The sequence below is a fragment of the Delphinapterus leucas genome, chromosome 15 (assembly GCF_059928025.1).
Source record: "Delphinapterus leucas isolate spDelLeu-1000000601 "Yukka" chromosome 15, BTC_Dleu_Yukka2, whole genome shotgun sequence".
Classification (NCBI taxonomy): Eukaryota; Metazoa; Chordata; class Mammalia; order Artiodactyla; family Monodontidae; genus Delphinapterus; species Delphinapterus leucas.
In genome coordinates, this window is record NC_143143.1 from 16,312,732 (window position 1) to 16,443,102 (window position 130,371).

Below are 130,371 nucleotides of genomic sequence, written 5' to 3' on the forward strand. Positions count from 1 at the left end.
CTTGATAGCCTTTGACAGGAGGGCATTGACACTGCAAATTGGACTTCTTTTTCACTGAAAAGATCCTGATTTTTTAAAAATTTATTTATTTTTTTAATTTTTTTTTGAATGCCTCCGGTCTTAGTTGTGGCACGCGGATCTTCGTTGAGGCATGTGGGATCTTTCTTTGTGGCACATGGGTTTCTCTCTAGTTGTAGCGCTGGGGCTTCTCTCTAGTTGTGGCATGTGGGTTTTCTCTCTCTAGTTGTGGCACGTGGGCTCCAGAGTGTATGGGTTCTGTAGTTTGCGGCACACGGGCTCTCTCACTGAGGCGCACGAGCTCAGCAGTCGTGGCCCGCGGGCTTAGCTGCCCCGCGGCATGTGGGATCTTAGTTCCCTGACCAGGGGTCGAACCCCCATTCCCTGCATTGGAAGGAGGATTCTTTACCACTGGACCACCAGGGAAGTTCTGAAAAGATACTGAGTTTTTAAAAGTTGACTCAAAACAAGTTTTTTTCTTCTTTGAATTTTTGAATTTTAATTTTTTTATACAGCAGGTTCTTATTAGTTATTTTATACATATTAGTGTATATATATCAATCCCAATCTCCCAAAACAAGTTTTAAGCACTATGAAATCATACAAACTAGGTTTATGGGTTTTATTTGGCCTGAGGGCTGCCAGTTTGTAACCTTTCAGTTGGATGATCTCCCCTCTGGATATGAAGGTTGATACTGCTGTGAATGGTTAACAGCTTCAGGATGTAAGCTGAACCAGGGATAGAACACATACTTTCACATGTACTATTTCATTTAATGTTCTTTTCTACTTAAATCATTCAGAACTCTCTTGACTCTATTCATGCTGTGCCAGTTGCAAGGTTGACTGCTGCCTGTTTGCCTATAAATGAGGTCAGATCCCTATTTTACAGGAAGATGCTGATGTATACCTGTTCCCTTCTCACTGTCAGCTGGTAGCCATAGGAACTGTGATCAAGCAAACAATAACACCTCCATGATCGAATCCTCAGGGAACAAAGTTCATTTTAATGAAGTTGGCCTGATCACAGAGGAATCTGGGGGATTTTCTGGGCTTCTCAGCGTTGTGCCGTCTCCTGACTTTAAGCTGGCTCTGGAGGAGAAGAAAGTGGAGCTGTCTCAGGTATGGGCTTCTTACTGGGAGCTGGAGCTTGAGCCTGGCAGAGAAAGGCTGTGGGGAAAATCCTTCCAGGCCTGCTTCTCCTGAGAAGAAAGCAGAAGAGCCTTGTATACCAGGTCCTGTGGTCTCTGAGGGCATTGCTAGTTCTGTGAGTGTATGAATTGAGCCTAGAAGGATTCTAGCATAACTCAGGGTGTTGGCTAAAATATCTTTAAGGACTCTGCCAGCCCTGGAATCATAGGAGCAAGGGACCCAATTCTATGATATCTGCTTTGGCCTGTGAAGATGGGAAGGAACAGAAAAGGCTTTAGGCTAAGTGATGGTTTATACCCCACTAACTCACTTCCCTTTCTGTATCCCTGCCATTCCACACACCATACATCCTCCATTCATTCTGTTCTCCAAAAAGCCCAGGGACTTTAGCCTTCCTCTGACTACCTGAGGTGAGCCCTGGGAACCCTTAAGCCCACCAAACCCCTGCCTTTCCCTTTTCCTCTTCTTCATGGGCCAAGGTTTCTGCCTCAGTTTCCCTGCATGACAAAACAGTTTCCCTAGGGCTGGAGCTAGCCCCAGCCCCCTTTGCAGCCCAGAGCCCCCTGGCCAGTGCTGGCTCTTGGGCTCATTACAGCCTTCCTGTGCTCATAATGTCAGTCTGGGCCTTACTGTAGAAGAGACTGATTACTCAGAATATAGCCACTACAGGGAACCCCTGACTGCCTCTCACATAATATATGGATCTTAACACCTGAATCAAGATACTTTGGATACTGTCCAGTGAGCCGTGGCCACCATCTTTCAAGGAGTGGCTCAGTGGCAAGATCAAGTTCCCAGTCCAAGTCTCCAGTCCCATTCTTATCTCCTTTCTCACTGAGAGAGAGACAGAGAGACTGAAGACAGAAAGTTCTAAAAACGATGTGACATTTTTCTATCAATCAATCACCTAAGGCAATGGAGGGTTGAATCCTTATCCATCCTTGCCCAATATGCACCTTTGAGGCTTCTTTTATCATTAAAAAAATTTAAATTATTATTGGAAGGGTAATATACATGATAAAGAGTTCAAACAGTAACAGAGTATACAGTGTAAAATAAGGTTTTCCCCCACCTTGACCTCTAATACTCTAGTCCTCCTCTCTAGAGGCAGCCACTGTTCAGAGTTTCTTGTTTATCTTTCCAAGATATTCTATGTACATACAAGCACGTGTGTACCTAATGTCCTCCCTTTTGTGAAACACACATATTGGCATACTATACGTTTTCCTGCATTATACTCTTTCCACTTGATATATCTTGGAGCTTATTCCATGTTTGTACAAATAGATATGTCTCATCCCATATAGCAGCTTCAGAGTAGTATTCTATTACGGATATACTATAATTTGTATAAGGCCCTACTGGTGGGACAATTAAGTTTTTTTTAATATTATAAACCATACCTCAGTGAATATCTTTGTAATATTTCTTGGAATACTTGAATGAGTAAATGTGATAAGTTCCTAAAAGTAGAATTTCTGGGTCAAAATTTATGTTCAGCTTGATAGATATTTTCACTTTGTCCTGCAGAGAGCGTAAGTCAGTCAGTTTACACTCCCATCAACATTATGGGCGGGCCTATTTTCCCACAACCTCACCAACAGAGTATTTCCAGACTTTTGATCTTGGTGTGGCTTTATTAGTTTATTCATCAAAATAATACACATATATTATTGCCAGGCCCTGAGATGGCAATAATAATGATTCTAGGGGCTTCCCTGGTGGCGCAGTGGTTGAGAGTCTGCCTGCCAATGCAGGGGACACGGGTTCGAGCCCTGATCTGGGAGGATCCCACATGCCGCGGAGCAACTAGGCCCGTGAGCCATGACTACTGAGCCTGCGCATCTGGAGCCTGTGCTCTACAACAAGAGAGGCCGCGACAGTGAGAGGCCCGCCCACCGCGATGAAGAGTGGCCCCCGCTTGCCGCAACTAGAGAAAGCCCTCGCACAGAAACGAAGACCCAACACAGTCAAAAATAAATAAATAAATAAATAAATTAAAAAAAAAAAAAAGAAGCAGGGCTGTCAGGTTAGCTGTCATCTCAGCTGCTTCTCCTAACCTTTAAAAAATAAAAAAATAATAATAATAATTCTACAAGAATGTAGAAATAAATTAGATGGGTCCCGAACCTTGCCTTGATATAGACATACAAACTATAATTTTTTTTTTCAGACTATAATATTATCTGGAAAATGCAACAGTGGTACAGGTACAAAGGTAGCCCAAAGAAGGGAGGGGTTAATTTCATGTTTGGGGAAAAGTGGGGACTGTTCACAGCCGGGGAAAACTTTGTGAAGAACCTGATATCTGAAATAAGCTTTGAAGAATTCATTTATTTAACAGATTTGTGTGTAGCGCCTTCTACGTGCCAAGCACTGTCTGAGTCCTTAGGATACATTAGTGGCCATAGATTCCTGCCCTCATGAAGTTAATGTTCTAGTGAGGGGGCAGCCAGTAAACAGTAGACTTAATGAATAAATAAATTATGTAGTATGTTACAAGGTGATGGGCACTATAGAAAAATAAAAAGCAAAGTAGGGTAAGGGGATCAGGAGTGTCTGTGATGGAGGGGGACGTGAATAGCAATTTTAAGTAAAGTAGTCGGGTAGCCCTTGTCGAGAAGGTGACCTTTGAGAAAAGGCTTGAAGAAAGTGAGCAAGTTAGCCAAGCAGATATCTAAGGAAAACTGCAGGCAGTGAGAAGAGCCAGCAGCACAAAGGCTCTAGGATGAGAGTAGACCTGACATAATTGAAAAGCAGCAAGGAGGCCAGTGGACTGAGAGAGGGAGAGGACAGTAGGAAATGGGGTCAGAGAGATGATAGGGGGCTGGAGCTTGGAGGGCCTTATAGGCCATAGAGACAACCTTGGCTTGTTTTTTCTCTCTGGGTCCTCGCATTGCTGTTCCTTCTACCTGGAATCCTCATCCCCCAGACCTTCACACAGAGAACTCATTCACATCCTTCAGGCATCAGCTCAAATGTCACGTCCACAAAAAAAAAAAACCTTCTCTGATCTTCTTATTTAAAGTGACCTGTCTCTTATTCCCTGTATCTTCATATTCATTTCCTTTATATCCATTTCAGATTTACTTGTCTATCTTTCTCACTACAGTAGAAGCTTTATGAGGTCTGGAGCATTATCTAACTCATTCGCCATTATAAGCCCAGTACCAGACACAAAGAGTTGCTCTGTAAATATTTGCTGAATGAATATGGGTGGAAAAGGAGAGAAGGATGATTTTTTTAAATAGGAATATAGTTGCTTTTTTTAACATTTAAAAATATTTATTTCTTTTTATTTCTTTAATTTTTTTGGCTGTGTTGGGTCTTCGTTGCGGCGTGCAGGTTTTCTCTAGTTGCGGCAAGCAGGGGCTACTCTTCATTGCAGTGCGCAGGCTTCTCATTGCGGTGGCTTCTCTTGTTGCGGAGCATGGGCTCTTCTCTTGTTGCGCATGGGCTTCAGTAGTTCCAGCATGCAGGCTCAGTAGTTGCGGCATGCGGGCTCTAGAGCGCAGGCTCAGTAGTTGTGGTGCATGGACTTAGTTGCTCCGCGACATGTGGGATCTCCCCGGACCAGGGCCCGAACCCGTGTCCCCTGCATTGGCAGGCAGATTCTTGACCACCGCACCACCAGGAAAGCCCGAGAAGGATGACTGAGGAAGCAGTGAGAGATGAGAGGGGATCTGGAGCACAGTGGAGGGGTTGGCTTTGGGCTGGAGGAGGGACACATCTTCCACTGTGAACAGAGACAAGGAGGAAAGTTTGGACAGGTATGCAGGGTATGTAAGGTGAGGGGCTGTGTGACAAGTGTAGATGATAAAGGATTTCATAAGTGATGGCCTCTTTCTGGTAAGATCATCTGCTGACAGTTCAGATGGACGTTTCAGAGGTTGGAAAAAGGATTTGAGGAGAGTGGGAGAGATTTAGAACAGTTGCTGGGGGGAATGGGAGAGAGAATTCACCAACATTTTTAGAATACCATGTGCCAGGTACTGTATTGAGTGTTGAGGTTATAGAGATGAGGAGGATGTGACACAGTCTTTGCCTTTCAGGAATTCACAACCCAAAGGAGATAGATTTTCTACAAGAAAGTTAAAATGCAAGGTGCCGTGTACTGTAATGAAAGGAGTGTTGTGGAAGCATGATGGGGGTGGAGGCTCAATTCTGAGGGTGGAGGAAAAACATCACAGTGGCTGTGACCTTTGAGGTTGTTTGAAGAAAGAGAAACTGTACAAGGTAGAAGTAAGTGTGTTCCATGAAGAGTACAGTGCTAGCCTAAACTGTGGCGGTGTGGAAGAGCTAGAAGTGCAAGATGTTTATGTGGCTGGAGTGAAAAATGGAAAGATGATGCTGGGTGGTTGAGGCTAGGTTGTGAAGGATGTCCCAGGAGGTGGAACTTTCTCCTGGAGTCAGCAGAGGTCTTTAGGAGGGCAGTGGAATCTTGAGATTGCTCTTTTAGAAAGCTAATTGAGTAGGCAATGTGCGTGATGTATTGAAGGGGGGAGAAACTGGAGGCAGTGAGAAGGGTTAGGAGATAGCTGCAGTAGTCCTAATGCAGTAGGCATGGAGAGGAGGGGAAGGGTACCAGAGACAATTCTGATGGTGGATGCAATGGGTGGGGTAAAGGGAGAGGGTGGAGTCAAGGCTGACTCATAGGTTTCTTACCTGGGAGACTGGGTCGATGGTTCTCCTGTTACCTGAGATGAAGATGCAGTAAAAGGAGTATATATTAAGGAAAAGTAATAAGCTCAGTTTTTTGAATAGTGGAAAAATACACATAATATACAATTTACCATTTTAAAGAGTACAATTCAGTGGCATTAAGTACATTCACAGTGTTGTGCAATTATCACACCTATCTAGTTCCAACATATTTTCATCACCCCAAAGGAAACCCTAAACCCATTAAGCAGTTATTTCCTAGTCTCCTTTCTGCCCATCCCCTGGCAACTACCAATCTGCTTTCTGTCTCTATGGATTTGCCATTTCTGGATATTTCATATAAATGAAATAATACAATATGTACACTTTTGTGTCTGGCCTCTTTCACTTAGCATAATGTTTTCCGGGTTCATCCATGTTGTAGCATGTGTCGGTGTTTCATTTTTTTCCTCCAGTTTTTTACTGTGGTAAAATACACAGAATATAAAATTTACCGTTTTAACCATCTTTAAGTATACAGTTCAGTGGCATTACATACATTCACATTGTGCAGCTATCACCACAATCCATCTCTAGAACTTAATCAAGGACTTGAACAAGAAACAGACACAGAAGGACTTGGAGTGTACGTTGCTGCTATGGCGGGAGCTCCAGGCCATACAGCTGCCCTCATGTATTTTGTTTTGTTTTTTTTTTTTTGGCTGTGCTCTGTGGCATATGGGATCTTAGTTCCCCGACCAGAGATCAAACCCGTGCCCCCTGCATTGGAAGCGTGAAGTCTTACCAGTGGACTGCCAGGGAAGTCCCATGCCCTCATATACTTTGGGGTTCTGTTGATAGGTGTGTATAAAGTTTATAATTGTTATATCTTCTTGATTAATTGACACTTTCATCAATATATAATGTTCTTCTTTGTGTCTTGAAACAATTTTTGACTTAAAGTTTATTTTGTCTGATGTTAGCATAGCCATCCCTGGCTCTCTTTTGGTTACTATTTGTATGGAATATCTTTTTCTATCCTTTTACTTTCAACTTGTTTGTGTCTTTGACTCTAAAATGAGGCTCCTGTAAATAGCATACAAATTTTTTCTTTTTTTAAATCCATTCTGCCAATCTCTGCCTTTTGACTGGAGAGTTTAATCCTTTTACATTTAAAGTAATTACTGATAAGGAAGAACTTACTTCTGCCATTTTGTCATTTGTTTTCTGTATATCTTTTTTGTTCTTCAGTTCCTCCATTACTTTTATGTTTATTTGATTTTTATTTTTAGTAATGTACCATTTTCATTCCCTTTTCATTTCCTTTTCTGTATATTTTATAATCATTTTCTTAGTGGTTACCCTCAGAATTACAATGAGCATCTTAAACTTATAACAACCTAGTTTGAATTAACACAGCTTAGCTTCATACCATACAAAAATTCTGCTCCTATACAGCTCTGTCCCTCTCCCTTTATATTGTTATTATCACAGATTATATCTTTATACATTGTGTGTCAGTTAACAGATCTAAATTATCATTTTATGCATTTGTCTTATAAGTCATATAGGAAAAAATGAGGAGTTACAAAGCCAAGTATACTGACTTTTATATTTACCTGTGTAGTTACCTTTACCAGTATTCTTTATTTCTTTGTATAGCTTCAAGTAACTGTTTAGTGTCCTTTCATTTCAGCCTGAAGGACTCCCTTTAGCATTTGTAGGGCAAGTCTGTTAGTAGTGAACTTTTGGTTATGTGGGACTCTTAATTTCTCCTTTATTCTTTTTTTTTTTTTAGGCTACGCTGGGTCTTAGTTGTGGCATGCGGACTCGTAGTTGCAGCATGCATGTGGGATCTAGTTCCCCTACCAGGGATCAGACCCGGGCCCCCTGCATTGGGAGTGCGGATTCTTACCCACTGGACCACCAGGGAAGTCCCTCCTTTATTCTTGAAGGACAGTTTTGCAAGATATAGAATTCTTAGTTGACAGTTTTTTTCTTTCTGCATTTTAAGTATGTCATCCCACTGATTTCTGACTACCATGTTTTCTGATGAGAAATTGTCTATTAATCTATTGAAGATCCCTTGTACATTACAAGTTGCTTCTCTTTTGTTGCTTTCCGTATTTTCTCTTTAGCTTTGGCCTTGGACAGCTTGATTATCACGTGTCTGTGCGGATCTATGAGTTTATCCTACTTGGAGTTCATGAAGCTTCTTGGGTGCCTATATATAAAAATAAAATTTGGGAAATTTTCAACTACTCTTTCTTCAGATATTCTTTCTGCCCTTTTTTCTCTCTCGTCTCCATGTAGGGTTCCCATTACTTTCATATTAGTATTATTGATGGTGTCCCACAAGTTTCTCAGGCTTCCTTTATTTTCATTCATTCTTTTTTCTTTATGCTCCTCAGATTGAATAATTTCACTTGACCTATCTTCAAGTTCACTGATTCTTTCTTCTGTCTGCTCACATCTTCTTTGAACTGCTCTAACGAATTTTTCATTTTAGTATTTCCTGACGCTTTGACATTTGGGGTCTTGCTGACCTGGAAGATACTGCACCTCTGAGGGCTAGCCAGTTCCTAGAGAGAGGAAAGGACTCATCTGCAAGTGTGTCTTTCATATGCAAGTCAACCAAATCAAAGCCTACACCCCCAACCACCTCCTTTATCAAACCTCTTACACTCTAGGCCACTATCCCTCTGTCCTAATCACCCCAGGGCCAGATACCAGAGAACAGGGACAGCTCCAACACCCAAGAACCCAGTGAAGTTAATCAAACTAACCAATCCAGAGTATGCTTACCCTGCTTCATCCATTCCTTCTCATGTTTCCACAAAATGTGGGGCTCTTGCCCCACATTTTCTTCCCACTCCCACTGCCTCCTGACCGACCCTGGTGCTTCCCCATGTTGCCCTGTGTGGTGTGCTTTGCCTTTTGCTTCTAGGTATCTCTGAGTATAAAAACTTCTCCTTTCATGACATTAATTTCTGTGTCTGTTGTCTTATCATACCCAACTAAAACAAATTCTGTGTACATTTTAAAACATCATTGTACTTTTTAAAAACATTATTGTACTTTTCAGTTCCTAAGTTTCTATTTAGTTCTTTTTTTATAATTTCTAGCTCTTTATTGATATTCTCTATTTGTTGAGACATTGTTCTCCTGGTTTCCTTTAGTTCTTTGTCCATGTCTTTAGCTTGTTGAGCACATTATAGACAGTTGATTTAAAGTCTTTGTCTAGTAAGTCCAGAATCTGTGCTTCCCAGGGACAGTTTCTATTACTTTCTTTTTCCTGTGAATGGGCTGTATTTTATTGTTTCTTTGCATGCTAATTTTTTGCTGAAAACTGAACATTTTGAAATGATGTTGTGGAGAAAAGAGAGAGAAAAGGAGAAGAAAAGGGGGTGGGGAAGAGAGGAGAGGAAAAGAAAAAATACTTTCCAGGTCTTTGCAGATTGTCTCTGTGTCGGTGCACTCCTTCAACACTTAGCCAGGCCATTTACAGCTCTGCCTTAGCCTTCACTTCCTGCTGTGCTGAACCTAGAGACCAGCCAGAGGTGAAAGCTATGGTCTTCTCAGGCATTTTCTGAGCATGCATCCTGTCCTGGATGTGGGAGCTTTTCAAAGCCCTATTTACCAAAGATCCTCATTTCCCTTTTTTTTTTTTCCTCTCTGGAGTTTTGTATGTCTCTTGTTTGTCTCACCTGTTCTCTTTTGTCTTGGATGGCATTGGCTTGTTCATTTGGCTTTTAATGTTTTCTAGGAATATTCTCCATGAAGGTATGTCTCTGCCCTGAGAGTGTTCTGAGTTAGGCAAAACAGGTGCATCAGTCCTTCAGGGAACCCATGGGTAGGTCAGAACAAACAAACATAATTCCTGGGAACAAGATTCACTCGGTTGTCTCTGGGGCCAGATACCCACACCAGGAGCACAGGCTTCTGTCTTTAAGACTGCCACTGTGCCAGGAGGGAAGTGGAGCAAAGCTAACATTAAAACACCACAAAGCTATCCTACCCTGTTTCTGTGACCTTTCTCTTGATTAAGCATTCACTTAGTTGTTATAAACCTTTTTTTTTTTTTTTTTTTTTTTGTGGTACATGGGCCTCTCACTGTTGTGGCCTCTCCTGTTGCGGAGCACAGGCTCCGGACGCGCAGGCTCAGTGGCCATGGCTCACGGGCCTAGGCGCTCCACGGCATGTGGCAATCTTCCCGGACCGGGGCACGAACCCATATCCCCTGCATCGGCAGGCGGACTGTCAACCACTGCGCCACCAGGGAAGCCCTGTTATAAACCTTTGACTATCTCCCAGAGTTCTGATATGTTCATTCTGACAGTTTTTCCCAGGGTTTTTCGGTAATTCTGGGGAGGTATGGCTACTAGAGGTACCTACTCTGTCCTTTTCACTGATGTCTCTCCCTGAGTTCAGTTTTGAACATGCTAAGTGAGGTGCCTAGATGACACCAAGTGTAAACAAAGATATAAATTCCTCAGGCTAGAGATGTTTGTTACATTCACTACTGGATCCCCAGCACTTAGAACAGTCCATGGCACACAGTGGGTACCCAACAAACGTATGTTGAGTGAATGCAGCTTTATAGTAAAAATATGAAAATATGGACATTAAACTTCAATGTATGGCTTAGAGATAGGGATTTCTGAATCATTAGTGTATAGCATCATCATACACTAATCATACACTAACTGAAGCCATTGATGAAAAAGAAGTTTTTATTAAGTTCAAATTACATTAGTAACAAATAAATTCCTTTTTAGGACAAAGCAAAATTACTACTGCCACCTACCTCTCTAAAGTTAATGACTGGCCCTGTTTGTCCTTCTAGACAATTTAATATCTTTTTTTTTTTTTTTTTTTACCAGCTAAGATATACAAATGACAAATAAGCACGTGAAAAGTGTTCAATACCGTTAGTCATTAGGGAAATGCAAATAAAAACCACAATGAGATACCACCTCCAAAGCACTAGGGTGGCTATTATCAAAAAGATAATAACATGTTGGTAAGAATGTGGAGAAATTGGAACCCTTGTGTATTGCTGGTGGGAATGTAAAATGGTGCAGCTGCTGTGGGAAACAGTTGGGCAGTTTCTCAAAGAGTTAAACATAGGATTACCATATAACCAAGCAATTCCACTCCCAGTCATATAAAGATTTGAAAACAAGGGCTCAAACAGACGCCTGTACACCAGTGTTCATAACAGAATTATTCACAATAGCCAAAGTGTGGAAAAAATCTAAGTGTCCACCAACACATGAATGAATAAAGAAAATGTAGTATCTGCATTGAAATATTATTCAGCCTTAAAAAGGAAAGAAATTCTTACACATGCTATAAATGGATGAACCTTGAAGACATGATGCTACGTGAAATAAGCCAGACACAAAAAGACAAATATCATGATTCCACTTATATGAAATATCTTAGAATAGGCAATTCATAAAGATAGAAAGTAAATAAGAGGTTATTAGGGTCTGGGTCAGGGGGGATATTATTGCTTAATGGTTACCTAATTTCTGTTTGGGGTGATAAAAAAGTTTTGGAAATAAATTGTAGTGATGGTTGCACAACATTGTGAATGTAACCGATTCCACTGAATTGTACACTTCAAAATGGTTAAAATGGCCAAGTTTATGTTATATATATTTTAACACACACACACACACAACCTAAAGGAGAAAAAGAAACAGGTCCTCCTTTAAGGAAACTTACAACCTAGTAAGAGAATTTGAACATTTTAAGGAAAAAAATTAAAGATTTGTTGATAGAATCAGAATAGTGATGGCCTTTGGACAGAGAAGGTAAGGAGTGAAGGAGAATGAGGGAAGTTCTGGGAGTGATGCAAGTGTTTTCTATATTGATTGAGGTGTTTTCATGGGCATTACGTTTGTTAAAATTTATGAAATTTTATACTTAAGATCTGTGCATTTCACACTATGTAAATTTTACCTCAGGGGGACAACATATCAGTTACTACTAATCTCTTGACTATTAATATATATTGCAGTTATTTTCTCCCACTTCTCAGTTACATGTTGTTTTTTTTTTATCATATAGAAGTTTTAAATTTTAAACAGTTAAGTTTATCAATTTTTTCATTTATGGTTTCTGTATATATGTGTCCTGCTTGAGAAAGTATCTCTTATCCCAGGCTTATAGACATGTTTTCCTTTTTTCCCCAATATTTTTATTATGTGTGTGTGTGTGTGTGTGTGTGTGTGTGTGTGTATTACATGTAGCTATTGACTAGCTGGAGACCATTGGCAAGTTTCCTAACATTGCTAAGCCTTGGTTTTTTCATCTGTAAAGTAGGGATAATATTTTGTTATTGGCATGGTTGAAAGAGGTAACATTTAAAGGCCATTAAATGCTTGACCCATTTAGAAGTTATTCAGTAGTGGGTAGCTATTGTTACTATATGTTATGTGATTATATATCTATTACAGTATTAGACATTTTATCATAATTTTTTTGTGTGTCTGCCTCTTTCACTAAGGCATTTCATTGGTAGGAAATATGGCTTCCCTTAGTACCTAACCAAGTGCCTGGCAGTTAGCAAGTGTTCAGATATTTATTGAATGAATGAATTGGTTGATTGAATGGATGAAACCAAGTCATAAAGGGAGAAAGCAGTAATGTTATCAAGCAGTGCTGATATGAAACTAAACACAAAACTGAGGTTTAACTAGGGTAGAAGGAACGTTATTAAGTATCTAGGGGCTCTTGTCCAAGGATGAGCTCCAAGAGGACTGAGGTTCCACTGATTTAAACTGCATGCAAATGTTTAGATGAAAGTGCATTTTTCCAGGGAGAGGGTCCAGAAGCAGATTATAGTTCCAGGAGGCCAGGGATCCTGAATACTTTGTTCACCATTGTATTCCTAGCTCACAGAATAGAGCCTGGCAGCTCACAGATGTTTATTGAATGAATATCTGGCTGACTAAATGAAAAGCTTTCATTGGAGTCTCAAAAGGGTCTTTAGTCCCCCCAGATTTTAAGACAATAATTTGGAAGGAAAAAAATCAAACAGATCCCTTAGAGAAGTTTTATCTGGGCCAGAGCTCTGAGAGGAATTTATCACTGTGGAGTGACTGAGGAATCCCTCCTGTGATTCCTTTCAAGGAACTGGTTGATTCCCTTATCCATCAGCTTTCTGATTCTCACATGATAGGCTGTAGTCAAGCTTGAATCATAAGCCAACTTCTGCCACCTACTATCTGTGTGACCTTGGTTATATTAAACATGTCTAGGACCAGGTTTCCACAATAACATCCTTTGAGGGCCTGCTGAGTGGATTAACTCAGAATGTTGGTGTAATGCTTGAGCATTATAGTGCACAACCAATTTTTGTGTCTTCACCTGCTCTCCTCCAACTTTTTTTTTTTTAAATACATAGACATTTGTTCACATCCATTTACCCTGATTCTCAGACCTCGAGGCAGTTTCTTGCTCTAACCAGTCTGCCTCTACCAGTCCATAGGATTTGTTTGGTTTGGCAAGTAAATATCAATTACTGTCATTTATGGAAACTGCTGTCCAAATACGCCTAATTACTCTGTAGCACAAGAATAATGGGGGGAAATCATTTCTTGACTTCCTATTGTATACTAGCACTACTGGGCACTTTCATGTCTTATCTTACCCTACAAATTAGACTTGTCATTAAGTAGAAGCATTAACAACATATTTGCTATTTGGATAGTAATTTTGTACCTGGACCATAGAAGGCACTAAAAAAATAACTGTTGACCAAATAAACTTTCTTTTACATTTTAACCTAAACTTCACAAACATTTAAGCATGGGCAGACATGCTCCCAACCATAAAATGAGACTGCAAATGGGTGAGTTCTCAGGGAAACTGGCTTGTATGAAGCTGTTTTTAGTAGATTAATCAACAAATATTTACTGAGTGAATACTCTGTGCTCAAACTATGAAAAAACCTGGGGCTTGTGAGAACATAGTACTCCAGGAGCTGAGTTGCAGGTGGGGAGACTAGATCAAGACTGGGGAAAGTTTACCTAGTTGGCCCAGACTGGGATGGACATGACTGAGAGTGAATGGGCAGAGACTTTTGTAGGTTTTCAGGAGAGATCTCTTGGCAGGGCTGACAAAGGAGGATTTAGTGGGAAAGGACTGGATTCAGTGTTGGGACACTTGGGCTGTAGTTCTGGATGACGCTTAACTGGCTGGGAGACTTGGGGCAAGTCCCTTAACTTCTCCAGACATCAGTTTAGCATCTGGAAAATAAAGGAGGGTGGTGGTATTGTTGAACTTGTTATTAAGTGCCTTCCAATTCCTAGATTCTAAAATTCTGACAGCCACACTTATTTTTCCTTTGAGAAGAAAATACTTCCTACACTTGGAATTGCAACAATCAATGGCATTTATAAAACACCCACTATATCCTAGGAGACTGTGCCATAAATCCCCCCCAGGTTTTTTTTTTAATTAATTAATTAATTTATTTTTGGCTGTGTTGGGTCTTTGTTGCTGCATACGGGCCCCCTCTGGTTGCAGCGAGCGAGGGCCACTCTTCGTTGCAGTGCGCGAGCTTCTCATTGCAGTGGCTTCTCTCATTGTGGAGCATGGGCTCTAGGTGTGTGGGCTTCAGTAGTTGCAGCATGTGGGCTCAGTTGTTGTGGCTCGCAGGCTTAGTTGCTCCACAGCATGTGGGATCTTCCCAGACCAGGGATCGAACCTGTGTCCCTTGCATTGGCAGGCGGATTCTTAACCAACTGCGCCACCAGGGAAGTACCCCCCGCCCAAGGTTTTTTAATCATTATTTTTAATTGTGGCAAAATACACATAAAGTTTACAATCTTAATCATTTTTAAGTGTATAGTTCAGTAGTGTTAAGTACATTCACCTTGTTGTGCAGTGGTCCCCACCATCCATCTCCAGAATGCTTTTCATCTTGCAAAACACAAACTCTGGACCCATCAAACAATAACACCCTATTCCCCTTTCCCCCCACCACTCTATTTTCTGTCTCTATGAATCTGACTACTTTTTGTACCTCATATAAGTGGAATCATGCAATATTTGTCTTTTTGTGAGTGGCTTATTTCACTTAGCATAATGTCCTCAAGATTCATCCATGTTGTACCATGTGTCAGAATGCCCTTCCTTTTTTAAGGCTGAATAATATTCCATTTTATGTATATATCATATATTTTTATCTGTTCATCTGTCGATGGACACGTGGGTTGCTTCCACCTTTTATGTCTTTTGAATAATGCTGCTATGAACATGGTATACAAATATCTCTTGGAGACCTTACTTTCAATTTTGGAGGGTATATGCCCCAAAGTGGAATTGCTTGATAATATGGTAATTCTATTTAAAAATTTTCAAAGATACACTGGTCTGTTTTCCATAGTAGATGTACCATTTTGCATTCCCACCCACAATGCACAAGGGTTCCACTTTCTCCACATCCTTGTCAACATTTGTTATTTTCCTTTTCTTTTTTCTTTTTTTTGATAGTAGCCATCCTAATAGCTATGAAGTGGTATCTAATTGTGGTTTTGATTTGCATTTCCCTAATGATTAGTAACGTTGGGAATCTTCTTATGTGTTGTCATTTGTATATCTTCTTTGGAGAGACGTCTGTTCAAGTCCTTTGCCGGTTTTTTTTTTAATTAATTAATTAATTTTATTTATTTTTGGCTGAGTTGAGTCTTTGTTGTTGCGCATGGGCTTTCTCTAGTTGCGGCAAGCAGGGGCTACTCTTTGTTGTGCTGTGCGGGCTTCTCATTGTGGTAGCTTCTCCTGTTGCAGAGCATGGGCTCTAGGCATGCGGGCTTCAGTAGTTGAGGCTCACGGGCTCTAGAGCGCAGGCTCAACTATTGTGGTGCACAGGCTTAGTTGCTCTGCGGCATGTGGGATCTTCCCCGACCAGGGCTCGAACCTGTGTCCCCTGCATTGGCAGGAGGATTCTTAACAGCTGCACCACCAAGAAGCCCCTTTGCCCGTTTTTTTGTTTGTTTTATTTACTTATTTTTTTTTTGGTACACGGGCCTCCCACTGTCATGGCCTCTCCCGTTGTGGAGCACAGGCTCCGGATGCGCAGGCTCAGCGGCCATGGCTCACAGGCCCAGCCGCTCCGCGGCACGTGGGATCCTCCCGGACCGGGGCACGAACCCGTGTCCCCTGCATCGGCAGGCGGACTCTCAACCACTGCGCCACCAGGGAAGCCCCTGCCCGTTTTTTAATCAAGTTGGTTTTGCTGTTGTTGTTGAGTTGTAGGAGTTCTTTATATATTCTAGATATTAACTCCTTAGCAGATTCACAGTTTGCAAATATTTCCTCCCATTCCATGGATAGCCTTTTCACTCTGTTGCGTCTTTTCATGCACAGAAGTTTTAAACTTTGATGTAGTCCAGTTTATCTATTTTTTTCTTTTGCTGTCTGTGCTTTTGGTGTCATATTCAAGAAATCATTGCCAAATCCAACATCATGAAGCTTTCCCATGTTTCTTTCTAACAGTTGTATAGTTTCAGCTCTTACATTTAGTTCTTCCATGAATTTGGGGGGTTTTTTTGTTTGGTTGTTTTTTTGGCCATGCGGCATTTAGGATCTTAGTTCCCTGACCAGGGATGGAACTGGTGCCCCCAGCAGTGGAAGCCAGGAATCTTACCCACTGGACCGCCAGGGAAGTCCCCTTCCATGCATTTTGAATTAACTTTTGCATAGGGTGTAAAGTAAGAGTTTAATAACTTCATTCTTTTGCACGTGGATATCCAGTTTTCCTAACACCATTTGTTGCAAAGACAAGCTTTTCTCCACTGAATGGTCTTGGCACCCTTGTTGAATATCATTTGACCATATACGAGAGGACTTTGGGTGGCTGTACAGAAGGATATGGTCTCTGCTTTAAGAAAGCCTCAGTAGAATTGAATACTCAGATTATGTTTCAAACAGCATTTTTCCAGTTCTGGTTGTGTGCTCACTGGGTTCATGTTTTCCCACACTTTACCTCTTAATCTTCCTATCCAACAAGTGAGATAGATAAGATGATCCCCTTTAACAGAGGAGTAAACTCAGTCCCCAGAAGAGCACGGTTATGTCTTATGTAGGGGCAGGGACAGAGTCAGGATTTGAACCCGAAGTTCTTGGCTCCACGTGTCCCGCTATTTCAGGTTAAGATGGACCTCGTGTTCTCATCTCTAAAATGCGGGCAGAAGTGAAATGAGAGATCTCTATTGAGCAGCCTTGCAGCTGTAGGATCTATGCAGATCTATGTAGGATCCTGGCAGCTATGCATTAAGGAGTCGCCAAAAGCCAGGGACCAAGCGTGAGGTGTACACGTTAAACACTATTAGACTGCAGAGAAGAACGTAACTCAAACCCCAAGGCCAGCCCGGAAGGCCAGAGTCCTAGGACCTGAGCCCCGCCCCCGGGCGGACCCCAAGTCCTTACCCGGAACCAGGGCGCGGCTGGGCTGTGCTACTGGTGCGGGTGAGAGACGAGCAAAAGAAAATTGTCTGCGACGAGAGTCTCGTTGAAATGCCCCAATGGTCTCTCCGGATGGAGAGTTAACAGTTTCACAACGTCTCTAGGGCTAGTTCCCTTGCCTCTCTCCCTTTTACTCACCTCCCGCGGTGTTATTTTTCCCCTTCGGCCCTGCATTGGATGTCCTCTTGGTACGCCCCCACCCTGACCAGGAGGGGCGAGGCGGCCGCCCGCGTGGGCACTGCGCATGCGAATCCCGCAGACTGAGGGTGGGGTGGGGTGGGAGCACGGACCCCGCCCCTTCGCGACTCCTCGCGTGACGTCGCGGGGGGCGCCGGCCTCCGCCCGGCTGCGAGCGGTGAGAGCGAGCGGCGAGCTGACTCGACGCTGCTACAGCGGGAAGGGATATGGGTGTTGAGTTTCTGCTGGAGGGGCTTTGCGGGGGAGGGGAGGCCTAGGTGCACCAACAGCCGCCGACCTTCAGGCTCTACCCTCCTCCTTCCTACCTTTTATCCCTTTACAGATGTTCCGGGACGGGAGGCAGGGCCAGGGCTGTGCGTTTGTGACACCTGCATTTCCCTGGAGCCCTCCTTCTCTCCCATCCCATATGTTTATCTTGCCTTCCAGATGTTCCTTTTCATCAGGCTCTTGCTTCTCACCAGGGAAAGCGCACTCCACTTGGAAGCTGGAGACGGGTTTCAGACCTTGGCCCTACCACTCCTTTGTTAAAAGTGCCCGAGCCTCAGTTTTCCCCACAGTCTTTTTGCCTTGCTTCATCTGGTTTTGAAGATCAATATGACCCAGAGGAATAGAAAGGAAATGGACATTTGTTCAGTTCCTGCAAGGCCAAGTACTATGCAAACTGTTTTATCTGATCCATTTAGTCCTCACTACTTGATGTTCTTAGAACTCCCATTTCACAGATTCTTAAGCTCGCAGAGGTTCGCTGATTTTTCTCACATAGCCAGTGAGTGGCAGAGGAGGACTCAAATTGAGTTTAGCTCCAAAGTGGAGTTCTTTTTCATCAGACGCTTCCCTTGTCTGGGCTATCAGCTGGAACTGTTCTTCAGCCAAACCCTAGCCCCAGAACAGTTGCTTCCTGAATCTCTCCCGTTGAGAATTCTCCTTTTCGAGTTCCTTTTTCCAGTACAGCGTGCTCTGCTCTGCTTCCACCTTGATTACTTCAGAAATGAAATGCAGCAAACATTTATTGAGTGGTGCCTGGAGATGAACACTTGGAGTCAAGAGCCTTGGGTTCTTGTCCTGGCTCTGCCACTAACTGGCTGTGTGGCCTTGGCCAAGTCGCTTGTCTTCTTGGTGCTTTCACTTCCTTTGAGTAAAATGGGTAAGTGCCTTCTTACTGGCAGGCTCTTGTCCAGGTCTCCCTTCCTGTCCTCCAGCAGGCTCTCCCTGGAGGCCCAGACCCCTCTGCTCCCCATGGGCAGCTGCCAGGCAGGGCACAACCTGCATCTCTGCCTGGCCCACCACCCACCTCTGGTCTGTGCCACTTTGATCTTGCTGCTCCTTGGCTTTTCTGGCCTGGGCCTTGGTGGCTTCCTCCTCACCCACAAGACTGGCCTGCGCAGCCCTGACATCCCTCAGGTGAGTACTCACCCTCCGGCTCATCCTTCCCCTGCAGGCCAGCTCTTGCTGCTGATCTCCTCTCACCTCTCCCCACCTTCCTTTTGCACACAGGACTGGGTCTCCTTCTTGAGATCTTTTGGCCAGCTGACCCTGTGCCCCATGAATGGGACAGTCAAAGGGAAGTGGCGTGGGTCTCACGTCGTGGGCTTACTGACCACCTTGAACTTCGGAGATGATCGAGACAGGAACAAGACCCAGACATTCCAAGCCCAGGTCCAGGGTAGTCGTATGGGATTGAAAGGTGAGACCAAGGAGGACTGTGGGGTTGGATATCAGAACATTCAGAGGTGGGCCCTGCCGCTGACCTCACCATCCTGGTGACCTTGGGCACACCTCTGAGCGTTAGTCACTTCTGCTGTAATAGGACTAGATACTTTCAGTGAACACAGTGCCCACTGTGTAGGCTCTCTATAAATGTTTCCTCTCTCCCCTTCCAACTTTGAGGTTCTTTGATTCTATCCTTGGAGGTGTGATGAGATGGGCAAGATTTGACCTGAAGTTTTTTCTCAACCCTCTTCATCCCTTGGGGCTTCTGTTAGAGGCACCTTCTTTTTCCTCAGGGATATCAGAGAAACGTGTTCTGTTTATTTAAACTAGTGTCTTTAGTGCCTGTTATGTGCTTAGCACAGCTCTGTGTGCTATGAAGGGTACAGAAAAATCAGACATCCTCCATTCCCAAACTGCTTAGAGTCTTCTGGGAAGCTGATGAGTGAGAGTGAGTCAGAGGGCGCCATTAATTCCTGTGTGAGACTTGGCCTCAAGTTCCTTATCTAAAAAATGTGGAGATGAAGGAGGAGAGAAAGGTGGAATTCTTAGACTTCTGAGGTCCTTTCCAACACAATTGTTCTAAGATTCTCCTATGAGTCAATAGGTGTATGTGTGTGTAGGCACACATACGCATATTGCCAGGTGAGAGTAGGTCTCTGTATTGCCAAGTGAACGTGTGTGTGATCAGAGAGCAAGAGAAAAGGAATGTGTCTGATTATATAGACTCAGGACAATTTCTCCTGTTCTTTTTATGTAAAAAACGTAATAGCTGTATTGAGGTAAGACTCACATGCCATGAAGTACACCTGCTTAAAATGTACAAGTGAACGGCTTTTTTATATTCACAAAAGTGTGCAACCGGCACCACTGTCAATTCTAGACCATTTTCATTACCTGACAAAGAAATCCTGTTCCCATTAGCATGCACTTCCCTTTTTCTCCTAACCTTCCAGCCCTAGGCAATGAGTAACTACTTTCTGTCTCTGCAGATTTGCCTATTCCAGACATTTCATATAATATGTGGTCTTTTGTGACCGGCTTCCTTCACTTAGCATAACGTTTTCAAGGCTCATCCATGTTGTATAATATGTTAATACTTCATTTACTTTTATTGCTGAAGAGCATTCACTATACACGTATTCCACATTTTATTTATCCGTTCATCAGTTGATTGACATTTGGATTGTTTCCACTTCTTGTCCATTATGAATGATGCTGCTCTGAACACTCATGTACAAGTTATTGCATTACCATATGTTTTCATTTCTTTTGGGTATGTACCTAGGAGTGGAATTTCTGGCTCATATGGTAACTCTGTGTTTAATCTTTTTTTAAAAAAAATTTATTTATTTATTTTTGGCTGCATTGGGTCTTCGTTGCTGCACGTGGGCTTTCTCTAGTTGCAGCGAGCAGGGACTACTCTTCATTGTGGTGCGCGGGCTTCTCATTGCGGTGGCTTCTCTTGTTGAGGAGCATGGGCTCTAGGCACGCAGGCTCAGTAGTTGTGGCGCATGGGCTTAGTTACTCTGCGGCATGGGGGATCTTCCCGGACCAGGGATCGAACCTGTGTTGCATTGGCAGGCAGATTCTTAACCACTGTGCCACCAGGGAAGTCCCTATGTTTAATCTTTTGAGGAACTGCCAGACTGTTTTCCAAAGTGGCTGTACCGTTTTATATTCCTACCAGCAGTGTATGAGAGTTCTAATTTCTTCACATCCTCACCAACACTGGTTATTTCCTGTTTTCTTGACTATAGCTGTCCTAGTCAGTGTGAAGTGATACCTAACTAAGGTTCTAATTTGCATTTTCTTTTTTCTTTAATTTTATTGAAATATAGTTGATTTACAGTGTTGCGTTAATTTCTGCTGTACAGCAAGGTGATTCAGTTATACATATATATATTCTTTTTCATGTTCCTTTCCATTATGGTTTATCACAGAATATTGAATATAGTGCCCTGTGCTATACAGTAGGACCTTATTGTTTATCCATCCTATATATAATAGTGTAGTTTGCATCTGCTAATCCCAAACTCCCAATCCTTCCCTCCCCAACCCCCCCTTCCCCTTGGAAACCACAAGTCTCTGCTTTATATCTGTGAGTCTGTTTCTGTTTCGTAGATATGTTCATTTGTGTTGTATTTTAGATTCCACGTATAAGTGATATCATATGGTGTTTGTCTTTCTCTTTCTGACTTACTTCACTTGGTGTGATAATCTCTAGGTCCATCCATGTCGCTGAAAAATGGCATTATTTCATTCTTTTTTATGGCTGAGTAGTATTTAGTTTGTTTTCATGTCTTGGCTATTGTGAATAGTGCTGCTATGAACATAGGGGTGCATGTATCTTTTTGAATTATGGTTTGGCTGGATATATGCTGCCCAGGAGTGGGATTGCTGGGTCATATGGCAACTCTATTTTTAGTTTTTTAAGGACCCTCCATACTGTTTTCCATAGTGGCTGCACCAATTTACATTCCCACCAACAGTGTAGGAGTGTTCCCTTTTCTCCACACCACCTCCAGCATTTGTTCTTTGTAGACTTTTTAATCATGGCTACTCTGAATGGTGTGAGGTGGTAACCACCTCATTGTAGTTTCGATTTACATTTCTCTAATAATTAGCAATGATAAGCATCTTTTGATGTGCATATTGGCCATCTTTATGTCTTCTTTGGAGAAATGTCTATTTAGATCTTCTGCCCATTTTTCGATTGTGTTGTTTGTTTTTTGGTTTGAGTTGTGTGAGCTGTTTGTATATTTTGGAAAAAGCCCTTATCGGTTGCATCATTTGATTTGCATTTTCTTGATGACTAATGATATTGAACATTTTTTCATGTGCTTATTGGCCATTTGTGTATCTTCTTCAGAGAAATGTATATTCAGAATCTTTGCCCATTTTAAAAATCGAATAATTTTTCTTTTAATTATTGAGTTTTAGGAGTTTTTTTTATGCTTTCTAGATCCAGGCCTCTTATCTGATGTATGATTTGCAGATTTTCTCTCCCATTCTCTGCGTTGTCTTTTCCCTTTGTTGATGGCGTGCTTTGAAGCACAAACATTTTTAATTTAGATGAAGTCCAGTTTATCTATTTTTTTGTTGTCATTGTTTGTGATTTTAGTACTATATCTATGAAGACTTTGCCTAACCCAAAGTCACTAAATATAGGTTTTCCTGTATTTTCTTCTAAGAATTTTATAGTTTTAGCTCTTCCAGTTAGGTCTGTGATCCATTTTGAGTTAATTTTTTTGTGTATGGTATGAGGATGGAGTCCAGGTTTATTCATTTGCAGGTACTATTCATTTGTCCCAGCACGTTTTGTTGAGAAGACTATTCTTTCCTCATTGAATAGCCTTTGCACTCTTACTGAAAAGCAATCGACCATAGACATATGGGTTTATTTCTGGACTCTCAGTTCTACTCCACTGATCCATGTCTATGCTTATGCTAGTACAACACCGTTTTGATCACTGTAGCTTTGTAGTAAGTTTTGAAATTAGAAAATGTGAATTCTCCAGCTTTGTTCTTTTTTTTTTTTTTAAGATTGTTTTGGTTATTCCAGATCCCTTGAACTTCTATATTAATTTTAGGATCAGCTTGTCAGTTTCTGCTTCTTCATGGTTAGAAACAAAGTAATAACATCAAAGGTTTTTGGACCAAGTAAAAAGTAATCACATATGATTGCATCATCTAATCAGTAATTGTTGAGCACCTACTATGTACCAAGCATGGGGAATACAGAGGTCTGGTAAGATGTGGATCCTCACCACAAGTCACTCACAATCTAGCAAGGATACAGATGTGAACAGAAGTAAATACCTTTGAGTGTGTGCAGTAGAACACAAGGTACAGTGAGAGTACTCATAAGTCCATCAAGCAGGGGTGGTGAAGACAGGCTTTTCCAAGGATATGGGGCTTGAGCTGAGGCTTGAGGGAGGCTTAGGAATGTGCCCTTCCAGCCAGAGGGAAGAGCATATGCAAAGGCATGCAGATGGGATTATGATGGCACATTTAGGAACTTCCAGGGGTTCAGTTTGACTGGTGCAGGGGAAGGAGTGTAGAATGAGTGGCAGGAGATGGGTCTGAAGAAGCAGGCAGAATCCCATGGAGAGTCCCTTGTGCCAAGCCAAGGTAATTGGGCTTTATCCAGGACATTTGGCTAACTCAAAGAGTTTGATCAGGAAAATAGAATTTTGTTATTATTCTTTTTAAAAGATCATACTCTGTTGGCTGACTGCCGGGAAGGAATGTGTCCAGATGCACAAAGACCAGTTAGGAGGTGGTTGCGATAAAAAGGTGACTTATCTGAGCTAAGACAGTGGTGTGAAAGAAGGGGACTGATTTGAGAGAGTCGATAGAAGTGTGGGATGGACAGGATTTGGTGACAGATTCGATCAGGGGAACATAGAAGAAAGGGGAATTCTCTTACAGAATTTTACATGTATGTTTCTCAGTTGCAATTATAATGTATATACCGGTTTGTATTTCTTTTTTCACTTTATGACATCGTGTTTTTTGTATTACTGAATGGCCAGAACATTATTATTTTAACGGATGTAAATTGATCTGTTAATTGGTTAGGCCATCATTTATTAATGCTTTCTTTATTGATAAACATTTTTATTATTTTCTGGTATTTTTTATGAAAACACAATAAACATTTGCAAGTATACTTTGCACTTTTCTTTTGAATCTTTTTCTTAGGATTAGTTTCTGCAAGTGGTATTACTGAGTCAGAGAGTATGGACCTTTTTTTTTAATACACAAATTCATTTTATTGTGGATTCAGACTACAGAGAAGTGTACAAAGCAAATGTAAAAGTCCTCCTTACCTTCTCTGCAGAGTCCACAGTTTGGTGGGCATCCTCTTAGTCCTTCTCTGTCTTCATTTAAAATTGCAACAGGGGGCTTCCCTGGTGGCACAGTGGTTGAGAGTCTGCCTGCCGATGCAGGGGACACAGGTTCGTGCCCCGGTCCGGGAGGATCCCACGTGCCGCGGAGCGGCTGGGCCCGTGAGCCATGGCCGCTGAGCCTGCACGTCCAGAGCCTGTGCTCCGCAACAGGAGAGGCCACGACAGTGAGAGGCCCACATACCGCAAAAAAAAAATAATAATAATAAAATAAATAAATAAATAGTAAAATTGCAACAGAAACAGCCAAATTGTCTTCTAAAAGTGTCACCAGTGGAGAGCGCCCATTTCTCCACACTTCAACAACTCTTGTTATTGTCAGTCTTTTTAATTTTTACCAATATAATGGTCTAAGGAATTACCTGATTGTTTTAAATTTACTTTCTCCTGATTGCTAGTGAGGTTGAGCATCTTCTTATAGGTTTATTGGCCATTTTCATGTCTTCTCTGAATTTCCTATTCATATCCTTTACTTATTTTTCTTTTAAGTTATTTGTCTTTATCTTCTGAATTTTTTAGAAGATCTTTATACATTCTGGTTAGTAAACCCTTTTGCCAATTAAATATGTTATAGGTATTTTCAGCCATTCTGTGACTTTTTTTTTAACTTATCTTTCATTGTATAGTTTAAGATAAGATAGAACTTATCTTTCATTGCTCTTAGTTTTTAATGAAATTTATTGCTCTTGTCCTCTACTCGGTCTTTTAGGCTTTGTGTCTTTTTTTGGAAGGCCTTTCTTTCCCACTTTAAAGTTAGAAAATATTTGTATTTTGTTTTAATACTTGCTTAGGTTTTTGTTTTGTTTTGTTTTAGTTTATTTGCATAGGTCTTTAATACATCTGGACTTTATAGTGTGAGGCAAGAGTCTGACTTTTTTTTCCCAAATGGAAATTGTCCCAAGGCCATTGACTGAGTAGGCCATCCTTTTCCCACTAATTTGAAATGGTATGTGAACCTTTTAATGGATTTGGGTAGTAGTGGAAAACTGCTTTCTTAAAAAGAATGAACTAGTTTATACAAATTGACATCAGCAATGTGTATTTACCCCAGTTTTGCTGCAGCTTTCCAAGTATTGGTATGATTGTTTTATTGATTGTGAGCTAATTTAAATTAATTTTTATTTATATCGGTACACAGCTATTTTCATTTCTCAGTGATGCAAATGATGGTATTAGAGGACTTTACTGAATAGAATCAATGCCAAAATACCTGGTACAGTAGGAAGCCTACATAAGTGACTAGCTGTCTAAAGATTGATGACTCCCATCCCACCCTACATTTTCTTCCATCTCCTCCCCTGTGCCTCTCATAGGATCTTCTGCAGGAGAGCTGGTCCTCATTACAGCCAGGGTGACCACAGAAAGGACCCCAGGAACCTGCCTGTATTTTAGTGCTGCTCCAGGAATCCTGCCCTCCAGCCAGCCACCCATGTCCTGCTCGGAAGAGGGAGCAGGAAATGCCACCCTGAGCCCTAGGATGGCTGAGGAGTGTGTCAGTGTCTGGAGCCACGAAGGTCTTGTGCTCACCAAGTTGCTCACCTCCGTAAGAGCCTCAGATTGTTGGGGTTTCATAAACTGCCATGCTGAATGCTGTGTCTTGATGGCTTCTGGATGCAATTTTACCTAGTAGAAAAGCACAGGCTTTATAATCCTGCCTCAGGTTCTGTGACCTTGAGCAAGCATGTGGGCCTCTCTGAAACTCAGCTTCCTCAGCTGTAAAATAGGAAACATGATGCTGTCTCCTAATACCAACAAATAAGGATAAATGAGAATGAATGTAAAGCGCCTGGTACATAATAGAGATTGGATAAATGACAGCTATTACTATTAACAATTGTCTATAGATACAATAAAACATGATCTTCACCTCAAAGGAATTCAGAAGCTGTAATAAGAGGCAGAATGGGCTAATTGCTATCATTGGGGTGTGAGCAAAGTGTTATTCAAACAGAGTAAGGACCAATTAACTCTGACTTGAACGTTTATGGAGAGTGCTTCACCAAGAAGGTGGCATTTAAGAAAGGGAATTGTTTACAATAGTTTATACCTTACTAAGTGCTTTCAGTTTCATTACCTCATTTGATCTTAAGGCTGTTATGAGGTAGCTGTTATTATCTCATTTTACAGATGAGGAAACAGACTTAGAGGGAGTGAATTGCCCCAGGCCACACAACTGGTTAAGTGGCAGAGCCAGGATTGCAACTTACAGCCTTCTGACTTCCAAGTCCCAGGCTCATTCTGCTCTGTCAGGATGATCCTTGAAGAATGAGGAAGACATGGGCAGGAATGCAGTAGAGGCGGTTCAGGAGAGGGGAGATACATTCCAGGCAAAGGGACCAGCATGAGTACAGGCCTAGGGATTGAAAAGTGTTCAGGCTTCAGGAGCACTCCACGACGAGGGCTTAGGCATGACATAGAGGAAGAGACAAAAGAGATGCAGGGGCCAGGTCATGAGGCACCGTGAGGTCTGGCTAAGATGCTGTGACTTGATACTGCAGGCCATGGGAGTCACTGGTGCTGGGTGGACAAGACTGGCTAAGTGTAGGAGAGAGACCAGTTAGGAGGCTGCTTCATACTGCTCCCTCACATTTGCAAAGACCCTGGTGAGGAGCATGACTTGGGAGCTTGGAATCAGAGACCTTGGTTTCCAGACCTGGCCCTGCTTGCACATTTCAAAATGTAGACAATAGTGAACTTTCCTATCTCCTGGAGTCATTATAGGGGTTCAGTTTAAATGTTTGGGCAAGAAAGCGGTTTGTAGACCATTGAGACAAATGTTAGCTTGCATGAAAATAAGAATAGAATTTTCCCAATTTTAGTTGCTCCCTGGATGTGGAGAGCCCTCTCCCCCATGGAGGCTTCTCTCTATAGCCCTTGGGCTGGGGGTATCTAAGATATCTTCCCAAGGGAAGATTCTCCACAGTCCCTTCTCTCTCCATCATTCCTCCTCCCCTTCCTGTCCCCACCCCTAGGAGGAGCTGGCTCTGTGTGGCTCTAGGCTGCTGATTTTGGGCTCCTTCCTGCTTCTCTTCTGTGGCCTTCTCTGCTGTCTCACTGCTGTGTGCTTCCACCCACGCCGGGAGTCCCACTGGTCTAGAACCCGGTTCTGAGGGCACTGGCCTAGTTCCTGTCTCGTTCTCAGGTAAGGTTCTCTGATTCAGTCCTGTGGGAATAGGGGATGGGGTGTGAGTGGCAGCTGTAACTGAGACAGAGCTTTTCCTAAACAATATGGTTTGGTTTTACTTATTTTTGTACTTTATGTGGAATCATACATATTCTTTTGCGACTGACTTCTTTCAGTTAACATTCTGATTTTAAGATTCATCCATAGCTGTAGTTTACATCCAAGCTTTTTGGCAACAGCAGTGAATTAAGGGGGTTCAAATTTGATGATGTGTCCTGGATATGAAGCATGTTTGTCTTGCTTTTGTCCTGAAATTCTGATACCCAGTTTTATGATGCAAATTTTGTAAAATTCATCTTGAACTGCTCAAAAGGATTGATGATGCCCTTTTACTGGACACACACTATGTGCCCAAGCACTTCATATGCACCTGATCTTTTACATTAGCCATCATTGCATTAGAAAAAGTTGATTCTGCTAGCAGGATCTTTGCAGGGACACAGCCTCCAAAGTGGGGGTAGGACATATTGGCTAACTGGTTAGTCCATCAGCTCATTAAGATTAAAAAAAAAAAAAAGTTCTTTAAAAAATCTCACCCTTTCAGTTGAGTCTCATATAATTCAAGAGTCATATATTGTGCACCCCGCTCTTAAACTGTTCTCAGCTTCAGCTGGCCGCTGTGCCCTAGGAAGCAACTGTGGGAGAAGAGGAAACCGCTCAGACCCAGGCAAGGTGCTGACCAGAGGAGCTGGACCCTCAAGATCAACTTTGCTTATATTGCTTAGGGCTAGGCCTGACTGCTCCAACCACCTACTTGGGTTGGGAAAAGGTGGAACCCTCTTAGCCTTTCTTAGATCTGAGCAGAGTGGGAAAGGAAGGCTTTCTGGCTCCTGGCAGACCCTGGGATCCTGAGGCCATCTCAGTTGGAATAAGTGCCTGTACCTATCTCTAGTTGTCACTTCCTCTGCTCCTTCCCCAATTTCTGCAGCCATACCAGAGCTTCCTCCAAAGGCCCTCTGACCTGCCCTGTTTTTTTATTTTGTTTCTCTCCAGGTGTGAATCAACTTCTTGGGCCTTGATTCTGAGTTGGAAGAGATATTACAAAAGTGGAGAGCTGGAATGTGGGGGAAATAAAAGGTTTTTTTGCCCAGTGTTTCCCAGGGTGTTTATTGGGGACTGGATTGAGGTGGGAATTTTAAGGTAGAGAGTCTCGGGAGGTTTAGGGGATTTTTCCTTGTTGACTCTTTAGTTTGGGTTGGTATAGGGCATAAGGTTACTGCAGCTCTTGGGTATGGTCATGGAAATGCTTTGACATAAATGCATTGTGACCTTGTGCAGGTCATGCTGCTGTGAAGGGCCTCAGTCTCCTGAAGGGATATGACAGATTGAGTTTTCTCAGCAAAGATTCCTCGAACTTGGGAGCCCACGACCAGGCTGGATAGTTACTAACCAGGACAGTCCGTTTTCCCGCCTTTTCCGCGCCCAGCAGCAGTCTTCCCTTACCCCTCCCAACCTCTACCCTGCACGCAGGCGCAGATCACGGCTTCTTATTTCCTTCCACCCGCGCCCCCTCAAAGCTTCCCCTAGCAACAAGCTCGGGCTCCGCGCTAAGGCGGGGCGAGCGCATGCGCTGCAGCCCTTTCCACCACCAGTTGTCGGACAGCGCGCTGGGCTCCTCCTTCTCCAAGACTAGCCCTGCTCCCCACCTCCTCCCACCCAGGGTCCGCGTGGCGGGGCGCGCGCGCACTCTGGCTGGGTTGCTGCCCAGCTCTCTGGCCGCATCCTTAAGGAGAGAGGGGCGGGGCTGTTTCCTTTGGGGCCCCGCCCCCTTGGCCCGGCGTCCATACCGCGCCTGCGCGCTCCCGCCCGGTCTCCATCTTGGAATTGGGAGGAAGAGGGAGAGGGAGACTGGGACGAGACCGGGGCTGTGATGCGGAGAGGCTGAGACTGAGAAGAGGAGAGGGGGAGAGGGCACGGGGACCGCCCTTAGCTACAGTCTTTCAGCTGTCCTCGGGAAAGGGAAGGGGAAAGGGAGGGGGCCGGGGCGGGAGTGGGGGCTGTCACCCTCGGACCCCGGCGTGAGAGGGGCCGTGCGGTCGGACGTCCTCGGGGTAGGCCCCCTGTCGGTGGCCGAAGACCTGGGGCTCAGTCCCCTCGGTCCCGAATTTCCGGGCCTGACCCCACGCTTCTCAAATATCCGGGTCTCAGCCCCTGAGATTCCAGATATCCGGGACTCGGGTCCCAACCTCTCTAAACCTGGGGCTCTGTTTCACAGGGTTTCAAATATCTGGGGTTCAGGACCCTGCGTGCACCAGTATCCGGGGTTCATTCCCCACGAGTTCAGATATCAGATTCGGCCTCCCCCTGTTCGAATATCTGGAGTTAAGACCCCACAATCAGAAATCCGGGACTCAGCAACTGTCGCCCTCGAGGAAAAGGAGGACTGGACCGCGAGGTCAGATCAGGTTGTCACCCCCTCCCCTCCAGGGGAGGCTTCCCGGGCCCGCCCCTTAGGAAGGGCGAAAGCCGAGGAAGAGGTGGCAAGGGGAGAGGTCTCCTTGCCCCTCTCCCTGCTTGGCAGAGCCGCTGGAGGACCCCAGGAGGAGGCGGAGGCGCTGGGGCACCATAGTGACCCCTACCAGGTGAGACACGGGCTGCAGGGGCGCGGGTCCCTGTGTCTAGCTTGAGAAGAGAGGGTGCTGCTTTCTGGGAAGCTGGGCCTGGGTAGGCTCTCTCCTCAGGATGGGGAAGCCTAGCTGGGCCAGTGGTCAGCCTCTGGCTAGCCTTGCCTTCTGCTGCCACCCTCTTCCCCTTCCTTTTCCCTTCATTATGTCTGGTTGATGAGGGACCTCAGGTGACAGGGTCTCTGATGTCACGGGGGTCACACCCTAAGGTGCTTGAGCTAATCAGATGGATTTGCACCCTTCTGGTTTTCTCCCTGTTCACTTTGCCCCTCACAGCTACCCCTTCATGATTGTAACTCTCTTTCCTCTGGGGTGTTAATTCCCATGCCTCTGGTCCCCATGGTGGGTCTGCTTATCTGTTTTTTAGGCATGGTCTGCTTGGGTTTCTTGTCCTTTCAAGGAAGTGTATATGTGCATTTGTGTTTAGGGGTGCTTGGCAGTATTTCCCCCAACTGTTGTTACCTTCCAGCCTCTTGCTGTGATGGTATAAGTAATCTAATTAGTCAAGCGATTTATCATTTACAAAGTGCTCTACATCCATTCTCTCATTCATCTCCCCCCTCATTCATCTGGTGAGGGGGCTCTTTTACTGTCTTCTTCCCATTTTACAGTTGAGGCTATTGAGGCCCAGAGAGGTTGCCCAAGGTCACACAGCAGCAGAATAGGATTGGAACCCAGGTCCTTGAACAAGTCTTACCTGTGTTCCGTACCTGTCTCTTGTCATCTCTTTTCTTCTGTGCCTAGGTTTAGCCATGGGTCCAGAAGAGAATGGATTGGGGTGAGATTTAAGAATGGGAGAGAGAAGAGCTTCCTTTTTAGGAGGCCTATACTCAGAAGCTTTTCCTGATGGGAGGCTCTGGCCCCTGCCTTCTGCCTCATGGATTTTTCTCTCCACTGTGACCTTCATCTTTCCCCTCATCCCAGTCTTTGGCCTGGGTTCCTGAGAGGGCCATCTCTTGTGGCAAATGATAGTGGTGTCTCTTAACAGTTAAAGCCAAGCTGCCGGGGGGTAGGATGATCCCCAAAGTATTAAAGCCTTGTCGTGGCGACTCTGGAGGCAGGGAAGGAAAAATCCATATGCTGAGTGTCTGCATGGTGTTCCTAAGTACGAGATCTCATTAAAAATTTCACAACAGCTCCACGCTGTAATCCGTTTTACTGAAGAGAAGACCTAGTGTAAGGAACTTACTCAAAGCCTTGTTGCTGTATATTGCAGATGAAATGCACTGGTAGTGAAGCTTAGGGCGGACAGGCTTGGGTTTCCTCGTCTGTAGAATGGAGGTAACGTTGTCCATTTTAGAAGGTGGTTATGATTTAGCACAGACCTTGGTAATCACTCAGATGTTTGGTGTTTGAGGAAGAGGCCCCTTGTGATGTTTTGCTGGCATCTCTTATATGTGACCTGGGGTCCTCAGTTGGCATTCTTGGTTGGTTGCAGGTAAAGAGGTCAAGAAGATTCCTTTGGCAAGCTGTGAGCACCTGCCTTTGTGTGTGGGTGTGTGGTGGGGGTGAGGGGTGCTTGGCAGGGTTGCTGGCAGAAGAATGGAGAAAGGGGCCTGCTTTGAGCGGCCTGGGAGCTGCTTGGGGCTGGGCTGAGGGCAATCAATCAATCTCCTAGGCTATTCTGAGCCCTCTGCACCCTGGGGGCCCACCAGAGAGTCAGGCTTACTCCTTGCCCTCCAGCTTCCAGTGGGGCTGAGGAGACAAAATTAACAACACAACAGGAAACAATGTGTGACAGAATATAATTACATGCTAAATTGTTAGGTGCTTTTAAGGAGCTAGAACTCTGCCCTGGGAGTTGAGCTCTGCTGAAAAACTCCTTTGTGCCTAAATTCCAACAAGTGCTTATCCGGGAGTTTGGCCTGGAATCCCCTTAGGAGGTCTTGGCTCTGATGTCCTGCTGGAGTTTTCAGTACATTTCTGGCTGGGTGCTCTAGGAGCTCTTCCCCCAAGGGCTTGGGGTAGTCAGGGGAGGCTTCCTAGAGGAGGGGGCTGAGCTTGGGGTGAGTTGTTGAGAGAGTAGTGAGTACACAGGCCTGACTGGAGAGGAGGAGATCCCGTTCTCTGACCTTGGAGAAGTCCTTCCTTTCTATGCCTCAGCGATCTCATCCATGAAATGGTGATCCTGATCTTGCCTTGCTTGTTTCATAGGGCTGTTTTGAAAGCATAGTGGTAGAGGACCAGCTTTGGGCAAGTCACTTAACCCCTCTGAGTGCCTTTCCTCATCTGTAAAATAGGGGTAATAGTAACACCTCATAAGGTTGTGGTGAGGATTGAATGAGAGAGAATGCATGTAAGGTGCTTACTGTATAAGCTTAATAAATGTTCTTTGTACTGCAAATGTCCTGTACCTGTGTGTGTTGCGTGTGCCGTTGGACTGGACAAGTAAGGCAGCCCAGATCGCAGGCCCCCAGAGCCAGACACCATTTCTATCTCTGTCCTTCCCATTCTCGATCTCCCGCTTGCCACAGTGTCCCTAGCCCTTTTGGAGAGTGAGTCTCCTGGCCCCTGTGGGCCAGTACCCACTTGTAACAATGGCCGGATTTCCACTGCCTCCGGCCTTGGCTGTTTCCTGCTCTCTTCCAGAGTGTGAGAGGTTGAGGGAGGAGGGGGCCTCAACACCAAGGGGAACAGGAAGGTACCTGGAAATATTTGGGGCGTGGGACTTGTGGGACAGGACGCTTGGGGATCTGGGGTTCTGGCTGGGAGGCAGAATCTTTTATTCTTGAGGCGAGATTTAGGGGCCGTAGGGAAGTGGAACTTGTTGAGGGCTGAGGGGTTGGTGAGGATGCTGAACTCCCAGTCTTCCTTTAGTTTTAGGGACTCCAGAGACCCAGCCCTAGTGCAGTCGTTGCCAGGGCAACTTCATTTTTCTTTTTTCTTTTTTTTTGAGCTTTGATATTGTTCCTAATCTCCCCCTGCCCTTCCTTGGTAGTGCCTCCCCCTCATCGGAACTAGGGGAGGAGGGGCCCTTTCTCTCTCTGAGGGCCCCATCTTTGTTCTAAGAGTCCCATCTTTTCACCAGGTTAAGCCCCACTCTCAGGGCCCCCAGGGGCCACCATGCCAGCTGGGGGCCGGGCCGGGAGCCTGAAGGACCCTGATGTGGCTGAGCTCTTCTTCAAAGATGACCCGGAAAAGCTCTTCTCTGACCTCCGGGAAATTGGCCATGGCAGCTTTGGAGCTGTGTACTTTGTGAGTTGAGGCTTGGGAGGGTGGGGCAGGGACTGTCTTCCCGCTGTGGACCTCCAAACAGCCCTGTACACTATTCCACCACACCAGGCTTTCCTGCCCTCTCCTGCTGGGCCAGCAAGTCTTCCTGCTACCCAGTGCTCACTGGGGGCCTTCACTACCTTCTGGTCTGGTCCTCTAGGCCCGGGATGTCCGGAATAGTGAGGTGGTGGCCATCAAGAAGATGTCCTACAGTGGGAAGCAGTCAAATGAGGTAGGTCAGGCTTGACAGACTGGTAGGAGGCAGGGGACCCCAGGCTCAAGATGCAGGCTAAGTAAGCCTCTCCTCCCCTGACCTTCTCAGAAATGGCAGGACATCATCAAGGAGGTGCGGTTCCTACAGAAGCTCCGGCATCCCAATACCATTCAGTACCGGGGCTGTTACCTGAGGGAGCACACGGCTTGGGTGAGCTGGCCCCCTGACTCTGCCCTGATCTTTGTACTCAGTACTCAGGCCCATCCTTATCCTGGTCTAGTCTCTTAAGTGGGCCCTGTTCAGGGTGTTGTTGGGCAGATCATGGGAAGGAGGAAATCTTTCCCAACCTCTGCAGTCCTCAGACAAACTCATAAGCAGCACTGTGTGTCCAGAGGGAGAGGCTGAAGAATGACATAGACTATTAGCAGTTGAAAGGGGGCACATGGGCTGGGAGAGCTGGAGATTGAACGATGGGATTCAGATGGAGATGGTAGTGATGTCTTGGGCTCTTTCTAAGGGAGGCCCTGACTCCAGGGACTTACCCCCACCCTCTCGTTTCTCCCAGTTGTCGTTTCTCCCTGTTATTACCCTGGGACCATTGCTTGAGTAGAGGCTAGGCAAGGAGGCCCTCTGTTTTGGATCTCTCTCCAAGGGAGATAGGCCAGGGGTGGCCAGATCTGCTGATCTCTGACCCTTGACCCTTCCATAGCTGGTGATGGAGTATTGCCTGGGCTCAGCTTCTGACCTTCTAGAAGGTAAGTGATTCTTTGGCCAACAAGTGGGAGAAGGGAGAAGAGCAGAGAAGCCGTAGGGGAAGGGTTAAGGGAAGATAGTTCCCGTCCCACCCTTGGGCTCCCTCAGTTTGATGTTTTTCCCTTACTCCCCAGTGCACAAGAAGCCCCTTCAGGAGGTGGAGATTGCAGCTGTGACCCACGGGGCCCTTCAGGGCCTGGCTTATCTGCACTCCCACAACATGATCCATAGGTACAAGCAGTACTGACAATGGCTGGGAGGGGGTGCTCTTTACACCGCTCCTCATTCTCCTGGGCTCCAGTCTTCTTGGAAACTTGGTGCAAAAGCCCCTGCCCAGCCTTTCTGAGATGCATGTCTTATCCTTGTGCTTTGCCTTTGGCAGGGATGTGAAGGCTGGAAACATCCTGCTGTCAGAGCCAGGCTTGGTGAAACTGGGGGACTTCGGCTCCGCATCCATCATGGCACCCGCCAACTCCTTCGTGGGCACCCCATACTGGTGAGTGGGAGTGGTGGTGAATGGAGAGAGCTCCCGGGATGTTGGGAGCAGGAGTTGGCAGGGTCTGGGCGGGTGATTAGCCTCTCTCTCCTGACCGTTCTCCCAGGATGGCTCCAGAAGTGATCCTGGCAATGGATGAGGGGCAGTATGATGGCAAGGTGGATGTCTGGTCCTTGGGCATAACCTGCATCGAGCTGGGTAAGGACATTCTCCTCTTGGCTCCTTATCCTCTTTTCTCTCCACTCCTTTCTCTTTTTCTTACTATCCCCACACCATCCCATCCTCTGAGGCCTCCAAGCATCTGTCCATTTTGAGTCTACCCTTGATCCCCAGCACAGGCAGCTGTCAAATCCTGCCATTTCTTAGACCTAAAGATTTCATAACATTCATCTTTTCTTGTCCACTACTCTAGTTCTAAATCTTTTTGCGTGCCCACTGTGTGCCATGCACTGTGCTAGTAGGTTCTGGGGGTAGAGCAGTGAATGAGGTTCTTGCCCTCTTGGAGCTTACATTCAAGTTGAGGAAATAGGCATGTTTTCTTTCATTGTAAGAAAAGCTGAATGGAGAAGATATGGGAGCAGTACAACCAAAAAACAAGGTACTTGACCTAGTTAGGGGCTGAGGAAGGTCTCCTTGTAGCAGAGATGTCTAAACAACCACAAGACAAATAAATAGGTAGCTTTGAAAGACTGTAGGGAAAAGTATTCCAGACAGAGGAGCATGCCTGGGGAGCTGAGACTAGCCTCAGTTGTTTGGAATATTGCATGTGTTAACGAAGAACAGTGAGTGATAAGGCCAGAGAGTTAGGCTCAGTGAGTTCACGAGGTCTTGAAGCCATGTTGAGGTTCTCATCTCTGCCAGCCAATGCTATTGAAACAACTGTTTTAGTGAGATAATGTTTGTAAAGCCCCCAACACGGTGCCAGGCACAAAATAGTTGCCCAAGAAAGAGATGTTATCAGTTACTCTTTCCAACAATTTCCTGCAGTGATCTCTCCCACTGCCAGTCTCTTCTTCCTTCCAGTCTCTTTTACATCAGAGAGATGTGCTGTTGTTTTCTCTTCTCCTCAGAGCCGTCAGTGGCTCCCCATTGCCTTCAAGACTGAAGCCATCCCCATCCTTGTTTCCACCAAGCTAAAGGCTCTGCTTCCTAAAGGCTGGCTTTCCTCTTAACAAGTTCTGAATTTTTCCTCTTAATTACCTTTGTTTGTATTGTTTCCTGTGCCCAAGGTTGGAGATTTGGACTTGCCTTTCCCTCCATCTACACATGTCTACATTTACCATTTAAGGCCATGACCAGATAGGCAATGGAAATATGTGAAGCAGGCCAGGTATAAGAAAACTCTAGAGCTGTCCATTTTATTCCTAGTTTTTGGTAGAGACATGGGTGCAGGGAACTATTTCTCTACTATTGAAAAAACCCATCAATCTTTATTATAAATGGCAACGGATAGTCAGTATCAGGGAAGCAATATGGAGGAGACTACAGCAAACCGGAGGTTGCTGTTCCCACCTGAAGAGGGCAGCTGTTGCTTAGCTCCAGCCCATTGTTATGCAGGAATGTAGGCTCCATTTCACCAGATCTAAGTTTTTAAGAGAAACTGGAAATTTAGGTTATTATTTCATTATTATTATCAGAATTTAAAAATCACTGTTTAGGCGAAAACCAAAACCAACACAAAGCATTTGTCTGGGCCACAAGGGGCTTCTAGTTTGTGACTTCTGATCTGAGGCCTGCCTCCAATATCCCTTTTTCCAAAATAGCTTCCCTGAATCCCCTGCGAATGTACCAGTTTGAAGTCCCACCACACACCCAGCTTCCCAGCCATTTACCTGTTTTCCTCTTGTGCCAATTAGCACTTTGAACTTGATGCTATTTGTTCAATCCTATTTAATCTTCCCTGTTAGACTGGAAGTTCCTTGAGGACAGGGCCTGTCTATTGTTTTTCATCTTTCCCGTAATACTTAAGCGAGTTTTTTGCTCTGATTTGGCACCTAATAAATATTAGTTGGGTCGGCAACTGAATGTGCTTTCTTCTGCCTTCATTCGTGCTTTTGCATGTGTTATTTTCTTTGATACCTATTCCACCCATGTGCAGTGGAGAGGATGCGTGCTGCGTCTTACAGAGGAAGGATTAATTGAGATTATGGGAATTGCTCAGGGTCATGGAGTGAGGAAGTCAGGGAGCTGGGGTGTGAGCCCAAATCTTCTGATTTCCATTCCAGTCTCCTCTGCCCACCTGCCACCTCTCACCTTCTCCCCCTTGACCTTTCTCTGTAGCGGAACGGAAACCACCGCTGTTTAACATGAATGCGATGAGTGCCTTATACCACATTGCACAGAACGAGTCCCCCGTGCTCCAGTCAGGACACTGGTGAGGACTGGGATTCCTGGGCCCAGGGGTTAGGCCATAGGGGTAAGGCTGCCTGGCTCACGCCCTCCCCACCCTTCCCCTGCTGTGACTTCTAGGTCTGAGTACTTCCGGAATTTTGTCGACTCCTGCCTTCAGAAAATCCCTCAAGACAGACCAACCTCAGAGGTTCTTCTGAAGGTGAGGGCTCACTGGCCTAGCATTCTCCTAGAACTGTAGCTTGTTGGAGCCACAGAAACCCCTCAGTGAAATTAGTGATTCCTGATTCTTCCTCCACTGAGAACTTCATTTATGAATTCCCACCCCCATCCCCAGTGCCCAGTGGACTTTGTGTTTTGCAAGATTTTGTCTACCAGATTGCCTTTATTTATTAAGTAATCATTTGTTTTCCCGTCTTTTATTAATCAAAGATATATATAATTGCCAGCCAGAATTTCTGGCCAGTGTGCAATAACCAGGGTTACCACACCAATCTGATGTAATTCAAGCCAAAAGCCTGTGTAGCCTTGTCATGGGGAAATGTATGATTTCCCTTAGGGGTTTTTTGAGTTATCAAAAGTAGAGGGGCCCCCATTCCCTTCAGAGATCCATAGGGGCCTAAGGACCCCTAGTTGGGAACTGACTTAGATTGTCTACCCTGACCTACTTGTTTTATAATTGTGGGATGCTTTGAGAGGCCCAGAGAGGCCTCATGACGTGTCCAGGGGCACAGAGCACTTTGATAGAAGACCTGGACTAGAATCCAGATCTCCTGGCTGTTCTTGCCTGTCAGCCATGCCTGGAGGAACAAGAGACTGTGTGGGGAGTAGAGACGGGGTGGTAAAAATTAATGTGGGAGGAGGGGTTGGGACAAGGCCAGCATCAACCTGTGGTGGGCATGGGCCCCAGGGGAGTGCCTCAGGCCAGAGGGAATGCCAAGATCCATGGGATATTGGGATGCGGGAGGTGCTTGGCGGCAGGCCTCAGTGCTCTCTTCCCCCAGCACCGCTTTGTGCTCCGGGAGCGGCCACCCACAGTCATCATGGACTTAATCCAGAGGACCAAGGATGCTGTTCGGGAGCTGGACAATCTGCAGTACCGCAAAATGAAGAAGATACTGTTCCAAGAGGCACCCAATGGCCCTGGCGCTGAGGCCCCAGAGGAGGAGGAGGTGACCCGGCTTGCCCTGCCACCCTTCTTCACCACCATGTTGTGCTTGCCTCCTAGCGGTTGCTTGGCGCCCCTCCCCACCCTTCTCCATACCCCCGTCTCTTTGTGCTACCTCCGTATGCACATCCCTTGTCTTTCCCCTTCCCTGCCCAACAGCCTGTGTCCTGTCCACAGGAGGCAGAGCCCTACATGCACCGGGCCGGGACGCTGACCAGTCTAGAGAGTAGCCATTCAGTGCCCAGCATGTCCATCAGCGCCTCCAGCCAGAGCAGTTCAGTCAACAGCCTAGCAGATGCCTCTGACAATGAGGAGGAGGAAGAGGAGGAGGAGGAGGAGGAGGAGGAGGAAGAAGGCCCTGAAGCTCGGGAGATGGCCATGATGCAGGAGGGCGAGCACACAGTCACTTCCCACAGCTCCATCATCCACCGGCTGCCGGTATGCAGCTCACCCTGAGTAGGCCTGACAGCGGCAGGGCCGAGCCCCAGCTCTCCTTCTCAGGAATCACCTTGGTTCCCTGCTCCCCCTCCCATGTGTGACTGCTCCTTCTCTAAGTCTGCCTGGGTCTCCAGGGAACTCCCTGTGGGCCCATTGACCTCTGAGCCTTGGGCATTCCTTCCATCTTCCCTTCCTCTAGGGCTCTGACAACCTCTATGATGACCCCTACCAGCCAGAGATGACCCCAGGCCCTCTCCAGCCACCTGCAGCCCCGGCTCCCACATCCACCACCTCTTCTGCCCGCCGACGGGCCTACTGCCGCAACCGGGACCATTTTGCCACCATCCGTACTGCCTCCCTGGTAAGTGCAGCCATCCTGGATGCCCCAGACTATCTAAGTCCAGAAGTGACATATGATTAAGTCCAGATTCCACCCTCACTTTGTGTTGCTGTCTCTTGCCTTCTCACCTCGACCGTCTCACCTAAACCCTCCCCTCTCCCCTCCCTTCTCCCAACAGACTATTTTGGTCACATTGCCCAGCTCGTACTCCATTTTTGTGGCTGGACTTAAATAGCATCTCCTGGCATGCCTTCCCAGGCTCCTGGCCAGCCAGGTGCTTCATATCCTGTGCTGTGGTACTCCTGAACAGCATGATGACAGGTTTGCTGGATTCTGTGCCCCTAGAGGGCAGAGATGGTGTACAGGTACCTGCCTGTGCCAGTAATTGGCTTTCAGGCCCACACACATCCCCGTATTTAATCCTTCCAGCTCTTCTGGGAGGGTGAGGGTATGATCCCATTTGTGAGATGAAACAGCTGTGACTCAGGGGGGGCTACCTTTGGTGCTTCCCAAATTCTGTAACCAGGACCTTGGTCCTCTCTTAAAGTCACAGCGATGTTTTTCTCAGTTCATAGGAAAAGGGGTATACTTTTCCTAAAACATAGTTTTTCGTCTGTACTTTTAATAAACTTTTAGATTACATTCCTGTTCAGCTGTAAGATTTGATGGTCCCCTTGGAGGCCACTGGTTGGTCTAGTATGTTCTTGTAGCCTCTGCTTATGGCTGGTTGTTCTTTTAGGACAACTCTTCAGACCCTGTGATGCTTGGTGCTTTGTGGTACTGTGTAGAGAGGTCTGTGATCTCCAGGGTTTTGGCCACCTGGACTAGTTTGGGGTACATTGACATAGCCCCTTGACAGTGGGATCTGAGCTCAAACTTCAGATGAGGACATCCAGGCCCAGTGTTCTTGTTATTCCAGTGTCCCATGGTCCATATTCTGGCTCCGTATCTGAGCTGTAAAGGGTCTTCAGTGTTTGCTGAAGGGGAAGGAACCATCACTTACTGGTTCAGAGTGTTCTAGACACTATTATATAGGTATCAAAGTTAATCTCCCCAGCCCCCTGTGAGGAGGTGTTATTGTCCCATTTAATAGAGCTAAGGCTTAGCAGCATTAACTTGCTTGAGGTCACATGGTTAGTAAGTGGCAGAGCTGGGATCTGGTCCCAGGTCTGTCTGATTCTTTTATTCTTTTGAATTAATCTGAATTGTTCCTACTTTTATGCAAAACCCTGTGCTCAGCACCTTTTCTTGTTTCATTGAGTCTCATCAACCTCTGAAGGAGATATCTCCATGATCCAGTTGAGGTGGCAGGCTCAGAGAGGTTAAGTGTGAGGAAGATATCAAATGAGAATTAAACCCATAAGGCTAACACTCACGTTCTTCCCCCATAGAGCACGAAGACTATGTGTGTTAATAAAATGGGGGCCAGGGCTGCGCCCCACTTCTCATCCTTTCTCCCGCCCCCAGGTCAGCCGTCAGATCCAGGAGCATGAGCAGGACTCAGCCCTGCGGGAGCAGCTGAGTGGCTATAAGCGGATGCGACGACAGCACCAGAAACAGCTGCTGGCATTGGAGTCGAGGTTGAGGGGCGAGCGTGAGGAGCACAGTGCGCGGCTGCAGCGGGAGCTCGAGGCGCAGCGGGCTGGCTTTGGGGCTGAGGCCGAAAAGCTGTCAAGGCGGCACCAGGCTATCGGTGAGAAGGAGGCGCGAGCTGCCCAGGCTGAGGAGCGTAAGTTCCAGCAGCACATCCTCGGGCAGCAGAAGAAGGAGCTGGCTGCCCTGCTGGAGGCGCAGAAGCGAACCTACAAACTTCGGAAGGAGCAGCTGAAGGAGGTGGGATAGGGCTGCAGCAGTGGGTGGGGTTGGTGGAGGGTGAGGCGGGCCCTGACCTCCTTGCTCTCCTGCTGCCCTTTCCTAGGAGCTCCAGGAGAACCCCAGCACACCCAAGCGGGAGAAGGCTGAGTGGCTTTTGCGGCAGAAGGAGCAGCTACAGCAGTGCCAGGCGGAGGAGGAGGCTGGACTGCTGCGGCGGCAGCGCCAGTACTTTGAGCTGCAGTGTCGCCAGTACAAGCGCAAGATGCTGCTGGCTCGTCACAGCCTGGACCAGGACCTGCTTCGAGAGGTAGGCCACCCCCTCCCTGTTCCCCTCCCAGATCCCAGGCACCTACCCTTTTCCATTTGCCTCACTTGTGGTTGTCTTTCCCATCTGCCCTCATTCGTGTCACAGCTCGGCTTCTCTTCAACACCTCTTTCGCTTCTCGTGCCCACTAGACCCTGCTAGAGTTCCCAGGCCAGCTAGGAGCTTGGCTCCCTTACACCTCTCATCTACACCCCTCATCTCCCCACCCTCGGCTCCCTCTGCCAAGGAGTCCTGGGCCTCTCACTTCCTTGACACCAACAAGGCTTTCTGACCAGTTTCTGGGCCCTGCCTCCCTTTTGCCTCAGGACTTGAACAAGAAACAGACACAGAAGGACTTGGAGTGTGCATTGCTGCTACGGCAGCATGAGGCCACACGGGAGCTGGAGCTACGGCAGCTCCAGGCCGTACAGCGCACACGGGCTGAGCTCACCCGCCTGCAGCACCAGACGGAGCTGGGCAACCAGCTGGAGTACAATAAGCGGCGTGAGCAAGAGTTGCGGCAGAAGCATGCGGCCCAGGTTCGCCAGCAGCCCAAGAGCCTCAAAGTACGTGCAGGCCAGCGTCCCCTGGGCCTCCCGCTCCCCATTCCTGGGGCTCTGGGACCACCTAACACAGGCACCCCTAGAGAAGAGCAGTCCTGCTCATCTGGCCAGGAGGCAGACCAAAGAATTCTGGGAGAGGAGGAGGAAGCAGTTCCAGAGAGAAGGATTCTGGGGAAGGAAGGGGCTGCCTTGGAGCCAGAGGAGCAGAGGATATCGGGGGAAGAGTCAGGAACCCCTAGTCCCAGTCCACAGAAACATAGGAGTTTGGTTGATGAGGAAGTTTGGGGGCTACCTGAGCAGGAGATAGAGGAGCTTAGAATTCCATCCCCGGCACCCCAGGAGAGGAGCATTGTGGGCCAGGAGGCATCCGGGGAATGGAGGTTGTGGGGGAAGGAGGATGGTAGCCTCTTGGATGAGGAGTTTGAGCTTGGCTGGGTCCAGGGTCCAACACTGACCCCAGTCCCTGAGGAGGAGGAGGAAGAGGAGGAGGGTGCTCCATTTAGGACCCCGAGGGATTCTGGAGATGGCTGTCCCTCACCAGACATCCCCCCTGAACCCCCTCCAACACATCTGAGGCCCAGCCCTACTAGCCAGCTCCCTGGACTCCTGTCCCATGGCCTCTTGGCTGGACTCTCCTTTGCAGTGGGGTCCTCCTCTGGCCTCTTGCCCCTACTACTTCTGCTGCTGCTCCCACTGCTGGCGGCCCAGGGTGGGGGTGGCCTGCAGGCAGCCCTGCTGGCCCTTGAGGTGGGGCTGGTGGGCCTGGGGGCCTCCTACCTACTGCTTTGTACAGCTCTGCACCTGCCCCCCAGTCTATTCCTACTCCTGGCTCAGGGCACCGCACTGGGGGCCGTCCTCAGTCTGAGCTGGCGCCGAGGTCTTATGGGTGTCCCTCTGGGCCTTGGGGCTGCCTGGCTCCTAGCCTGGCCAGGCTTGGCTCTACCTCTGGCAGCTCTGGCAGCTGGGGGCAAATGGGTGCGGCAGCAGGGCCCTCGGATGCGCCGGGGCATCTCTCGACTCTGGTTGCGCGCTCTGCTGCGTCTGTCGCCCATGGCCTTCAGGGCCCTACAGGGCTGTGGGGCTGTGGGGGATCGGGGCCTATTTGCACTCTACCCCAAGACCAACAAGGATGGCTTCCGCAGCCGTCTGCCTATCCCTGGGCCCCGGCGGGGTAATCCTCGCACTGCCCGACACCCACTAGCCCTGTTGGCAAGGTTTTGGGCCCTGTGCAAGGGCTGGAACTGGCGCCTGGCACGGGCCAGCCAAGGTTTAGCCACCCGCTTGCCCCCCTGGGCCATCCACACACTGGCCAGTTGGGGCCTGCTTCGGGGTGAGCGGCCCAGCCGTATCCCCCGGCTGCTACCACGCAGCCAGCGCCGGCTAGGCCCCCCTGCCTCCCACCAACCACCACCAGAGACTCTAGCTGGGCGGAGATCCCGAACCCGCCAGTCCCGGGCCCTGCCTCCCTGGAGGTAACCAACTCTAGCTTCTCCCCAGCCCAAATCTAGAGCATTGAGCACTTTATCTCCCACTACTCAGTGAAGTTTCTCCAGTCCCAGACCTCTCCTCCCTTTCACCACTCCTTCCTCGGTATGCTTCCCCACCTCACCCCTAGCCCTTTGGGCCTCTAGACAGGCAGCCTCCTCCGCCGTGGAGTCCGGAGATTATATTTTGTGTTCTCCTGATGCTCCCCCCACACCCTAAGTTATTGCTCTTCTCCCACTGTGTGTGCTCATCCTCACCCTCATCGACTCAGGCCTGGGGCCAGGGGTGGCAGTGGGTGGGAAGAGTCATGTTTTTTTTTTCTCTCTTTGATTTTGTTTTTCTGTCTCCCTTCCAACCTGTCCCCTTTCCCCCACCAAAAAAAGAAAAAGACAAACACAAATAAAATATCTGAGCGGAACTGTACCTTTGGCCCAGGCTGCCTCTGTCTGCTTTGTCCTGCCGCCTAGCCTCCCCGGTATGCCCCCAATCTGGACCCTTGGCCCCCAGTTCCATGACCTCTTCACCCCATCTACGTTATCTCAACCCCTTTCACTCCTCAGCCTCATCCTCTCTACCTTCATAGCTTCGTTGCACCATGACCACCACCAGTTCAGGGGTCTGGGCCCCTGTTGAGCTTCTCCAGAACTTCTTGGTCCCACAGTTCCCCTGTTTGTGGATTCCTCCCCGAGAGTCCTCAGGTTCTGGGTCCTTTTGTCCTCATTCACTGCCTTTCCTCCCAACCCACTCCCTACGTGGTTGCCTTCTGTCTGGGAGCTGAGTTTCTCTCCTGGCATCAGGCATTACCCTAGAGGGCTGGGGGGATGGCACTGCAAACCGTCCACAGTAGGGGGTGGTGAGTTTGGGGGCCCAGACAGTGTGGGGGCTGCGGAAATGGGGTTGGTTGTGGGCTTGGAGTGGGAGCTGAGTATACAAGGGGCCGGGCTGGAATGTGGATATCTGGTCAGGGTGGCAGCTGCTGGCCTGTTGAACTTGTCGGGCCCTTTCTGGCCACCTCCTTTGCCCCTTTCCCTTATGTGGCCCGAGATGGGGCCACCCATCTTATCCATTTCTTAGCTTGGTGCTTATCCTTCCCTCCCTCCCACCCTGAGGTGATGAACCTGGGACTCCCTCTGTCTTTCCTCAGCTGTGTTGCTGTCTTCCATGTGTGTGTTGAGTGACTTGGTTTTCTCACTTGTTCATATTCTGTATCTGCTCACAGGCGTCTATCTCTAGGTTGTATTTTCTCCCTCTTTGCATGGTCAAAGCTTCTTGTGTGCACTCAGTCCTCTCAAGATTCTCAGTTCCCTGTCCATGAACTCTCCTGCTGTTTCTTGTGAGTTTTCCACCCAACTCTGTGAACGTGCTCTTGGAAGATGTCTTGTTTTCTTTGCATCTCTTGCCCATTGAGAATCTTCCTGATCTCTCTCAACACAATCCCATCTCTCCATGTCTGTCTGTATACAGCTCCCCCCGCCCCCTCTGTCTAACATGTTTTCTGTTTCTCTCCCTCTTCTTGTCTCTGCTTCTGTCTCCTCTCCTCCTCTCTTTCTTCTCCCTTTCCCCTGGTTGTTCCTCCTCCTCCTCCCCCCTGCCCCCATCTCCCCTTGGTCCGTCCACTGCATAGTCTAAGGAGCTGCAGATCAAGAAGCAGTTCCAGGAGACGTGTAAGATCCAGACTCGGCAGTACAAGGCTCTGCGGGCACACTTGCTGGAGACCACGCCCAAAGCTCAGCACAAGAGCCTCCTTAAGCGGCTCAAGGAAGAACAGACCCGCAAGCTGGCAATCCTAGCTGAGCAGTACGACCAGTCCATCTCAGAGATGCTCAGCTCACAGGCGGTGAGGCCTGGGGTCCAGGGAGGGAGCGTGGTGGAGGTTGGCCTTTGTATTTCCAGCTTAGCTGTGGGCACTGCAGGTGGGGGGTGTAGACAGAGATAGGGCTTTTCGCTCTTGGGAAACTCAGATATTCTTTCACTGTTGGTATTCTCTGCAATGGTTTTACTATTTCTCTTAAGTATTTTCTTAAGGTCTTGACAAAGCCAGCCTGCCTACTCCACCCAAGAACCACCAAGGAAAGAGTGGCTGTAATTTTTTCCTGGGCCTGAGTTAGTTTAATCTGTGAACAGGGAACAAATAAAAATGATTGTGGCCCTCAGGCCAATTTGCTCAGACTTCTGGAGGATTTTGAAGTTTGCTGTTCTAAAAGTGATCACACATCACACTGGAATAGGCCACTTAAAATAACACTGTAAAAAGTAAAAGTGTTCTTATTCATTGCCGTTCCCTCACCTAACCCACCTCTCAGAGGTAACTGTTGTTAACAATTAATTGTATTTTAGATTTTTTCCTATGCATATTTAGAAAATTATATAAAAATTTTAAACAAAAGTGGAATCATACTTTATATACTGGTCTCTAACTTCTTTTTCCACCTTGTATTTCTTGGACATCTTTCCATGTCAGTACACATATCTCATTTTTTAAGAGCATAGAGTTTTCCATGGTATGGATGTACCATAATTTATTTAACCCATCCCTTATTGGTGGACATTTAGGTTGTTTCCAGTATTTTGCTATTACAACGCTTCAGTGAACACCTTCGAGCACATGTGCAAGTATACCTGGGGGATAAATTCCTGGAAGTGTAATTGCTGTGTCACAGGGTATGACGACCTTTCATTTTGATAGATGTTGAGACTGGCTGCTTCTTGAAACCTGAGGGCCCAGGCCTGCTGGGGCAGGGGAGGATTGTGGGGGTAGGGGAGGAGGCCCCGAAAACTTGCTCTACCTAATCTCTAGCTGCGGCTTGATGAGACCCAGGAGGCAGAGTTCCAGGCCCTTCGGCAGCAGCTTCAACAGGAGCTGGAGCTGCTCAATGCTTACCAGAGCAAGATCAAGATCCGCACGGAGAGTCAACACGAGAGGGAGCTGCGGGAGCTGGAGCAGAGAGTAGCTCTGAGGCGGGCACTGCTGGAGCAGCGGGTAAGAGGGCTGGGCTTCCAGGATGGGGTGGGGAGGGCAGCCCCCACCCCCGACCCTCTGACCTCTATTCTGGGTGCCTCAGGTGGAAGAGGAGCTGCTGGCCCTGCAGACGGGGCGCTCTGAGCGAATCCGGAGTTTGCTCGAGCGGCAGGCCCGTGAGATCGAGGCTTTCGATGCTGAGAGCATGAGGCTGGGCTTCTCCAGTATGGCTCTGGGGGGCATCCCAGCTGAGGCTGCTGCCCAGGGCTATCCTGCTCCACCCCCTGCCCCCGCCTGGCCCTCCCGTCCTGTTCCCCGTTCAGGGGCGCACTGGAGCCATGGCCCTCCTCCACCAGGCATGCCCCCCCCAGCCTGGCGTCAGCCCTCTCTCCTGGCTCCCCCGGGTCCCCCAAGCTGGCTGGGGCCCCCAGCACAGAGTGGGACACCCCGTGGTGGAGCCCTGCTGCTGCTAAGAAACAGCCCCCAGCCCCTGCGACGAGCAGCCTCGGGGGGCAGTGGCAGTGACAATGTGGGCCCACCTGCTGCTGCAGTGCCTGGGCCTCTGAGCCGCAGCACCAGTGTCGCTTCCCACATCCTCAATGGTTCCTCCCACTTCTATTCCTGAAGTACAAGGTGGATAAGCCGATGAATGAGGCAGGGGTGGGTGGAGCCTGATCCTGGAGGGCTGTAAGCCTGAGGTCCATCCAAGGGTGAGGGACAGGAAGTTGGCTCCAGCTCCCCTCAGACCTTATCTCATGAGCTTCTTGGGCTGGCCAGTGGCCCAAGGCCAGCTTGGGCATAGGTGCCTCAAGGCTGACCAGGAGCCCCTGCCTCCCCACCATGGTGCCAGGGTTTCTCTCCATCACGGCCTCGGGAAAGGAGGGAGATATGCGTGTCAAATATTCATCTAGTCCCCTGGGGGAGGGGAAGGGTGGGTCTAGATATATTATATAAAGCGAACTATACTACGCCCTGGAATGGGGCCATGGACTTGGGGACGCCAGGCCCCCCAGACCTGGGATGTGACAGAGCAGGTCTGGGGCCTGGGGTGGGGAGAACGGGAGGAAAAGTTCTTCCTGAAAGAAAGATCAGGATGGGGTCTTGGGGGTCAGGATGCCTGGGTCTCTCCATTCCCCTGTTGCTGTCTGACGTCCTGTGCCGTCTTGTCCTTTATCCTTTTTTTTTTTTTTTTTTTAAATTGAGATTTGAGCTGGGGCAGGGGAACAAAATAAGAACCTTAGAAGGGGCTGCTCCCAGGCCTGGGGGCAGTCATGAGAGCCCCTCCCAGCTACGGGGCTGGCACAGAGCCCCATGGCAAGCTTTTAATAAACTGTTGGTTATTCTAACAGATCCCAGGACTCACCTTTTCTGTCTAAGGTGTATGTTAAGGAATGTTCAGTGGCAGGTGATAGTGTTACTTGTATTTAAAGAGAACTCCCTGGGCTGTGTAACTAAAAATTTCAGTGACTTTACTGACTTTGGACATGACTGAATCCAGAGCTTCAAAGGAAGTCATCAGTCGCTGGACCTCTGCTTCCCTTTGCTTTGGCTCCAGATTTTCAGGAAGGTTCACCTTACGCACAGGCCCCTGGCAGCTCAAGCCTTACAACCTGCCAACAACCTCAACAGCAAGAATTCCAGCAGTCCTGAAGTGACTTCATTGGTTTGATCTGTAGCCAGAGGCCTGGGGTGCTCTGATTGGTCAGGTTTAGACCCTGTACCCACCGCTTGAAGGCTGAAAGAGTCGGCCCGTGGACTAAGTGGCTGTTTCCAGAAAGGGGAAGAAAGACATAAACAACAGCTGTTCCCAAGACCTTTCATTTTGTGCTTCACATTCTTCTTAAGGCCAGTTATTCAGATCTTCCTCCCAACTAAGCTTTAGGTTATCAGACAACTAAAAGCAGGGTGGTCAGGGACTTCCCTGGCGGTCCTGTGATCAAGACTCCCTGCTTCCACTGCAGGGGGCATGGGTTTGATCCCTGTTTGGGGAACTAAGATCCCACATGCCACACAGCGTGGCCTAAGTAGTCAGAGGGGCCCACTGGTCAGGCTGGAGAAAGCAGCCACACTCTTTTTGAATCAAGCCTGGTGGCAGACTGGATGGCAGGGTCAGGAGGCTGGGATTTTCTTTGGAGAATCTGGGGGAAATTAAAGGGAACCAGATCAGGGGGACAGTGGCTACTCCTCAGCTTCCTGGACCAAAGTACAGGGGGTGAGAGTGGGGGACCAGTTTTGATGAGGTGATTCAAACACTCCTTTATTGAGTCTTTAAAAATAAATCCCTGTAAACACTTTAAACTGGGAATGTGAAGCTGAGAAGTAGAATCCCAATAACTTGTGTCCCTGGGAGCTGTGAGTCTTCTCCGAAGAAAGCTGCTTCTGCTCTGCAGGCAGAGTTGGGGGTGGGTATGCTATACGTGCTTTCTACAAGTGGAAAGTCCCTCCTGGGGACAGGGGGAGCTCAGTTGCTCTCGCCATCACTGCTGATGATGCCACGCATATGTGACCAGTCTGGGGGTGGGGGGTGGGGCCGCTCTTCCTCTGAGTCCAGGGTCCTGCAGTATAGCTCCCCTGGTGGGGCTGCTGCTCCTGCAGGGTTCCAGGCTGTGCGTCTGCGTGGCCGGCCTAGAGGGGATGAGAAAGCAGGAGATGAGTTGTCTGAGAAAGTCCATGCCCCATCTGCTCCTGGACAGTGGAAGGAAGCCCCTCACCTGAACCACTGATGATGTTGGTAATGTCCAAGGAGGCTACCTCAGCTGCCTCTTCCCGCTGCTCCTTCAGGGCCCGACACTTCTCTAAGGAAGGGTTACCTGGGGCAGAAGAAGCTCGTGATCCTCTCCTCCCCAGCAGCCAAGGCCTTCTCCTGCAGCCCCCAGGGCACGCCCAGCCTCACCCTTCATGCCCAGGGCTTCCAGTTCTGCCCGGAGAACACTCAGGCGTTCCTTGTGTGAACGGCAGGAGCCCAGCAGCTTCTTGTAGTTTCGATGAGCCCCACAGGCCCGAATGTAGCGCTTTAGCCTCATCACAGATGGGTGGTCCTCACCACGGCGACCAGAGCCAGCCTGGCAAGGGAAGATAGCAGCTGAAGGCCAAGCCTTTGGGGCTTGAGTCAGGGTCTCCCTCTTCCTTGATGGTAGCCTCCCACCCCATCTTCAGCCCTCACCTTCCTGCCTTTATGTTCTGGACTGCCATCTGTGGAAGAGGAGGAGGAGCTTCGTGTCCTGCCTTTCTTGGAGCTCTTCTTGGAAGAGCGGTTCTTCCTCTCCTTGGGGGTCCCCTCTGCCTCGCTGTCACTCACCTCCTTCTCCGAGTCACTTACCTCACCATTGATACTGCCCACGTTGGCTCTCTTTCCAGTAGTTGGCGTCATCTTCCTCCAGCTGTCTTCCCCATCCTCCTCACTGCTTCCACTCTGCCTTTTCCTACCCTTCCACTGGGTCTTGTCTTTGCTCTTCCTCTGCACTAGGGGCTCTTCATCTTCCCCACTGCTATTCCCACTGCCTGCTGCTGATCTTTCCTTCTGTTCCTCTCTGTCCCCCGGGGATCCCAGCAGTCTTGCTGCCCTGCTTTTCTGCTTACAGCTCCTCTCCTCCAAAGAGGAGGACCTTTGACCTCCACTGCTCTGGGCTGTGAGTTTCCAATCCTCTTCTAACTCTCTGTTCTCTTTCTTCCTGGCTAGGGTCTCCTCCTCCTCACTCTCCTTTTCATTTTCCTGGTGGCTTTTAGCTCCTTTCTTTCCCTTTGCCTTCTTTCCTGGCCCCTGGGCACGTTCCTCACTGTCTTCACTCTCCTCCCTGGCCTGTTTCCTATTGGCTGAGGCCTTGCCTGGTGCCTGCTTGTTCTTTGTCCCAGGCTGCTTCCTAGTCCTGCCCTTGGACTCCTTTTCCTCCTCCTCCTTCTCTTCCTTTTTCTCATCTTCCTCTTCCTCACTGCTCTCTTCTTTCCAGACCTTACTCTTTCTGGCAGAGCCCTCTTCCTCCTCCTCACTGCTCCCCTTCACCTCCTCCTTCTCTAATCCCATCTTTGCAGTCAGGTCCCTCTGCTGTTCCTCCTCGTCACTGCTCTCAATTGCTTTCTTTGAGGCTCGCTTTGGATTCTCATCCTCGGCTGGACTGACTTCTGCTGCCATCCCATTCTTTGCTGGGAGGCCGAAGCAGTCTGGACTGGAGGCTGCAGAGCTGGGCTCTGGAATGTGGAGAGAAGAGGAGGTTGGGACAGGTTCCTCCTGTCCCTTCTCCCTCCACTTGGGATTGGTTGCCTTGAATCCTGCTCTGATGGAGGGAAGGGCAGTAGGAAACAGCTCTCAGTCCACCCTGTTCCTGGCTCCTGACTCACGGGCCACGCGCCCTCACCTAAGGCCTTGGAACATAACACACGCACAATAAATACCTTTAGCATGAACCAACTATGCACAAGGCACTAACCTGACTCCGAATTGAAACGGAACCTTTTTCTCGCTGGGTCACGGCAGGGGATGGGAGACCTCTTGGCCTTCTTGGCAACGTCGAGCCTCTTTTCCCTGCCACCCGCTTCATCCACCTGTGTGTGCGTCAAGAGAGCATCACGTGTATCAAGGTTGTGTTCTGCCCCACCGCTCTCAGGCCCCTCCTCCACGGCCACAACCCCCGCCTGCGGTGGCCCAGGCTCGGGCCCACACCTGCATCTTCAGCAGCTCCTCCTCCACTAGCCGCTTCAGCGCCTGCTTCTCCTCGGGCTCCAGGTGGTCGCGGCCCGCGTGAGCCAAGAACCTCCGCCGCACGATGGAGTGCGTAAGCGTGCTGCGGAAACACGTGTCACGACGGAGTCCCTGTCCCGCCCCTACCCTTTACAACCCCGCCTCCAACCTCCGGTGCACCTGAGGTCCGGGCGGCCTTGGAAGAACCTACGGGTGAACTCCTGCATCTCATTCTCCCGAGCCATTTTGCTCCACCTGATATCGGCGGCTCCCGCCGTTTTTCTTCTCGGCCCCCGTCCGCGCGTTTGACAGGAGCTTGCGCACGCGCAGTATCGTGGCGCCGTGAGGTGGAGGACCGTTGAGTATCCGTCACGGGCCGCTTGGACCCAGAACTTTGCGAGACAAAACTTGCCTTCCGCGGGCAGTTGGAGAGTCTCGCGGTTCCTTGCTTTTCTTAGAACGAATCTCTTCTGAAGGAGAATTCTCGTTAGAAACCGATTGGGAGCCGGCTACACCTTTGGATGTAACAATCAACCCGCGACGCTGCCTCTGTTCGTGGTCACGGGCAGCAACTAGGCATCTGTGATTTTGAAAGACAGAAGGAAAAGGGCGTCCTCGCCAGGAGACTAGGAATCCGAGGAGGAATGCCTTCTCGTGGCTTCAAATCGCTAAGCACATTTCGAATCAGTAAGGGTGCCCTCCAGCGTCCGCCATCTTTGTGACATCATCGCGTCGCCGCGGCGCCATTTTTAGCGTATCCCCTGGAAGCAACGTTCCTTTCCCGGTATTCCCCAGGAGGGCAGCCGGTGTGGTTACGATTCCTGGGCGCGGGGCACGGCGGGAGTTGTAGTCCCAGCGGATACAGCCCTGCCGACTCTCCGGAAGTGGAGGTGGGAGAGGCTGGGCTGAGCCGGCTCGGGGTAGCCCGGCTCCCGGCCAGTGCTGGGGCGCTTCTCCCGGGGCGGGTCATGAACGGGCCGGCGGACGGCGAAGTGGACTACAAGAAGAAATACCGGAACCTGAAGCGGAAGCTCAAATTCCTCATCTACGTGAGTGCTGGGGTGGTGAGGCGGTAGGGGGTGAGGCCTGGTGCTCGTAAGACTTAAGTTTACCTGTGTGTGAAGAGAGTAGGGTGAGCTGTGGCCGGCGTCCGGGCTCCATTTACGGACGGCCGTTGGCTCAGCTCCCACCTTGCCGGTAATACAGGAACACGAGTGCTTCCAGGAGGAACTGAGGAAGGCGCAGAGGAAATTGCTGAAGGTGTCCCGGGACAAGAGGTGAGACACGTTGAGGGGAGGAGGGAGGCCAGCGGGTGATGTGGCTCCTATGGATCTGCATTCGGATCCCATCCTGGAATGGGCCACAAATGCATGATAACTGCCTCGGGGCTGTTGTGAGGCTCCAACAGGCCAGCTGGAAGGGACGAGGGCCCAGGAGAACATTGCAGAGATGGGAGTAAACACTCTTGTTCTCTCCGCCCGTTCCCTCAGTTTCCTCCTAGACCGACTTCTGCAGTACGAGAACGTGGATGAAGACTCTTCTGGTGAGCAAGGTCATGAAAAATTGGTGGAGGACATGCTCCTGACACTCCAGCAAGCTTCCTGGGCCCTCCCTTTAGGCCGCGGAGGCCAATACAGCCTCCAGTGGTTCTTAAGCCTAGTCACTTGTCGTCCTCCTCACTATTCTTTCTCTCAAGTATAACTGAGTATCTGCTGTATTTCAGGCAGTGGGCTTTGCACAGAGGATACAGTGGTAACCAAGATGGGTAAAGCCTCTTGGAATTTGTATTCTCGTTGGGGGTAGTAAGTAAGCAAAGAAATAAACTAGAATTTTAGATTTGAGGAAGAAAATCAGGGTTACGTGGTAGGGATTGGAGTAGAACGGGGGTTGATAAACTTTCTCTGTAAAGGGCCAAGTAATAAGTATTTTAGGCTTTGCAGAACGTACAATTTCTGTTGCGCCTATACAGCTCTGCCTTTGTAGTGCAGAAACAGCAATAGGTGAGTTGTGAATAAGTGAGTATGGCTGTGTTTCAATAAAACTTTATTTATGAATACTGAAATTTGAATATCATAAAACTTCCACGTCATGAAATATTTTTCTTTGGAGTTTCTTTTCCCCCAACGATTTTAAAATGTAAAAGCCGTTCTTAGTTACAGACCATACAAAAGTAGATGGCAGGCAACATCTTAATAAAGAATTCAAGAAAGGCTTTTTTCAGGAAGTAATGTTGGAGCTGGGACCTAGATAAGAAGAAGATGTGAAGATGAGTGAGAGATTTCCCACAGAGGGAGTCACAGATGCAGATTCCCTGAGGTAAAAACGTACCAGGTTTTTTGAGGAGAAGGGATGAAGCACATAAAGCACTGTTCTCAAACTTTTTTTGAGCACCATTTACAACCAATAATAGATTTTACATCGTGACCAACCCCCACGTACTTACTTGCTTATAAAACAAAATTTAGTGAAATAATGTTGAGAGCCCTATATGCAGTTTGTTCTGATACTTTTTAGACTGCTTTTTTTTTTTCCATTTAGTGCTCGTTGTAAATCAATAAGTTGAATTTGTGACCCACTATTGGGTTGATACCTACAATTTGAAAAAGTCCTAAGATGGGCCTTTGTGGCCCAGTTTTTCTCATAAGCCATGTCACCTGCAATCACCTCTCTCCATGGTGTCTAGAGCAAGGGTCAGCAAACAGCTAGCCAGATTGCTTGTTTTTGTTTTATTTACTTATTTATTTTTGGCTGCGTTGGGTGTTCGTTGCTGCGCGCAGGTTTTCTCTAGTTGCGGCGAGCGGGGGCTGCTCTTCGTTGCGGTGCGCAGGCTTATTGCGGTGGCTTCTCTTGTTGCGGAGCACGGGCTCTAGGCGCGCGGGCTTCAGTAGTCGCAGCTCACGGGCTCTAGAGCGCGGGCTCAGTAGTTGTGGCACACGGGCTTAGATGCTCCACGGCATGTGGGTTCTTCCTGGACCTGGGATCGAACCCATGCCCGCTGCATTGGCCAGCGGATTCTTAACCACTGCCCCACCAGAAAAGTCCCCAGATTGCTTGTTTTTGTAAATAATGTTTTATTAGAACATTGAACACTTATTCATTTACACATTATAGGAAGACAGTGGATGAGGTCAAAGAAGTAGGTAGGAGCCAACTCATGTAGATCATGGCAAAATATTTGGCTTTCATTCTAGCTTCTCATTGCCTTCGTGTTTCTTCCTGGAGGTCTTTCAGTTAACTTGCTTTTGGAGGGGGACTTCAGGATAGGAGGCGTGAGGGAACCCAGCCTGTTTATGATCAGAGTGGGATATAGCTGAGAAACAAGAGCCAGAGACATAAGCCACCACTTATCTCCTGGAGAAGCCCACAGTGTGGTGAGGGAGACACCCATATATGACAGTGTCCTAGCAGAGTGAGGAGAGCCGTGACCAGTGAGAGTAAAGGGTTCTGGAAGAGTCAGCCATCAACTGGGCCTGAGGGATTCTGGGAGACTTTTCAGAGAGGTGGCATTTAATCTACTTCTTTCTTTCTTTTTTTTTTTTTTTTTTTTTTTTTTTTTGCGGTACGCAGGCCTCTCACCGCTGTGGCCTTTCCTGTTGCGGAGCACAGGCTCTGGATGCGCAGGCTCAGTGTCCATGGTTCACGGGCCCAGCTGCTCCGCAGCATGTGGGATCTTCCCGGACCGGGGCACGAACCCGCATCCCCTGCAGTGGCAGGCGGACTCCCAACCACTGCGCCACCAGGGAAGCCCTAATCTGCTTCTTAAAGGATCTATCTGAGCAGAGAAATCGGGAATAACGTATTTTACGTGTAAATGGTTATCTGTTAAGTGAATGATGGGCCTTCTAGGTAGAGGCACAAATCTGGGAAATGAATTTTGGTTTTGAGAAAATAGGTTGGTGTGATGTGAAGAATACAGTTTGGTTGGGAGACCAGAAGGGTGGGTTGGGGCTATATTAAGAAGCACTTCAAATGCTTCCAGGCATTGGGAAGGATGTGATCAGTTTTGCGTTTTATGTTGTTCTGTCCTTGGGGAGGACAGTGGGTGGCAGGAGAGGTGAGATTGCTTAGCAGGTGATTTTGACATCGTGCTGACCTGACCTCGTGACAGTTGGAATGGGGAACAGTGAGTGAAGGTAGGAGAGATTTGAGGGGCAAATTACCAGGACCCTGCATATGTGGAGTGGGGCAGAGGTAAGCTCTGGACAGCTTAGGCAAATAAGGAGAGAATAGCATAAAATGGTCAGGAGTCAGAGGCCTGGGCTCAAGTCCCAGTCCAACACCTTCCTTTCTGAGCCTCTGTGACTGCATCTGAAAAGCGGAGGTGACGTCTTCCCTTTCCTCCTTGGATAGTTCTGAAGACAAGGAGAGGCAGTGAATGTCAAGCACCTGTTCAGAGCCTGGCACGTAGAAAATGCTTGACAGTATGTTACCAGGGAGGAGTCCAGGCAGGAATTAGGTCGTAAAGGACATTTTAAGGAAGCTGTGGGCCTCCCCAGAATACACCTGTGTGCCCTTCAGATTCCCCAGAACCCTTCCGTAGAGTTGAGATTACGCCCCTCTGGGGTAGACGGGGACTCCCACCCACTACTTACCAGCCCTCTCCTCACAGACTCAGATGCCACTGCATCTTCAGATAACAGCGAGACAGAGGGGACATCCAAGTTGTCGGACACGCCAGCCCCTAAGAGGTGAGAAGAAGCCATCATTCTTCCCGGGAGGGTGGGGGGTGGGGGTTGGAGAGGGTACCTGGGCTGCCTCTTGCCTCTGACCCCCTCCCCTGTCCTTTCTCCAGGAAGAGAAGCCCTCCGCTGGGGGGTGCCCCCTCCCCCACCAGCCTCTCCCTGCCTCCTTCAACAGGGTTTCCCCTTCAGGCCTCTGGGGCCCCCTCCCCATACCTGAGCTCGGTGAGTTGGGGTCAGGGGTGGGAAATGGTCAGATGCCTGGGAATAAGGTGGGCATCATTTGGGCAGAGGGTCCAGGCCTCAGGGTGAAGCCAGCCCAGCACCAAGAACATCTGTCTGGGTGTGGCCAGCAAGCGTGCCTCGGAGGGGTGTGAGTCGGGGCTGCCTACTTCTCTCTGGTGTAGGAATGGGGGACAGACGTGACTGAGGAGAGGAGACCCCAGGACACAGTCCTGCTGCTGTCCCCTCCCGTCTGTTCTCAGGAGCCACACTCATCACCATCTCTTGTTTTTCCATTCTTCCTCCTGTTTGCATTTCTTCCTTCTACCCCCACCCCATCCACTCCATTTCCCATCTCCATCCCCTCACTCCCGCCTGCAGCTGGCTTCCCCCACCTACCCCCCATTCCCTTCTGACTACCTGGCCCTGCAGCTGCCCGAGCCCAGCCCCCTGAGGCCCAAGCGGGAGAAACGGCCCCGCCTGCCCCGGAAACTCAAGGTACCCTGTTTGGGGGACGTTAGGGAGGGGCCAGAACGGCAGGACAGCCACCTGAGGGAGGCTCAGGACGGCTGGGGGCCTGTCCGAGAATGTTGAAGGGCTGATTTGGGGCTGCTGCTGGGGACCCAGCCCAGGGTTAGGCGCTGAGGGGCGGGTCCCAGAAGTCCTGGCTCCCAGGCTCCCTGTGAGACCAGTCAGGGCAAGCCCAGACTCGGGGAGCTCAGAGTGAAGGTGGCTGGGGGCCAGGCTCATTTTCACAAGTGTTCTGTATTGCCAGGCAGCCCCCAAGGAGGGGCAGAGCTGTGGGATCTAGAATCAAGTCAAGGTTGCACCACTTAGAAACCATGTGGCCGTGACGCTCTAGGTCCCAGGTTGTGCGTCTGTAAAGTGAGTGATCAACCACGTGTAAAATCAGCAAGTGGTGTGGAGCGCCTGCTGTGTGCCAGGCACTGTGCCAGGTGCTGCACGCACAATAGCGAAGGAAGCAGCAGCCCCGGCTTTCATGGAGCCCATGTTCTCGGAGGGTAGGCAGGAAACAAGCAGGATAAATAGGTACCGACGTGGAAAGACAGATGCAGATAAAGGGCGTGGGGACACCAGAGTACGCGGGGCTGATGTTTACAGGGGGCGGCCAGAGACTTGAATGAGCAGAGCCCTGGCTCTCTGCAGTGCTTCATTCGGGAAGAACCAGCACAGGGGCCCTGGGGGTGGGCACGTGTTCGGCTTCTTCAAGGGCCAGGAAGGAGGCCGGTGTGGTCGGAGGACAGGGAGAGGGAGAGTGACCAGAGAGCAGGTCAGAACAGCACCTGAGGGGCAAGGCTGTGGACGGCCTCGGAGGTGTTGGGAAGTTTTTGGCTGGTACTGTGAGTGAAACGGGAGCCACTGGAGAAGGTGGGGCAGAGGGGCGTCTGATCTGATTGACGTGTTAAGAAAATTGCTTGGCACTGCAGTGAATAGGCTGGTGGGTGGGGGGTCAGGATGGAAGTGGGGATATCAGTGAGGAGGCTCCTGCGGTCAACCAGGCAGCAGGGGGAAGGGTGAAAAGTGGGTGATGGGTCTCTTTCAAAGAATGAGCCCCAGGAAGAGCCGTGTGGGCTGTGAGAGAGAGGGGCGTTGAGGGTGACTCCAGGGGTTTGGGCCTGAGCAGCCAAAGAAGTGGCCCTTTTCTGAGTCGGGGAGGACTGTGGGAGGAGCAGGTTTGGGAAGGAAGGTGAGTTTGGCTTTGGATGTCTTGAGATGCTGTCTGGAAATGTCAACGAGACAACTGGGTAACTGGGTAACGTGAGCCTGGCCCGCACGGGGGCCGTATTTGGAAGTCACGGGCAGGGAGGTGGATGGCGCGGAGAAGAGGTCTCTGCACCCTGAGCCCTGGGAGAGATGAGGACACGGAAGGCACAGTGCCCTTCCAGCTGAGTCAAAGTGAAATAAGGACCGGGCTGGCAGCTCTCAAGTTGGGTGGACTGGAGACTGGAGACTCTGGAGCCAGAGGTGGAACGGGAGCCCTGCTTGTGGTGGTTAGGAGTGTGGGTTCTGGAGTTCTAACCCCAGCTCTGCCACTTCCTCCCGTGTGACCTTGGCCCTTGAGCCTGGAAGATGAGTAGATAATGGGTGACGATACTGCTCAGCTCCTGCTTCACGCTGCTTGGCAGGCGTTCTGCTTCCTGGGCTGGGCGGACTGGTGGAGAAGGCACGGGCCAGAGAAACCTGGAGCAGAGCGTGGAGGCGTGGCGTGGTGTGCGCTTGGCAGTTCAGGGCTCTGAAGTGCTGGCTCCTGACCCAGAGGCGTGTCAGTGAGCTACGTTCGGGGCAGGCAGGGGAAAAGGGCCCAAACCAACGGCGGTGCATGGGGGAGGGGAAAAATCAGGGACGGCCTCAAAGAACAGGTGACACTTGAGCCCAGGGTGAGATTTGGATATTCAGGCTGAGGCGGTTGTGGAAGGAAGGCGGGGACGTGGCAAAAGTGGTGTTTGGGCTGGAGCCGGAGGGGTGAGAGCGAACAGCGTAGGAAGGATAGGGTGGGTCAGGTCATAGAAGGCTGGGTGTCCTATGAGGAGAGTGGGGGTCCCTGAAGTTTCTGGGTGTGGTGGTGTGAGGAGAGGGGAGGGGACGCTGTGAAGACTGAAGCAGGTCAGTCAGGAGCCTGGGCCTCACCCGTTTTAGCTGGGTTTCCTCCACGCACTCGCCGTGCGACTTGGGCGCGTCATTTAACTCTCAGAGCCTCCGCTTGCTCCTCTGTTCGGTGGTGTCGTTGTGAGGATAAAATGAGTTAAGAGAGAGAAAACACTTAGCCCAGTGCCTTGTCCCTAGTATGCCACAGATAAGCATTCACTACCTTGGGTCACGCTGAGGAGGCCATGAAGTCAGTCCAAGCAGGGGTAGGACATGGGGCCTCGGGTAGGTAATCAAGAGGTGGTGGCCAGAGGAGGGGGACAGTCATGCCACCGGCCTTTTCAGTCGTGCGTGTGCATCTGCTCCCGTGTGTGCACATGAGTGCCTGGTACTGGGTGCAAGGGTGCTGTTCAGAGCTGGGCTTCCTGTCTGTCATCCATCCTGGCAGACCCCAGTCGCCCGAGGTACAAACCCACTCTGGCTCTCCATGCCACCCTAGGAACAGCGGCGATGAGGGGGCCGCCTTGAGAAGCAGAGAGTAGGCCACAGGGGCCCGAATGTGTTAAGGCAATCAGAAGGGCCACTGTGAAGACTACTGCCATCCCCGCACCCCGGGGCCAGACTGGACACTGCCTGGTGGGGACCTGGCAGGCCTGTGCCTTCAAACCTCCATTTCCAAGCCTCCGTTTCCTCCTCTGGCTGATGACCTCTCCTCCCTTCCAGGGTGGTCGGAATAGTGAGAGATCATTAATGGAAGTCACCTGGCACATAGTAGGTGCTCAGTTTGTGCCTACAGGCAAAGCAGGAGGCCCACAGATCTCTGGGAAGGATTCAGAAGGACCTGGCAGGGGTGGGGCTGGAGGGTTGGGCAGGACAGAGGCCACTTCCCAGCCTCAGAGCACAAAGCAGGACCTTTGACAAATAGCAAAGGACAGTCCAGGTGGAAGGACTGGCCTGTTCTCAGGCACTGCCTATCCTGAGGGCAGCGAGGAGCCGGAGGCCCCCGAGTACAGGAGTGACGCGCTCAGGTCTGTGTTCTAGAGAGCTTACTCTGGCTGCAGTGCGGAGGAGGAGCTGGATCTGGGAGAGGCTGAAGGCAGGGAGTCCAGGTGAGCTGAGAGGAGGGCCTGGCCTAGGCCGGTGGCTCTGGGGATCCCAAAGAGGGGCCCCTCCCAGACACAAGAGGTAGAAGCCTCACACGGCCGGGGGTGAAGACCTTTGACACCCTCCACCAAACCAGTGAGCCCCTCAGGAGGAGGAGGGAGAGGAGGCCAGTGTGGCAGGTGGTACTGGAGGTGCCCAGAGGCGGGCAGGCAGGCACTCCAGGCTGGCTCTGGCTCTGGCTGCTATCCCAGGGGCAGCCACAGTGCCTGACTGGCAAGGGCAGGGCCCGGCCTTTCCCTCCTGGTTTCCCATGAGACTCCCTCCACCACCACCCTCATCAGCACTCCCATCACCAAGCCTCACCCCCACGCACTTGCTGGTGTGAGACTGCAGGGCTGAGGTGGGGCAGGCTCCCTGATTCCAGCCGTGGCTGGCCTGGCTGTGTCCACTACCCCTTGAATGAGAGCCTTTGCCCCCTTCCCCATCCCCTGGAACTGTCTTAAGGGGCAGTGCCAGCCTCCTGGAGGTCCCAGTGCCTCCCTGATAGGCCCTCCCTGTGTTTCTCCCCACTGCTGCAGATGGCGGTAGGACCCCCCGACTGCCCCGTGGGAGGGCCGCTGACCTTCCCAGGCCGGGGTTCTGGGGCCGGCGTGGGGGCAGCCCTGGCCCCACTGCCCCCACCCAAGATGCCTCCCCCTACGATCCTGAGCGCCGTCCCTCGGCAGATGTTCAGCGATGCAGGCAGCGGGGACGACGCCCTGGACGGGGATGATGACCTGGTGATCGACATCCCGGAGTGAACCCCTCTGCCTGACCCCCTGCCCAGCGCCCTCTGTGTCAGCACACATGAGCCCCCAGCTTCCGCAGAGACGTTTATTGACGCCCGGTTGCCATGCTGTGGCCACTGACACAATCAGAAAAGGCGTAAACATGCATGAATGTCCCCCAGAAGGTGGGCCCTCTCCAGGGAGGGCAGGGGCCCTGCCTTCACATCCCAGCCCAATCCAGGAGACAGTTACTTAAATGAGTGGGCCAGGAGCACCTGCCACCTCTCAGAGAGGCAGAGACCCTGCGGTGGCCCCCCCACTTAAAAGGGCAGCTGTACAGGGCTCGGTGGTGGTGGTTTTTTTAATGAAGATTCTGCATTAAAGGAGTGCCTCTTTTTGTGTGTGTCATTTTCATTTTTGGAAACCTCCTCCTCCAAACCCCCCCTAATCCGACCTCCTCCCTGGAGGGGAGGGGGCCGGGCAGCCTGGAGAGGCAGGAGAGAGGAGCAGCAGCCGGGTCCTTGGGACAGGGGCACTGTGGGATCCCCCCTGCAGGTGTGCTCTGTGGATGGGTGGTTTGCATATTTGTCTGTTGTAGCGAGTCAGGCAGGAGGAAGTTTGCATATGTGAATATAGATCTCCACAGTCCCTCACAAGAAGACAGACCCACGGTCACGGAGACACGAAACAAGACAAGTAGTGCGGGGTGGGGCCTCCACCCCGTGTAAACGTGCAACACACTCGTGCGAAGGCTGCCTACTGGGCCCAGCCCTGAGGGCCCTGTGCTGGGCGGCTGCTGTCCTGCTCAGGCTGAGGGCAGGGCTCCGGCTGCCGGGGGCAACTGGCTGGTCAAGGTGTGCCAGCGCTCCAGAGCTGCGTCCGGCTGCTGCAGACAGTCGCTCCAGTGCTTCCGGGCCTCTCTCCGGGCTCCTGGCCCCAGGGCCACGCCACCTGGGAGCAGTAGAGGCAGGCAAGATCAGGGCCGGGCTCACTGCCGGGCTGCCCTCCATCAGCACCACCCAGCAGGCTCCTCCCTCACCGATGAAGTCGTTGGATTTGCCAATGTCATAGTCCCAGACTGTGACTTCCAGAGTCTTGCTGGCCAGAGTGGAGAGCTCCATCTCGTAGAAGAACTCCTGGGACAGGGCAAGCGACACCTTCCATGAGGCGCTGCCCCCACTCCCAGCCCCAGCCCCGCTCGATTTCTGGCCTCTGCCCCATTTACCTCATTAAATTCCGGGTTTAGAGTCTTCTTCTTCACACATGTTTTGTGCTTGGATTTCTTATCCACGTCTGGCCTCAGGTACCTGCCGAGGGGGAGGAGGGACAGGGGTGGGGCAGCAGGTCAGTCAGGGACAGACCAGGCCCAGAAGAGGACAGGGCTGGTGGCAAGTCCCTGGGGAGGGGAGGGTGGGCCTCGGGGCAGGGCGAGGGCTCACGTCTTGACGTAGGGGTCAGAGTAGCCGTTGACGTCCATGGCAGCCAGGTGGGCGCAGCGCACGATGCCCACCAGCAGCCCACGGCGCCGAGAACTATAGCTGAGGCTCAGCAGGATGCGCCCGCGCTCTTCCAGCAGCCCAGGCCCCTGCTCCACCTGCTCCAGCTGCCAGCAGACGCGGGCGTCAGCCGGCACCCTCACCACCTCCCGCCCAGATGTGGTCCCTGTGGGTGGCTCACCTCCTTCAGGTAACAGGAGATGCCCCTCAGCGCCACAGACATGGAAGACGGTGAAGCCAGCTGAGGGGGCAAAGAGAAAGTTCTGGAAACCTGATCTCCCCAGGGCCCCCTTCCCGTGGTACCCCGCAGCCTGGCACAGACCGGGACCTGGCGCTCAAGGCAGATGTTAAAATGCTTCTTCTGTGAAGGCTTGAGGCGGCGGAGGGGTACACGGATCTCCCCGATGAACTCGTTGTGGCTCAGCTTGTCTTCATCACAGACGGAGATCCTGGTAGGGAACTGCAGGGTCAAGGCCCCCTGGGGTACTTGAGCCCCACTCCAGTTTGGGAGAAAGGTCCTCCGACTGAACTCTGAACACTCGAGGCTGGTCCCAGCTCTGCCCTAAATACTCTACACCTCACTTGTAAAATGGGCTGTCTCAGGGCTGTGTGGGGAGCACCGGGCCTGGAGCTGGGGGAGGATGTTTTGATTTGCCCTGTTCCTCTGCGCCTCCCTTTCCAGCTGCCCAGGCTGTCCCCGGCCCATCAGGACCTGCTCGGCTCCTTGAGGAAGCCCTCACAAATCTTGGGAACGCGACCACATACACACACACACACACACACACACACACACACACACAGCCTCCATTCAGGGCCTGGGGACAGGATCCAACTGAACATGCACAGGGTGTGCACTGGTGGATGTGGGTCACGGGTCCAGGATGTAAGAGCTAGAAGGGCCTGAAGGAGCCTTGAGCAGTTGGACCAGGAGCGCATACCTCCCCCTAGAGCCCCTGTCCTTTCCTGTGTGGAGCAGGGAGCCAGCCTGGGAGAGGCTCATGAACCCAGCAAGTAAGAGATTATTGCTTTTACTTCCATCCGTCTCGGTCTGCAGCCCCTTTCCCTGCCTTCTGCTGTGACACTCTCAAGCAGCTGTGTCATGCAGAGGTGTTCAATTCCCAGCTCCGCCACCTAGCAACCACATGACCTTGAGCAAGTCACTTAACCTCCCTAAGCCTCATTCCCATTTCTGTCGCTTGAGACTTCACTCCTTAGAGATGTTAGGGAGACAAGGGCAGCAGAATGGGCAGACCTCTGCTGCATAGGTCTGACTTAAGTCAGGGGCTCTGAGAAGGGGTCTCAGTGAGCAGGGAAAGATTGCAGGAGGAGGCAGAGCCTCAAATGATGAGTGGGATTTAGGCCGGCAGAGAGAGGAAGCAGGAAGAGACACGACAGGCAAAGGTCAGGAGATAGGAACCCGACCAGTCGCAAGAGGGCGGTCCTCTGTTGGAGGAGCAGTAGGAGCTATTTGGAGGGCAGGAACCCAGGGGAACATTCTGGCCTGCTCCCGAAGGGGACAGGGAGCCACTGATGGTTCTAGAGCATCCGAGGGCTTAATGGGAGGTGGGTCGACCAACCAAAGAAGGTTCCAATGACAGTTGTCCCCAAGGAGGTGCTGAGCTGGACTCGTTGGTAACCGGGAGGACAGACCCCTCACCTGAGCACCTTGTGGGTGATGTCAGCATCTGTGATTCCGCTGTACGTCAGGTCCTCATTCCACACGGGATTCAGCGTGTTCCTCTGAGTCTTAGTTTTTAGCTTATTGGCCTTAGGTGTGGGGACGAAGGGTTCACAGTACGTGTCCCCCAGACCCACAGAGGCTGGAGGCAGACGAAGGTTGGGGGCAGACCCACAAGCTGGGTCAGGCTGGGGGGTGAGGGCAGGGGGAGGCCGTTACCTTGCAGGCTCCAGGCAGCAGGTGCAGCTTGACGTAGGGGTCGGCCAGGCCATTGAAATCCATGGGCTTGAGGCCCTGGGGAGGAGGAGAGGGAAGAGGGCTGTGAGCTCCCAGCCTGCCCACCCTCCCTCCCTCTCTCTGCAGTGTGGACCCTTGGGGGCGGGAGAGCCAAGATGGGTGCTGGGAGAGGAGCAGGAGTCAGGCCTGGGGAAGGGAAAGGAGGATGGAAACGCACCCCTCTCAGGGTAGGAGGCAAACAGGGCCAGGGCTCTCGGGGGGCAGGGAGTACCCACCTTGGCCCTGAGGATACTACAGTGCAGAGTGCAGGAAGCCTGGTCGTAGAGAAGGTCAAACTCCAGCGTGCCCAGGGAGGCTGGAGAAGAGGGAAGAGGTAACCTGAGTCCGTGCGTAAAGACAGGTGTGTGTGAGAGACAGGTGGGCAGGCCTGCTACGTGTGCCAGCTGTGAAGGTTTGTGCGTGTCTGTGCCTGTCAGCCTGCTTGTGTGTGCACGTCTGGGTCCCTGGCTGGGCTGCAACTGGTGCTCTGTGGGTGGTTGAGTGTCTCAGCAGAAATATTGAACATTGAGCCTAGCTGAACCTGTCATCTCCACTCTGACTGCAGCTGTGGTGGCGGTGCCCGCCGCCTCCCCACCCCCAGCAGGGCCCCATCCCCTTCCCACAAGCCTGGAGGCCCCCATTAGCACCCTGGGCCCTTCAAGCCCGCAGACTCACTGGTATCATCCGAGTCATAGCTGTCCACCTCAGCTCCATCCTCGGGCGTGGTGGCCCCAAGGAGGGCTGCAGGGGGTGCCAGGGCCAGGGGGCCCAGATGAGCAGGGGCCTCTCCGAAGCCCCCGCCACCCCCTTCAGGTCCTGGTCCCCGGCGGGGGAAGTAGTCAGAGATCTGGCGGATGGGCCGGATGGGCCCCGGGCACACGTTGATGGCCATGTGCTCCTGGATGTTGATGGTCATGCGGTCGCCCCTGCGGCCCCTCATGCAGCACCCCTGGCTGGGGGAGGGAGGTTCGAGAGAGCTTGAGCCCGGGGCTGACTTCTCAAACCTACCCGTCTGCTGGCTGAGGGCCAGGCGGCACCCGCCAGGGTCTGTGGGCCCTCACTGGCCTCCCTTCCTAGGTGCTGAGGGAGAGGGCAGCCTGTGCCCGCTGACGGGCAGGCAGAAGGCCTGGGCCCTCCAGACCCCAAGCTGTGCTCCACGGGGCTGGGCTGCCAGCCCACTCCCCCCAGATAGGTCCTGGCTCCACCTCAGCCTTGCCCACTTTCCTCTAGATTGTCCCTCTGTCCTCTTCCCAGCGCCAGCCCCTCATTCTGGGCTTCTGTCTGCCCTGGGCCCTGCCTACCCCTGAAGCTGCCCCCTAGGCCCCCTCCTCTGTCTTTCTGAGGCTCTGACTATCCTTCTGCACCAGGCGCCTGTCTGGTCTGGGGGTCACCCACCTCTTAGGTTTTCACTTCCCACTGTCCCTTCGTTCAGCCCCAGATCTGCCCGCCTGCCTGGGCCCCCATCCGCTGCCATCCAAGGTGAGGACCCCTGCCTCAGATGCCTCCTCCTGAAACTGGCTCTCCAGAGGAGCCAGAAATTACAGCCTCCGGGAAGCTAAACACCCCCAGGGGCACACACAGGCTAACACACACTCACCCTCACCCTCTCGCCCCCGGCAGCCCAGCCCCCTGCACCTGTCTCTGCGCCTCCAACAGGTGCCCAAGCACTGGGGGGCCAGCGGGTGCGAGCTGGGCGGTGGCAGCCGGCGATTCCCAGGGCGGCCGGCGAGAAGAGCGCCGAGTCCGGCAGTCTGAGCCGAGAGGGAGGGAGAGCAGGAGAAAGTGCGGGGAGGAGGGGGTGAGCGAGGTGGAGGCGAGGATGCAGCCGGCGCAGGCGGCGCGGGGCGGGGAGGGGCGGACGGAGGCTGGGGAGGGGGCGGGACTCTCCCGCCGGCGCCCGCCCGGGCACACTTAGGAGCGCACACGGGTGCACACACATTCACGGGCAGGCTGACACACGCATCTTGCACGGACACTCCCGTGCACACGCCTGTGCCCACGTGCGCACACCACAGTCATGCACAAACCCAGACACGCGCTGGCACACTCACCCAGGAGAACTTCGCACACACACGCTCGCAGACACACGGGCTCCCTGCGCCGCCAGGAACCCACAGTGAGAACTGCCCGGTGTTCCCCAACTCCTCCCCGCGCCGCCCCCGCGCCGAGCCGGCGGAGCCTCCCCCCGCCCCTCTCTCCTAGCTTCCCTCCCGGGTCTCCAGGGCAGACCACCGGCCTAGTTGCCATGGCGACGCCGGCTCCTCCTCCCTCCCCGCCCCCTACCTCGCGCGTCCTTATGCCCCTCCTCCGCAGAGAGCGTTTGGAGGAGGGGGGGAGGGTGTCTGGCCCTCCCCTACCAAATATCCGTAGGGGCGGGGCCTGTGGGGGCGGGGCTTAGAGATCCGCAGTGACCCAGGAACGGGCTGGGGAAGGGGGTCTAATCCGCCTACGGTCCCTGGTTTGAAATCTCGGGGTCTCGGACCCTGGCTGGGAAACCTGAGAGTCTGAGGCCTGAGGCTGTGGCTTCCCCCCACGCCTCCTTCCGTTAGTTGTTCAGGATTCTCTCCTGTGACCCAACCCAGCCCCCGAGGGTCCAAGTCCCCTTCTCAGAGATGGCATCTCCTTTGGGAATCCGCCTTCCCTCACCCTCCCATCTCCAGTTGTCCCTCAGGTGGAGCGGAGCGTGGGGTTTCGCTCTGAATGCCTCAGAGCCCTGCAGGCCTTCCTCCGCTCCCTGCTGTCTCTCACCTGAGCCCTGCCACCTGCCTGTCAGTCTAACTCCAGCCTTTGATCTTGGCTCTCCTTTGCCCAAAACTTGCCAGCCCCCAATGACAAAGTCCTCACAGTGACCTGATTCAAGGCCCTTCAGCCCAAGACCCTGACTTCTCTAATCTCATCCCCCGTGCTCATCTTGCTGGCTCTCAGGACCATTACTTGTGGTTCCCAGAACACGCCTGGATCTCTCAGACCTGTGGACCTTTGCTCATACAAGTTCCTCAGCCTGGAAGATCTTTCCTTTCTTCAGGGGTCATCCTGGACCCCCTCTTCCTAAGAGACTTACTGGAACATCTCCCCACCCCCAGCCCAGCCCCCAGCTTCCAGTGCTGTCTCTGGTTTGTCGTGTCTGTTTCCATTTCTGTCTCCCCCACTACTGGGGAGCAGAGGCTGCCGCATGCTAGGCCTGGCACTAGTTTGGCATCACTAAATATTGTGATTTTAGGTTGCATAGCAATGTGAATATACTTAACATTGCTGAACTTTGTGCCTGAAAACAGCTAAGATATAACTATTCATTCATATGTGTATTTTTACCCCAATTTTTTTAAAGTAATAGAAATGTAAAACCAAACTATGCTGAGATACCACTTGTCACCCATCAAATGGTGAAATTCAAAGCAAATGTTAACACACAGTGTTGGTGAGGCTGTGAGTAAATGGGCACCACCTCTGTAGCTGAAACGGAGCAGGACCCTAGGTCTTTGCCCCTCCGTGTCCTCAGCCTGCCTTTTGTCTGTGGGAAAACTTTAGCCAAACAATAAGTTTAGGGCTTCCCTGGTGGCGCAGTGGTTAAGAATCCACCTGCCAGTGCAGGGGACACGGGTTCGAGCCCTGGTCCGGGAAGATCCCACGTGCCACGGAGTAACTAAGCCCGTGCACCACAACTACTGAGCCTGCGCTCTAGAGCCCGCGAGCCACAATTACTGAGCCCGCGTGCCGCAACTACTAAAGCCCTCGTGCCTAGAGCCCGTGCTCCTCAATGAGAAGCCACCGCAATGAGAAGCCTGTGCTCCACAACAAAGAGTAGCCCCCGCTCACCACAACTAGAGAAAAGCCCGTGGCGCAGCAACAAAGACCAAATACAGCCAAAAATACATTAAAAATTAAATAAATAAATACATTTTAAAGAAAAGAATACGTTTGATCAGAGAAGTGAGAAAATGCAGAAACAAAGGAAAACAGTCCAGCAAGACTAAATAATAATAGTTTAGTCATTAAGCATAGTTAAGGACCCTTAGTTCCTTCTCAAGGGCTATAAATAATATTCTGAGCCATCTCCCGTGAGCTGTCTTGTAGATACTGAAACCCGCACCAGGTGGAAGAAGTTAACTACATGATGACAGGACTGTAGCCATGACATAAGCTCCCACAATTCCAAGAACTGGCCTCCAAGAAATGGGAACAAATCAACCCTGGAACCAAGGACTAACTGTACTTAGAACAATCAAGATGACACTGATCAGACCACCGCAGGACCAATTTCAACATGACTGTCAGAGCTGACTGTGCTGTTCCTGCATGTAGCCCCCTCCCTCCGTCTATAAAAGCTCCTGCCCACTGATTGTCAGTAGGGGGGAGTTGCCGTTTGGACAGGAGTCCACCCTCCCCACTGGTTGCCAGCACCCAAAATAAAGCAAACGTTCCTTTGCACCAACCTTGCTCCTTTATTGGCTCTTGCGCAGCAAGCAGCCGGACCCCACTTTCAGTTACATAGCCACTGTCAGACTCTTTGATCCAAAAAATCCACTTCTAGGATTTGGCCCATGAGCAAAACAATAGAAGTTCAAGGCTATTAACGGCAGCATGTCTTCAATGGCAAAAGACGGGAAACAACCTAAATGTCCACGACTGGACACAATCTAACATGTCCACAACAACCTAAATGTCCACAATCAGTTATGAGAATTTCACACAGTGAAATAACATGCAGCCATGACAAGAAAGAGGCCCTTTATGTACTTGTGCAGAAAAAACTAAGGTAAGGAGGCGCATGAATGGAACGCTGCCATTTGAGTAAAAAAAAAAAAAAAAAAAAAAAAAAAGAGCGCTTATATATGTTTGTTTATTTGTGCATAAATTATTCCTGGAAGGCTGCACAAGAAAGTGATAACTATGGTGACCTCTGAGGAGGCTGCTGTGAGGCAGGGGAGGGCAGGAAGAGGATTTATTTTGTACCATGTGCATATGTTACCGACTCAAAAGAATACACTAAAATAATATCTTTTTTTAGATAAAGGCAACCATTAGGTTTCCTCTGAGGTTCTCCAGGATAAGAAAGGAGGAGGCAGGACTAAGGGAGACACCGTCCAGGAGCGGGTGGGTTTGGGGAGAGGCAGACCTGGGCCTGCAGTAAAAGGAGGGGCGAGCTGGGCAAGAAGCCCAGCCCTGCTTCCTGCACTGCTTTCTTCTCCTGGGGTTTAGCTCAGGCCCAGCAGCTCACCTCCAGAAAGCCTTGTTGCAGGAAGACAAGGATGAGGCTGGAGTTCCAGCCAGCCGCGGGGGAAAATACAGACAGTTCTGAGCCCTGGTTTGTCCAGAGGTAGAAAGGCTTTTCATCCATCCATTAAGCCGATAAGTATTTATTGAATACTTATTCTATACTGTGGTGCTACGGCTATGACCAAGGTCAATGATCTCTGGCTTCACAGGCTTGTAGGGGAGACAGACAAATACACAGACAACTCCAGTGCAGTCAGACTGATGTGGTGACAGGGGATGGTCAGAAAACTCAGGTTCACTTCCCAGGGGAAGTGTCGTCTCAGCTGTGACCTGGAAGATGAGGAGGAATTACTGGGTCAAGTTGGGGCAAGAGTGTCCTAGGCAGAGGTGTGTGCAAAGGCTGGGGTGTGCTGAGGAAGGGAAGCTCGGGAAAACCCGAGGTGGGTAGGTAGACAAGAGTGTCGCAGATCAGGGTAAGAAGTTCAAAATAACACAGGAGGCAAGGGAAGCCACTGGAGGGTTTTAGGTAGCGGATCCACGTGTTCTGGTTTGTTCTCGCTGGGGGAAGAGGGAATAGAGATCAAGCAGTCCATAAGTCGTTGCAATAAGCCAGATGAGACATAGGGCTGGCTTGAATGAAGGGGGGCAGGGCGGCACTGGAGGGGAAGGGAAGTGGATGGATTTGAGATTTAGGTTGGAGATGAGCCAACAGGTCTTTTTTTTTACCGCACGTGCCATGTGGGATCTTAGTTCCCTGGCCAGGGATCGAACCCGCGCCCCCTGCAATGGAGGCATGGAGTGTTAACCACTGGACCTCCAGGGAGGTCCTAGCCAACAGGTCTTGATTATGGGTTTGTCAGGAGAGAAATAGGGAGGGGTTTGAGACGATTCCTAGGTTTTTGTGTTGAGCAGAGCATCTAGAGGAATAGTGAGCCCATTTGCTGCGATGGAAAAAAGGCGCAGGTTTGAGATAGGAGAATCAAGAGCTCCATTTGGGATCTATTGAGTTTGAGATGTTTTTGGACACACAGAGCCATGAAGCAGGAAGTTGGGTAGGGGAGTCTGGAGGAGAGGAGAGGGCTGGGCTGGAAATATACATTTGTGAGTCACCAGCATATAGATGGTATTTAAAGCCATGCGACTGGATGAGATCACCTAGGGAGAGAGGGTATAGATAGAAAAGAGAAGGTCCAAGCCTGAGCAGCTCAGAGGAGGAGGAGTCGAGAAAACAGATGAGTGTGGCCCCCATGCCTGGAGGCAGGATGCTGACAGACAGAACCAACCATTAGATGACAGAAGTAAAAAGACAGAAGTGATCGTTAGATGTGGCAAGTTATGGGGTCATTGGCAGACCTGGCCAAAGTGGCTTCAGTGCAGTGGGAGGGACAAAGCCAGGTCTGAAGGGTTTGAAGAATACACTAAAGGTGAGGGAGCGATGACAGCAAGTGTAGACAGCCCCTTAGGGATTGTCTGTCTATACTCTGAACGATGTGTATCCCTGAGTTCTCTCCCCTGTGGTCCCCGCAGGCAGAGACCATGCCCTGGTGATTTCTATCTAAGCCATAAATGGAGCCCAGCACATAACAGGAGCTCAATACATTTATTTAATGGTTGGATGAATAAATGAATGGATAATTCACTGCTTGTGTCCAAAGGGCCTTTTCTTTTTTTTTTTTTTTTTTGGAAAAGGGGAATTTATTTATTAAAGAAAAGTCATCTGCGAGTTCTACTTAAGTTAGTACCCTTGACGTTAACACTTTGGATTGAAACATGCCATGTTTCAAATAACAAGTGGACTCTACAAGCAGCGCCTACAGGTCAATTCAAGTAGCGTTTCAAGAGCCCAGAGGGACACTGGAGGGAGGTGACCCCTTCCCGGGGTGACGACCTTGTCTGTAAACACTGTCAGAGGCTAGAGGCACGGCTGAGCGCGCTGCCGCCACAGAGGTTTTTCAGCAGGAAGATCCAAGCACGAGTGTGGCCTGGGCGCCCAACACCCAGGGTGGGGCCCCCTCCGGCCCGCCCTTCTCCGCTCCCCAGCCCAGGGCACCCCGGGGTCTGCCCGCTCTTCCCAGCCCTCGGCTGGGAAGTAAGAGGCCGCCCTCCTGGACCCCGCGGCTGGAGCACGCGGCCTATGTGCGGTTCAGGGTCTGGAAAATGCGGGAGATCTGCAGCATGACTGGGCCCGTCTCGGCATCGTTCATCCACTGGGTGCTGTTCAGCGGGTTCTCGAGCATGTCTTAAAATGCTAGTAAGATTTTAGGGTTGGTCAGGCCCAGCTGCACCACGGGGTTATCCAGGATGGCCTGAAACAGAGGGCTGTCGCAAAGGGCCTTTTCTGGTAGAGAGGACAGCAGTGTTCTTTTGAGGCGACGGAGGAAACTACCAAATCTACTCCAAAGGCTAAAGGCTCTGGACCCCTTCTCCCAGGACCGTGTCTCCCAGCTAAGCCCCCAAGGGCAGCTGCATGCAGACTTGGGGAGGGGGCCCTGGGCCAGAGCCAGGAACCAGGTGGAGTCCCTGCTGCCCTTCACATGCCTGCGTCATTGGGTAAATCACTTCCTCTTTCTTAGAAGAGATAAGTGTAGGGAAAAGAGGCCCACAAGAGCCAGTCCTGCAGGAGGCCCCATAGATGTCAGTCTGTCTCCTCTTTTCCCCCCTTTTTTTCTTTTTGCGCCTTTTCCTTGTTTAGGAAGTAGAAGCTGACCCTGACAAGTACCTCCCAGGGTTGCTGTGAGGAGAATGGTTGGATAGTCCCTGAGGATCGGAAAGATGAGGGGTACGAATCCAGTGGAGGAAGGAGCCTCCTTCCATAGGACAGAGGACCTCATACACGCCACAGACACATGCCTGGTGTGGGGCATGTCATGGAACTGGGACTGTCAGAGGCTGCTGAATAGGCAACTGTGTAATAAAACCAAGGAGACCCTGAAGTGTCCTTGGGCTTGGGTGGGGCGGGACACATGTGTGACAGAGAGGCCCACCTTCCAATCAGAAGGGAGCTAATTCTTAGCCACTGGTTGGGGGGGGGGCAAGAGGAGTGAAAGTGGCTGTTGGGAAGTGACAAATAAGGGAAAAGCAGAAACTAGAAAGGGTAAATGGGATGGCCCTTGGGGGAGCCCACCCAGAGAGGGGTAGCCTGTGAAGGCTCTGTGCATGACCAATAGACCTGCCCCGAGATGGGCCGGGGGACTTCCTCTGACAACGCCCATGCCTGCAATACCTTTCCCTGCAGCACCTGATACAGCCTGATGGGATGAGGCGGGAGGGCCTGGAGCCTGGGAGCTGTGCCTTCCTTGGGCAAGAACAGGGAAACAAGCAGGCAGGCATGGACACTGCTGCCACCTAGTGGAAATGTCTGTTATTTGTCTAGGTTGCTAACCCCAGGGTTGTCCTCAGCTGAGCACTACGAGACAGAGTTTGGGCATGGGGGAGACCCCTGTGCCCCTGCATTTGAGGACACGAGGCAGGGGGTAGGCTCAGGGGAGGAGGATACATGCCATTGGGAAGTGTGTGTTGCCCACATCACTTTGCCCATCTATGCCTTGTCTCCCTCTTCTATAAGTTGAGGGCAGCAGTACCCACCTCATAGGATTTTATGATGGTTCAATGAGTCAGTCCATTTAAAGTACTTGGCATAGTAGCAAGTGCTCAATAAATGCTATCTGTGGTCAATCCAAGGGGTAAGTGGAGATGTTTAGGCCTGTCCCCCCTCCCCCCGCAAATCCACTATGCCTGCTATACGAATGCAGCTCTCCTTAGTCCCAGCTTTCAGCAAGATTGCCCGACCAAGTCCCCCTATCTGTAAATCCTGGGGCTTCCACTGTTATTGTTCTATCATCAGCATCAGCCCAAAGGCTCTGTGGGTCCCAATCCCTTCCCTTTGGATTCAGAGGCTTGGGGGGAAGGATTCCAGATCCTAGCACTTTCTCTCTCCCCTCACCCTAGAGTGTGTGATCAGAATGGCTCTGGGCGGTGACATCACAGAGCCCTCACCCCATCACTGGAGTGGAAGGGTGATGAGGCCGTGGCAGTGGGCACAGGTGTGGATGTGGCTGGCTGGGCTGGGGACCGTAGAATCAGGTGGGAAGCTGTCCTGGGAACAGTGGGAAGGAGGAAGGCTGGGGTGTGGGGTTCCTGCCCCTGAGAGGCTGGGAGGCCAAGCCTGGGCTTTTCTCTTTGCTCTCCATGCTTCTCTCCCATCCTCCCTGCTTGGCGTGGGTCCTCTCATGGAGAGCTCAGCTGACCTTCAAGAAGTTCCTGGAACAAAATCAAGGCCCTCCACAGCTGTACTAGGGCTCTGTGGCCTGGCCAGGCCCTGGGTCTGCCTCAGCCTCTTGGGTGGGGGGCACGGGTCTGTTTGGCTCTTCATAGACTTTGCTCTGGGTCCCCAGCACCCATCCTGGCGAATGCCAAGGCCTTGGCCCGGGGAGCAGAGTCTCCACTCTTCCTAGACAGACCTGACTTCTTTGATTACCCAGACTCGGACCAAGCCAGGCTCCTGGCCCTGGCCCAGTTCATTGGAGAGAGACCTGTCATCTTTGTTAACTCAGGTATGACCCAGCTTGAGAAGGGGCTGCCCTCCTTGACGGGGCCTGGAGGACAGCTGCCCTTGGCCCTTCGGTTGGAGGTGAGTCCAGGGCCCCTGTCTCAACCTCACTGTCTAGCAGGTTCCGACTCCAGGCTCTTCCATCATATCCTGGTGGGCGCTCTGGTGGTGGCCTTCATCTTCCTGCTTTTCCAGTTCTGCACACACATGTAAGGCCTGTCCCCCCTCCCCAAGCCCCGCCCACCTCAACCTTCCTTGGGAGAGGCTGAAGGACCCAAAGCCCAGGGAGGCGGCGGTGGCGTGACCTCCCACCTCTGATCTCCACACCCCATAGGAGCTGTGAGAAAGGGGCCTAAAAAGCCGGACGAGGGCCCTGGACTCTGCCCTGAGTGCCCATACCCGCTCTCCTCTCCTGCTGATGAATGAAAGTCCTTCTCCCTGACTGCTCAGCGACCCAGCCCGGGCGTCCTGCCCCATCCTGCGGTCAACCAGTCATCGTGCTTTCTATCCCCAGGCGCCTGCTCCCTTCCCAGCCCCAAAGAACTGGGTGACGAGGGCCTTGGTGGCGTTCACGCAGATCCTCTTTATTAGCGGTCTGTAAAGCACCTCCCAGGGTCCCCCGACCCCAGACTGGAGGAAGCCTTGAGAGGTCTGTAGCACCAGGGACATGCCAGGGCCCGAGGGCAAGATGTGCAGCCTAATGGGGAAGGGACCAGGGGGCCCCACACCTGCCCCCGGGGTTGCTCAGCACTGGGAAGGCTGGGGGGTAGCAACCACCTCCCTCCCCTGACACCCACAAACGAGTTTGCATTTGGACGAATTAATAAAATAAATAAGATTCCTCAGGCTGGCCTCCCCTGGAGAGGAGCAGTGGGGACGGCCAGCCCTGAGCGAGCCCACGGGCATTAGATAGGGTGTCCCCTCCCTCCCAGGTGACAGGGAGTTGAGAGGAGTTTGCAGCAGGGGGGCTGGCATGGCCTTGGCAGCAGGGCCTCCCCGACAATTCTGTGAGTCCTGGTCCCCTCAGGCTCCCCACAGCCTTGAGCCCTAAGCGGTTGAGAAGGGGTGCGTCTTCTTCCTCTTCCTTCGCTTCTCCAGGGCCCAGGGGAGGTGATGGAGACAGGGGCTAGGCAGGAGGGGGTCGACCCTCGGTTCAGGCACTGTAGGGAGAGGTCCCCTCTCCCTGCCTTCCAACTCACCCGGTCCCAGCCCTCAGCCCCTGAGGGGACGTGTCCCCACCCCTTCGGAGTCCATCTGTCAGTTCCCGGGGGCTGTCAGGGCAAGAGGCCACTGGCTCCTCCCCCCACCCAGCAGCCCCAGAGCCCTGTCCCCACGGCGTAGGGGTGGGGTGGGGAGGGCCCCCGGCCCCACCCTCAGTCCTGGGTCTGACAGGGGGAGGGCGGCCGGGAGCCCCGGGGCCGGAAGAGGCGGCAGGCCCCGCGGCAGATGAGGAAGAACCAGTAGAGCTGCGGGGCTAGGAGCAGCGCGGCGCCCAGGTTGACGTGCGCCGGGATGGCGAGCGGCACGGCGAGCAGGGGCAGGCCCGCGTGCCGCCCGTAGGCCCAGTACAGGTAGGGGAAGAGCAGCACCCGGCAGCAGAGGAAGCTGAGCAGCATCAGGGCCCCGTTCACCTTGTGCAGCAGCGTGTGCTGCTGCTTGTACTGCGGGCGGGGCGGGCAGACAGGGGCGGGGTGAGGGGCGGGGCGCCTCCGGCCACGCCCCGGCCACGCCCCCCGGCCACCTCCCCCCTCGGCCCACCTCCCTGCCTCGCCTTCCTCGGACAGGGGCCACGTTAGGGGCCCCAGGCCCCGCTCCCCTCCACCCGCCCCCCTCCGCCCTGACGCCTCCCCTATACCCCGCCTTATAGCCCCGACTCTTCACCTGTCCTTTAAAGCATCTCCAATCGGTCCCTAAAAGTGCCCGCCCTTACCCGGTCCTCCTGTCACGCTCAGAACCCTCAGCGCCCCTCTCACCTGGATGAGGATCTTGCCAAGGCAGACGAAGGGGGTGCTGACCTCTGCCATCAGCAAGCAGCCTAGAAAGAAATCTCCCTTGCCTTGACGCCACACCTGAGAGGAGCGGAAGGAAACAGCCTGCCCTGAGCCTGGGTTCCTGGGCAGCACCTGCGCCCCCACCCCCGTCACTTTTGGGGATGCTTCACTCTGAAAGTCTGAGCACAGGTGAACGGTAGCTAAGCTGGGAGCGCTAACTCACCGTATCCCTCCAACCATCCTGCAGGTGAGATGGTATTCCTGATACTACAGATGAGGAAACTGAGTCTCAGAGGCAGTGGTGTGTAACCACAGCTCCAAAGCGCCACAGCTGGGTGCGATCCACCCTCTTGCTGTTTGGGGCTGGGCTGGAGCTCATTAACCCCTCCATGGGGCCCTCCATCCTGGGCCTGCCCTGCTGCTGGGACCTGGACCCAGGGCTTCCTAGGCTCCTGCAGTGCTGGCAATGAGCAGGACACGGGGCCCTGGCTCTCAGCGGCCCCACTCACCACGGACAGTGGGAAGCACACGAGCACCATGACGGCATGGTGGAGCACCATGAGGAACTCCTTGTGCAGGTAGCCGCGTGCCGCGGCCCAGGTGCTGCCCGGGGCTCTGGTCCCCGCTTCGTCCCCTCCGTGCCCCTTGACCTGGTGCTTGTGCCAGTGACAGAGGAACATGGCGTAGATGTCATAGATGAAGTAGGGCACCGCAAATTGCGTGTAGGCAGAGGAAAGCCAGTGTCTGTCGGGCAGAGAGAAAGGGGGGTCAAGGAGGAAAGGGGATGGGCAGGGTAGTTGCCAGGTGCCGGGGCCCATGCTGGATGCATCGCGGGAGTCAGATCTCAGGTGATATTCGTAACAACCCTGAGACGGAAGTGGACTGTCAAGTTACAAGGGTAGAGGGTGAAAAATTTGCCCAAGGTCACACTATCACACAGCTGGTAAGTAGTAGGGCTGGGATTCAAACACCGACTGACCTGAGGACCCACCCAGGATTCATATTCATTCATTCATATTCTTTCTCTCTCCCTCTCTCTCTCTCTCTCTCTGCAATATGGTGGGAGAAAAAGGAAGAGAGACCAGAAGACAGCCACAGACCTGAGGGCCGAGATAGAGTGAGCAAACAAGCCAGACCAGATCTGAGAAACAGCTGAGATCAGGACGAATTACAGCAGAAGAGTAATTCTGGGAGTGGTGGGGAGAGAGCATATTGGCTGACATCAATTGACTGCTTATTACATGCGGGCACTATTCTAATATTCTAAATCTTTTACATGCACAAACGTATTTACTCCCCACAGAAAGCCTATAAAAAGTAGGTATGGTTGTCACCCCATTTTACAGGTGAGAGAGGCTAGGTAACCTGACCAAGGAATAAACATGAGAAGTCTGGCTCCACAGCTCTCCCTCTCAGCCCTGCTGTCCCCTAGAAGATTCGAGACAGGGGTCACAGACAGGCCGCACTGGGGAGTTGGTGGTGCTGTCAGCGGTGCTTGCTCTGCTTGAATGTGGCCCCATCTCTTGTTTTTTCAGGTACAGCCAAGCATTATGGAGAAAACGCTGAGCAAAAGGAGTCAAGAGCAGAGAAAGTTCCATGCACTTAGTGAGTAAACAAAAATGAAAAGTGCATGAATACGCAACATTGCATTTTTCTTCTCGAGTCAGCACTTGAAGCACCTTCTCTTAAATCTGTAGTCCTGTGACAGGTCCGAGGTGGGGTGGGAGGTCGAAGAGGCAGGCCCAGGGGAACTCGCCCAGCTCGGTGGAGGGATGAAAGCAAAGTCAGCCAGAGGGGACGCAAATATGAGGACAAAATAAGAGCAGCTGCTGAAGGGAGAAGTGGAGTGAGACCTGAGGGCAGGGCAGCTGAGGACCAGGGGTGAGATGGAAACAGAAGGTGAACCCTGGGGAAGGCTGGCCTGGAAGGGGACAGGCAGCCCACTCTAGCAGGGATGATGTCAGGAAAAGAGAAGCAGAGACCCATGCTGGAGTGTGTGACGAGGAGGGAGAGAGAGAGGAGAGGAAGCAGTAGCCCAGGTTAGAGACGAAGGGCAGGAAGGTGGAAAGGGGTCCCACTGGCCCAAGAGAGGTTAGAGCAGAGAGTGGCCTGGAGAGTCAGCCACAGCAGACACGGTGACACCACTAGCTTGTGGGGCTCCAGGACCTCCAGGCCCTGGGCTCCAGTGTGCAGGGTTAAACCCATTCCCACCCTCTTCAGCAATTAGGTGCTCAGAGGTAGGAACAGCTGTTGCCCCTGGATTAACCCTGATCCTTCCCACCCACCTGAGGATTAAGCGGGGAGGGACAAGAACAGACTGGGTGGGGCGGGGGAGAAAATGTAAGAACTGAAAAGTGACCTCTGTAAGAAGGCGAGAGAAGGGAATGTGTGGGGATCCAGGCTCATCTTGGACCCAGGGGTGGGAATGGGGGGAGAGGACAAGAGGAAGCCAAGTCCCCGGGGTGGGGGTCTGAAGAAAGAGTTTAGCATCCACTCTGTGTGGCCAGAACTGCTCTAGGCGTTAGACACACACAAGTCAATTCCTCCTCGCAGCAGCCCTTCCAGGGAGGGATGGACCTCAGTCCACAGATGAAGGAACTCGAGGGAGACAGGGAATGTCTCTAGGTTGGGGCATCCAGACAATGTCCCTGGAGCTCAGCAGCCACCAGAGGAGGGAACAGGACCCGAAGTTAAGCGTGGGGCGTCATCAGCACCCTCACCGGCAACTCTGCGGTGGCGGCCCGTGGGTCAACCTAGAGCTGCCCGTCAGCACCACGGACAGGGCCCCTCTCCTCCCTCCTCCTGCTCTACCTCTCAGGCCTGGGGTTTTGGCAAGCACCAGGCACTGCAGCAGCTCCCAGTGCCAAAGTTTGGCCTCTTCACCCTCCACTCTCCACCCCACTGCCTCACCATTGGTGGCCTTGTTTGTGTCATCTGTCCCTCTCATGCATAGAGCTGGGGCTGGACACCTGGATTCTGGGAGGAGGGGAGGGGTGAGCCCGACATGAGTAGAGAAGCACCCCAGTTGGGTGCTGATTGGAAATGGGGTCCGAGGGGTGAAACGGTGGGAGGAGGTACGGGAGGAAACAACCTTCAGAACCTACTATGATCCGAGAGGCCGGGAAGCCTAGGAGCTGCTTTGAGAATCCTTTTTGCTCCCCGCTCCCTCTCCTCCTGGTTCTGACCTTTAAGGACAGGATGTGGATAAATTTATCCCTGGGTGTTGAGTTGCAGCTACTGCAGTTGACTTGCTCAGGCTCAAGTTAAGGGCTTGGAGACCACTGAAGGAGTCCCCTAGATGATCTGGGGTACTCAGGGGTCACACATACACACAGGCTGCTGGAACGGGGGCTAAGGCGGTCTCATGGCACTTACTGGTCATCTATGATGTGCTTGCAGGAGGTGGAGACGATGTAGCCAGCTGTGGAGGCCATGACGGCTTGGACAGAGGACACTAGCCTAGGGAGGAAGAGGGAGCAGCAGTAGAGGGAGGAGACGCGCCCCTCGGTTTCTCCTCCTTACTGACCGGTTTCTGCACTTCTTGGGTGCTCCCTGCCCATCTTTCCCCAAGGCTGCCTTGCCCGGGACTCAGCCACACCACCTCAGGCTCCTGGACTGGCCCGGCTGCTACTCCTCGGTTCACCCTTTCCTCACTGGACACTGAGTTGCCTTCCTCTCAGGAGGACACCAGGGAGGTCATCGTGAGGTGAGAAGCTGCTGAGCACGAGGGGCTGATGACAAGGTGTCCCTTCCAGGGAAGTGGGGGGGCCAAGCACAGGATGGCAGGGGGAAGCCCGTGGGCCTGTTCTGGCACCATCAGCTGCCCAGTCATGGTGCCGGTTATCCCATGGCCCCTCGGTTGCCTCTGATTCCCCCTGGTCACTTTCCCGCTCTCTCATTGCGTGCCACCACGCTCCCCTCCCCAACTCTGGCCCGGATTCCAGGGTGTGCAGAGTTCCACTGTTCACTCCTCTGTCCCTCATTCCCCCAAACACATGCCCCGAATAATACACAGCTCTGTGCCCCTTGCCTTGCTCTCTAATATCCTATAGGGATGTTTTAGTCACAGGCCGGACCTGTTTTGGAGGGTGGGAGGGTGAATGGGAAAGGGAGGGAGAGCAGTCTGAATACTAGTAGACCAGATGGCTGGGCTTGGATGCGGTCTCCCGGGACAGCGAGTAAGGCAGTGAGGAGAGAGGGAAGCTTGGAGGTAGAGCCCACCGACCACTTCAGGAGCCCCCAGTCCCCACCGGGCCAAGGGTCCCTTCCATCCCCAAAGAGCCTGGGGCGGCGGGGAAGGGATGCAGTTTACCTGGCTGAGACAATGACCGCGTCGGCCTCCCCCCAGCGCAGCTGGGGCAGCCGCTGGAGCGTGTTCTTGGAGAGCAGGAAGAGTCCGGGGAACACCACCCCTCCAGCCACCATTGGGGTCAGCATGGTGCTCAGGCCTCGGGCAGGGAGCCGAGCGAGCGGCCGAGAAGGGACAGGGAGGCCGAGCTGAAGGGAGTTAGAGGTGGAGAAGGGACGCCAAGCCGGGGAAGGAGAGAGAGAAAGAGAAAGGGGCACAAAGGGGACAGGGCAGGGACGGGATGGGGCTGTCGAGTCAGACCAGAGGACCCGAGAAAGGGAGTTAGATGAGACTGGGGAAATGGGGAGAGACCGGGGACAGGGAGGACCCGAGAAAGGGAGCAGGAGAAAGCCAGCCAGAGGGCTGGGAGAGAGCCGAGGAGGGGAGGACCGGGTGAGAGGACAGAGGGAGGGGGTACAGGACGAGGAGGATGCGGATGGGGGAGGGGAGGGAGAGAGGCAGGTGGGGGTGGGCTTACGTGGAAAGGCTGGGAGGGCCCGAGGAGGCGGGGTGGGAGGTGGGGGGTGGGACTGTGGTGCCAGCTCTGAAAGGGAGGGAGGGGAGACAGAGGAGCAGCCGGGCAAGTGGTCAGCGGTCAGCACGGCTCTCCCGCCTCTCGCTGCCGCCACAGTGCCCGCGGCCCGGCCGGGAGGCTGTACGGGGCATTATGGAGAGTTCGTGCCCAGCCCCCTGCCCCCTCGGTGGGGAGGGGGAGGGGGACGGGAAGTCACTGGCTTGGGGAGGGCGGGGGAGGGGGAGGGAAATGATGGCACCGACCAGACACCAAGAAACCGGACCTGCAGCAGCATCTCCCCATGCAGCTCTGAACCACAGCAGCGGCTGCGACAGAGGTGGGGGGAAGCGGAGAAAGAGGGAGGGGGAGGTCCTTAAAGAGACAGCCGCTGCGGCAGGCACAGGGGCCTGCCTGGGAGGGTCGGCCTGGGAGGGCCAGGGGAGGGTCGTCTCTCCTCTTGGGGAGGGAGGTGGCCTGGGGCTCCTTGGCCAGCTGGGAGGAGGCCCTGGGCCCCCAGATGGGCCTGACCCCGTTTCCCACCAGTACTTTGCAAATGCCTGCCATTTCCTCCTCTGCCAAGGCCTCTCAACACGTGTCCCTCAGCGGCCTTGGGGTCCCAGCTTAGGGGCACCCACCCCGGCAGAGAGAAAGAGGATTCCCTGGAGGGGGGAGCGAGAGAAGTTGGTGCATCTTGCTGTCTCTGAAGGATGAGTTTAAGGAACAGATGGGAATAAAAACACCTCAACACAGTATCCTTTGGGCTCAGAGACCCCCACGTCCTTCGCGCCAATGGGAGGGAGGGAAACTCTGAGGTATATATACGTGAGGTGCCTCTGGTCCCAACGCCGCCACAAGACTGTCCTATGATCTCCTCTAACTATTGTAACAGCACTGAGGTAACGACATGTGTCCCCTTTTTACAGGTCAAGAAATGGTCCTGAGGCCTTCAGTGACCCTCCCCAAGGTCACATAGTTCAGAAAACGCAAGAGGCCACTCACACTAGGTGGCAGGGTTTGAAGAGGGTGGGGAAGTGCTGCTTCTCTGAAAACCCACTTCAAGCCCGATGACGCCCCTGCCCGTGTCCTTCAGGCCTCCCCTAAGCCCTGGTCACTCTCTTTTTCTTCAGGTTTATTATGCTCCTGGCTCCCCTTCCTCTGCAACTTCACAGCCCAGTTTCCATGTGGGAAAGGACCCTGGGGATTGGCTGATTCAAGCCCTTCATTCCACTGCAAGGAAACCAAGGTCCAGTGACTTGACCAGTGTCCCACTGCAGGTCAGAAGCCCCACCAGAACCACACTGGCCTCTGAGATGCTTCTCACCCTTTCATGCTGCCTCCCTGGAATTTGGCCTTCTCGTCCTGAAACCAACTGCCCTGTAGACTTCTGCATGACGTGGGGCCCTGCTACCCAAGCCATGCTTTGGTTTTCAAGCCTGTCTTAAGATACGCCTCAACAGTAACCCTACGATTTGCCTTTGCCTGTCCGAAGCCCATGCCATCACCTCCCCAAAGGACTGGGATTTGCAATTTTGTGCTGCCCTCTAGTGTCGGACTGCGGGAACAGACCCTGGCCTTAGGCAGCGAGAGTGAGGGACAATTTTAGAGACAATAGTGGACCTAGCTTCCTGATCTCAGTGCTTCACTTAAGGGGAAAAGGGACCCAACTTCCTGAGTGTTTACTATGTGCTGGGGACGGGGTGCAGTGGTTTATTTCATTCTTATTTAATCTTCCCAGATGGTAGTATCTTTGTTTTATAGACAGGAGCCTGAGGCTTAGAGATTCAAAAAAAAAAAAAAAAAAAAAACCTGCCCAAGATAACCTAGCTATGAGAATTGGCAAAGCTGGCTTTCAAACCCATGTTTGCATAGCTCCAGAGCCAAAGGTGTACAAGGCCGCAGGGTGGTGCTGAGTTGTGGGGAGGGCCGCAGACCTGGTGAAGGAGCTTTTCGGATAGTGGGCATTAAAGCGGATAGAGATGGGTTTTTTGTCTTCCAGACACCCAAGTAAGTTCTGCCTTCTGCCGGCTCCCTCTCCTCCCTAAGGTTTGGTGATAACTCACAGGTATATTACTAATCGTTGTCAAATAGGCCATAGATTTGCAGCACAAGGGCCCAGGCCAGTCCATAAACATGTTTCGTTTGGCCAGTATGGTGTTGCCAGCATAGTATTTTCTTAAATTCTAAGTTATTTGTCAGTGTTTAAAAATTAGATTTCACATAAAAGCTCAACTTCTTTTAAGAAAAAAATCAGAAGGTCAGACAACATTGGGCCCACACTCTTAACTCCATGATGTCTGGCTGGAGCCGAGCAGCTGCTGCCCCCACTGGATGGGATGAGAGTAGTCTTCCAGCTCACACAGTCCCCACACAGCCTACATCTCTTGTGTCACTTGCGGGAGTTTGCAACCCCTATTTTATTTTATTTCATTTTGGCCACACGGCTTGTGGGATCTTAGTTCTCCGACCAGGGATTGAACCCGGGCCCCCGGAATTCCCTACCCCTATTCTACAGACGTGAATTCACCTGACCCGCACACAACATCTCCACGAAGAATGGAAGGTGAGTATTCTTATTAAACCCATGGGGTTTACATGGGGGCTCTGAAGTTCAGAGAGGTTAAATGACTTGCAAGAGATCCCATAGCCAGTGTCTTTTGATTCTGTATCTCCCACCCACCCACGCTCACATACACACATAGTCTGCTTCTGCTCTTATCACTAGCTCTTCCTGAAAGTAGGAGATCAGCTCCACCAGCCCTGGCCCCAGGAAGGATGCCCTCACCCTGTCCTCTTACTTGGATGCCACCAGAACGGCCTCTGGTCTCTCCATCCGCAGGTTGGAGTGATTCTGCAGACCCCAGCAGAGGAGAGCAAAGCTCAGCGGGAAGAAGATGCAGCCCAGTACAAAGAGCAGGGTCATGCCTGTCTGGGGTAGAGAAGGTGAGAAAAGATGGCTGTGAGGACACCTCAACGCAGTGTCCCTCAGACCCTCCCTTCACCCCAAAAGCTCGAGGCCTATGGGATCCATCTTTCATACCTATCAAAAGCCATCGGGCGTAGCTCTTCCCCAATCTCTTCGAGATCCTTAATGCACTTTAAATATGCCTCATCCAGAGCAATTGGACATCCTAATTTTTGGTTATCAATCCATTTCCTACACTTTTATTCATTTTCGCTGTAATTCCTGAAGCTGGCCTACACCTCCCAGTCCGTCTCACATCTTAAAATTCCCTCTTTCTCTTTCAGCTCTTAAGTATGTGCCTGCTCTTTCTTAACTCACCCCATCCCATCCTCTGTCCCCCCACCCCAAGCTCTTTGTGTCACCTCTCTCCTCTCCTAGGTCCTCACCTCGGAGGGGCAAGGTGGAGGCTAGAGAGGGAGGCTGGTGGTTCTCATCAGTGCCCAGAACTCAGAAAAAAAGGAAGGAGGGGTGTTCAAATTGTAAAGATAACTGAAATTTTAAAAATAATATTTCTTTAAAAAGAAAAAGAAAACTCAAAGCATTATCCCATTAAAGAAACAAACAAAACATGGGAAAACCTCTGAAAACATATATATTTACATATATGTTATTTTTGTCTGGAAAAGCCTCCCCTCCCATCCACTCCAGGGAGGGGAGGTGTGAGGAAAGCCCAGGAGAGATGTAGGGAGTCAGGGCCTGCCATCCTGCACCCCTTAAGCAGCTTTGAGGGGACCTTCTCAGGATACAAGGAAAGCGTCAAACTTCAAGGGCATGAGGCGGAGGCAGCTCTACAGAGGCAGTTGGAGGGGGCAGGAACATCACCTTCCTATTGGTGGAATGGTGGACGGTTTGGAATATGCCATCTTCCCATTGGCCCACTTCTTGACAACATGTGCTCTATCATATGCTTCCTGGAGAGTGCCTGCGGGGGTGGGGGGGGGCCGGGGGGTACATTGGGGGGGTAACCTTCTAACACAGAATTGACTAATTAGCTTTCGTTGATGGCCTGAAGCACAGCTAGGATTCAGGGGTGGAGCTGAAGGAGGGGACCGGATGAGGAGGTGGGGGAAATAGCAGCTAAGCAGTCATTGCTTTAAAAGGCAGTACAGGATAATAGTTAAGACGGCAGTTCCTAGGGTGGGACCATCTGGACTTCAAATTCAGACTCCACGGATAATAAAAGAAACATGCTGTATGGCTCCATTTGGACGACGTTCAAAACAGGCAAAATATCTTCTGTGAAAAATCGGAACAGCATTTAACTTGGGGGAGGTATTGACGGAGAGGACACCCCAGGGAGCCTTCTGAGGGGTTGGGAATGCCCTTATATGGATCATGGGCATTTGCACAGGTACGCGTCCTCAAGGCATACTCTTCTAATGTGTGGAAGTGCGGAGTCTTAACCACTGGACCGCTAGGGAATGCCCTGGAATTTTTTAAATGCTAAACCATCTTAGGCTCTTCCATTCCCTGAGCGATGGTTGGCCAGTCTCTGTGGGCCTCAATTCTTTCATCTGTGAAGTTGGGATAATAATAATGCCAGCTCATTAAATGTTAACTATATAGCATTTACTATGGGCCAGACACTGATACGAGTGCTTAAAAATATCAAGTCATTTCCTCACAACAACTTTGTTAATGGGGATTATTATTGTACCCATTTTACAGATGAGAAAACAGAGGCACAGAGAGGTTTGGTACCTTGTCCAAGGTTACACAGTCAGGGAGTTAATGAGGTGGGATTTTTTTCAACCCTATTTTCTGACTGTATTGGTCTCTCTAATATTAAACAGATATAGAAAACTCGGAAATTCATTTCCTAAAGAAACTGAATGGTTAAGAAAAAAAAAAGAAACGAAACATTATTGACTACAATTTAGACACGTCAGCGACATTTTCAGAGCTTATCTCTGTTAACTGTTTTACTTGTTTCCTCCATTTTCTCCCCTCTGGATAGGCCTTTGAAAATTAAATTCAAGGTTAAATCAAGAGCGAGATAAGACTGTTGAAGATGAGGACTCTGGTTGCCTAACCGGTATCATCCTTATCACTTTCTACATTTTGTTGGAGACTGAAATGTGCCTACTTAAAAAACTATATTTCCCAGCCTCCCTGGTAGTTAGAGGTCTGGCCAATGTGATGTAAGCCGAAGACATTATGTGGGGTTATGAGGAAAGCACCTTTTTAAAAGGCAGACAATGCAGTCAGAAAGAAAGAACTATAGGCAGCCCTTAAACATGTGAAAAGATACTGAACTGAGGTTTGAAACTAGGCAGCCTGACTGGAGTCTGCCCTGTTACCTTTCCTACTCCTGTGTAAGCTCATTTAGAGGACGAAATAGAGATAACATGGATAAACTTCTTCACACAGCATTCAGGGCCTGTTAGCTGCTATTATCATGAGCACCTTCAGTATACAAGGCACTAAAATACTAATATACTTTCTCTACCTTCTCTCATTTAAGCACCACAACGATCTTACAAATAAGTTCCTCATTTATAGCTGAGAAGACTGAGGATCAGAGAAATTAAATGACTTGTCCTGGGATTGCAGAGTAAATGGCAGAGCTAGGACTCAGACTCCGTCAACATGACTGCTGCCTTTCACATTGGGAGCAGAGGAGGGGAGGAAAGGGGAGGAAGAGGGAGGAATCTAAGAGGGGAGGTCCTTCTGGTGCTGAGGGCCAGTTATTTTCCTCCGTAGCTGTGGCTTACCCTGGAACAGAGAATGAGGAAGGGAAGAGTCCTTGGCCATGAGCTGGTAAAGGTCAGGCCCTAGTTTTACTGGAATCTGGACACTCTCTTCTACATTTCTTTCTTTCCTTATCAGGTTCTTCCTGTTCAGAGTAAAATAGTTCGAGGCTGCATGGGCTTGTCTGAGAGATAAATAATGAGGGGAGAAAAAGAAAATTGTGGTTTAGAGAAATGGCTTGCACCATTTTTTTTACAGTGAGCCTCAAGAGAGACTTTTATTTCGTGACTCAGCACAGCCATGCACATGCCAAACTGAACTGAAACTTTCTCAGGATACTTTCTTATCCTGATTATGTGCAGCACACACCGTACTACATCATTGTTCCCCTTTATCATTTTTCCTCCCCAAATGCTTATCATGACCCATTAAGCTGATTTCATAATCCACTTATGAGTAACAACCCAAGTTGGAAAAATCTTGGTTAAGAGCAGTATTTCTCAACTCTCAACTTCTTTTTAACTATTGCTCCCCAAGCCTTTTTTAGACATTTTGTTTCCTAATCACCATTTCTCATGAACTTATATACTATATGTCTGTGCTTTGTATATCTAAAAGATATTTTTCACCCGCCAAGAACCAATTTCTGCCCTCTTGGGGGGTGCTATTACCCCTGTTGAGAATGCACTGGAGACATCATACCAACTCATTTTCTGAGCCACCTTTACACACAGCATCCCAACATCCAATGAAATAGAATTAGTCCCATTCTGCAATGAATAAGCTGAGGCTGAGAGGTTATATTAATTACTGAAGATTGAAATGGCTGGTAAATGGATTGGGAATCCAGAGACCTACCAGATCCTAGCTCAGCTGCTTAATTATCTTCTCCAAAGTTTCGTTCCCTCACATGGAAAATGGCGGAATTGGTCCAAAGAAGTGTTCTCTAAACCTCAGGGTTTTTTTCCCCCCTATTTGAGCTAATAATAGGAGACATTTTTACAGCATATACTAGGTGTCAGGCACCAATCTACCCTTTTCACATACATTAATTAATGTAATCCTCACAATAACCCAAGAGGGAGATGCTATTATTACTTTCTCTTTCCGGTTGAGGGAATTGAGGCACAGAGAGGTTGTGTGACTTGCCCAAGGTCATACGGGTAGTAAGTAGCAGAGCTGGGATTTGAACCTAATAATATGAGTTCCAGAGTACCTGCTTTTAACCATGTACGTTAAAAGGAAACTTTTTATCAGTACGGAAAATAGAAAACCAGTATTATTTGTTCTAAATAGAAGGTAACAAAAAATAAAATGAAAAAAAAAAAACTTGTTCTTACATTCTCACTAGATATTAGCACGTGCTCAGAATTCTGAGCTGGAGGCCGCCCTCTCTCTCTTTGTTAAAGACAAGATAAGAGAAGCATGGATAGAGAGGTGTCAAAGGGCTTCTGGCAGCGCAATGAGACTTTGTCCTGGAATAATCAGAAGCGTTGAAAGGGAATTGGAAAGAGAATGGCTTTCAGGGGTGTGTGTGTGTGTGTGTGTGTGTGTGTGTGTGTGTGTGTGTGCGCGCCCAGGGGCGCGCGGGCGCAGCGCTTTCTTGCTTAATGGCTGTACCACCTGAAATAAACCCAAGATGGGATGCATTCCACACACCGTGGTCCCTTGTCTGGGCGTTCCAGGAGGGTCTGAACATCCCGCGGAGGAAGGGAGATGCCAGCCAGTTCTGGCGTGTGGGTGCAGCCCCTGGCTACACGCGCCTCTGGAAGGCAGCCGGCAGCGCCCGCGTGGAGACGGGCAGCGTGGGGTGGCGCTGCCCCAGTGCCCGTCCAAGCTCCCACGACTTCGGCCGCCGCTTTCCCGCTCCAGCCTGGCTTCCCAGGTGGGTCTCTCACCCCCAAGTGGACCTCACAGACCTGTCACACAATTCACCCCGGGCCTGGAGTTTACCGTTTCCTGCTCCTTCAGCCTCCGTTAGGTCCAAATGCTATCTTGCGCATCCTTTTTACCTGTGTGCCGTGCCGCCGCGGCCCTGCGGAGGTGTGCAGGTGTGATATCATCGAAGCCTGTGAATAAGTAAACGATAAACAGCCAGAAGTGGCCTGTTTCCCACATGATACCCAGGGAAGGGTCCAATTCCCCCTCCCCGTGCTCTGGGGTGTGTCCTGGACAGTGCGCCAGATCATTTATTATTTAGTGTTAGGTTCCAGGCAAGTTCAGTCGCACCCTTCATCTCTACAATAGAAAAGGCCGCCGAGGGGGCACAACAGATGAGTTGGAGTGAGAAAACTAAGTGTCCAGTCCCTTTTTCTCCCATACGTTGTCTGTGTGACCTCGATCAAGTGTCAGAACCTCTCTGAGCTTCAGCTGAATACACACAAAGTCCCATTGCCTGGACTTAAATCTTAGTTCCGTTACTCATTAGCCAGAAGAATTTGTGCTAGTGATTTAACTCCTCTGAGCCTCAGGCTTCTTATCTATAAAATAGGGACAAGAGCAGTACCTCTACATAGGACTGTGGGATGACTGAATGAGATGTATGTGAACACAGTTCCTATGTGGCACATTGTAAGTATTCATTGTGTCAGTCATTGATAGTTCTTGTTGTTCTATTTTTTTAAATATTTATTTATTTATTTGTCTGCACTGGGTCTTAGTTGCAGCTCATGGGATCTTCATTGTGGCATGTGGGCTCTTTAGCTGCAGCAAGCAGGATCTTTAGTTGCAGTATGCAAACTCTTAGTTGTGGCATATGGCATCTAGTTCCCTGACCAGGGATCAAACCCGGACCCCCTGCATTGGGAGAGTGGAGTCAGCCACTGGACCACCAGGGACGTCCCATGTTGTTCTATTTTTTAATGACCCCCGTTCTGTGCCAGAAGCTCTGCATACATTTCCTCTAATCATCACAATGAGCCCTGCCAGTCTCTTATGTAATCCCTACTTTCCAGGTGAAGACTGAGGGTCAGGGAGGTCAACCGACTTGCCCAAGGTCACACAGACACATGGTGGCAGAACTAGAATTCAAACCTAGATCTTGCCTGTTTCTAAAATTCCTTCTCAACTAGGTCCTAATTCATTTCTATCTGTAAAGTGAAAATGATGGCTTCTGCCACTGAGGTCTACTGTTAGGATGAAATAAGATAAAGTCTGTGCACTGATGAAAGAAATTAAAGATGATACAGACAAATGGAGAGATATACCATGTTCTTGGATTGGAAGAGTCAACATTGTGAAAATGACTATACTACCCAAAGCAATCTACAGATTCAATGCAATCCTTATCAAACTACCAATGGCATTTTTCACAGAGCTAGAACAAAAAAATTCACAATTTGTATGGAAACACAAAAGACCCCAAATAGCCAAAGCAATCTTGAGAAAGAAAAACGGAGCCGGAGGAATCAGGCTCCCTGACTTCAGACTATACTACAAAGCTACAGTAATCAAGACAGTATGGCACTGGCACAAAAACAGAAATATAGCTCAATGGAACAAGATAGAAAGCCCAGAGATAAAGCCATGCACCTATGGTCACCTTATCTTTGATAAGGAGGCAAGAATATACAATAGAGAAAAGACAGCCTTTTCAATAAGTGGTGCTGGGAAAACTGGACAGCTACATGTAAAAGAAGGAAACTAGAACACTCCCTAACACCATACACAAAATAAACTCAAAATGGATTAAAGACCTAAATGTAAGGCCAGACACTATAAAACCCTTAGAGGAAAACATAGGCAGAACACTCTATGACATAAATCACAGCAAGGCCCTTTTTTGACCCACCTCCTAGAGAAATGGAAATAAAAGCAAAAATAAACAAATGGGGCCTAATGAAACTTAAAAGCTTTTGCACAGCAAAGGAAACCATAAACAAGATGAAAAGACAACCCTCAGAATGGGAGAAAATATTTGCAAACGAAGCAACTGACAAAGGATTAATCTCCAAAATATACAAGCAGCTCATGCAGCTCAATATCAAAAAAACAAACAGCCCAATCCAAAAATGGGCAGAAGACCTAAATAGACATTGCTCCAGAGAAGATATACAGATTGCCAACAAACACATGAAAGGATGCTCAACATCACTAATCATTAGAGAAATGCAAATCAAAACTACAATGAGCTATCACCTCACACTGGTCAGAATGGCCATCATCAAAAAATCTACAAGCCATAAATGCTGGAGAGGGTGTGGAGAAAAGGGAACCCTCTTGCCCTGTTGGTGGGAATGTAAATTGATACAGCCACTATGGAGAACAGTATGGAGGTTCCTTAAAAAACTAAAAGTAGAGCTACCATACGACCCAGCAATCCCACTACTGGGCATGTACCCTGAGAAAACCATAATTCAAAAAGAGTCATGTACCACAATGCTCATTGTAACACTATTTACAATAGCCAGGACAAGGAAGCAACCTAAGTGTCCATCGACAGATGAATGGATAAAGAAGATGTGGCACATATATACAACAGACTATTACTCAGCCATAAAAGGAAACGAAATTGAGTTATTTGTAGTGAGGTGGATGGACCTAGAGTCTGTCATACAGAGTGACATAAGTCAGAAAGAGAAAAACAAATACCGTATGCTAACACATATATATGGAATCTAAAAAAAAAAAAAATGTTCTGAAGAACCTAGGGGCAGGACAGGAATAAAGATGCAGATGTAGAGAATGGACTTGAGGACACAGGGAGGGGGAAGGAGAAGCTGGGACGAAGTGAGAGAGTGGCATGGACACATATACACTACCAAATGTAAAACAGATAGCTAGTGGGAAGCAGCTGCATGGCACAGGGAGATCAGCTCGGTGCTTTGTGACCAACTAGAGGGGTGGGATAGGGAGGGTGAGAGGGAGACGCAAGTGGGAGGAGATATGGGGATATATGTATATGTATAGCTGATTCACTTTGTTATAAAGCAAAAACTAACACAACATTGTAGAGCAATTATACTCCAATAAAGATGTTTTTTAAAAAAAGATAAAGTCTGTGAAGAGGCTTCTACTGATGCTCAACTCAGCTCAGCTTCTTATTCCCCCGGGGATAAGAAGTAATTATCTAAGCCTAGGCCTTTCATTTTCATAATAAGGAGGCTGGTGAACCCCTCATTGTCTCTAGGAGGCAATATTATCTGATGTCCATAGGAGGGGGTTGGAAGTATCAGATCAAAATCAGAACTGCCAGGTTGCCTTCCCATATCCAAGCCCAGGTCTGCAGAGGTGTCTTTCATCTTCTTGGTTTTCTCTGCGTCTCAGGCCTCCCACCCACCCCATGACGATTAGGACATCATCTTTTACTCTCTTTCCCAGGGGCAGTGTAAAACTACAGGTGAGAATATCTAACATCGCCGGCTTTGAACTTTAGAAAAAGGGAGATCTTATGGCTATTCAGCTATTGTGAAGTCAGTTTCTCCCTGCCTCCAACAATTGGTGTGATGTGGGTAGGAGTGGGGCCCTGGCAAAGTGGGGCGCATACATCACCCCTCCTACTGGCTTGCCTTGCAGTGAGCAGACCTGGTGCCCTGTCCACCCTCCTGCATAATGTATGCACCCGTGGCAGGAACAGAATACCACCCGTGGTGAGTCTGGCCACTGCAGGCCCTGGACGTGTCCAGAGGTCTTGCCAAGGCTAATGTCTCTCCGTTGGCAGGAGCTGAAGAGAGGGAGGAGCCACGTGTCACTTGAAGCCTTTCCTGGGGCTGAGGTGGGAACTGGTTTCATCTTGGGTCTCAGGATTCTGCGAAGATAGGGGCAGACAACAGGACAGCCCTAAGCACGCAGCCTGACCCAGACTTCGACTCAACAGAGGTGTCACTGGGGACAGCTAGACTCCTGTTTTCTGGGCTTGAATCCCTCTCTGAGAGGGCTGGGGTGGCAGAGAAGGTGCCTGGGACCCTCTCAGTGTGGCTGAAGGGGAGAGGAGAGATTTGGGAACAGGAACACAGACCTTGGCAATTTCTGTGGCTGCCTCATGGTGCAGAAAATCCCTGGGGCAGCAGCTGTGGCGAGGTACATTGGGGTGGAGAATGTGGACAGAAGCAGGTGTACAGCGCTGCTTTCAGGGGAACATGCCAGAATGCAGAAATCATGGATGAAGTCTGAGGCCTCTGTGGGGGAGGTGTGCTTACCTGAGTGTGCGTGTGCGTGATCTTGTGTACAAGCGTGGGTGTGGAGAACCAAACAGGTCAGGAATGAAAGTGGGAGGTAGGAGTGCCTTAAGAGCCAAGGGAACCAGGGGATCTAGATAACATTACTTCATTGGTTGGATTCTATTCATTCACAGAATCAGTAAGTACTTAGTGGAGGCCCCCTCGAGGCCAGGCTAATTGCTAGGGCTTGGGATATGGAGATGATTTAGACGCAGGCACTTGTGGTCTAATTGAGGAGCCAGGCAGTGAAATGGAGAATTTAACGACCTTGTGAGAAGTGCTAGAACAGCTGTATGTATATGGTGACCAAAGCAGTCACCTCTGCCTAAGGCAGGCATGTGACTGAGCAAAACTGAGCAGTGGCTCAAAGGATGAGGAAGGTGTTAGTTGGGGTGGAGGCAGTGGGGAGAGATAGGGGAAGGGTGTTCTACGCAGAGGGAACAGCAGTTGTGAAACCCTATGCACTGGTTCAGGAACCTTGAACAGATCCTACGGTGGAAACTTGAATGAGCTGATGGGGCACAAAACGATCTTATCTGTATACATATTATCTGATCCTCTTCCCCCAGTGGAATATAAGCAACACGAGGGCAGGAAATTTGTCTGCCTTAGTCTCTGCTAGAGTCCCAGAGCCTAGAGCAGTGCTTGACACGCTGTGGGATACCTTGTGAATGAATAAACCGAAGATAGGCCCAGGGTGGATGGTGTGGACAGTCAACTAAAGCATTTGGGCTTTATCCTGGAGTCAATGGCGAGCCCTTTGGCGTGGGGGTGAAAAATTGAAAGGGCACAAGATCTGGGCTTCCCTGGTGGCGCAGTAGTTAAGAATCCGCCTGCCCATCCTTCTCAAACTCTTCCAAAAAATTGCAGAGGAAGGGGCTTCCCTGGTGGCACAGTGATTGAGAGTCCGCCTGCCGATGCAGGGGACACGGGTTCGTGCCCCGGTCCGGGAGGACCCCACATGCCGCGGAGCGGCTGGGCCCGTGAGCCATGGCCGCTGAGCCTGCGCGTCCGGAGCCTATGCTCCGCAACGGGAGAGGCCGCGACAGTCAGTGAGAGGCCCGCGTACCGCAAGAAAAAGAAAAAAATAATTGCAGAGGAGGCAACATTCCCAAACTCATTCTATGTGAGGCCACCATCACCCCGATACCAAAACCAGACAAAGATACTACAAAAAAAGAAAATTACAGACCAATATCACTGATGAATATAGATGCAAAAATCCTCAACAAAATACTAGCAGACAGAATCCAACAACACAGTAAAAGGATCATACACCATGATCAAGTGGGATTTATCCCAGGGATGCAAGGATTCTTCAATATACGCAAATCAATCAATGTGATACATCATATTAACAAACTGAAGAATAAAAACCATATGATCATCTCAATAGATGCAGAAAAAGCTTTTGACAGAATTCAACACCCATTTATGATAAAAACTCTCCAGAAAGTGGGCATAGAGGGAACCTACCTCAACATAATAAAGGCCATATACGACAAACCCACAGCAAACATCATTCTCAATGGTGAAAAACTAAAAGCATTTCCTCTAAGATCAGGAACAAGACAAGGATGTCCACTCTCACCACTATTATTCAATATAGTTTTGGAAGTCCTAGCCACGGCAATCAGAGAAGAAAAAGAAATAAAAGGAATACAAATTGGAAAAGAAGAAGTAAAACTGTCACTCTTTGCAGATGACATGATACTATACATAGAGAATCCTAAAAATGCCACCAGAAAACTACTAGAGCTAATCAATGAATTTGGTAAAGTTGCAGGATACAAAATTAATGCACAGAAATCTCTTGCATTCCTATACACTAACAACAAAAGATCAGAAAGAGAAATAAAGGAAACACTCCCATTTACCATTGCAACAAAAAGAATAAAATACCTAGGAATAAACCTACCTAGGGAGACAAAAGACCTGTATGCAGAAAACTATAAGACACTGATGAAAGAAATTAAAAATGATACCACCAGATGGAGAGATATACCATGTTCTTGGATTGGAAGAATTAATATTGTGAAAATGACTATACTACCCAAAGTAATCTACAGATTCAATGCAATCCCTATCAAATTACCAATGGCACTTTTTACAGAACTAGAACAAGAAATTTTAAAATTTGTATGGAGACACAAAAGACCCCGAATAGCCAAAGCAGTCTTGAAGGAAAAAAACGGAGCTGGAGGAATCAGACTCCCTGACTTCAGAGTATACTACAAACCTACAGTAATCAAGACAATATGGTACTGGCACAAAAACAGAAACATAGATCAATGGAACAAGATAGAAAGCCCAGAGATAAACCCACACACCTATGGTCAACTAATCTATGACAAAGGAGGCAAGGATATACAATGGAGAAAAGACAGTCTCTTCAATAAGTGGTGCTGGGAAAGCTGGACAGCTACATGTAAAAGAAGGAAATCAGAACACTCCCTAACACCATACATAAAAATAAACTCAAAATGGATTGGAGACCTAAATATAAGACCGGACACTATAAAACTTTTAGAGGAAAACATAGGAAGAACACTCTTTGACATAAATCGCAGCAAGATCTTTTTTGATCCACCTCCTAGAGTAATGGAAATAAAACCAAAAATAAACAAATGGGATCTCATGAAACTTAAAAGCTTTTGCACAGCAAAGGAAGCCATAAACAAGACAAAAAGACAACCCTCAGAATGGGAGAAAATATTTGCAGACGAATCAACGGACAAAGGATTAATCTCCAAAATATATAAACAACTCATGCAGCTCAATAGTAAAGAAAGAAACAACCCAATCCAAAAATGGGCAGAAGACCTGAATAGACATTTCTCCAAAGAAGACACACAGATGGCCAAGAAGCACATGAAAAGCTGCTCAACATCACTAAGTATTAGAGAAATGCAAATCAAAACTACAGTGAGGTATCACCTCACACCAGTTAGAATGTGCATCATCAGAAAATCTACGAACAACAAATGCTGGAGAGGGTGTGGAGAAAAGGGAACCCTCTTGCACTCTTGGTGGGAATGTAAATTGATACAGCCACTATGGAGAACAGTATGGAGGTTCCTTAAAAAACTAAAAATAGAATTACCACATGACTCAGCAATCCCACTACTGGGCGTATACCCAGAGAAAACCATAATTCAAAAAGACACACGCACCCCAATGTTCATGGCAGCACTATTTACAATAGCCAGGTCATGGAAGCAACCTAAATGCCCATCAACAGACGAATGGATAAAGAAGATGTGGTACATGTATACAATGGAATATTACTCAGCCATAAAAAGGAATGAAATTGAGTCATTTGTTGAGACGTGGATGGATCTAGAGACTGTCATACGGAGTGAAGTAAGTCAGAAACAGAAAAACAAGTATCGTATATTAATGCATGTATGTGGAACCTAGAAAAATGGTACAGATGAACCGGTTTGCAGGACAGAAGTTGAGACACAGATGTAGAGAACAAACGTATGGACACCAAGGGGGGAAAGCCACGGCGGGGGGTGGGGGTGGGGATGGTGGTGTGCTGAATCGGGCGATTGGGATTGACATGTATACATTGATGTGTATAAAATTGATGACTGATAAGAACCTGCTGTATAAAAAATAAATAAAATAAAATTCAAAAAAAAAAAAAAAAAAAAGAATCCGCTTGCCAATGCATGGGACACGGGTTTGAGCCCTGGTCCGGGAAGAACCCACATGCCGCGGAGCAACTAAGCCCGTGAACCACAACTACTGAGCCTGCGCTCTAGAGCCCGCGAGCCACAACTACTGAGCCTGGGTGCCACAACTACTGAAGCCTGCGTGCCTAGAGCCCATGCTCCGCAACAAGAGAAGCCAACGCAATGAGAAGCCCGCGCACTGCAACGAAGAGTAGCCCCCGCTCACTGCAACCAGAGGAAACCCGCGCGCAGCAACGAAGACCCAATGCAGCCAAAAATAAATAAATTAAATTAATAAATTTATTTTTTAAAAAAGAAAAAAGGCACAAGATCTGACGTGGGTGGGAAGAAATCACTTTGATAATGATGTGAAGGTTGAAGAGACCAGATGATGGCTCTTAAATTTGGGCACTGTCAATAAAAATGAGTGGGGGGTCAGGTTGAAAAATTATTGAGGATAATTCTATACAATTAAGAAGTGTCTCTGAGTTTTACAATATCCCTGGGAGGCAGGCGTTTCCCCGTTTTACAGAGGGGAAAATGGACTCAGTGAGGCGCAGTGATTTGGCCGAAGTCACACAGCCAGTTGGCGGTGTAGCCTGGGGGTTCAGGCTTGCTTTTGCAGCGCCGCAGGACCCAGCACACGATGAGGATCCGACCCAGGCGGGTAGCGGCGGGAACTCTCGCCATTTCTACTCGGTAACTGCCGGAAAGCCCAGCGGACATCGACTAGAAAGAAGAGCGGGCGTCCACAGACTGGAAAAGGGAAACGAGGGGCGCGTAGAAGGAGTTTTGGGTCTGAGCGGCCACCGTAGTAGCGGCGCTCTGATCCCCATGACAACAGGGAGAAGCAGCGGGAGGCTTCTGGGCGGTGCAGTAGCTGCGGCCGATTGGAGCAAACAAGGAGCGGAATCCGTGAACTGCCCGCAGCCCCGAGGGCGAAGGTGATGGGGATAGGTCGATGGAGGGAGCCCGGGGTTTGGGGACAACAGTAGGATGTGGCCAGGGTCGGGCTGGGGCCTTCGAAGGAGGCGCTGCCCCGAGTCCCCATCATCGCTGTCCGGACCAGGGACCGTCGTTGGGCCTCAGTTTCCCCAAACGGGAAATGGGAGGAGGAGAATGGGCATCCCAGGCCAATGGCCCCTCTCAGTGTCTGAGGCCCAGGACTTTCTCTCCTCTGCAGCTCCTGGACTGACTGGCGCTGTCCTGCCCAATGGACGTGAGTCCTACCCCTCTCTGGAGCGGCCCCCTCAGCGCCCTCCACTCATCCTGACTTTGCCTGCCTTGGAGCCTGGACTGGAGAGGGGGCTCTTTACCCAACATAGACCCTTCCAGCTCAGGACAAGAGCTGTGAGACAGAAAGAGAGTTGCAGGGACGGCCTTCCCATGGAAGGGCACATCCCACTCTGGCAAGATGAGGAGCTAGCCAAGCAACAGAGAAGAAAAGGCATCCCAGGCAGAAGGAACAGCATGGGCAGAGACGTGGGCGTGAGAGAGAGGCCAGGGCATTTGGGGAACTGCTAGGACTTCAGTATGGCTGGAGTGTAATGGGGGAGAGGGAGAGGTAGGCAGGGCCAGATTGAGGCCTTTGTCGCTGAGATAAGAAGTTTGGACTGAGTCGGTGGGAGCCATTGATGGACCGCAAGGGAGGTGGGGATACGCAGGACAGCTGGTGTGGAAAGGGTCACAACTGCAGGTTGCAAGACAGTTAGAGGCCAGTACTGTGGGCTGAGGGATGGTAAAGTAGTGCAGTGGAAGCAGAGACAATAGATCTGTTTGGAGAGGCATTCTGAAAGGAAAAGCAATAAATCTTGGAAAAGTCTAGAATGACCAACAGGTCCTCGATGGTGCTGAAATGGGGATGACAAGAGAAAAGGCAGGTTTGGGGACAAGACAGTGTAGTCCTATTCACTCTCTCCCCACCACCTGGTGGCTGTTCCTCCCCTTTTCCCAGCCACCTCCCGTGTCCCTCCTGGTATTTCTGTGTCCCTGCAGCCCCTCCGCGTCTCCTCATCACCCCTTCCTCCTGTGCTGTCCAGGCCTCCTCTAGCCCGTGGAATCCAACCCCGGCTCCTGCCAGCAGCCCCTCCCTGCTGCTTCCCATCCCTGCCATTGTCGTCCTCGCTGTGGGCATCTATTTGTTGCTGCTGGGCCTAGTGCTGCTGACTAGGCACTGCCTGCTGGTGAGGGGCCTGGTGGGGGCTGAACGGTGGGCCTGGGGGAGGAGGAACCTGGTCAATTTTCCCCCTCATTTGTAGGCCCTTACCCTGAGACACCTTTGCCATTTAGTCCCCGCATCTGTCCCTTTCGTGGGACCAGGAGATCCTCTTCTCGTCCTCAGCTGAACCTTCTCCTGCCCCTCTCCCCAAAACTGAGTCTTGGCTGTACCTCCTTACCCGCCGCCTGGCCCAGAGCTTGAGCCCCGCCTTCTCTTAGGCCCAGGGCTGCTGCGCAGACTGCAGCTCCCCCTGCAGGAAGCAAGGCGCCTCCAGGCCCCAAGACTGTTGCTGGACCTGCGCAGAAGCCTGTGACTTCCCTCTGCCCAGACCAGCCCACTACCTGGATGCCTGCTGCCCCCAGCCCGCCGAATCTGTGAGTTCTCGTTCTGGCCCCTGAGTCCTGATCTTGGTACTCTCTGTGCATTCTTTTTTTTTTTCGGTACGCGGGCCTCTCACTGTCGTGGCTTCTACTACTGCGGAGCACAGGCTCCGCACGCGCAGGCTTAGCCGCCATGGCTCACGGGCCCAGCCGCTCCAAGGCATGCGGGATCCTCTGGACCGGGGCACGAACCCGCGTCCCCTGCATCGGCAGGCGGACTCTCAACCACTGCGCCACCAGGAAAGCCCTGCATTCATTTTTTGGTTCAACAAAATTTATTACTGAGTACCTATTCTAGGCCAGGCACAGTTCCAGGTACTGGGTCAGGTGGAGACAGCCAAAAACAACATATCAGATATTTTCTGGTAATGAAAGCTACTTGGAGAAAGGAAAATAGGGCAGCATCTGGAGAAAGGTAATGTATGTAACATGTAGGGCACATTTCTACTTCTGAAAATGGTAGTTAAAAGAAAAGACAGCCCCTCACAGAGCTTCTTCTGTTTGCAGAGTAAATACGATGTTCTAGATACTGTGCTACTTTATTAACAACCCCGAGAGCTGGATATTTTAAAAAACCTATCTATATGTATTTTTTTAATTACAAAGTGTGCATGTAGAAATACATAGAAAGTACAAGTCACTTTGTAAACTAGCTCTCTAACCAAGGTTGCTACATTTGGTGTATGTCCCTCATATACTAATACACATACAGTACTATCAGTGTTGTATTTTACTATTGGTAAAAATGTAGTCATACCACATATACCACACAGACTATTTCCTCACATCTGCCACTTGCCCTTTTTAACGTGACATCACACCTTGGTTACCTATCCATGTTTTTATCCTCCTTTTGCAGGGGAATAAATTGGCTCAGGGAAATTTAGTCACTTTTCCAGCATTCCACAGTAGAGTCTTGCACAGCAAATTGCTCCTTCATGTGTTGAAACAGAACCCTCAGGGAGAAGCCTGGCTCACAGAGGACAGGCCATTTTCGCATTTGTGGCTTTAAAGCCACGTGTTAAGTGTAATTGACCACCTTCCTAGGCTCTGATGATTTTGGGCTCAGAGATGTAGACAGCAAAGCTCCTGCCCTTGAAGTGGGGACCTTCCCCAGGGAGGGAAGAGTGAGGGGAAAAGACCAAGCAAATTCATAACTCGGGCAGACTGCAGTTGCAAATCCCTGCAAGATGTTTTGAGTTTCAAAATAAATTATAGGGCATGGAGTTCTCCTCTTTCAGGTAATCTGCGTCTGGTTTCCCAGGGATAGCCTGGAGATGGGGCCCAGGGCTGGGGCTAGGGGGACAAAGGGGAAAAAGGAGAAGACCCTGGGTCCTCAAACCTCCTATTCTATAAGAAATGCTCAATTGCACAATGATTTCTGGCCCCCTCTCCTGGGGACACCACTCCCTTCGCCTTCTGTCCGCGGGGAGGGAAGAGTCAGAGGCTTCTCTTCCTCCTTGAAAGTGAGGTGCGCTGTCAGGAGGGACTGGCTCCTCCCACTGCCGCCTCCAGGGCTGCAGGGCGTCCAAGCTGGAGACCTCAGGTCCTGATCCTACCCGGCTTCTGCCAGAGCCAGGAAGGATTCTAGAATGACGAATGGTCATTCTTTCCTTGAGCTGTCTTTCCACAAAGCACAGTAAGGCCTCTGTGTTCTTCAGTTTCCTTATAGTAACAATAGCCACCACAAATATTCCAAAGCTCTTGGCTTCTTCACAGCTGTAGAAACTGAGGCTTACAGAGGCCTAAAGCCTGGGTGGAGACACAAACCCAGGCTTCTCTTTCTCTCAGGGAGAAACCTGCCTATGTTACTTCTTTCACAGGTATGTCATGAGGACCTAATTCATTCATTCATTTATTTATTCACTTATGGAAGATTTATGGAGTCACTGTGCTGAGCCTTGGGGGCGCAGTGGAAACAAGGTAGACACGGCCACCACGGGGCTTACATTCCCGCAAAGGACAGAGAAATAAGTAGGCAATGTGAGAAATTGCCTCACATTCTGAATCGAGGGTGAGAAATGATGCAATCCAGGGCAGTGGTTGGTTCTCAGCCCCTTGAGTGATCAGAAGCTGGAACGAGGCTTAAATGGGAAGCCAGGCATCCAGGCCCCATGCCCAGCAGATCTGGAATGGGATCGGAATTTGCGAATCTTTAACAAGTTCTTACACGACTGACACATACCACCAGGGTTAAGAGCTATTGCTAAGGGAAAAGCGCTGTGACAGAAGAGCTCCCTTTTGCTGAGAGCTCCCTCCCTACCAGGCACCGTGCTTCGTGCCTTCCACTGATTCCCCACAGTGACCCTGTGAAGTAGGTGTTATATTTAAAATATATTTCAGAGATGAGGAAACTGAAGCGCAAATCATGAATTAGCCACACCTGGGCCTGAACTAGATTCACACTCTGAGCTCCAAACAGTAACGATGGCTGGCCTTCACAACCTCAAAGTGACAGAAATCAGAGTGAAAAACTACAGGCCTAGAGAAACACGGGGCTTAACAGTCATGTGGAGCCCTTGTTTAATGTACTTAAAAAGCAGATTCCTTCCAGAAGCCACAAGGCTGCCTGTGAGAGTCGAGATATCCATTAGCTAGTTATTAACAACTAGAGCCAAACCCTTCCAGGGGGCAGAGCCAAAAAATGCTTTTAATACCCTCTTCTCTGAAGCGAGAGCAGTGGGACCTCTCTCAGCCCCCAATTCTGCGCACAGAATGACGGTGCAAGTCCTCCAAAAACCCACAGAGTTGACTTCAGCCCAGACTGGGACTCCCCAGAGACACCCCAAACTACACCCCCATCAAACACAAGGAAGCCACCTCGCTCTCTCCCCTCCACCATGATATACTTCTACCTCTTTCTAGAGAGACAATTCTTTTAGCAGGAGTAGATGCCCTCCCCTCACTGGAGCCCCTGGTGATATCTGATCTCACCAGTCAGATATCACCCCGAAACCTCAGCTCTTCTAAAGGTCATTCCCCTATTCCTGGCTTGGCCCGGTGTCTGATTGAGCTGTGCAACTGTGACTGTCACTAACTCTGCCTCAGGCCTCAAGGAGCCAGCCTTGTCACACATCCTGGGTGGGTCCTATTCCAGCCACTTGGCCTGACTCCAGTCCCTGCCTGCAGCGGTGACAGATCATCCGTGTCCCAGGGCAGAAGAGGAGTGGGTTGGGGTGGACCGGTTCTCCCTTCCTAAGGACTTGCTGCTCCTATTCCCCAAGAGGCAGACCTTCTGTCTCCCCTGGGAGATGAGAAGCCCTCTTCTTCCTTCTTTGCCTAAAGAGGGAAAAATGATATGCTTTGATTGATCCATTCATTCAATATTCATCTGTATCTCAGACACCTGCTGAGCTTGAGTCCCCTGGTAGCTCAGTGGAGACAGGAGATGAACTGTCCCTGCCTTAGCAGACCCTGAAAGAAGCTGCTATTCATGCCCCTGGGAAGCAGTTGGTCAGGGGGCATCTCAGGACTGGAAGCAGGCAGGCCCAGACCCATCCCAGCCCCACTCCTTCGTTGTATTCCTTTGCACGATCACTCCCCTCTCCGAACCTCCGTTTCCTCTTTTGTAAAGAGGCCCTCTACTCAAGGTTCTGATAAATAAAAGAGATGTAACTCCTTTTAAACATTAAAAAATTAAATCTGCAAATTACCATTTTTAAGGAAAACTAGATTTAAAAAATCATTCATGAACATAGTCTGTGCCTGGCACAGAGTAGGTGCTCAGAAATAGAGGATGAATGAGATCCAGCTTGGTCTCAGGCCAAGGGAGAAATCCACAAAACCAACAAGTTGTTTTCATCATAGACAGTGTGTGTGTGCTTTCCCAGTCTAACGACTTGCAGTTGCGTGTTATAAGAGAACCATCTCTGAGCTGAACATTGTGACCTAAGCGTGGGTCCGGGGCCAGCTGACCTCTGGTCCTCAATCTCCTCACCCATAAGATGGGAAGAAAGAAAGGACCCCCCCACCACCACCGAATGATTTCTTCCAGCTCCTGAACTCAGTTGTTAGGAACATTGCCTCCTTGCTGATTTCTCAACAGCAGAAAGAATTGACTTGTTCCCAAGAATGGTGAATGCCACCCTCTGATCCACTGGGCAAATGGGACTTTGCAGGCCACTCTGTTCCCTTCTCCCCTGAGAAGGAAACAGCTTCAGGCTCTGGTCCCCCTTCCTCCTGCCCAACTCCCTCACCCCGTTCTTCTCTCCCTCAGGATTGGGCCCCTCGCTGCCCTCGCTGCTGCCCGCTCTGTGACTGTGCCTGTGCGTGCCAGCTTCCTGATTGCCAGAGCCTCAACTGTCTCTGCTTTGAGATCAAGCTCCGATGACAAGACCCAGGGTCCCTGCCCTTTGGGGAGCGGCCAGCTCCCAGGGCCCACAGGCCCTGTTCCCTGAGGGGCCTCAGGACACCTTTCTCCAGGCTATTGGAACCACAAATGGCCTACCCAGCTCACCAGCCTGGGAACCAGCAGTGGAGAGCCTGGCTCCCTGCAGAGTGGGACTCAAGGAGCCCTCCGCCAGCTGCATGGCGGCCCCTTTGGAGGGCCAGAAGAGAGAGTGGCTGGTGCTCTGCCAGGTGCCCCTGCCCTCCTTTCCCCCTCCCCAAGTAAATGATCGTATTTGAAGGTGAGGGTGGGGGACACTGCTCACCACAGTGAGCATTATGGGACAAACTTGGGCCTTGAATATCAGGGTGTAGGGGTACCCCAGGCACACCCTGTCCATGGACTCTTGGTTATTCTGAGGTGTGAGTGTAGTGCTTGCATCTGCTCTCCCTCTAAAGAAACAGGCTCCGGAGAATCACAGCAGCCAGCGAGAGGCCCGGAGTCAGGGGAGCAGAGGAGGCAGGGAAGGCCACGGATCTGAGTCCCCTACCCTCCTTCCCTCCTCACAGATCCCTGTCCAAAGATTTCTCCTGACAACCTTTTGAGGGCCTCAGTCTGGATTTCCAAGGAAGAAATTTCCTCTGAAGTACTGGTGAGTGGGCAGGGGACCCTCCCCCCACCCCCAAAGAGGCAGGCCCACAGCTTCCTCCCCATCCTTCACTTTAGGCCCCCAGCTGGCATGAATGTCAGGAGCTTCAGGTTTCCCTAAATATAGATCCCCTGCCAGGGGATCTGTGGCGAGGAAAGGGCAAGGGTCACCGGAGAAGGTCGGGGACATTGGTTGGGGGTAGGGCAGGAGCTGCCTTATAACCCAGCGCGGGTGTGGCCTGACTCACTCGCTGCCGACCAGGCTCTGCCCGCTCCTCCGGCCTCCTCCTCGCAGGTGGGCGCCAGCAGGACGGAGCGGGGGTGGGGCTGGGCTGAAGGCGTCGGGATTAAGAGGGGAGACCTGGCGGGTAGGATGGGGAGGCTAGAAAAATATCTGGGAGGCTGACAGCTGGGGGACGGATTTTATTTTGGAGAAGGAAGTCAGTGCCAGGGAGAAGTTTCGCAGGGACTCTGGCCCCGCATCCCCAGACTTGCTTGGGCAGAGCGGTAGCCGGCGGGTTTCCGCTGGGTCTGGCTTTCGGGGGGCGGCCCGGGCGGCGGGAGCCAGACCCGCCGGAATGGGGCGCAGATGTCTCCCCGCGGGACACCCGGAACCGCTGCCGCCTCGCCTCCGCCCCTTGCCAACCCCTGCCGTCTCCTCGCGCTCCCCGTGCGTGCCCTCGCCGCCCTCTCTTCCGCCGGGGCTCGCAGTCGCTTGACCTCTGGGTTCGGTTACAACGCGACGCACGCTGCCTCGGCGCAGCCGGAAGCTGGGGCTGCCCCGGGCCGCTGGACTGGGCCCGTGGCGGGGGAAGCTGAGCCTCAGTCTTCTCGGGCTGTGCCACCCGCTTTTCCCCGACCCGACCCCCACCCCACCCCCATCTCTGCCGGTGCCCCAAATCGGCTGAGTCACAGCGCCCCAAAGCACGCCAAGCAGGGGTGGGAGTGGGGGGAGGAGAAGGGAGAGGGAGGGGAGGGCCCCCGCGACCCGCGGGATGTGGCCCGAGTCACGTCCGAGGGGGACGGGGTGGGGGAAGGGATCGTGTTCTCGCCGCACTGTCTTCGCCCAAGCGCCGCCTCCGGGCTTCGCCTTTCGGGGGGCGGACTCTCACACAGTCCCTCGCCTGCAATTGGACGCCGGGGCGCCTCCGGCCCCCTGCAAAGGGAAAATCTCCGCGGAGGGTGGAGCGGTGCCTTTATAAGGCGCGGCACCACCGCCTGCCCGCCCGCCCCCGCGCGCCCCCGCCTCGGGAGCTGAGTAGGCTGCGTTCCCCTTGGAACGCGCTTCAGAACCAGAGTCCCGGTGACGACTGCCGCGTTCGCTCCCTCAGTCCACTCGCCAGCCCGCGGCTCTCCACCGCTGCACCCCGCCAATCCGCCCCTCTCCTGTGCCAGGTGAGCGCCCCTCGCCACGTGCGAAGGTCAGGGAGAGTGTCGTGGGGAAGGATCCGGGGTGTAGTGGCGGGTCGGGCGTCCGCGCGGAGCCCCCCATCCGGGCCCAGCATCTCCCCTCTCCACCACCACCCACACCTGTGCTCCTAGCCCAGACTCCCCAACTCTTCCAGCTTGAGCTCCCGCGGTTTGCTGCGCAGTCCAAGGGCCGCTCCGCGCTGAGTCACGGCAGGGAGGAAGGAAGCAGGGCGAGATGAAGTACCATTTCCCCTCCCCTTTTCTTGTTAGGACTCTTGGTGCAAGTATTATGGCCCCTTTGCCTCTGCAGGGATCCTAGGAGGCCCCGAGGGGTGGGGGCCAGCTCATGTACTGCCTCAGGGTTCCCGAAAGCGGGTGGTTGGTCCCTGTCCTGGGAGACGGGTTCCCCCGCCGAGGAGGGGAAACCCCTCGGCAGCTTCTGATGCCCCATGAACACTTTCCCTATTTTTCCTTATCGGGTGACCTTGATTCTGAGCCTGGAACAGCTGCAGCCGCAGAGCAGACATGAGCATTTTTCAGGGGAGGGGGTGGGCGCTTGCCTTTCCTCCACGTTCTCTCACCCTGTATGAGCAGTGAGAGCGACAAACCACCCCTTTCCTCCACCTCGGGCTAGGCTTCCTCTGCGGCCCTTTTCTGGGCTTCTGATGACCCTCCTGCCTTTTTCCTAACACCCTTTTTCTAACAACCTCCCCCCACCGTGGGGGGAGAAGCCTGACCTTGGGGTGTCCTTGAGGCCATGGAGCCTGAGCCAGCCCTGGGATCTCTGCAAGGAACACTCCTGTAACAGTCAGAAGATCTGGGTGCTACGCTCACATCTGGCTCTAAGGTTGCGGTGTGGCTTGAAACACAGACCTTTTCCCTTTTTAGGCTCCTTTCAGATGAGGAGGTTGGGCCTTCTGCCTTCTGCACAACCTCTAATTCTAAAATACTCTGGTTCGGTTTTGCTTCCAGGCAAGGTGACCCCATGGCAGAGCGCAAGCCAGGAGGGTCCGGCTTCCACGTGACTTGCCTGTCCGTGGCTCTGGCCTATTCCCTTTACCCCAGATGCCAGTATACAGCCCCACCCTCAGCTGGGCAACACCCAGCAACAAACAGAGTTAGGAAAGGTACAGGAGGCAGGCCTAGTATAGGGAAGTCGGGTGTAGGGGAGAGCTGGGGACAGGAAGTGCCCCAAGCCCTGCCAGTTGTGGGGCAGGGGAGGTAGGGAACCTTTGCCCTGACCTCCAGGCAAGGGGCCTTGCTTGTTGGGAGACCACGGGAAGACCCTGCTAACTAGCCCTCCCTGGTCTGTCTCCTGCCCAGGAACCGACAGGCACCATGCCCCACCAATACGCAGCACTGACGCCGGAGCAGAAGAAGGAGCTCTCTGACATTGCTCACCGGATCGTGGCCCCGGGCAAGGGCATCCTGGCTGCAGACGAGTCCACCGGTGCGGGCAGGGCACAGCGGGAGGAGGGCCCCAGGCTGGGGGTGATAGGCCGATCCCCTTATTCCCATGTGATGCTTCCCTCCAGGGAGCATTGCCAAGCGACTGCAGTCCATTGGCACTGAGAACACCGAGGAGAACCGGCGCTTCTACCGCCAACTGCTGCTGACTGCCGACGACCGCGTGAATCCCTGCATTGGGGGCGTCATCCTCTTTCATGAGACGCTCTATCAGAAGACAGATGATGGGCGTCCCTTCCCCCAAGTTATCAAAGCCAAGGGCGGCGTTGTGGGCATCAAGGTGAGGGGGCTAGGCCTCAGGGTGTGAGATGTAAGATGGATCTGGGGGAAAGAAATCCGGAGTAGCAGGCTGGGGGATGAACTTCGGGTCGGGAGCCTGGAGACTTGGGTGGAGTCTGCCCCAGATCACCTCCAAATCGTGTGTAAAAAAGCTAGAAACATATGGGACCTGCTTGGCATTTTTAATCCTTGCAATTGTGAGAGGCAGGTGTTACACTTATTATACAATTGAAAAACCAGACGCTCAAGGCCATGAAGTGTTTTGCTCATAGGGTTAGTAAGTGGTAGGAGCCCCAGCTCTCTGTGTGTGTCCTGCTCTATAGGATCAGATAACAACGTGACTATGTGAAACATTTGCAAACCAGGAAAGATACTTGAGAGATGAAGTAAAGCTGGGACAGGGCGGGGCTACAGAGGAGAAAAGGGCACTAGAGATCACTTCCCTGTCCTGTGTTGTTGCCCCACTCCAACAGGTAGACAAGGGTGTGGTACCCCTGGCAGGAACAAACGGCGAGACAACCACCCAAGGTGAGAACCGTTTAGCTCCCGGCCCTACCCACCAGCCCACCCAGCTCGGTACCCCTCTGGGTGCCCAGGGTGTGTGGGAGCCACGTGCCCCCTCCTCTGCCATGCTTTGATTCCTCCGTCCCCTCTACAGGGCTGGATGGGCTGTCGGAGCGCTGTGCCCAGTACAAGAAGGACGGAGCTGACTTTGCCAAGTGGCGTTGTGTGCTGAAGATAGGGGAACACACCCCCTCCACCCTCGCCATCATGGAAAACGCCAACGTCCTGGCCCGTTATGCCAGCATCTGCCAGCAGGTGGGCCTGTAGGTCCCCAAGAGGCCACTTCCCACCTCTTTCCATTCCAGCGTGTCAGCCTGCCACCCATGTGCCAGGCTACCTACCTTCCCCAAGGCAACTGCTCCGGATCCTCACCAAGCACGAGGCTTGGGCCCGTGGAGGGCTCTGCAAGCAGAAGAGCAGAATAAGGGTTGTGCAGGTGGATCTGGGGAGATGGCTGATCTCCTGCAATCGGCCAAGGGCTGTGAAGCCAGGGGTCTCTGTCGTCATGGAGATAAGATCTTGGTCAGTGGCTGTGGAGAGCCGTAGGTGGGGCTCTGGGTTAGGAGGCCTCAAGGCTGCCCTGTCCCTCACCCCACAGAATGGCATTGTGCCCATCGTGGAGCCTGAGATCCTCCCTGATGGGGACCATGACTTGAAACGCTGTCAGTATGTAACCGAGAAGGTAGGTTGCCTGCCTGGGCAGTGAGGTGGGCTAGAGAGCTGGGCTGGGGGCCCTGGGGCTGACCCCCGTACCCCTCCCTGCTTCACCCCACCCCACTTTGGTCCCGCCCTGCTGTAGGTGCTGGCTGCTGTCTACAAGGCTCTGAGTGACCACCACATCTACCTGGAAGGCACCTTGCTGAAGCCCAATATGGTAACCCCAGGCCACGCCTGCACCCATAAATATTCTCACGAGGAGATTGCCATGGCAACTGTCACAGCGCTGCGTCGCACAGTGCCCCCCGCTGTCCCTGGTGAGACCCACACCCTCATCTTGACCTCTGGGAGGTAGACAGACTGTACCCATAAACCTTGTGCCCATGTGCTCTAATTTCCAGGTCAGCTTCTAGGGCCTCCTGCCAGTCCCCCGGGTCTCTGAATACAGCCCCTACCCCCATTTCACCCCCTTCTTCTACAGGGATCACCTTCCTATCTGGAGGCCAGAGTGAAGAGGAGGCGTCCATCAACCTCAGCGCCATCAACAAGTGTCACCTGCTGAAGCCGTGGGCGCTGACCTTCTCTTACGGCCGAGCCCTGCAGGCCTCTGCCCTGAAGACTTGGGGTGGAAAGAAGGAGAACCTGAAGGCTGCCCAGGAAGAATACGTCAAGCGAGCCCTGGTGAGGATGGGGCAGGAGGTGGGCAGGGTGCTGGGGTGGATGGGATCTGAGAAGGAACCTTCTCACTCTGGCTCCTCTCCCCTTTTAGGCCAACAGCCTTGCCTGCCAAGGAAAGTACACCCCAAGTGGTAAGGCGGGGGCTGCAGCCAGTGAGTCCCTCTTCATCTCTAACCACGCCTACTAAGCGGAGGTGTTCTAAGGCTGCCCCCTCAACACTCCAGGCCCTGCCCCCTCCCACACTCACTCTGGAAGAGAGGGGGCCTCGACCGGGGCTCCAGGCTGCTTTTTCCCGTCACTCTTGCCTCCCTCGTGACACTGATGCCTGGTGTTGTCTGTGTACGCTAACTCCGCCATTTCCAGCCTACTGCCAATAAACAACTATTTAAGGGGGAGTCTGTTGTCCATGTCTGTGGTGTCTAGGGCAGGGGAGGGCTGGGGGAGGTGGCAGAGCCCAGAGGAGAAAGTGCCCTGGCATTATGTTCTTCCTTCTTGAGCAGAAAAGTAGGTGAAGGAGGTGGACTAGTTTAATACTTTGTTTAATACTTGCCCAGGGCTTCAAGAGAAGAGCTTGTGAATTTTCTTCCAACCACCCAGTGCTCTGTTCCTTCTACCAGCAGCATCTGATAAGGCTTACGGTGGGCAAGCGCACGTGGAACTGCTGGTCTTAGGAGGCTGCAGCCTCAGTTTTAGGCCCAGAACTCACAGGTGTAGAAGGCCCCTGTCACAAAAAAACAGCCACTGACAGAAACTAAGATTTCCTGAATCTATAGACCGTACAACATGATAAGTATTCTACAGGAGTAGGTACTGTTATTCCCAATTTGTCCTTAAGGCGATCCTGCCTCACTGTTTCTTGGTTGAAACAAGATTATTAATGCATGTCTTCTTCATCTGCACTGTTAAGCTTGTTTGTTTTCCCATCTTAAAAGGAGGTGGGATTAGAACTGACTTCTTAGACTCTGGGCTGTGGAACCCCTTGAAGAACCTGGAATCCTCTCTGACATCCACTTCAACAACACAGACACACACACACAGAACTGTGGAGCTCAGGTTCCGGGTTAAGAACTGAACCTCTGTGGCTTCTGCATTCCATGAAGCCAGAATGAGGGCCCTGCACTTCCCTATACTGTGCTTTGAACCCTTCTCCGTTCACCCAGGCTGGGGTGTAATAGTAACTATATCAGATCTTTTTGGGTATTAAAGATCTTAGTCATAACCAACGACATAGTCCTGCCACTTCCCAAATTTCATGATGTGGACCATTTCCTGTCTGAGCTCTCCTCTAGAGGGGAAAAAAAAACTTCACCTTTCTGATCTGTGGACCTACTGAATCCCTATAGTCACTGCATAGAAACTTAGTACCTTGTAGGAATTTAAGAACTTAGTCCTTTACCTTTCTCTGCACATTTGCATCTGTTGCCTACATCCAAAACAGAACTGGTGTCTAGTGCCCCTTAAAACTGTGGCCTCACTTCTGTGCCTAGCCTCACTCAGCTCTCTGTGAAACAGTCTGAAGTAAAGCAACTAGAAATTGAGGGTCCATAGAAGATAGCAAAAAGGACATTCCAAAAGGGCTGTGACACCAGGAAGTTTGTTTAAAGACCAATCACTTCCTCTGCGTGCAGCAAGAAACTAGGGAAGCAGAGGACATCAAATGTCAGTTTGGGATGTTTTATAAAGTTTCTAATGACAAAGCGCCAGAAAGAGTAAGTGACAGAAGAAGAAACTAGAACTGAGGACATAGCTTTCCTGGGTTCAGATTTCAACTTTCGGGACTTCCCTGGTGGTGCAGTGGTTAAGAATCCACCTGCCAATGCAGGGGACACGGGTTCGAGCCCTGGACCGGGATGATCCCACATGCCGCAGAGCAACTGAGCCCGTGCGCCACAACTGCTGAGCCTGCGTGCGCCCTAGAGCCCGCGAGCCACAACTACTGAAGCCGGCGTGCTGTGCTCCACAAGAGAAGCCAGCGCAATAAGTCCGCGCACTGCAATGAAGAGTAGCCCTTGCTCACCGCAACTAGAGAAAGCCTGCAGGCAGCAACGAAGACCCAACACAGCCAAACAAACAAAAACTTCAACTTCGATTCAAACCCAAAGTTCTTAGCTATGCAACCATGAACAAGTTACTTAACCTTTTTAAGCCAGTTTCCTCCTCTAAAAAAAAAGTAAAACTGCAGACAATAAGCAGCTGAGGGGTTTCAAAGGGACCATTCTGGAATCGGGGAGGTCATGTTAACTGAGGTATAGGCTTGGTGTGGGGAAGGTGGACTCCTCCACTTCTAATTTCGGAGGTCCTCCACAGCAGAGACTTCTGTGGGGCCCTGGAAAGAGATCCGGACTGGAATTCCTTCACCATTGAACGAATACTTCTGTATGCCAACTGTTCCAGGCCTTGTTCAAAGTAAGCACTGGGGCTGCAAGTGTTAACAGGGCAAAGGTCCATCCCTCAGGGATTGTAATGGGGGAGGCCTGCTAAAACAGGTAAACAAAAACGTGTAACTTAAAGTTACAGGGTGGAGTCCCGGCTCAGCTCCAGTTTCCCTCACTGAGATGGGGGGACAGGACTGAGGTCCCCAACATCCCTCGCCAATCCGCTTAGCCCACAATCACTTCCGTCCGCTTGTTGCCGACATCCGGTTCCTTGGGCTCATTTCCATTCCCAGGCTTGAGGGGGTGGGGTAAGGGCGCGGCGTGGGAGGGGGAGTGTGTGTATGACGCCACGTCCGGCACGCGGCGGAACTAGTCTTCCTCTGCTTCCGCGGCGGGGCCGGAAGTGGAAGCGGTGGTGGCGGCGGCCCAAAGCGGAGGGAAGGAGGAAGACAGGGACCCCCGGGGAGCCGGAGCCGGAGTTGCCGCGGCGGTAATAGTCTGAGACCCCTCTAGGCCACCGTCCCCAGCGCGGGCCCTTTGGGCTCGACGGGAGTTAGCGGGGGTGCTGCCCGGCCTGTGGGACGCTGGGGGCCCGGGAGCCGATGTGAGGGGAGGCGGGAGTGGGGAGGCCGGGCCAGCTCCAGAATCGAGTTGCCCCCGACCCCGACCCGGCGCCCCCTAGGGACACTCTGATCCGCGGGCTTGTCTTCGCCTTTCCCAGGAGACCCCTGTGCGGTGCGGAGGGGGCGGCGGCCCCGGCTCTGACCCGCGCCGGGGGGTGGGCCATGGCGGAGATCAGCGACCTGGACCGGCAGATCGAGCAGCTGCGGCGCTGCGAGCTCATCAAGGAGAGCGAAGTTAAGGCCCTGTGCGCTAAGGCTAGGTGAGTCCTGTGGCTCCGGGGAAGAGAGGCCTGGGGTTCCGGCCTGGGGCAAATCCAGCTGAGAACTTTGGGCCTGGCTCCTCCTGGAAGCTTTCCTGGAGAGGAGCGGAATAGGGCCTCTTCCCTCGAGGAGCAGCCAGCCTGTTAGGGGAAGACAGACCTGGATGAAGTCACTTGAAGTATTAGATGATGTGTTTTCAGTGGAGTTAGTTACAGAAAGTACTTAGGAAGCTCAGGGAAACAACCCTGTCTGTGTGGGGGGGAACAGAGAACGTTTCTTGGAGGAACTTCGGGATAGACCTCGAAGAATAAGATGGTAAAAGGGAGTGTCAGCAAGAACAGGAGTTCAAGGCAGAAAAGCTAAAGACTCTGTGGTTTACAGTGTTCTTTTAATTCCAATAACAACCCTAAAAGGTGGATGGAATTGATCCTATCTTACAGGTGAGGACTCTCATATTCAGCAATTAAGGGATGGATCGTGAAGCCAGTTCTCCATGTCCTGTCCCTTTTCGGGCCATAATGCAAGAAAGTGGAGTTGGATCACTCTCATATTCATTGTGGGAGCCTAGGAAATAGTAGCCAATAAGCCAGAGTAGAATTAAGCAAGGTGTGGAGGGAGGCCCAACTCAGTTCTGTGGCAAGTAGGGTGATGTAGTGATTAAGAACCAGGTTTTGGGATATGATGGCACTAGGTTGGAATCAGCTCTGCCAACTTCCTCGCTGTGTTGGTGATGTTGAGGTCTCTGAGACTCTGTTTCTTCATGTGGGGATAATAGTACTCTATAAGATGGTTGGTGCTTGGGATGTGCTTAGCATAGGCTTTGGTAAAATGTAAGTGCTGGACAAACGTTGGGTGTTACTGAAATTATTTTGTAGGAAGAGGGCAATGCTGATACGGACAGAAGTTATTAGAGAAGGATTGTAAGAGAAGGTGGCCTTGAAAGGTGAAAATAATTTGGATGGCTGATGGGGGCAGGCCCAGTGAGGAAGGGCATTCCTAGCAGGATGAGAATAGGAGTGGAGCCCTGAGATGTGTGGGCAGCGGTGAGGAGACCAGTTACCTGCCTCCTGAGGAACTTTCCGTGGCTTCCACCATGCTGGAGAATTGTGGGGATAGTGCCAGCAGAACTACCCCACATTGATGGAACAACAGGCCCACTGTTAGCCTGGCCTTGTACTGGCAAAGAACTTACGTCCATTTCCTTCCCACAGCCATCCGGTGAGGTTGGAATTATTAGGCCCATTTTACAGAACAGGAAGCTGTGACTCCTTGAAGCCTAGTGATTTGACCAAGGCCAGCCAGAGAGAAAGTGGCCGTCGGGCTCTTTGCTTGGCTTTGCCCCACACAAACCTGTAACAGCCGGACAGGTCCTGCATGGATTTGGTGAACAGGCAGGGCCTGCTTTTAAATGCTCATCTGTGGCTCGTCATGTATTCAGTCTTCATTGCTCTTTGCAGCCCTGTGGAATAGGCAGGGCATGGGGTGAGTTTTTCACAGAGAGGACACTGAGCCTCAGAGAAGATAATGTCTTGCCCCTGGTCGGCGGGGAGCCTGGTTTTGGATCCAGGTCTTTGACCATACTCCACGCTCACTGACAGCCAGGCAGACTCTGTGAGAGGCAGCAGGGGGCTACTGAGGGGTGGAAGGGTCCTGCCCAGCTCCTAAGATGGAGCTTGGAGGTATTAGGCTCAGGCCTGAGGTGGCCATTGTTATCCCAGGCCCAATCTGGAGGAGGACCAACTCTAGCACCTGGCCATGGCCTCCTGAGGACCCACCAGGGGCCCAGGCTGAGGCTGGTCGTGTCAGGAGCTTTTGCTTGCTCAGAGGGTATGGAGGCTCAAAACCTTGGAACTACAGAGGCCTGGGAGCTGAATTTGCTTTTGTGAAAAACATCAGCACATTAGAACGGCCGAGGGTTTTGAATCGGGGGTGGTCTTCGGTATGAAGCATAGCCTTGTCACCTATAAACAGTGTGACCCTGGTCAAGTCACTCTACATCTCCAAGTCTTTGAAATCCTTACGGAGCCTGCATGAGATTCTTCACATCCAGGGTCAGGGTCTGGCGCTTTGGTCGGCAGTGTTCGTTGTGGAAGTGAAGGTGAGCAGGTGTGAGCCCTGAGAGGGCTGGTGATGTGCTGCAGGTGACAGAGCTGGGGCCTGGTTCCCACGCTGTGCTGAGGCCTTGCTGGCACTGAGGTAGGTTGCAACCCAGAGTCTGTGGAAGGGGCTGGTATAAAGTCTCAGGAAATTGGGTCCCCGAGGTTCCAATTCAGCCACTCTCCAGCTTTGTGACCTCGATTCTGCCCCTTTTTCTCTAAAGCCTCAGTTCCTTTGTCAGATGAGGATGGAAAGAGCCTCCCGAGTCGGTTGGAAAGGTCATTATAAGCAGTCACGTGGCGGATGTTTGGCCCAAGACGCAGTACAGGTGGGAGAGCCTTGCTGCTGTTTGGCCCCTTGGGCCACCGCCAGCGCCTCCTGCCACTCCTGGAAACCGAGGCACACCTCCCTGGAGCCACCTTAGTTGTACAGAGCACCCTAAGCCCAGGGAACTCCTGGTCTTGGGGGAGGGAACTGGCAGAGAGAGAGGGCTGAGCAAGTGCCTCCCACGTCAGACTAGCTTGGTAAGGGCCACACTCTGGAGCAGGCTGCCTTGGTTCAGTTTCTGCCTGTGTGACTGGCCGCTTTCTTCATCTGAGCCATAGGAGTCATCACAGTGCCTGCCTTCGAGGGTGGTGGTTTGACCTGCATCATCTGTGCAGAGCTCTTACTACCGTCCTGGCACGTGGTATGAACTGAAGTGTTCACGGCTGCTGTGATCATCAAGGACAAAATCTGGAAACACGGCACTACTTACTATTAGGTGTCTGTAACGGACAAAGCAATTTCATGTCAAGCTCACTCAGGTAGAAGTTGACTGCACTGCAAGGAGAAAGGGAGGACAAAGTCCTCACTTCCTCTAAATAAATAATAGAAAAGCATCAACAGCGTATCACTTTGAAGGTGCCTCCGATGGCCGGCCTGCCCAGGGCACCACCCCTATGACTTGGGACAGTCCGGGAGGAGGCCCCTGTGGTGGGGAGAGAAGGGCTGTAAGAGCTCAGCCAAGGGCATGGTCTCTGAGCAGAGGGCCCTGTGGAAAGGAGGAGGAGGACATCTGTTTTCTGGGAGTAAGTGCTGGCTGTGTGAAAGGGAGCAGCATGGAGGGTCAAGGTCGGGAAAGTCCCAGACTCTTTGCAAAGGCTGAACAAGAGCTTGGGCTTTGGCCTGTTGGCAGCAGGGAGCCACACACAGAAGGGTCTCGAGCAGTGGGGCTGTGGTCTGGCTATCCTGGGGTAATTGCACACCTCCGACCTGCCCCCTAGAGGTTCAAGGACAGCCTCATATCCTCCCCTACCCCGCAGAAAAGGTCAGGAATAGGGTTGGGCTGGCTCGGCTTTGGTGACCCTGGTCTTCTCCTGTCTCCAGAGAGATCTTGGTGGAGGAGAGCAACGTGCAGAGGGTGGACTCGCCAGTCACAGTGAGTACCCGCTGTCCCTCCACAGCCTGGCTTGGTCTTTTAGGCACGTGGTCATTCCCGTTAATCTTGTGGGCTCTGAGGTCTACCCCTCATCCCTGAGAGCCCCATCTTCAGGGGAGCTTTGCTAGAAGAATTGGCTGTTATGGGCAGGGTCTTTGGAGTCGTTGGAGGGATGCTCTTGACCAGGGCAGAAGAACTCAGTTCGGTGAGTGATGACTCCATGTGTTCCTGTGTGTTATTAGTGACTTTATTCTGGGTGCCTGGTGGGGAGTAGGGAGAGGAGGGGGCCAGGTCCTCTGGGAGCTGCAGGTCTAGCTGGAAAGAATTGGCTCTAGCTCTTGGCACTCAGTGCGGGATGGGGGGATTGGAGAAGGAGAGTAGATTTTTGGCCCTGAGAAGCAGAGGCTTAGCCGAGAGAGATAAGGATCTTCTCAAGCAGTGGGTGTTTTGAAGGACAGCCCCTGGTAGCAGAGGCTTTCGGACTGTTGAGTTTCGACCTGCTTTCTCACTTCCAGGTATGCGGTGACATCCATGGACAATTCTATGACCTCAAGGAGCTGTTCAGAGTGAGTGTGGGGAAACAATGGGAAAGGTGACCTGGGGGATGACTGGAAGACCCCTTTAACTGAGAGTGGAAACTTTCGAGTTTGGTGAGTGGAGTGGAGGCCAGAGGCCCCTAGTCAGGTGGGCCCATTGTGAAAGAAGGGCCTCGACTTGCCTGGAGATGGGCCACCACAGTGGGTCGGGGACAGTTTAGGACCAAGCAGAACCTTCTTCCTCCCTCCCCAGGTGGGAGGCGACGTCCCTGAGACTAACTACCTCTTCATGGGGGACTTTGTGGATCGTGGTTTCTACAGTGTCGAAACGTTCCTCCTGCTGCTGGCACTTAAGGTGGGACCCCCCGACTTCTGGACCCCAGACCTGGGCCACCTCAGGCCTGACCTGTCTGCATCCTTTCCACCCTCATCTCCTGCCCATCCACCCCCAACTCTTGAGCTGTGCTGCTGGTGACGGACACATTCTGCTTGGGTGGTCAGAGAAGCTTTCCTTGACTTGGGGACATCTGATTGGGCCCCTGGAGGATGAGGTCAGAGGGACGGCATTGTAGGGGAGGAAATAGAGGCTCATCCAGTTCAGAAAGTGGCAAGGAGTTGAGTTCAGCTGGGTGCATTATCCATTGGGGGAGAGAGGCTGTAAGGGACCAGATGACAAAGTGCTCTGAGTGTCTCGCTAAGGGCTTGGTCTGTACCTGGTGGATGAAGGAGGGGCCATTAGGTTTGTAGTTGATGTGAGGGGGGCAGGAGGTGGGAGAGGATTCAGCTTTGCATCCTCTGGAGGAGGGACTGGGAGTGTGTGAGGTGGATGTAACACAGTTCAGGCAGAGGTGACATGAATCTGGGCCACGGCAGTAGTGATGAGGATGGAGCGGGGCTGGCAGATGTGAGGACATCTAGGAGCATGAAACAGAGCCTCGACCCCGGGCCTGGCATGGTGCCTACCTCCAGGTTCGCTATCCTGACCGCATCACCCTGATCCGGGGCAACCACGAAAGCCGTCAGATCACCCAGGTCTACGGCTTTTATGACGAGTGTCTGCGCAAGTACGGCTCAGTGACCGTGTGGCGCTACTGCACTGAGATCTTTGACTACCTCAGCCTGTCGGCCATCATCGATGGCAAGGTAGGCCCGCCACACAGCTCCCGGGGATGGGAGAGATGGAAGAGGCGCTGGGCCTCAGCCTCCCTTCCCACCTGTCTCGCTCTCCCCTGTAGATCTTCTGTGTGCACGGGGGCCTTTCCCCCTCCATCCAGACACTGGACCAGATCCGGACAATTGACCGAAAGCAAGAGGTGCCTCATGACGGGCCCATGTGTGACCTGCTCTGGTCCGACCCTGAAGGTGAGGGCAGGAGCTCTACTCTTAGTTTAGTGGGTGACTGAGGGGGTCCTGTGGTTAAAGCAGGTGCCTTGAAGGGACAGCCTGAGCCGGTGAGTTTGGGGCAGAGCAGAGCGGGGCTGGTCCTCACTGGCGTCCGTGCTTGATGGCCAACTGGCTGGCACCCTTGAGGAGGAGGAGAACATGGGGAGCTGGGTGCCTTGAGCTGGGGGATTGGTGGGGATGATTGTCATTGCTCAGGGGCTTGTTGAGGACAAAATCATCGGCTCCCTGAATGTGAAGGGGCTTCTGCAGAGGTCAGACTCCCAGAATGGTAGCCCCCTGAGGACCCCTCACTTTGTGGGCCTCCTCAGCTAGTATGGAGCAGAGCCGGGATGAAAGCCAAGCCTCCTCATCCCCGTCTAGGGCTCTTGTGCTGTAACAGCAGCCCCTCGCTGCCCTGTTACTACCTCCCTGCCGACTGGGCAGCCCGGGGTCACAGGTGCTGTCCTGGTGTGGTTACTGTCAGCACCTCCTTTCGCTCTTGTGTGTACCTGTTTGGACAGTAAATTACATGGTCACCCTGATGGTGAGGTGGCTCAACTATCAGGAAATTCTTTCTTCTTTGGAGCTTATCTGCTTCAGCATTTGCTGTCCTGCCCCCAGGCTCCCTCAACGCATTCGGGCCCTGTGCTCCTGCTGCACAGGCCTAACTGGGGGAGGGACAGGGCACTCTCCTGCAAAGGGCCGCGGATAGCCACTGATGCCCTGAAGACACCCTCTCGGCATCCCTACCCTCATCTGCCTCAGACACAACAGGCTGGGGCGTGAGCCCCCGTGGGGCTGGCTACCTATTTGGCAGTGACGTGGTGGCCCAGTTCAATGCAGCCAACGACATTGACATGATCTGCCGCGCCCACCAACTGGTGATGGAAGGTTACAAGTGGCACTTCAACGAGACTGTGCTCACTGTGTGGTCGGCACCCAACTACTGCTACCGGTGAGCTGCCTGGGCCGGGAGGCCGAGGTGGGGATCGAGGCTGACCCGCCCCGCTCCTTTAACACTGCTGCCCTCCGACTTCCAGCTGTGGGAATGTGGCAGCCATCTTGGAGCTGGACGAGCATCTCCAGAAAGATTTCATCATCTTTGAGGCCGCTCCCCAAGAGACACGGGGCATCCCCTCCAAAAAGCCCGTGGCTGACTACTTCCTGTGACCCCTTTGGCCCCTGCCCCCTCCAGCCTCTGGCCCCTGGACCACTGTGACTCTGCCCTCTTCAGACGAAGGCTGGGGGGCTGTCCCCGGCTATGCTGTCCCCCCAAAAGAGGGCACTTCGCGGGTGAGGACTTTTCTGGAGAGGCTTGGAGCCTTGGCTCCATGTTCCTCCTCCTGTGTCTCCCCACTTGAACCGTGAAGTTTCCAATAATTTTGTTTTTCTTTTTTTTTCTTTTTTTTTTTGTTTGTTTTTAGATAAAAATTTTGAGAAGAAAAAAAAAAAAGAAAAAAATCTAATAAAAGAAGAAAAATGGTCTTTGGGTTTGTGTCAGAATTGATTGGGGATGAGCAGTGGTGCCAGCGCAGCCTGGTAGACGTCAGGACATTGACTGCCCTGGAACCCCAGTCCTGCCAGCAAGGTGCGGCTCAGGCCAGTCAACTTGCCCAGAGCATCCTGGTCCCCATCCAGTGACAGTGACCGCTCCCCAGGGCTTCCTGAGTGCTAGGTAGAGGGGCGGGTTCTCAGGCAGCCCTATTTAATTCTCAGAACATTGAGTGTCAAGACACTGATTCCCCCGTTTTCCTGAAGAGGCAACAGGCCCAGAGTGTTGATTTACACGCATAAGGTCAAGCAGCTGGAAATGACAAGTCTAGACTGGGTCCTGGGTCTCCTCACAGAACCTGTGCTCACACAGCCCCACTCGGGCCGAACACCATCAGCCCAATGTTTCCAGAACACTGATGTCTTCCGAGTTTTATTAACCAAAGGTACTCTAGTCCTGAGAAGAGACCGGCGTGGCTTGCACTGGGGCGAGGGGGTAGAACTTGCCGGGCCCAAGGGTGAGGCTGGGAGGTGGGAGTGCTGGTCCCAGGTCCCATTTGGCCAGGCAGAGCCTCCCTCCATTCACACTGAGGTGAGAGCCGGGAAGGGGAAGCTGGCCCCAGCTGGACTCCCAGCGGCTTAGCCAGAGCTTTGAAGCCAGAGGGGGGTAGGAGTGAAATCAAAGTGTGAAGTGGGGTGGGGGAGGCCCGAGGCAGCCATTTGGCGTGGGGGATGGGGCCAGTGGAAGTGAGGGGGCAACAGGCCTGGGGGAGGGGAACTGGAGGTTTGTGATGGAAGATGGGGAGGGAGGCAGAGGGGCTTAGCAAAGGCTCAGTACATTGGTTTGGAGCCCACATCCAGGTAAGCCCCAGGCCCAGGGTAGGGCAGAGGGAAGGGGCCGCCTTGGAGGAAGTGCGAGGCAAAGGACGCTGGGGGTGCCGCTGCTGGGTATCCTGAGCCTGGTGGCCCGGGCTGCAGCTCCAGGAAGGCAGCTGAGTAGGGGGCTGGGCGCCCAGAGTCTGGAGCCTCAGGGAAGCTGGGGTTCCTGAAGTGCAGAGAGGAATCAGAACAGGGGAGAGGGATCCCCAGCCTGGAAGAGCCCAGCCCTGTGCCCTTGTCCCACTCACCTGGTCGGAAGGTGACCAGGGGCCCCGTGGAAAGCTGCAGGGTGCAGAAGGTAGGCCTCAGCACTGGGGCCACCACAGGGAGGAGCTGGGGCCGGGGCAGCTTCCCCGGGCGCTGGGGCCTGCTCTGGATCTGACTCACGAGCGTCCCCACCCAGTGTGGAATCACAGGGACCACCCGGTGCATCTGGGGAGACAGAAGGGACAGTGTGGGCTAAGGAGGATCAGCGTCTCAGGCCTGGCCCCATCACCACTGGGCCTACACTCACCACTCCCATAGGTCGCTGTGGCTACTGGCTCTGGGCCCCGCAGTTTCCTCTTCACACGGGCGTCTCGCTCCCTGGGGAACAGTGATGATGATGATTGATGGTGATGACGATGACGATAATGGTGATGGTGATGGTGGTAATAAGAGCACTTACCAGGTGCCAGGCATTTCACCCAGGGACCCTATCAGGTAGGTGCCACTTTATACCCATTTTACAGAAGAAGAAATGGAAGGCCAGAGAATTAAATGACTAGGAAATAGCAGAGCTGGGATTTATTCCCCACTTACAACTTTCTAATGGCTTCCTATTGCATTTAGAATCCATGGAGACTCCTTCCCAAGCAACAAGGCCAGGGCATGGTCTGATCCCAGCTCATGCCACCTCGTTCACTCTGCCCATCTCCACTAGCTGCCTTTCAGCCACACTCTGGAATCCCCGTCTGTCCCCTCTTCACCTGCTTTACTCCTCCTTCTTGTCTCAGTTCAAGCATAACTTCCTCAAAGGAGCCCTCCTGACTTGCCACGGCACCACACGCCCTCCCTGATAACCTTTGTCGAGAGCGATACTGTTATATTTGTTAGGGTGATCCTTGAATTAATATCTATCTCTTCTGCCTGACTCTAAGTGTCTCGAGGGCAAGGGCCAGCTCTGAAGGGGTTAGTTAGAAGCCAGTGTCCTAACGAATGAAACCTTTACAGCCCACCATAACCTGGCTACCCATCACCTCTCTCACTCCACACCCACCATACCGCAGGCATGCTCCCACCTCAGGGCCCTGGCATGTTCCCAGATATCCACCTGGCTCCCTCCCATACTTCCTCCGAGTCTTTTCTCAAATGTCCGCTTAGTGAGGCATTTCCAGGCCTCTTATCTAATAAATACCTCTCTCCAGTCCTGATCCTCGCTTGCTTTCTTTTCTCCTTAGAACTTACCCCTAACATATTACATATTTATTTCTCTTGTCTACTCCGCCCACTAGAGTATCATCAGTTCCATGAGGGCAAGGGCTTTGGTTTGTTCACTGTTGCATCCTCACCGCCTAGAACTGTGCCTGGCACATAAGCTGGTGCTAAATAAGTATTTGTCAAATCAGTGAGTGAATACATGCTTTTACTTACATTGTGTTCCTGGCATCCAGCACAGTGCCTGGCACACAGTGGACGATTAATAAACATTCGATGAATGAACGAATGAATGAATGAATGAATGATGCCCACCTCTTACAGTTTCTGCCATTCTCCCGGAAGCCCTTGGCAAAGGGGTTGGCTGCGATCTTCAGTTGTGTGATCTGGGGGTGCACATCCAGAGTCAAAACTCCCACAGCCTGGGCAGGGCACGGCCACCCCCTCAAGCAGGGTCACTCACCCGTGGGTTCTGGTAGGCTGTCACGGAGATGAACATGGTCTCGGGGAAGCGGAAGGAGGCAACGCCCCCCCAGTGTTGGCTGCAAAGCTGGGCGGCCCGCACCAGGTGTATGCGGGGCTGATACTTATGCATGGAGTGCAAGATCAGCTGGAAGGGAGGAAACAGGAGTGACCCCCTACCCTGGTCCCACCCCCAACCCTTATCCGGGGGTCCCAGCCTGGGCCTCACGTGGCCATGGGGGTCCAGCGTGCTGTTGGTGAGCTTGACACGATGGAAAGACACAGGCTGCCGCATCCAGTGGGCACCGGTGGCAGGAGAGTCAGGATGAATGTAAACGCGGTCAGGCAGGCGGGGCTCTGCCTTGCCGCTGGGCTCCCAGCGCCGGCCCTGCCAGCGGTAGCGAGCCCCGTCCACCGGAACCACATCCAGAAGAAACAGGTAGCGGGCCTCGGGGTCCAGGCCAGTGACTGATACTCGGCAAGCAGGGAACATGCGCCTGCACAGGGGAAGAGATGGGAGAGGCCTGGAGCTACCCAGTGGCCAGCGGTGGGCACAGCACTCGCAAGAAGGCATAGCCACTGGCTCACGCAGTTGTCACAGAAAATCGAGGGATGCGGAATCAGAACTTAGAGGGCGGGATCTTAGAGCTATAAGCTTGTCTCATCCCATTTTACAGATGAGAAACAGGACCAACGGGGTCAGGTGATCTGACCAGAGTCACACAGCAGGTTAGGAGCAGAATCCGGACTCCTGACCCCTGGCCCCTCAAACTGCATTTGCAGAAGCAGGAGTGACACACTTTTCTTCTGGAAATCTTGCCAGGAGCCTTCTGCTCCCCACCCTGGTCTCCTCACTTCATCTCCAGCACCAGAATCTACAGCTGCTGGACAAACTTGCTTCAGAGAAAATAAAAAGGGGACTCACCACGCTAGTGCCTGAGCTCCTGGCCTACATAAAGACTGCACACTGACCATATCCCTGCCTCCAAGGTGACCCCCTGATCCTGGCCAGACTTCCCTGATGCTGGTCAGTGGCTGGCCCTTGACCCCAGTCATAGTCTGAATGCTGACTCTAGGCACAGACTGACCCCTGATCTAGGCCACGTACTAACTCATAACCCAGCCCGACCTTCTGCCCCCGGCCCAGACTGACCTAGGACCCTTGCCATAGGTTAGTCCCAAAACCAGCCACAGACTCCACAGACTGACCCTTGACACTTGCCACAGAATGACCCCTGGTCCAGCCACAGAAGAACCCCTGACCCAGGCCACAGTCACACTCTGAACTCAGGCAGAGCTCTAGCCTTCCTAGGAATCCCCACACGTAGCCCCATCACCGGGGACTCTGCCTTTCCCAAGAGACCCCCACCAGGAACACACTGGGTCTTCGGACCCTGGCCCAGACCCCTCACCTCCCAGCTTTGGTGATGATCATCTCTGTTCCCACGGAGTTGAACTCTTTCCACAACTCCCGGTTGTCCAGGCTCAGGCTGACTCCGGGGAGTGGATGAAGGCTCTCTGGGGCTGGAGGGGGCGCCTCAGTGCCCAGGGTTGGGGGCAGCGGGGGTAGAGGTGGGGGAGCGGCCAGAGTTCGGGGAGCAGCCTCAATCCCGGAGAGGAAGCAATCCAGTTTGGGAGTGTCCAGATCTGGAGATGGGAGGAGAATGAGCCAGCTGAGGGCCACAGCCTCCACCCCAGTTCCTACCCAGGAGCTGCTCCCACTGCTCACCGGGGTAGCGGTAGCCCTCTGCCAGGGCAGGCGGAAAGCTGGAATCTGCTCCGGGCTGGGGGGCCCCTAGGCGGTAGCCGGTCCCCAGGGAGGGGTACAACTCTCGTGGATGGTACATGGAGTAGTCCTGTCTGGCCTCAGGTCACGCTGCCTAGAGTGCCCCAGTGCTGAGAGATGCCCCCTTTATAGCTCACAGCTCAGCCCCTTCCAGACCCAGGATCACAGCCCCTCCCCTCTTTGGGGCCCTGGAGTTAGGCTGGGGTGGAGACCCCTGGGGCCTGGAAGGGGTCCGAGAGCGGGCCGGATACCTGGGTACCCTCCCCTCCCCCCCAGGCTTCATTAGCCCCGACCCCCTGCCCCCTCATTACATAATTAACTCCTCGGCCTGATTGATCCCCGGGGCTCGACAGGGACGCAGTTTGGCGCTTCCGGCCAGCTGGTCCCCGTTCCCACGGGGGGAGCCCCGGCTAGGGATAAGCTACTGAGGGGCGGGGCCTGGACCCTGGGATGGAGCCTGGAGTCCTGGGGCAGACCTTGGCGCCCCAGACTTTTCTGGCAGGTGACCCCCCCCTTCACTTGGAGGATGAGACTTGGAGGGGCGAAGCATGACTGGAGGGAAGGAGCAGGGCTGGAGGGACGCGACCAGAGCTTGCTGTTAATGCGGGGCACCGGGGACCTCGAGGAGTCCGCAGACGAGGCCTGAACTCTGGAGTCCTTCCCAGTTCCCATTCTGAAAAACCTCCAGCCTCGGCCAAGTCTCAAAAGTTTAGAGACGCCGACAGCTCGACGATCTCTGACCGCTGACGCCCGGGTTTCCCAGAAGGTCCCGCGTTGGGGAACCCTCGGAACTACACTTCCCAGCAGGCCCAGGGCCGAGGTTTGGCGCGAAGGAGACAGGCAGGTGCCGCTGGGGCCGCTGGAAGTTGTAGTTGGGACGAGGGGGGGGCGGTGAAACCCGCGGAGCAGTTGCCTCTCAGGAGAGCTGCCCCTAGGCGGCGTCAAAGCGTTTAGGCTGAGAAGATGCAGATCAGCTGAGGTCAAGGCCTAGCGAGCTAGAGTGGGCGCGGGAATCTCCACCTGCAGTGAGATCCGCCCCCGGTGCTAGAGAAGGTAGCTGAGCCCCAGGAGCGAAGGCTCCCAGCTTTGGCCGCCGTGCCTACCACCCCATGTTTCTGGGACTCAAAGGGAACAGGTCTATAGAGGCAGGCACCTGCATTTGCGTCCCCCCCTTCCCGGATTCCACGTGAGCCTGGGGCTGTCTCCACTCCATGGTTTTATTATGTACAAACGCTACAGAACAAGGGGAGCAGACACGTGTGGGGTAAGAGGTGCCCGGTGGGAGGAGAATTTCACAGGGCAGATGGTGCACTGGGGCCAAGAGAGAAGCACACAGGCCATATCTATAGGGCAGGCGGGGCAGGAAGGGGTTAAAAATGAGATCCAAGCCAGCCAGATCGCAGGGAGGTGCGGGGGTGTCGTCCACCTTGTCCACCTTCTGATCTCCCCCCAAGGTCACAGTGCATGCAATAAAATATATGTACAGGAGCTGGATCCTTCCTCTGCAGAGGCCCTGATGGTCCAGAGCTCCGTTCGGGTGAAGGGAAGCCAGTGGCGCCCCCTGGCGGCCAGACAGGGCTGGAGCCACATGCATCAGGAGCAGGGGTCAGTCCCAGCCATTGTCTTTGATCATGTGGTTGAGTTCAATGATGTACTTCCCCTCTTTGTACTTCTGGCTGCTCTCGAAGGCCTGTTCCTGAAAGGAGGGGAGAGGCTGTCATCCCTGGAGCTAGGGCCTTACCAAAAGGAATAGGGGTTGGGGAGTGGACATGATTGGCCTCATTTTACATATGAAGAAACTGTCAACCAGAGAAACCAAGCCACCTGCCCACAGACACAAAGCTGGTAAATGGCAGGGCCAGGTTTCTCACTAAGAGGGGATAGACAGAACTCTCTGAATCCTAGGTACTTTTTAAGTACTAATGTTGGCTCCAACAGAGAGGATATGGAAGGTTCTGAAAGATCCAGGGATGGACTTCCCTGGTGGCACAGTGGTTAAGAATCCGCCTGCCAATGCAGGGGACACGGGTTTGAGCCCTGGTCCGGGAAGATCCCACATGCCACGGAGCAACTAAGCCCGTGTGCCACGACTACTGAGCCTGCGCTCTAGAATCCGCGAGCCTAGAGCCCTTGCTCCGCAACAAGTGAAGCCACCGCAACGAGAAGCCCACGCACTGCAACAAAGATTAGCCCGCCCTCGCCGCAACTAGAGAAAAGCCCGTGCACAGCAACGAAGACCCAATGCAGCCAAAAATTAATTAATCAATTTTAAAAATAATAATAAATAAATAAAAGATCTAGGGACTACAAACTGGTAGCCTGAGGGCCAATTTTGGCCTATACATGTGTTTTGTTTGGCCAACAGAGAGTTTAATAAAAATAACTTTCAAACAGTAAAATACGGGGCAGGCCATGCTCATTCCAGTTTGCCAGACTGACCCCCTCTCCAGATCTATGTTGCCCCTTTTGCAGATCCACAGCATCTGCTTGGCCCTGCAAGCACTTGAGTTTTTGATCTCCGGATCAGGCTACTTCTTTATTTTACTGAGGTCCAGAGAGGCCACACCACCTGTCCAGGGACACAAAGCAAATCTGCGGCAGGGCCAGGGGTGAACTCAGGTCACGGTTCTGTCTCTGCCTGGGGCATCCACCTCACAGAGGCACCACAGCTCCAAAAGATGCCTGAGGATTCCTGTCACTTGCAGTTTCCCAAGAGCATCTTCTTTTGCTGCATCTAATCTGATCCCCGTAACAATTTTGGGTGCCAGGTGGTGGCTTTATCCTCCACTGCCAGATAAGGAAATGATGCTCAGGGTGGTGAAATCAGACCCTGAACAACAGCAGTGGCAATGAGGGCAGTGGAAAAGGAGGCTCATGGACCCAAGCTCCATGTTGCTGTGGGGTCTTGGGCAACTTCTCTGATCCTCTGAATGGCAACAGAAGCTGGGGGTCAATGGTTTGGCGTTAAAAAAAAAAAAAGACAAAACGAGGATTCTGGTCCCTATTCTGTTACTTACCAGCTGTGTGACCTTGGGGAAGTTACCTACCATCTCTGGGCCTTCCTTTCTTCTTCTGTAAAGTGGAGATAATAACAGACTACCTACAGGATTGCTGTAATGAGTGAATGAGATAAGATATGCCAAGTACATAACAGTGCCTGGCACATAAGCATTCAATAAATGGTAATTCTCATTATATATCCTCATCTCTAAAATGGGAATGTTTGTGCCTGTAAGGAGAAGGATGAGTTAAGAGAAAAATTCTAAAAGCCCTTGCAGGATGTGAGAGAAGAGAACATGGTCTGGGGATGAAAAGACAGTTTGACTTGGGTGAACTGGGCCTATACAACCTGAAAGACTACCAGATGACTGCTGTGAGGAGGAAGTGATATGAGGTCAGGTCAAAGGCTACCCTGGGGTCAGAGGTCACTGACTCACATATTTCCAGCCCAAAGTGGTCTTGCAGTTTTCGCAGTGGATGTCAGCAACAGCATGGAGGCCTGTCAGCAGCACCCGCTCCTCGGCTGGCCCGCAGCCCACGTTCACCCTGTGGGGACACGGGGGCAGTCCCAGGGAGGGTCCCCACCATCACAAAGCCCGCCTCTAGCTTGTATCCTACTGTGTCTGTCCTTAGCATCCAAAAGAAAGGCGATCAAAGCTTCCTGCCCAAACCAGGGGACTCTGAGAGTCTCAGTATGATGCCAGGGGTCACAAGTCACAACAGAGGTCAGGGAAAGAAAGGGAGATTGAATACTCACACAGAGTTGAAGAGGTAGGCACGCCCCTGACTACCCTGGAAGGACTAAAGGGTGGGAGGGAAAAAGGAGAGGATGTCAGGGCTCTTGGTGGGGAGCTGCCAGGCAGCCCCTCTAGCCTCCCAGTCCAGCCCCAGCTGTGACCTGGTTACCTTGGAGATGAGGTCGTCGTGGTTGGCCAGGTGAGCACGGCAGTGGGCACAGCTATACCTCCGGTGACAATCATCCAAGTAGGCCTGAAACGTCTTGGGCTTTGAAATCCGCACCATGGCGGGGGCCGGGGGCAGTGGCCCCACGCGGGGAGCGGCCCACGGGGAGCAGAGGGAGCCCAGTGCCTGCAGCGGAGGGAGTGGGCTGTCAGGACCCGGGCCACACACATGCAGGCATGCCCTGGACCACGGGGACTCTCTCTGTCACACTTGGCTGCTTTCTCCTCTCCCCAGAGCCAGCAACCTCTCCAGGGGCCAGAGCTATCTGAGTTTTGACTCACTGAGGAGTGCTCAAGTTGCATCAATGGGGAAACTGAGGCTAGGAGGAGCCCAAGATGAGTCACCCACCTACTTTCAGCCTCACCCCCGCTGACCTGGCAACTGAAGCTGGAGGAAGGGGCTCTAGAGTGGATGAGCTGTCAGTTCTCCGTTTAGGGGGAACATGGAGGGGGTTAGAAATTGTATGGTCCTTAAGACCTCAGCTGAACTGCCGGAGGTGGGGACGACTTCACTTGAGGCACAGGGAGTTCACCTGGGGAGAGGATGCCTCACCCTCCTGGAGAAGGCAGGAGGCCTCAGTGAAGGTGGAGGGTCACCTAGGAGGGGACGGGCTCTTACCTGGGGGCGCTGAGGCCTTGTTTATGCCGAGGGGATCTTACCTGCATCGCGGAGCCTTACCTGAGACCCTGGGGCTCACCTGGGGCGCGGGGACGAGGGGCGGGCGCCGGGAGGGGGAAGGGGGCAGTGCTCGCCGCGGGAGCGCGGGGCGACGCGCAACCCTGACTTTGCGGGCCTCACCTCGCCTGGGCGCGCGGGGGTCCAGTCCGCCGGGGTGGCCTGGCCTGCGAGTGGGGGGCGCTCCTGGTGGGCGCCGTCCCCCCCCACCCCGGCCCGGGTTCGCAGCCTCCGCGACTTGTTTACACCGAGACCAGCTGCTGCCGCCGCTGCGGCGGGAGGGGGAGGGGGACAGCCTCTGGTCCCGGCGGCCGCTGTGGCCAATCGGCGTGCAGTATGCAAATGAGGGGGCGCGTCACACAGCGGCCAGCGCAGGCCTGGGCTGCCCTTCCCCCCCTGCTCCTGGCTCAGGCCGGCCCGGAAATGCGGCTGCGGCCCGAAACCCAGGCGGCTGGCCCCACGGACGGGGCCTGGTAGCCCCCTTTTCCTCCCGCGGTCCTCGAAGGGACGAGAATCTGAGGTACCTGACCTGACGTAGGGTTAGGAAGGAGATGGTGTCTGGACGCACGACCCCGGGAAATAATAGTCATAATTATCTGCGTTTACCCACCGCCCGTGCCCCACTCCCTTAATCCCCACAGCAGTCCTAGGAGGTAGCTTCTGCTATTGTTCCCATTTTACCGGGAAACTGAGGTCCACAGAGGTCTAGCAGCTCTCCAAAGCTTATCCAGCTGATAAGAGGTAAGGCTGAGATTCTCACTTTGGCCCGATTCCATGGTTCTTGCCACAGCATCAGGCCCAGGTTCTTGGATGGGAAGAGCTAAAGGTATCCATCCGTGTTAGAACCCTGGGAGCCAGAGCCTCAGAACAAGCCGATTCCTACTGTTGTGCATCACCTCCTCCTGGCAGTCTCCTGATGTCCTGCCCATCCAGGCTGGGTTAGGTGTCTTTCCCTCTCACCTCTGAACTGGGTTGAAAATGACAATGTCCATTTAAACACGTGCCTGCCATGCTAGGCTTGTCTTGTTCCCTGCACTGGCCCCAGTACCCAGCCTGGCCTATAGTTAATAACTTCTTTGTTTAATATGTGATTCATTAAATGAATAAGGTAGTAGGGCTAACGAGGGTTGAGGAATTCGAGAAGCTTCTGGAGTGGGACACCTGGTAATGGAAGGTTGGAATGGCTGAGGTAGCAAATGGGCCAGCCATGCCCATCCTCTGAAGCCAGGTGATGTGGCTTACAGGGGCAAGGCAAGTCTCTTGCTGTGTGCTTGGGGCTCTTAATGTCCTCAGGAGAATGGAACCATTGTCTGTGGCTCTGAAGGGGCAGGGGGCCTTGCAAGGGACATTCCTGAGGAGAGTGGAGGCCAGGTTGGCACAGGGTGTGGCATTACTCTGGGTCTGGAATGTGGTAGAACCAGTGGGTCAGGGTGGTTAGGGCCTCAGACTCTAGCCCTCAGCGGGCCTCTTCTGCCACAAGCTGCCATCTTTGTAGTCTTCTAGGATATAACCCCTCACACCTTCCCCGACTCCCCAAGCACAAAGACGTGACTGAAAAGAATACATTTATTGGGGAAGAGAAATAGAGGAGAGGGTGAGCACCTCTGGGTTAGGAGGCCGGGGCAGGTGGTCCATGGTTGTCCAGGTAGCGCCTCAGGGCTGTCGGGTAATCAGTTATGACGCCAGTGGCCCCCAGGCGGAAGGCCACTTCAAAATCTGACTCTTCATTAAGGCACCAAAATACCACCTAGTGGGGAGGGAGGGGCTTGTAGTTTCCCAACAAGTTTACCTAGCGCTTCCCCTTGTATCCAGATGCTGGGAGCTCTCCTCCTCTGTGGAGACCTCCCAGCAGTGCTATGCTGGAGCTGACTGTCACATTTTCAGGAATTTTGAAAACTGGTTATTAAATACAGTCATTATTAAGTATTACATTACATAAACATACAATTCAATAAATTATATTAAAAACAAAGGTAATAAATACTCAAAACTCATCACTTCCTAATTATTTTACCACATTTTACTGTTACCCATGTTCTGGAGGTTATCTACATCTATCGAATGTATAAGACGGAAATAGTATATAATGGTGTGCTACCACACCACACGTCTCTTCCCCACTCTGTTCTGTGAATTCATGTTGGTAGCCTGAAATTAGCCAAGGTGGGAGTATATACAACAGGGAAATTACCTAATGTTCAAATCAAGGGGTTTCTTTCCCCCTGGGACAGCTGGTAGTGGAATGTTTACCAGCCTGCCTCCCAGCCTGCCTCCCAGCCTGCCCATATCCTGCTGCTCTACATCTTCCCTGCCTTCTGAGTCCTCTCCTGTGGGCACTGAAGTAGGCTGAGCTGGTATTTGTACCCTGGGCTAAGTCACTGGATGGACATCTCAGTTTCTTAATTTCACAAATGAGAGTGATGGTCTATCCTCCCAGTGTTACGGTGAAGACCGTGGAGCAGGAGGCCTGACCTGAAAGAGCTATGTCATCCCCATGCCTTGCTCACCCCAACATCCAATCAGTGGCCGAGTCCGGCCCGTCTGTGACTTAACCCTTCCATCCATCCCCGCTGCTGCCACCTAAGCCTCAGTCCTGTCAGTGGCAGCATCAGGTGCCTAGTGAGACTCTGCTTCCACACTGGCCCCCACAATCCCTTCTCCACGTGGTGGCCAGAGTGGCCCTCACTCGACAAGGCTTAATTGAATCAGGTCTCTCGCCTGCTTAAGGCCCTCAAAAGCTTCCCTCT

At 51.6% G+C, this 130,371-nt stretch overlaps 13 protein-coding genes and 2 long non-coding RNA genes across 37 annotated transcripts in view; 8 read left to right on the forward strand and 7 right to left on the reverse strand.

Annotated features, from left to right (window-relative positions):
* Positions 1-211: 211 nt before the first annotated feature.
* LOC111182173 (uncharacterized) lies at positions 212-17,620 on the reverse strand. The gene is made up of 3 exons (XR_002646670.3): positions 17,431-17,620; positions 5,836-5,867; positions 212-4,906 (listed from the first exon to the last, which is right to left on the reverse strand). It is a non-coding gene; the product is annotated as an uncharacterized LOC111182173 (long non-coding RNA).
* Positions 17,539-28,387, forward strand: TMEM219 (transmembrane protein 219). 3 transcript variants are annotated; one of them, XM_022588350.3, is made up of 6 exons: positions 17,539-17,647; positions 18,693-18,891; positions 18,985-19,174; positions 25,424-25,653; positions 27,083-27,252; positions 28,288-28,387. In XM_022588350.3, the coding sequence occupies exons 2-5, from the start codon at positions 18,727-18,729 to the stop codon at positions 27,218-27,220; spliced, it is 723 nt and encodes a 240-aa protein (XP_022444058.1). In that variant the 5' UTR covers positions 17,539-17,647; positions 18,693-18,726; the 3' UTR covers positions 27,221-27,252; positions 28,288-28,387. The 3 variants fall into 3 exon arrangements, with proteins under 3 accessions (XP_022444058.1, XP_022444059.1, XP_022444057.1); XM_022588351.3 differs by having other exon boundaries at positions 17,547-17,647; positions 18,690-18,891; XM_022588349.3 differs by lacking the exon at positions 17,539-17,647 and having other exon boundaries at positions 17,662-18,891.
* Positions 28,296-47,365, forward strand: TAOK2 (TAO kinase 2). Of its 4 annotated transcripts, none has more exons than XM_022588337.3 (20): positions 28,302-28,371; positions 28,573-29,876; positions 32,947-33,113; positions 33,292-33,363; positions 33,454-33,555; positions 34,055-34,100; positions 34,233-34,329; positions 34,481-34,594; positions 34,701-34,792; positions 36,875-36,968; positions 37,064-37,145; positions 37,948-38,115; positions 38,289-38,549; positions 38,749-38,910; positions 40,357-40,722; positions 40,808-41,011; positions 41,335-41,574; positions 44,681-44,893; positions 45,854-46,036; positions 46,119-47,365. In XM_022588337.3, exons 3-20 carry the CDS (start codon positions 32,982-32,984, stop codon positions 46,638-46,640), a joined length of 3,150 nt encoding a protein of 1,049 aa, XP_022444045.1. In that variant the 5' UTR covers positions 28,302-28,371; positions 28,573-29,876; positions 32,947-32,981; the 3' UTR covers positions 46,641-47,365. The 4 variants fall into 4 exon arrangements, with proteins under 4 accessions (XP_022444044.1, XP_022444045.1, XP_022444047.1 ...); XM_022588339.3 differs by lacking the exon at positions 46,119-47,365 and adding an exon at positions 45,610-45,717 and having other exon boundaries at positions 28,303-28,371; positions 45,854-45,966; XM_022588338.3 differs by lacking the exons at positions 45,854-46,036; positions 46,119-47,365 and adding an exon at positions 45,610-45,834 and having other exon boundaries at positions 28,304-28,371.
* HIRIP3 (HIRA interacting protein 3) lies at positions 47,185-50,989 on the reverse strand. Of its 3 annotated transcripts, none has more exons than XM_022588341.3 (7): positions 50,871-50,989; positions 50,673-50,793; positions 50,440-50,554; positions 49,335-50,200; positions 48,909-49,077; positions 48,727-48,825; positions 47,185-48,640 (listed from the first exon to the last, which is right to left on the reverse strand). In XM_022588341.3, exons 1-7 carry the CDS (start codon positions 50,933-50,935, stop codon positions 48,477-48,479), a joined length of 1,599 nt encoding a protein of 532 aa, XP_022444049.1. In that variant the 5' UTR covers positions 50,936-50,989; the 3' UTR covers positions 47,185-48,476. The 3 variants fall into 3 exon arrangements, with proteins under 3 accessions (XP_022444049.1, XP_022444048.1, XP_089752047.1); XM_022588340.3 differs by having other exon boundaries at positions 49,179-50,200; XM_089895921.1 differs by having other exon boundaries at positions 49,179-50,200; positions 50,436-50,554; positions 50,671-50,793.
* Positions 50,990-51,051: 62 nt separating this feature from the next.
* INO80E (INO80 complex subunit E) lies at positions 51,052-60,466 on the forward strand. Of its 4 annotated transcripts, XM_022588354.3 has the most exons (8): positions 51,052-51,739; positions 51,897-51,967; positions 52,181-52,233; positions 55,300-55,378; positions 55,483-55,594; positions 55,973-56,089; positions 59,240-59,307; positions 59,881-59,997. In XM_022588354.3, exons 1-8 carry the CDS (start codon positions 51,659-51,661, stop codon positions 59,888-59,890), a joined length of 591 nt encoding a protein of 196 aa, XP_022444062.1. In that variant the 5' UTR covers positions 51,052-51,658; the 3' UTR covers positions 59,891-59,997. The 4 variants fall into 4 exon arrangements, with proteins under 4 accessions (XP_022444062.1, XP_022444063.1, XP_089752056.1 ...); XM_022588355.3 differs by lacking the exon at positions 59,240-59,307 and having other exon boundaries at positions 59,881-60,466; XM_089895930.1 differs by lacking the exon at positions 59,240-59,307 and having other exon boundaries at positions 56,024-56,089; positions 59,881-60,466.
* Positions 60,467-60,794: 328 nt separating this feature from the next.
* Positions 60,795-65,059, reverse strand: DOC2A (double C2 domain alpha). Of its 3 annotated transcripts, XM_030763673.2 has the most exons (10): positions 64,195-65,057; positions 63,756-63,835; positions 63,463-63,537; positions 63,223-63,332; positions 61,888-62,014; positions 61,747-61,806; positions 61,509-61,672; positions 61,295-61,376; positions 61,109-61,205; positions 60,795-61,020 (listed from the first exon to the last, which is right to left on the reverse strand). In XM_030763673.2, the coding sequence occupies exons 1-10, from the start codon at positions 64,457-64,459 to the stop codon at positions 60,875-60,877; spliced, it is 1,206 nt and encodes a 401-aa protein (XP_030619533.1). In that variant the 5' UTR covers positions 64,460-65,057; the 3' UTR covers positions 60,795-60,874. The 3 variants fall into 3 exon arrangements, with proteins under 3 accessions (XP_030619533.1, XP_022444054.1, XP_089752048.1); XM_022588346.3 differs by having other exon boundaries at positions 61,747-62,014; positions 64,195-65,058; XM_089895922.1 differs by having other exon boundaries at positions 60,844-61,020; positions 61,109-61,376; positions 61,747-62,014; positions 64,195-65,059.
* A 7,082-nt stretch (positions 65,060-72,141) lies between these two features.
* Positions 72,142-80,091, reverse strand: TLCD3B (TLC domain containing 3B). Its single transcript, XM_022588357.2, has 5 exons — positions 79,589-80,091; positions 78,652-78,735; positions 75,786-76,020; positions 75,259-75,354; positions 72,142-74,946 (listed from the first exon to the last, which is right to left on the reverse strand). Exons 1-5 carry the CDS (start codon positions 79,711-79,713, stop codon positions 74,659-74,661), a joined length of 828 nt encoding a protein of 275 aa, XP_022444065.1. The 5' UTR covers positions 79,714-80,091; the 3' UTR covers positions 72,142-74,658.
* Positions 72,655-73,651, forward strand: FIMP1 (fertilization-influencing membrane protein 1). Its single transcript, XM_089895935.1, has 3 exons — positions 72,655-72,819; positions 73,131-73,289; positions 73,407-73,651. Exons 1-3 carry the CDS (start codon positions 72,699-72,701, stop codon positions 73,496-73,498), a joined length of 372 nt encoding a protein of 123 aa, XP_089752061.1. The 5' UTR covers positions 72,655-72,698; the 3' UTR covers positions 73,499-73,651.
* On the forward strand, positions 76,809-82,938 carry LOC111182175 (uncharacterized). Its single transcript, XR_002646671.3, has 3 exons — positions 76,809-76,881; positions 78,848-78,982; positions 81,266-82,938. It is a non-coding gene; the product is annotated as an uncharacterized LOC111182175 (long non-coding RNA).
* Positions 82,939-96,317: 13,379 nt separating this feature from the next.
* On the forward strand, positions 96,318-103,225 carry LOC111182177 (uncharacterized). The gene is given in 4 exon segments (XM_089895934.1): positions 96,318-97,538; positions 97,540-97,812; positions 98,066-98,221; positions 102,444-103,225. Coding segments are annotated over 4 exon segments (597 nt in total). The 5' UTR covers positions 96,318-97,484; the 3' UTR covers positions 102,558-103,225.
* Positions 103,226-103,472: 247 nt separating this feature from the next.
* ALDOA (aldolase, fructose-bisphosphate A) lies at positions 103,473-108,652 on the forward strand. Of its 2 annotated transcripts, none has more exons than XM_022588359.2 (9): positions 103,473-103,497; positions 105,936-106,062; positions 106,148-106,359; positions 106,832-106,886; positions 107,017-107,177; positions 107,521-107,604; positions 107,722-107,896; positions 108,061-108,260; positions 108,349-108,652. In XM_022588359.2, the coding sequence occupies exons 2-9, from the start codon at positions 105,951-105,953 to the stop codon at positions 108,442-108,444; spliced, it is 1,095 nt and encodes a 364-aa protein (XP_022444067.1). In that variant the 5' UTR covers positions 103,473-103,497; positions 105,936-105,950; the 3' UTR covers positions 108,445-108,652. The 2 variants fall into 2 exon arrangements, with proteins under 2 accessions (XP_022444067.1, XP_022444066.1); XM_022588358.2 differs by lacking the exon at positions 103,473-103,497 and adding an exon at positions 104,423-104,597.
* Positions 108,653-111,013: 2,361 nt separating this feature from the next.
* On the forward strand, positions 111,014-118,437 carry PPP4C (protein phosphatase 4 catalytic subunit). 3 transcript variants are annotated; one of them, XM_022588364.2, is made up of 9 exons: positions 111,014-111,122; positions 111,354-111,515; positions 114,982-115,033; positions 115,549-115,599; positions 115,823-115,924; positions 116,539-116,712; positions 116,805-116,931; positions 117,718-117,907; positions 117,993-118,437. In XM_022588364.2, the coding sequence occupies exons 2-9, from the start codon at positions 111,418-111,420 to the stop codon at positions 118,120-118,122; spliced, it is 924 nt and encodes a 307-aa protein (XP_022444072.1). In that variant the 5' UTR covers positions 111,014-111,122; positions 111,354-111,417; the 3' UTR covers positions 118,123-118,437. The 3 variants fall into 3 exon arrangements, with proteins under 3 accessions (XP_022444072.1, XP_089752055.1, XP_022444073.1); XM_089895929.1 differs by lacking the exon at positions 111,014-111,122 and adding an exon at positions 113,837-113,941 and having other exon boundaries at positions 111,411-111,515; XM_022588365.3 differs by lacking the exons at positions 111,014-111,122; positions 111,354-111,515; positions 114,982-115,033 and adding an exon at positions 115,135-115,238.
* Positions 118,333-124,072, reverse strand: TBX6 (T-box transcription factor 6). Of its 2 annotated transcripts, XM_022588362.3 has the most exons (8): positions 122,930-124,072; positions 122,613-122,847; positions 121,430-121,697; positions 121,202-121,348; positions 121,054-121,124; positions 119,837-119,907; positions 119,571-119,754; positions 118,333-119,488 (listed from the first exon to the last, which is right to left on the reverse strand). In XM_022588362.3, the coding sequence occupies exons 1-8, from the start codon at positions 123,045-123,047 to the stop codon at positions 119,275-119,277; spliced, it is 1,308 nt and encodes a 435-aa protein (XP_022444070.1). In that variant the 5' UTR covers positions 123,048-124,072; the 3' UTR covers positions 118,333-119,274. The 2 variants fall into 2 exon arrangements, with proteins under 2 accessions (XP_022444070.1, XP_022444069.1); XM_022588361.3 differs by having other exon boundaries at positions 121,202-121,697.
* Positions 124,073-124,184: 112 nt separating this feature from the next.
* On the reverse strand, positions 124,185-128,432 carry YPEL3 (yippee like 3). Of its 4 annotated transcripts, none has more exons than XM_022588366.2 (6): positions 128,306-128,432; positions 127,748-127,938; positions 126,893-127,075; positions 126,744-126,787; positions 126,424-126,532; positions 124,185-124,682 (listed from the first exon to the last, which is right to left on the reverse strand). In XM_022588366.2, the coding sequence occupies exons 1-6, from the start codon at positions 128,415-128,417 to the stop codon at positions 124,593-124,595; spliced, it is 729 nt and encodes a 242-aa protein (XP_022444074.1). In that variant the 5' UTR covers positions 128,418-128,432; the 3' UTR covers positions 124,185-124,592. The 4 variants fall into 4 exon arrangements, with proteins under 4 accessions (XP_022444074.1, XP_089752058.1, XP_089752057.1 ...); XM_089895932.1 differs by lacking the exon at positions 128,306-128,432 and adding an exon at positions 126,004-126,086 and having other exon boundaries at positions 127,748-127,923; XM_089895931.1 differs by lacking the exons at positions 126,424-126,532; positions 128,306-128,432 and adding an exon at positions 126,004-126,097 and having other exon boundaries at positions 127,748-127,925.
* Positions 128,433-129,172: 740 nt separating this feature from the next.
* Positions 129,173-130,371, reverse strand: part of GDPD3 (glycerophosphodiester phosphodiesterase domain containing 3) — a 5,733-nt gene continuing 4,534 nt past the window's right edge. For all 4 annotated transcript variants that reach the window (XM_022588368.3, XM_089895927.1, XM_089895926.1 and 1 more), the window contains one exon: positions 129,173-129,371. In XM_022588368.3, coding sequence (XP_022444076.1) covers positions 129,234-129,371 — 138 coding nt within the window. In that variant the 3' untranslated portion in view covers positions 129,173-129,233. The remainder of the gene's footprint in view (positions 129,372-130,371) is intronic.

What these genes read in the sequence shown, in the direction of transcription:
- TBX6 (XM_022588361.3), bottom strand. Translation starts at nt 123,047, where the DNA reads ATGTACCATCCACGAGAGTTGTACCCCTCCCTGGGGACCGGCTACCGC. An exon ending in ATCATCACCAAAGCTGGGAG is followed by an intron (nt 121,698 to 122,612) that starts GTGAGGGGTCTG and finishes TCCCCTGTGCAG; the next exon opens with GCGCATGTTCCCTGCTTGCC. An exon ending in AATGGCAGAAACTGTAAGAG is followed by an intron (nt 119,908 to 121,053) that starts GTGGGCATCATT and finishes ACTGTTCCCCAG; the next exon opens with GGAGCGAGACGCCCGTGTGA.
- DOC2A (XM_089895922.1), bottom strand. Translation starts at nt 64,459, where the DNA reads ATGAGGGGCCGCAGGGGCGACCGCATGACCATCAACATCCAGGAGCAC. An exon ending in ATCACCCACAAGGTGCTCAG is followed by an intron (nt 62,015 to 63,222) that starts GTGAGGGGTCTG and finishes GTTCCCTACCAG; the next exon opens with GATCTCCGTCTGTGATGAAG. An exon ending in TCTGACCCCTACGTCAAGAC is followed by an intron (nt 61,377 to 61,508) that starts GTGAGCCCTCGC and finishes CCCCCTCGGCAG; the next exon opens with GTACCTGAGGCCAGACGTGG.
- TMEM219 (XM_022588349.3), top strand. Translation starts at nt 18,085, where the DNA reads ATGACCCAGAGGAATAGAAAGGAAATGGACATTTGTTCAGTTCCTGCA. An exon ending in TAGTCGTATGGGATTGAAAG is followed by an intron (nt 19,175 to 25,423) that starts GTGAGACCAAGG and finishes TGCCTCTCATAG; the next exon opens with GATCTTCTGCAGGAGAGCTG. An exon ending in TCACCAAGTTGCTCACCTCC is followed by an intron (nt 25,654 to 27,082) that starts GTAAGAGCCTCA and finishes CCCCACCCCTAG; the next exon opens with GAGGAGCTGGCTCTGTGTGG.
- ALDOA (XM_022588359.2), top strand. Translation starts at nt 105,951, where the DNA reads ATGCCCCACCAATACGCAGCACTGACGCCGGAGCAGAAGAAGGAGCTC. An exon ending in AGTGCCCCCCGCTGTCCCTG is followed by an intron (nt 107,897 to 108,060) that starts GTGAGACCCACA and finishes CTTCTTCTACAG; the next exon opens with GGATCACCTTCCTATCTGGA. An exon ending in AATACGTCAAGCGAGCCCTG is followed by an intron (nt 108,261 to 108,348) that starts GTGAGGATGGGG and finishes CTCCCCTTTTAG; the next exon opens with GCCAACAGCCTTGCCTGCCA.
- YPEL3 (XM_022588366.2), bottom strand. Translation starts at nt 128,417, where the DNA reads ATGCTGTGGCAAGAACCATGGAATCGGGCCAAAGTGAGAATCTCAGCC. An exon ending in CCCCCGCGCGCCCAGGCGAG is followed by an intron (nt 127,076 to 127,747) that starts GTGAGGCCCGCA and finishes CCTCCGCTGCAG; the next exon opens with GCACTGGGCTCCCTCTGCTC. An exon ending in ACGACGACCTCATCTCCAAG is followed by an intron (nt 126,788 to 126,892) that starts GTAACCAGGTCA and finishes CCCACCCTTTAG; the next exon opens with TCCTTCCAGGGTAGTCAGGG.
- TLCD3B (XM_022588357.2), bottom strand. Translation starts at nt 79,713, where the DNA reads ATGCTGACCCCAATGGTGGCTGGAGGGGTGGTGTTCCCCGGACTCTTC. An exon ending in TGTGCTTCCCACTGTCCGTG is followed by an intron (nt 75,355 to 75,785) that starts GTGAGTGGGGCC and finishes CGCTCCTCTCAG; the next exon opens with GTGTGGCGTCAAGGCAAGGG. An exon ending in TTGGCAAGATCCTCATCCAG is followed by an intron (nt 74,947 to 75,258) that starts GTGAGAGGGGCG and finishes CCCCGCCCGCAG; the next exon opens with TACAAGCAGCAGCACACGCT.
- INO80E (XM_022588355.3), top strand. Translation starts at nt 51,659, where the DNA reads ATGAACGGGCCGGCGGACGGCGAAGTGGACTACAAGAAGAAATACCGG. An exon ending in AGCTCAAATTCCTCATCTAC is followed by an intron (nt 51,740 to 51,896) that starts GTGAGTGCTGGG and finishes CCGGTAATACAG; the next exon opens with GAACACGAGTGCTTCCAGGA. An exon ending in GCCTGCCCCGGAAACTCAAG is followed by an intron (nt 56,090 to 59,880) that starts GTACCCTGTTTG and finishes CCACTGCTGCAG; the next exon opens with ATGGCGGTAGGACCCCCCGA.
- TAOK2 (XM_022588336.3), top strand. Translation starts at nt 32,982, where the DNA reads ATGCCAGCTGGGGGCCGGGCCGGGAGCCTGAAGGACCCTGATGTGGCT. An exon ending in GTGGGAAGCAGTCAAATGAG is followed by an intron (nt 33,364 to 33,453) that starts GTAGGTCAGGCT and finishes TGACCTTCTCAG; the next exon opens with AAATGGCAGGACATCATCAA. An exon ending in GGAAGGAGCAGCTGAAGGAG is followed by an intron (nt 40,723 to 40,807) that starts GTGGGATAGGGC and finishes GCCCTTTCCTAG; the next exon opens with GAGCTCCAGGAGAACCCCAG.
- PPP4C (XM_022588364.2), top strand. Translation starts at nt 111,418, where the DNA reads ATGGCGGAGATCAGCGACCTGGACCGGCAGATCGAGCAGCTGCGGCGC. An exon ending in ACCTCAAGGAGCTGTTCAGA is followed by an intron (nt 115,600 to 115,822) that starts GTGAGTGTGGGG and finishes CTCCCTCCCCAG; the next exon opens with GTGGGAGGCGACGTCCCTGA. An exon ending in CGGCCATCATCGATGGCAAG is followed by an intron (nt 116,713 to 116,804) that starts GTAGGCCCGCCA and finishes TCTCCCCTGTAG; the next exon opens with ATCTTCTGTGTGCACGGGGG.
- FIMP1 (XM_089895935.1), top strand. Translation starts at nt 72,699, where the DNA reads ATGGCTCTGGGCGGTGACATCACAGAGCCCTCACCCCATCACTGGAGT. An exon ending in GCTGGGGACCGTAGAATCAG is followed by an intron (nt 72,820 to 73,130) that starts GTGGGAAGCTGT and finishes CTGGGTCCCCAG; the next exon opens with CACCCATCCTGGCGAATGCC. An exon ending in TGTCATCTTTGTTAACTCAG is followed by an intron (nt 73,290 to 73,406) that starts GTATGACCCAGC and finishes ACTGTCTAGCAG; the next exon opens with GTTCCGACTCCAGGCTCTTC.
- HIRIP3 (XM_089895921.1), bottom strand. Translation starts at nt 50,935, where the DNA reads ATGGCTCGGGAGAATGAGATGCAGGAGTTCACCCGTAGGTTCTTCCAA. An exon ending in GGAAGCCCTGGGCATGAAGG is followed by an intron (nt 48,826 to 48,908) that starts GTGAGGCTGGGC and finishes CTTCTGCCCCAG; the next exon opens with GTAACCCTTCCTTAGAGAAG. An exon ending in CAACATCATCAGTGGTTCAG is followed by an intron (nt 48,641 to 48,726) that starts GTGAGGGGCTTC and finishes CATCCCCTCTAG; the next exon opens with GCCGGCCACGCAGACGCACA.